Source organism: Hyperolius riggenbachi, chromosome 6, assembly GCF_040937935.1.
Source record: "Hyperolius riggenbachi isolate aHypRig1 chromosome 6, aHypRig1.pri, whole genome shotgun sequence".
Taxonomy (NCBI): Eukaryota; Metazoa; Chordata; class Amphibia; order Anura; family Hyperoliidae; genus Hyperolius; species Hyperolius riggenbachi.
In genome coordinates this window covers 168764938-168909116 of record NC_090651.1, presented here as the reverse complement: position 1 = coordinate 168909116, position 144179 = coordinate 168764938, and the positions used below count along the sequence as shown (strand labels likewise).

At 44.4% G+C, this 144179-nt stretch overlaps 1 protein-coding gene across 1 annotated transcript; it reads right to left on the bottom strand.

Moving 5' to 3' along the window:
• Positions 1 to 48735: 48735 nt before the first annotated feature.
• SEC22B (SEC22 homolog B, vesicle trafficking protein) lies at positions 48736 to 135449 on the bottom strand. Its single transcript, XM_068242673.1, has 5 exons — positions 135310 to 135449; positions 98694 to 98803; positions 78718 to 78878; positions 71316 to 71462; positions 48736 to 49536 (listed from the first exon to the last, which is right to left on the bottom strand). The coding sequence occupies exons 1-5, from the start codon at positions 135382 to 135384 to the stop codon at positions 49382 to 49384; spliced, it is 648 nt and encodes a 215-aa protein (XP_068098774.1). The 5' UTR covers positions 135385 to 135449; the 3' UTR covers positions 48736 to 49381.
• Positions 135450 to 144179: the final 8730 nt, after the last annotated feature.

The window sequence follows — 144179 nt, the reverse complement described above, 5'->3', positions numbered from 1 at the left end:
TTCGGCTAGCGCTGTGATTGGCCGAACGGGTCACGTGGTTCGGACCCGAACGCGCTCTGATTGGCCGAACGTGTCACGTGGTTCGGGTAAATAAATACCCGAACCACGTCATTTCTCCGCCATTTGTCTGTGGGTTTAGCTTTGGGTAGGCAGGCAGGGTAGTTCTCTCTCCAGCCGGACTAGCCAGGGTCCCCCCCAGTCATTGTGTCGCTGCTGGGAACAGTAGTACACCGCTCAGCCACACTATATAGCATTGTGTTTACTGCCACTCTGTGTACACCGCTCACCCAGCACTATATATAGCATTGTGTTTACTGCCACTCTGTGTCTGCTGGGAACAGTAGTACACCGCTCGCTCAGCCACACTATATAGCATTGTGTTTACTGCCACTCTGTGTCTGCTGGGAACAGTAGTACACCGCTCGCTCAGCCACACTATATAGCATTGTGTTTACTGCCACTCTGTGTCTGCTGGGAACAGTAGTACACCGCTCGCTCAGCCACACTATATAGCATTGTGTTTACTGCCACTCTGTGTCTGCTGGGAACAGTAGTACACCGCTCGCTCAGCCACACTATATAGCATTGTGTTTACTGCCACTCTGTGTACACCGCTCACCCAGCACTATATATAGCATTGTGTTTACTGCCACTCTGTGTCTGCTGGGAACAGTAGTACACCGCTCGCTCAGGCACACTATATAGCATTGTGTTTACTGCCACTCTGTGTCTGCTGGGAACAGTAGTACACCGCTCGCTCAGCCACACTATATAGCATTGTGTTTACTGCCACTCTGTGTACACCACTCACCCAGCACTATATATAGCATTGTGTTTACTGCCACTCTGTGTCTGCTGGGAACAGTAGTACACCGCTCACCCGCCACTGCATAGCATTGTGCTCTGTGTCGCTGCTGGCAATAGTGGTACACCGCTCACCCAGCACTGTATTGCATTGTGCTCTGACTCGCTGCTGGGAACAGTAGTACACCGCTCGCTCAGCCACACTATATAGCATTGTGTTTACTGCCACTCTGTGTACACCGCTCACCCAGCACTATATATAGCATTGTGTTTACTGCCACTCTGTGTCTGCTGGGAACAGTAGTACACCACTCGCTCAGCCACACTATATAGCATTGTGTTTACTGCCACTCTGTGTACACCGCTCACCCAGCACTATATATAGCATTGTGCTCTGACTCGCTGCTGGGAACAGTAGTACACCGCTCGCTCAGCCACACTATATAGCATTGTGTTTACTGCCACTTTGTGTACACCGCTCACCCAGCACTATATAGCATTGTGTTTACTGCCACTCTGTGTCTGCTGGGAACAGTAGTACACCGCTCGCTCAGCCACACTATATAGCATTGTGTTTACTGCCACTCTGTGTACACCGCTCACCCAGCACTATATATAGCATTGTGCTCTGACTCGCTGCTGGGAACAGTAGTACACCGCTCGCTCAGCCACACTATATAGCATTGTGTTTACTGCCACTCTGTGTACACCGCTCACCCAGCACTATATAGCATTGTGTTTACTGCCACTCTGTGTCTGCTGGAAACAGTAGTACACCGCTCACCCGCCACTGTATAGCATTGTGCTCTGTGTCGCTGCTGGCAATAGTGGTACACCGCTCACCCGCCACTGTATGGCATTGTGCTCCGTGTCGCTGCTAGCAATAGTGGTACACCGCTCACCCACCACTGTATAGCATTTCTGTACTGCCACTGTACTGCTGCCAGTCAGCGTGTACTTTAAGGATAAGTGAAAAAGAACAGGACCAGATAATTACTTGGATGACCTCTCAAGCGTCCAGCAGTGGGTTAAGCAGCACCAGCACATCATGCACGAGGTCCTAGTCCTCAGCCAGTTACAAGGAGCCAGTGGGCACAAAGCTGACACAACCGGCAGCGACACCACGCACACAACTGCCAGATAACCAGGCCGAAGAATTACCTCAGGACACAATGGGGTATTCGCAGGAGCTATTCCCAGCCCAACAAACTTCCACCTTTCAAAGGTCAATGGAGGAACAGCCAGAAATGTTGTGCCCGGATTCACAACCATTAACTGTGGGAAATGCACCGCGCACTGAAATACAAGGCGAGTCCGAGGAGGACTCGGAAACCCAAATCCCAGAGCAAGTTGGGCAGGAGGGGTTGCAATTGCAGGAGGTCGGCCGAGAAGATCTGGAAGACGACGTTGGAGTGAGCTGCGCAGAGGTTGTTCTGGGGAGCTCTACTCCACGGCGGCGGCCCCCCACAATGACATATGACGAGTTTGAGGAGATGGAAGAGGAGGGTATGGACAATGTGGACATAGACCCAGATTTTGTATGTGAACGAGAACATCGCCGTCGTAGCAGCACAGATGAGTCTGTTGAAGAACCCACTGCTGCACGAGTTCGCCTTGTGCCACAAGGTAGGCGGCGCGAAATTTCAGGCACCACAAGCGTGGAAGTTCCTTTGAGACGCAAAAGAGGCGCAAACAGAAATCGCCAGCAAGGCAGGTGCTCCAAAGTCTGGGCTTTCTTTGAAGACTGCACTGAGGATGGTACCATGGCGATTTGCAAGGTGTGCAAGACCCGCCTGAGCAGGGGGAAAAGTATTAACAACCTCTCCACCACCAGCATGAGCCGCCACATGCTATCCAAACATCCCACTCTGTGGGCAAACGCGGCAGGACAGGGTACCAGCAACATTGCCTCCCTTGGGGTCACCAGACTCACCACCAGACCCGCCTCAGCAGCAGCAGTAGCCCAGCCATTGCGTGGTTCACAACATTCACAAACATCAGACGACGCTGACACTGTCACTTTCCGGAGTAGTGCTCTTGAGGTCTCCCAGTGTTCATCAAACACAACAACCAACAGCCCTTCAGTGTGCAGCCCTACGGTTCAGTTGTCTGTCTCGGAGATGTTTGAGCGCAAGAGGAAATTGCCAGCAAATGACCCCCGGGCCGTGGCAGTAACAGCCAGCATAGCCAAGCTTCTGGCCTGCGAAATGCTGCCATATCGAGTGGTGGAGACAAACAGCTTCAAGGGCATGATGTCAGTGGCCATCCCACGTTACGTGGTTCCCAGCCGCTACCACTTTGCGTGCTCTGCAGTGCCTGAGTTGCATGAGCACGTGGTCAGCAAAATAACCCGAAGCTTGAAGAATGCCGTTGCCTGCAAGGTTCACCTCACCACTGACACCTGGACGAGTGCGTTCGGCCAGGGTCGATACATCTCCCTTACCGCGCACTGGGTGAACCTTGTGGAGCCTGGCAGCCATTCCTCACCTGCTACGGCGCGGGTGTTGCCCACGCCACAAACAGCTGCACCGCCGTCCCTCCCACTGGATAACAACAGCAGCACCTACCTCTCTGACTCCTTCTCCTCCAACGCATCGCAAAGCTGTACCTCATCCGGAAACGCTAACCCAGCACCAGTAGGATCGTGAAAGCAGTGCAGCACAGCTGTTGGCATGCGTCAGCAAGCGTTGCTGAAGCTGATCTGCCTTGGGGATAAGCAGCACACAGGGGAGGAAATTTGGAGGGGAATAAAGGAACAGACGGATTTGTGGCTGGCACCGCTGGACCTGAAACCGGGCATGGTTGTGTGTGATAATGGGAGTAATCTCATTCGCGCTTTAAGGTTGGCTAAGCTGACACACATCCCTTGCCTGGCGCACGTGATGAACCTAGTAGTTCAGCGGTTCCTGAGGACATACCCAGGCGTGGCCGATCTTCTGTTGAAGGTGCGATGAGTGGCCAAGCATTGTAGAAATTCCAGTACTGCTTCGGGGGCACTCGCCAAGATGCAGGAGCGCTTCAATCTCCCCCACCATCGCTTGCTGTGTGATGTCCCTACGCGCTGGAATTCTACGCTGCACATGCTAGCCCGCTTTTGCGAGCAGAAGAGTGCAGTGGTCCAGTACATGACGGCGCAGTACCGAGGCGCATCCGGACAGCTGCCAAGCTTCTGTGGATCCGATTGGGCCAACATGTTGGACCTCTGCCAAGTCCTCCAAAATTTTGAGCAATCCACGTTGCTTGTGAGCAGTGACAACTCTTCAGTCAGCATTACCATACCACTGCTGTGTTTACTGAAGAGGTCAATGTTGAAAATCAAGGAACCAGCTGTCATGATGCAACAGGGGGAATCAGAAGGAGAAAACGATCAGCGTGATGGTACCAACATCAGGCCATCTGCCTCAGGAAATGCTGGCCCCAGCAGCTATGACGAAGAAGAGGAGGAGGAACAGCTGGAGTTGGAGCAGGAATTTCATGCCACCACTGACGAGGGCCAGAGCGGTGCACGTTGGACTTCCACAATTCAGCGCGAATGGTCAGCAGAAGCAGACCAGGAAGAAGGTGACGACTATGATGCATCACAACAATCACAACGCCCACAAGAGGATGATGATGGTTCTGGCAGGACTCTGGCACACATGGCTCAATTCATGCTAGACTGCATTGAACGCGACCCACGCATTGTACGCATTCAGGACAACACCAATTACTGGGTTTATACCCTTCTGGATCCACGGTACAAACACAATGTTCCAAAACTGCTTGAAGAAAGAGTCAGACAGGTCAAAATGGAAGAATACCAGCAGGCCCTTGTGGAGACTTTAGAGAGGAGATTGACATCCTCCCCCTCCTCTAGCCAGTTGTACGCCAACAGACTGACTTCCGCAAACCCAGGACGACCAGGAGGGCAGCAAACAACACAAGCCGCAGCTAGTGCACAAAAGGGAATGGTATCGGCAGTGTCCATGGAGTGGGAACATTTTCTGACACCCATGCAGCAGCCCACAGAACAGCAAGCGTGCACATCCACCTCCAACACCGATCGCCTGGAGAAGATGGTCAAGGACTACATGTCAGATGGCGTAGCTGTGTTGAACAATCCATCTGCACCCTTCAACTATTGGGTATCGAAGCTAGACACCTGGCACGAACTGGCAATGTACGCAATAGAGGTGCTGGCTTGCCCGGCAGCCAGCGTTATGTCGGAACGCTGTTTCAGTGCTGCCGGAGGCATTGTCACAGATCGGCGTATCCGCCTCTCCACAGAAAATGCAGACCGTCTGACTCAAATTAAAATGAATCAATCCTGGATTGGAAACGACTACGCAACACTCCAGGACCCCAACCAAGTAACATAAACAATGAGCATCTGTGATGGGTTAGCGTTGCCGGTCCCTTGTTACGGAACCTCTCATCTGTATTACATTTATGACTGCATGGCGGCAAAAAGCATTGCTATATCCGCACGCTTTTTGTCCTCATGCAAGGCCTGGGTTGTTGTGTCTCAAAAAACGTGGCCTTCTCCTCTTGCGCCTGCTCCTGTTCCATCACGTATGCTGCTGCTGGGTTAGCGTTGCCGGTCCCTGTTTATGGAACCTCTTATCTTTATTACATTTATGACTGCATGGCGGCAAAATGCATGCTATCCGCACGCTTCTTGTCCTCATGCAAGGCCTGGGTTGTTGTGTCTCAAAGCATGGTCTTCTCCTCCTGCGCCTCCTCCTGTTCCATCACGTGTGCTGCTGCTGCTGGGTTAGCGTTTCCGGTCCCTGTTTATGGAACCTCTTATCTTTATTACATTTATGACTGCATGGCGGTAAAAAGCATGCTATCCGCACGCTTCTTGTCCTCATGCAAGGCCTGGGTTGTTGTGTCTCAAAGCGTGGCCTTCTCCTCCTGCGCCTCCTCCTGTTCCATCACGTGTGCTGCTGCTGCTGGGTTAGCGTTTCCGGTCCCTGTTTATGGAACCTCTTATCTTTATTACATTTATGACTGCATGGCGGCAAAATGCATGCTATCCGCACGCTTCTTGTCCTCATGCAAGGCCTGGGTTGTTGTGTCTCAAAGCGTGGCCTTCTCCTCCTGCGCCTCCTCCTGTTCCATCACGTGTGCTGCTGCTGCTGGGTTAGCGTTTCCGGTCCCTGTTTATGGAACCTCTTATCTTTATTACATTTATGACTGCATGGCGGCAAAATGCATGCTATCCGCACGCTTCTTGTCCTCATGCAAGGCCTGGGTTGTTGTGTCTCAAAGCGTGGCCTTCTCCTCCTGCGCCTCCTCCTGTTCCATCACGTGTACTGCTGCTGCTGGGTTAGCGTTTCCGGTCCCTGTTTATGGTACCTCTTATCTTTATTACATTTATGACTGCATGGCGGCAAAATGCATGCTATCCGCACGCTTCTTGTCCTCATGCAAGGCCTAGGTTGTTGTGTCTCAAAAAGCGTGGCCTTCTCCTCCTGCGCCTCCTCCTGTTCCATCACGTGTGCTGCTGCTGCTGCTGCTGGGTTAGCGTTGCCGGTCCCTGTTTATTGAACCTCTCATCTGTATTACATTTATGACTGCATGGCGGCAAAAAGCATTGCTATCCGCACGCTTCTTGTCCTCATGCAAGGCCTGGGTTGTGTCTCAAAGCGTGGCCTTCTCCTCCTGCGCCGCCCTCCTCCTGTTCCATCACGTGTGCTGCTGCTGGTGCTGGGTTAGCGTTACCGGTCCCTTTTCCTGGAACCTCTTCTCTGTATTACATTTATGACTGCATGGCGACAAAAAGCATGTTACCTGTGCAAAGAAATATGACATTTTCCGCATTTAAAAGACAATTTTTCCTTTGAAACTTAAGCTCTTTTTCAAATATTTTTTTTCCTCTTGTACCCACTCCCAAGGTGCACATGCCCTGCAAATTTGGGGTATGTAGCATGTAAGGAAGCTTTACAAAGCACGAAAGTTCAGGTCCCCATTGACTTCCATTATGTTCGGAGTTCGGCGTGAACACCCGAACATCGCGGCTATGTTCGGCGAACGTTCGCGAACCCGAACATCCAGGTGTTCGCCCAACACTAATGAGGAGAAGAAACTCTATATACTACTGGGGAAGAGGAAACAATGGTGCAAATAGCGGCCCGATTTGTCTCTGCCTGCTAGCAACTGAGAGGAACATGATACCTCGCAGACAGGTGTAACACTGCCATGCTGCTGGATGCATTGCAAATGACATTTGTGGCCAGCAGCTGGAAGGCTGAACTACCTGACAAATGAGCAATTCAGCTACTTGTTGTGGAAAAGAGGCCTAAGAAAAGTATCAGATTTGCATCTGTGGGTATTGAAGATGATTCCCCACAAGCATTTGGCCGCACTAAAGTGCATTTTGGGGTGAGTTTTTTTTTTTTACAATAGCCTTTGATTTCAATGAGAAACCACATATGCTGTGCAGGAAAATAGTGCAGGTTGTATCTTGTTTGAACGCTATGCAGAATAGAATTTGCCTCCGGAAAACGCAGCAACACCATAGATTATCATAACATGCATTTCCGCATGTGTTTTTGGTATGCAGGAAAACGCTGCAGTTGTTCTAAAGTGTGATGCCTGCATTAGAAATGTACCTGGAGTTAAGTCTGGTATACACTTTTAATTATGATTGGCCAATCACTGACCAATTTTACCTCCTCCATGTAGTATGCGGGTTTACCTACACAATCTGCTCATAGTACTCAGTACAGTATCCATTGACCCTCATGCTATGTGGAGGTGGTAAAATTGGTCTGCGATTGCCCAATCATAATTTAAAAAGTGTGTACGACAGAAAGAACGTTTCCTTCTTGGGCCAAAAGTCTGGTACACACTTTCAATTATGATTGTTGGCCAGTTAATGATCAATTTTACCACCTCCATGTAATCCGAGGGTTTACCTACACAATCTGTTCATAGTATTCAATATCTATTGACCCTCATACTACATGGAGGCGGTAAAATTGGTCAGTGATTGGCCAATTATAATTGACAGTGTGTAACAGGTTAAAGTTTCAGTGTAGAAGCAGGGTAATGTAGAGTGTAAAAACAGAAATTAGGCATAGAACATCTCAAATATGCGACGTACTGTATTTGAGAAATACAAAATTATTTTTCTAACAAATTACGCTCTGATTCAAACCAAAGCCAGACAACCTGCATTAAGCATGCAAAGAGTTTGCTTTACAGTGAACATCCATGCAAATGTGGGCCTCGTAAATATACAATGCAAATTATATCTTTTTATAGAATGCTTGCCTTTCCAAATTAGTATGTGTTCCCTCTTTCGATATCTTTTACCACTAGATAAGGTTTGCACTAGCAAAGTGTGTGTTTGTGTGGGGGGTGCTAGTAGAGAAAAATAACACCTCATCAATATTGCCAGAGGTGTGAATGTCAGTTTTGCATGGTAATTTCCATCCTGGAGACATTACCATGTTCCCTAAAGCCTGATGCACAATTTCCATTGTTTTTTTTTTAACCCAAGACACACTTTCCATTGTAATTGGCCGACCACGTCCATGTGATATTAGGGTTTGCCTACATATTCTGCTCATAGTATTCAATATCTGTTGACCTCCATACTTCCAGCCTCATTGTACATGGAGGTGATACAATTGGTCAGTGATTGGCCAATCATAAATTGAAAGTGTGTATCATATTCAGTTTTCACACCACTAATACATAATAGCTGGAACCATTAAGACCTCGTTCATGTGTGCAATTCAGCAACATGTATAGTGTGCGATAAGTAAGTACATCAGAAGTGGGTAAAGTGCATTACTGTAATGTACTATTGCAAACATTTTTTGTCTGAATGCATTGCTGACCATTTCGTTGTCAGTGAATGGGATCAGAACTGCAACGGAGAGCAACACACATGTTGTTCATTGCATAGTAAATGCACGACCACCGGCGTTGGAAAGTGTGAACCAGGTGCCTAAGAACTTAAAACATGACACAACTGTCATACTTGCCACACTTCTGCAATCCTGGGGTATAAGCATAGACTTGTGCACATTATTATCCATGGTCATTTGACCTTGGCTAAAGGGAACCTGAAGGACTCGTTCACACTAGGGGTGTTTTCGGCCTTTTTTTTCCAAGTGCAGGTGATTTTTAAAATCGCCCCCAAAACGTTTGTGCAATGAATCTCCATGAGAAGGTTCATATCAGCACGGTTCGTGCGCTGTGCGTTGAGGAAAGCGGTGCCTGCACCATTTTGGGGGCGATTTTCATCTAAACGCTATCCAAAACACGCAATGCTGCGATTGTGTTCACATTTTTTAAAATAAATACATTGTATTTATTATTTTCCGAGTCAAAGAGTTTCCTTAATGACTTGCATCAGGGAGTTGATCTTAAAACCGCTCTGGCAAAGCGCTTAGAAAAGCACTTTTTTAAAAAAATGCAGCATGCAGTGGAGCGCCGGGAGGGGGGAAAAACCAACGCACAAAAACGCATTTTTAGGTGTGAATGAGGCCGAAGTGAGAGTTATATGGAGGCTGCAATATTTATTTCCTTTTAGGCTTCTTGCACACAGGGACGTTACAGGCGCACGTTAGTGCAGCCTGTAATGCTCCCCCAACGCACAGCAATGTAACACAAGTGGGCTGTTCACACTGCCCACGTTGCGTTACATTGTAACGCAGCAAAGTGCTGCATGCTGTGCGTTCTACACGGCTAAGCCGCGTTAGACTGTTTGCACATGCTCAGTCATGTTGGGGAGGAGGGGAGAGCGGCCGGGCACATGGCTAATTAATATTCACTGCACTCAGTGACGTGCAGTGTTTACTTCCTGCAGCGGCCGCTCTGTGCGGCAATTGGCCGGGCGGGACCACGTGATGCCACATGCGTCCAAGAGTACGCATCACGGCATCACGGACGCCAGAGTGAGCTGCACAACGCGGCTCACTCCGACGTCTACACCAGAGAGCACCAGGCGCTGCGTTAGGGGCACGTTATGTGCCCTATAACGTCCCCTAAACGCAACGTCCTGGTGTGTAACTAGCCTTAAACAATACAATTTGGCTGACTTGCTGATCCTTCGCCTTTGAGGATGGGTTCACACTGTGAGCATTGCATAACACACGTGCGTTAATGTATGTAAACTGCAATGGAGACTGGACATACTCATTAAAGTATTCCTGAACCGTATATTGCTTGACCTGTTAAAAAAACAAAACAAAAAAAAAAATGCATGCTACACCTACTTACTTATAAGCAAAAATAAACAAATGGTAGTTTATACCTACTCTGTGCAAACAAGTAGGCAGGTGTGCCCTCTCCCAGATAGTAATACAGTAGAGTTTCGGTTATCTGGCACTGACGGGGATCGACTAATGCCGGATACGTGTGCTTTCTGGTTGCTTGAGACTCAGGTCCCTTTTAAAACTATGGTGTTGCGGTAAGCTACTTTACTGCAAGAGGCCTTTAAGTCAATGAAAGTCTATGGAGAAGTTTTTGCCGCAATCCTGTTGGAAAGTCATCTGTGCGTTACCACATAATCCATGCTTACCACACAGATTATGCAGTAATGCAAGTCTATGGCAATGCAGTGAGTGTGAATGACAGAGCGTGGTGCAGCACGTATGCGTTGACTAACGGGAATCCTGTTGACGTATTTCCTGTCCAGCAGGGAATATATCACTGAGCGGAGAGCGGGCCCATGCAATTTGGAAGCAGGAAATTTGGGTGTCCACAGTGAATGGACAATTTGGGTGCCGCCTTTCACGCTGATATTAAATATCAGCTAATGGGGCCAAAGCAAAAATTTGGGAGCCCGTATAAAAATGATTGCGCCTGTTGATATTGATCGTTTTTTAAATAATAATATCTAAACTTATCACTCTCAACCTATGTTTTATTAATACAAAATTTACATTTAATTTTGATTTTAAATATTGGCTACACTCACATGACAGTTGTTTACAATGTTCCTAGTAAACATGAAAAACTTTCACAATGAAGAAGCATTTTCTATCAACTTTACTTATGAATTCGAAAATATCTATTATTTTATCTATAAAGTAGTAGCAAAAAAGTTTCTGTACCGTGTTAGCCAAACAAATTATATAGGTAGAAAAAAACAACGTTTTGTAAGAAATAATACCTTTTAATGGCTAACTAATAGAGTTAAATGATGCAAGCTTTCTGGGATCTAGTCCCCTTCTTCAGGCATATTTCCAGATGTAAGCTGAAGTAAAACACTGATGCAGATAAATGGTAAACACGAAGATGACAGTTGTGTTGGTTACTGTTTATCCGTTAGGTGTCAGGTGATCAGCAGGCTGGAGCCAGTGAGTTAGTGCAGCCATACATAAAATCCAGCAGGTTTCTGAAGATCATGAAGCCAAATCAATCATGTTACATAAGGTGTCATGAATCCTGTTCCACAATTTAAACCTTCTGTTAATGTCTTGAACATTTTCATAAATTTGTACTCAGAAACTTTTCTTGATTGATCATATCAGAGGAAGATATCAAAAGCCCTACAACCAAAACTCCATAAAGACAAACGCCTGAAGGATGTTTTTCCTGATTTACCACTGCTTGCTTTCAGACAACCTCCCAATTTGAGACAAATGATTATCAGAAGTGCATTATCTACACCAGATACTCCAGGCACATTACCCTGCAATAACACAAGGTGTGAGACCTGCCCTTATATCTTGAGCACAAGCCAAATACAAATACTAAACTCACAGAAATATCATCAAATACAAGACCAATTTTCCTGCGAGTCATCCAATGTTGTATACATGATACGCTGCATGAAATGCCCCTCAAGAGGAATCTATATAGGAGAAACAGGACAAAAACTGCGCACAAGAATGAACCATCACCGCTTTAAAATTAATGAGGGTAAAATGGACACACCAGTGGGCCAACACTTCTGTGAACCAGGACACAGCATGCAAGATCTAAAAGTACTTGTTCTTAAGGGTAACTTCAAAAATGATCAATCAAGAAAAGTTTCTGAGTACAAATTTATGAAAATGTTCAAGACATTAACAGAAGGTTTAAATTGTGGAACAGGATTCATGACACTTTATGTAACATGATTGATTTGGCTTCATGATCTTCAGAAACCTGCTGGATTTCATGTATGGTTGCACTAACTCACTGGCTCCAGCCTGCTGATCACCGACACCTAACGGATAAACAGTAACCAACACAACTGTCATCTTCGTGTTTACCATTTATCTGCATCAGTGTTTTACTTCAGCTAACATCTGGAAATATGCCTGAAGAAGGGGACTAGATACCAGAAAGCTTGCGTCATTTAACTCTATTAGTTAGCCATTAAAAGGTATTATTTCTTACAAAACGTTGTTTTTTTTCTACTTATCTATAAAGTAGATAACCCGAGGCGTTCCTAGCACTAAAGATCAGTGGCACGTGCCCTGGATCTATTCTGGTGTGCCCCCAATGTCCCCCAGGCAGAGTCAGCTGTTATTCCTCAATGGCGGGCATGCTGGGAGCTGTGGCGCCTCTGTGTGAGCATACTGCGTGATGTGGTGCCATGCTGGGCGCTGTGATCCTTTTATGGGGGCATGCAGGGAGCTTCAGTTCTTCTATTGTGGCATGCTGGAAGATGTGGTGCCTCAATGGGAGGCCTGTGGGAGCATGGGAGGGGGTCCACTAGAAGGTCAGTGGAATGCTATGGGGAGGCGTACATCAAAAAAGGGCGTCGGGAAAAAAGGGCGCGTGGTGTAAACGATAAGCAGTATTATCGTTTATAAAAATATTGTGTAGAATTTCGTTTACAAATAGTGTTTTAATAATTTATAAATCATTAAATAATGTGTATGAAATCGGCAATTCTTAAAACGTTAATCTTCCCTGTTTCTAAACTGAAACTTATTACGTTTTATTAAAAAAATCAGTATTATTTGTTTAAACATTATAATTATATATTGTTATGAATAATCTTGATTTATCGTTTATTATTATAATAAAATGTTAAAATATTGTTTATAACAATGATATTAATATAAGCACATTCATAATAACTGTTGATTAGTATTATTAAAATTGTACTAAAACTATACCTAACCCTACTCTCACATAGAACCCTCCCTGTACCTATCTCTAACCCCTAGACCCCCTGGTGGTGCCTAAACCTAAGACCCCCCTGGTGGTGCCTAAACCTAAGACCCCCTGGTGGTGCCTAAACCTAAGACACCCCTGGTGGTGCCTAAACCTAACCACCCCAAAGCCCTCCCTGTACCTATCCCTAAACCCTAGACCCTCTGGTGGTGCCTAAACCTAAGACCCCCCTGGGGGTGCCTAAACCTAAGACCCCCCTGGGGTGCCTAAACCTAAGACCCCCCCTGGGGGTGCCTAAACCTAAGACCCCCCTGGTGGTGCCTAAACCTAAGACCCCCCCTAGTGGTGCCTAAACCTAAGACCCCCTATGGATAATGTTTTACAAACATTAACCACTTCCGGATTCCGGGTGGTTTGGCTGATCTGTGCTGCGGGGGCTCTTCAGCCCGCAGCACAGATCAGAAATCAGGCAGGGCGATCAGACCTCCCCCCTTTTTTCCCCACTAGGGGGATGTCCTGCTGGGGGGGTCTGATCGCCGCCGCGCTGCTGTGCCTAGCGGGTGGGGGTTTCTCAAAGCCCCCCTCCGCAGCACTAGTCCTCCCTCTGCCTCCTTCCCTCCCTCTCCCATCCCCTGTGTGTGGCGCAGGACGGAAAGCCGTCCTGCGCCGGATAGGATAGGCTTTAGCCTATCAGATGCCGGCGATCCCCGGCCAATCAGTGGCCGGGGATCGCCGATCTCCTCTACGGCGCTGCTGCGCAGCAGCGCCGTATATATGTAAACACCGGGGAAGATCTTCCCCGCGTGTTTACATTTACCCTGCAAGCCGCAATCGGCGGCTCGCAGGGTGTTCACGGAGACACCCTCCGTGAACTGACATGGAACGGCCGCTCATACGAGCGGCCGTTTCCATGGAAACCACTTCAGGATTCAGGGGCGTAGTTAAGCGGATGCAGAATCCTGAAGTGGTTAATAAATGAAAAATGTAAATAAAAAAATTTTAATAATTTTTTGGGGTGGATAATAATGTTTTAGAAATGTTTTACAAATAGTGATTGTAAAAAATATATTGCAATTTACGTTACGTACTGATCGCTTTATTTTGTGAATAATAATGTTTTACAAACAGTAAGGGTTAAAATGTTAAAGAATGTTTTAATTAAATAGGATAAATATGTTTAGTATTTTTATAAACGTTATTTGTCACAGGCTCATTTTCTAAACGTAAATCATCACAAGCACAGTTATAAAACATTAAATATCTCCGGGCGCCGTTTGTAAAACGTTAATCTCCGGCGCCCTTTTTTCCCTGTTCGGCGCCCATTAAACGATATTTATAATGGGAGTGAATGGGGCGCCCTTTTTGTCCACTTTTCTCATGCGCCCAAATCTCCTGCTTCCATGGGGGAACTGCCAGACAACCTGGCAGCAGGCCAGATGCCAGCCCGCCCAGCAGAGAGCCAGACCAGCCAGCACACAAGTCAGGTATTTCTGCCTAATTACGTTTAAGTGACTGTCTATTTATGTGATATGCTGCATTTTTGTATTAATGGAGAGGGGGATTCATCCAACATTTTTCTGGGCAGGCCTACTTAGACCGCTGTCAAATTCAAGTAAATTTGGCTCCACCCTCGACTACACCCACATTCTGGTGTGTGGCCACACCCATTTTCTGGCTGAAGTGCCAAAAAGTGACCCGGATCTCTTGGATTTCTAGCAACGCCCCTGCAGATAACTATTATTTTAAAACCCTGCATAAACTGTTCATAACCGTATTTACCAAGTTACAAACATGAACTCTTTTAAAAGTGAAGATAATCAACATAAATATTGTCACCTAGTACCAATTTTTTGTTTATACCTTGTTTCTCACAAACCGATAATTACCATGAAATACTATTAGTTACAATTACTAAGTAGTGCTAAATACAGTGACTTCACTTTAAGGAAAAAGATACCTGTAGGGAAAAAATCTGCCCCGGATGGTACTTACTTACTTACATGTGAAGGGGGAAGCCTCTGGATCTTAATGAGGCTTCCATAATCCTCCTCTGCAGCCCTGATCCAGCTGTGGCTCCCTTAGAGAAATGGCCAACACAATATCTACATAGAGATGGCCTGAACCTCCGATTTTCGGTTCGCGGACCGCAAACGCGAACATCCGCAAAAGTTCGGTTTGCGCGGACTTCCAAGAAACCGCAATAGACTTCAATGGGGAGGCGAACTTTGAAAACGAGAAACATTTATGCTGGCCACAAAAGTGATGGAAAAGATGTTTCAAGGGGTCTAACATCTGAGTTTTTGCATGGGGGAGTGGGATAGACGCCAAAAGTCCCAGGGAAAAAAAACTGGGTTTTGACGCAAAGCAGCGTTTTAAGGGCAGAAATCACATTGCATGCTAAATTGGAGGCCTAAAGCGCTTTAAAACATCTTGCATGTGTCAGTGCAGTTTCTAGGCTAAAATGCACCCAGGGCGAAGGAGTAAAAATTGCGCCCCCCCCCGGAGCAAGGTATGGGTGCCCGCAGTATAGGTTTGCAAGGTCTAGTTGCACTTAGTATAGGTCCCCCCAGTATAGGTAGCCAAGAATAGGTACCCCAGTATAGGTAGCCAGCTATAGGTCCCCCCAGTATACCCAGTATAGGTAGCCAGGCATAGGTGAGCCAATATAGTTGCCCCCACTATAGGTTAGCCAGGTAGGTGCCTCCAGTATAGGTAGCCAGTATAGTTGCCCCAGTATAGGTTAGATAGGCAGGCACCCTCGGTATAAGTTAGATAGGTAGGTGCCCCAGTACAGGTTAGCTAGGTGGGTGCCTCTAATATAGGTAGCCAGAATAGTTGCCCCCAGCATAGGCTAGATAGGTAGGTGCCCGCAGTATAGGTTATTTAGGTAGGTGTCTCCAATATAGGTAGCCAGTATAGTTGCCACCAGTATAGGTTAGATAGGTAGCTGCCCCCCCAGTATAGGTTAGATAGGTAGCTGCCCCCCAGTATAGGTTAGATAGGTAGCTGCCCCCCAGTATAGGTTAGATAGGTAGGTGCCCCCCAGTATAGGTTAGATTAGGTAGCTCCCCCCCAGTATAGGCTAGATTAGACAGGTGCCCCCCAGTATAGGTTAGATAGGTAGCTGCCCTCCAGTATAGGTTAGATTAGGTAGCTGCCCTCCAGTATAGGTTAGATTAGGTAGCTGCCCCCCAGTATAGGTTAGATTAGGTAGGTAGCTGCCCCCCAGTGTAGGTTAGATAGGTAGCTGCCCCCCAGTGTAGGTTAGATAGGTAGCTGCCCCTCAGTGTAGGTTAGATAGGTAGGTGCCCCCCAGTATAGGTTAGATTAGGTAGCTCCCCCCCCCCCCAGTATAGGCTAGATTAGACAGGTGCCCCCCAGTATAGGTTAGATAGGTAGCTGCCCCCCAGTATAGGTTAGATAGGTAGGTGCCCCTCAGTATAGGTTAGATAGGTAGCTGCCCCACAGTATAGGTTAGATTAGGTAGCTTCCTACCCCCCCAGTGTAGGCTAGATTAGGTAGGTGCCCCCCAGTATAGGTTAGATAGGTAGCTGCCCCACAGTGTTGGTTAGATAGGTAGCTGCCCCCCAGTGTAGGTTAGATTAGGTAGGTGCCCCCCAGAGTAGGTTAGATTAGGTAGCTGCCCCCCAGTATAGGTTAGATTAGGTAGGTGTTCCCCCCAGTATACGTACCCGCAGTATAGGTTTGCCAGGTCTAGTTGCACTTAGTATAGGTCCCCCCAGTATAGGTAGCCAAGAATAGGTACCCCAGTATAGGTAGCCAGCTATAGGTCCCCCCAGTATACCCAGTATAGGTAGCCAGGCATAGGTGAGCCAGTATAGTTGCCCCCGCTATAGGTTAGCCAGGTAGGTGCCTCCAGTATAGGTAGCCAGTATAGTTGCCCCAGTATAGGTTAGATAGGCAGGCGCCCTCAGTATAAGTTAGATAGGTAGGTGCCCCAGTACAGGTTAGCTAGGTGGGTGCCTCTAATATAGGTAGCCAGAATAGTTGCCCCCAGCATAGGTTAGATAGGTAGGTGCCCGCAGTATAGGTTATTTAGGTAGGTGTCTCCAATATAGGTAGCCAGTATAGTTGCCACCTGTATAGGCTAGCTAGGTAGGTAGGTGCCCCCAGTATAGGTTAGATAGGTAGCTGACCCCCCAGTATAGGTTAGATAGGTAGCTGCCCCCCAGTATAAGTTAGATAGGTAGCTGCCCCCCAGTATAGGTTAGATAGGTAGGTGCCCCCCCCCCCCCAGTATAGGCTAGATTAGACAGGTGCCCCCCAGTATAGGTTAGATCGGTAGCTGCCCCCCAGTATAGGTTAGATTAGGTAGCTGCCCCCCAGTATAGGTTAGATTAGGTAGGTAGCTGCCCCCCAGTGTAGGTTAGATAGGTAGCTGCCCCCCAGTGTAGGTTAGATAGGTAGGTGCCCCCCAGTATAGGTTAGATTAGGTAGCTCTCCCCCCCCCAGTATAGGCTAGATTAGACAGGTGCCCCCCAGTATAGGTTAGATAGGTAGCTGCCCCTCCCCAGTATAGGTTAGATAGGTAGCTGCCCCCCAGTATAGGTTAGATAGGTAGGTGCCCCTCAGTATAGGTTAGATAGGTAGCTACCCCACAGTATAGGTTAGATTAGGTAGCTCCCCCCCCCCCAGTAAAGGCTAGATTAGGTAGGTAGCTGCCCCCCAGTGTAGGTTAGATTAGGTAGGTGCCCCCCAGTATAGGTTAGATAGGTAGCTGCCCCACAGTGTTGGTTAGATAGGTAGCTGCCCCCCAGTGTAGGTTAGATTAGGTAGGTGCCCCCCAGCGTAGGTTAGATAGGTAGCTGGCCCCCATAATGGAGGGGGGAGCCAGAGCCACGGGGAGGGCAGCCCTCCCTCTCCCTCCCTCTCCTGGGCCGCCCTCCCTGCTCCCCCCTCAGACGCATACTCAGGCAGGAAGCGCCGCTGTTTACAACTCACGTCCCTGGCTCCAAGCGCTGCTCTCCTGCCGCCGGTCTTTTACTCTCTGCCTACAAGCTGATACACACGCTGCTTCCGGCAGCGTGTGTATCAGCGTGTATACAGAGAGGAGACCTGCGGCGAGAGAGCAGCGCTTGGAGCCAGGGAGGTGAGTTGTAAACAGCGGAGCTTCCTGCCTGAGTATGCGTCTGAGGGGGGAGCACGGAGGGCGGCCCAGGAGAGGGAGGGAGAGGTCGGGCTGCCCTCCCCGTGGCTCCGGCTCCCCCCTCCATTACAGCGCCCCCCTCCCAACAGCGCCCCGGGCGGCGGCACGCCCTGCACGGCCCAAGAAACGGGCATGGCATGTGTATACATCAATCAGGGAGTGTAATTAGAGTACTGCTTCACACTGACAGACCAAACTCACTGTGTAACGCACCGCAAATAGCTGTTTGAGTTGTGACGGCCGTGCTGGACTGGTGCGCACCATGGCGAGAGTCCAGGCGATAGCGGTTTTCAAGCCCATATGGTCGCCAGGCTGAGGTAGCTCAATGACAGAACAACAGTGATTGTCCAGCTGATCGAATTTGGTCTGTCCACAATGAAGCAATGACCTTACTATCTTTGGTGTGCCACCCCCCGAGACACTCATATAGCCGGCGGTCATTGCTTCATTGTGATACGCAAGCCCCTTCACCATGGCAAGGTAACGATCACGAAGGGGAATTGACACATGTACATGCCTTTTGTTTTGTTGTTGCAGCCGCAGTGGAGCCAGAAAAATTAAGCAGGCATGTACACGCACCAGAAAAATTATTCTAGCAGCGGCCTTAAAAATTTAGGAATCCGCCTGGAGGCAGAGATGCTGTGTGGGGACCGACTTAGTCATGGGGCAGGCAGTCACACGGCGTGCAGGCAGAGATGCTGTGTGCGGGGTATTACAATGTGCACCTGTCACACACACACACAGGTACCGGACAGGCACAGTGACACTGTGTGCGGCTGTGCGCGCACGTAGGTAGGTGGGTGCACTGAAGTGAACAACAGGTAGGTATATGCAGTGATGGGTATTACAATGTGCAACTTTCACACACACACACAGGTACCGGACAGGCACAGTGACACTGCGTGCGTTCACGTAGGTAGGTGGGTGCACTGAAGTGAACAACAGGTAGGTATATGCAGTGATGGGTATTACAATGTGCACCTGTCACACACACACAGGTACCGGACAGGCACAGTGACACTGCATACGCTCATGTAGGTAGGTGGGTGCACTGAAGGGAACAACACATGCACAACACAGTACATGCAGTGATGGGTATTACAATGTGCACCTGTCACAGTAGTAATTATACCACCAAGGGGCCAAAGGCCAGCTGCGATTGACTGACAGGGCTGTATATAATGCAAGTGTGCCACACAAAAAAAAAAATAGATCACAATAACAACATTAGCTCTCAAAAGAGCTGTTGAGGGGGTGCTTTTTTAGCAATAAGAATCAGCAAGCAGCAAGCTAACAAGCCTACAAGAGCCTAACTAAGCTTTCCCTATGTGAGTCTGCAGCAGCTCTCCCTTCTCTAATTACTGCAGGCACACGAGTGAGTGAAAAGCCTGACGCTGCCTGCCTTTTATAAGGAAGGGTGGGGCTCCAGGAGGGAGTGTAGCCTGATTGGCTACCGTGTGCCTGCTGACTGTGATGTAGAGGGTCAAAGTTGACCCCAATGATGCACTATGGGGACGAATCGAACTTCCGGAAAAGTTCGCGGTTCTCCGCGAACCATGGAAGTTCACCGGGAACCGTTCACCGGTGAACAGTTCGGGCCATCTCTATATCTACACTGCGAACCTAGTGCAGGAGCAGCATCAGCTTCCCGCTCGGGCTCTGGCGGATACAGCCGAACAGATCCATTCTACTGTGCAGATGCGAGCCGTTTCCCTCTGCATAGCAGAGCAGACAGGATCAGGGTGAATCCGAGTGGAAAGCAGCTACTGCGAGATGCACACACTGTTGGGGGACCCAGTGTTGAAAGCCGTAGTGTGCCTGTGCAATCCTTGTCAGCAGACTTTGGGAGGAAAGGTGGGGGGGGAAGGGGAAGCAGCGCTGGATCGGGGGTGCTGAGGATGAGGGATTCAGGGAAGCTTCATTAGTATCCAAAGGCTTACCCCTCCCAAAAGTAAAGTACCCCCAATGGGCAGTTTTTTTCACTACAGGTACTTTTAAAGTCATTGGGAACCGCTGTAAAAAAACAAAGTCAGATACTTACCTAAGGAGAGGGAAGGCTTTGGGTCCTAATGAGCCTTCTCTCTCCTCTCCTGGTGCCCGTTCCAACTCAGGATCCCCCATAGCAGCATTCGACCAATTCGGTCAAATGCTGCTATCTCTGCTGCCAAAGGGAGGCTTCGGAAGTCTTCGGGAGCCCGAATGCTCCTGAAGAGGGGCCGCTCCATACTGCGCATGCGCGAGCGCCCTCTATCGCCTGTCTTCGGAAGGACTTGGCTCCCAAAGACTTCCGAAGTCCCCCGCGGCGGGATCCTGAGCTGCACGGAGGGCACCAAGAGAGGAGAAGAAAGGCTCATTACGACCCAGAGCCTTCCCTCTCCTTAGGTAAGTATCTGACTTGTTTTTTTCACAGCGATTCACAATGACTTTAAGGACAACTGAAGTGAGAAGAATATGGAGGCTGCCATATGTATTTCCATATAAACAATGCCAGTTTCCTGGAAGCCCTGTTGATCCATTTGGCTGCAGTAGTGTCTGAACAACACCAGATACAAGTATGCAGCTAATCTTTCCAGATCGGACAATACACTGTGTTCCAAATCATTATGCATTTTATTTTTTTCTCTGATTTTCCTAAATAGTTGATGCATGCAAGTAGCAGTCAGCATCATTTTTGAGTAATCAACAATTAGGTTTAATCAATAACATTCAAATTATAATCTAATAACGGTATGTTATTTAAAAATAAAAAGCTGTACAATGCACTGTTCCAAATTATTACGCACCATAGATTTTCAAAACATTTTATGGGTTATAAAGAACTAAAAATTGTCATTGTATGAACTTGCAGCATTTGGAGGCCATATTTACTGAAATCTTTTTGAATTAAAAACAATTCATAGAGAATCTGTACTAATAGTGACATTCCCATTTGCAACAATTTACCCAGTGGTAAGTGATACTTTGAGGAAAGGAAATGCCAAGAAAACACAGGACTGAAAGTACTGCCCACAACAATTAACAAGGAAAGGGGAAATACTGGGCTGCATAAAATGGAGTGAATAATTGCAGCACTTGGAGGTATTGGCTGCAGTTAAGGGACCGGAGGGGTTAATGACTGCAATACTGTATGCAGTGCAGTCATTAAACTCTCCTGATCCCCAAGTGCATGGGCGTACCAAGAGGGGATGCAGCCCATGCGCCCGTGGGGGGGCCCGGGCCCGCTTGTGGCCATTTTGGGGGGCTGGAGGGGTCGCAGCATGAGGGGAAAGCTATGGCCACACGACGGTGAGGAGGAGGGAAGGTCCCCCCTCCCTCACCTCGGGCTTTCCCCTCTGTGCTCCCCTCCAGCTTCAATAGCTATACAAGTGCAGCAGAGCGGCGGGCAGTGGCAGGCAAACATACCTTCCGTGCGTTCCAGCGCGGACACTTCTCGCTCTAGTGACTGATGCGACTTCCTGTATAAAACAGGTAGCGTCAGTCACTAAAACGAGAAGCGTCCGGACAGAGGTGCCAAGCCCTATCAGGACTCGGAACTGTGAGATACTCCTATTGTTTAATGCCTGAAGAAGCGGGTCCCTTTGCCCGTGAAACGCGTCGCAGTGTTTATTGGAGTATGTGAATAAATTGTCATTGACCTTAACTGACAGCATCGTGTCTATTTTGGGTTGGTCGGTCCACCACCACCACCTAGATTTTTTAAGCCTTTTAGTATCTTTTATCCTACTGGCGCCTCTGTACATCTATTCATCCAGCGAACCACCCTTGGTGGAAGGGTGATATACCCTCCTTTTCTTCTATCACAGAGAGCGACATCTTAATCCTGAGTGGGGACAGGTTATACTCCCCACCTGCCTATACAGTGGTTGCCTTAGCGGTAACCCATGTTTGTAAGTATAATACTTACCTATCATTTCAATCCATTTGGGTTAATACCTACTACACTATATTGGGCTCTCGGTTTGTCTTCTTACAGGTCATTATAAAGTTTAGGTTGAGCAAGAAATAATTCGATATTTTAAAACAGTGGCTAAATTATAGCTAAATTACAAATCAACATTTAAAAAAATATCGTAAATGCAATAACTATTAACTAGATGTGAATTGCCCCCAAAAAATATGAATTTTGGCTTCACCAAACGGTGAGCGCCCAATTTTCACTGCGCCCCTATTTCATGCACGCCTGTCGGCGCTGTCTGCCGCAGGGTAATGTGAAAGGGGCTTTGTTGCGGTTCTCCTGTGGCGGGCTGTATCGCCGTGGGAAAATCGTGTGGCACGAATGTAAAAGGGGCCTCAATGTTAAAAATAGGCCTAGCAAATCAATCAATATACATACCATAAACTAATAAATGGTAAAATATAGTAATTGAAAGTAAATTAAACTTTATAGGGTGCTTATTGAAAAAAAGGATTATTAAGGTGCTTATTGGAAAAAAAATGCAATCAAAAGACATTGCAACCACGTATAAGTTCACATCAAATAGGGATACATAGTGAATATGAATAAAGAAAATGCATTTAGATGGAAAGACATCAAATGCCTCAAATGGAGGTAGAACAACAAAAAAAAAGACAGAATTGCTTCAGGTTAGACTACCAAGCAGTACAGAAAATTCTGACACAATATGCAGTAGACAGATACCACTAAATAGGAGGTCGCAAGGACCTATAGGTAGACCATTCTGCCCAATCAAATTGGAATTTCTCACTGGTGGATGACATGGCTTGGGCCAGCCCATCTACAGGTCCTTCTCAAAAAATTAGCACATTGTGATAAAGTCATTATTTTCTGTAATGTACTGATAAACATTAGACTTTCATATATTTTAGATTCATTACACACAACTGAAGTAGTTCAAGCCTTTTATTGTTTTAATATTGATGATTTTGGCATACAGCTCATGAAAACCCAAAATTCCTATCTCAAAAAATTAGCATATCATGAAAAGGTTCTCTAAACGAGCTATTCACCTAATCATCTGACTCAACTAATTAACTCTAAACACCTGCAAAAGATTCCTGAGGCTTTTAAAAACTCCCAGCCTGGTTCATTACTCAAAACCGCAATCATGGGTAAGACTGCCAACCTGATTGCTGTCCAGAAGGCCATCATTGACACCCTCAAGCAAGAGGGTAAGACACAGAAAGAAATTTCTGAACGAATAGGCTGTTCCCAGAGTGCTGTATCAAGGCACCTCAGTGGGAAGTCTGTGGGAAGGAAAAAGTGTGGCAGAAAACGCTGCACAACGAGAAGCGGTGACTGGACCCTGATGAAGATTGTGGAGAAGGACCGATTCCAGACCTTGGGGGACCTGCGGAAGCAGTGGACTGAGTTTGGAGTAGAAACATCCAGAGCCACCGTGTACAGGCGTGCGCAGGAAATCGGTTTGAGGTGCCGCATTCCCCAGGTCAAGCCACTTTTGAACCAGAAACAGCAGCAGAAGCGCCTGACCTGGGCTACAGAGAAGCAGCACTGGACTGTTGCTCAGTGGACCATAGTACTTTTTTTCGGATGAAAGCAACTTTTGCATGTCATTCGGAAATCAAGGTGCCAGAGTCTGGAGGAAGACTGGGGAGAGGGAAATGCCAAAATGCCTGAAGTCCAGTGTCAAGTACCCACAGTCAGTGATGGTCTGGGGTGCCATGTCAGCTGCTGATGTTGGTCCACTGTGTTTTATCAAGGACAGGGTCAATGCCCTTGATAAAACACATCAGGAGATTTTGGAGCACTTCATGCTTCCATCTGCTGAAAAGCTTTTCGGAGATGAAGATTTAATTTTTCAGCACGACCTGGCACCTGCTCACGGTGCCAAAACCACTGGTAAATGGTTTACTGACCATGGTATTACTGTGCTCAATTGGACTGCCAACTCTCCTAACCTGAACCTCATAGAGAATCTGTGGGATATTGTGAAGAGATGCTTATGTTGAGAGACCCAACACTCTGGATGAGCCACTATTGAAGCATCCTAGGCCTCCATAACACCTGAGCAGTGCCACAGGCTGATTGCCTCCATGCCACGCCGCATTGAAGCAGTAATTTCTGCAAACGGATTCCCGACCAAGTATTGAGTGCATAACTGAACACAATTATTTGAAGGTTGACTTTTTTTGTTTTAAAAAGACTTTTCTTTTATTGGTCGGATGAAATATGCTAATTTTTTGAGATCGGAATTTTGGGTTTTTATGAGCTGTATGCCAAAATCATCAATATTAAAACAATAAAAGGCTTGAACTACTTCAGTTGTGTGTAATGAATCTAAAATATATGAAAGTCTAATGTTTATCAGTACATTACAGAAAATAATGAACTTCATCACAATATGCTATTTTCTTTTAGAAGGACCTGTATGTCCATAAGCAGGTCAACTCTCTGTTCAAATTGCAAGAAGGGTGGGTGACTTTCGGTTAAATGTGATAACCCACTGGGCAGCCAGTATACATGCAGTATATAGTCTTCTAAATGCACCAGGGAGGAGTTCTAGCCAGGGGCATTAGCATATAAGAGAGCCTGAGCTGGGGTGCAAGACATGGACACAGTAGTAGCTCTCTTAAAGACATTCCAAACTTCCATCCAGAATTATTGTGCTATAGTACATTCCCAAAAGACAAGCAGGAGACTGTCTATGGTGCCACAACCCTCGAAACAGAGGCGGGAGTGGGTCGGAAAGGTCCTATGCAATTTTTAAAGTGGTATTATACCATCTCATCATAAGCTTAATAGCAGTCTCTATAAAGGTGCCCATACATTAGAACGAGTATGGACAGATTCGACCAAGAGACAAATGTATCTGTAATCGAATCTGATTAGAGATAAATTTGTCTCTGATCGAATCTGCCCATACACTACAGGCCGATTCCCGTCCGAATCATCAGGGAATCGGCTGAGCCGTTGCTGTCTGCCCCGCCGTTGCCCCCAAAATGTAGAAATGTATGTAATGTAGTGCATTTATACATTACCTGTCCTGTAGCAGCTTCCGCACGGTGTCTGTCCATCTCGCCGGGTAACAGCCGCGTACACGCTAGTGGCGCATAGTGTCTGACGACAGCCGATATGCGCCTTCATGACGTCAGAGCGCCGCAGGCGTGTATGCGGAACCCGGAGATGGACGGAAACCGCGTGGAGGCTGACACCGGACAGGTAATGTATAAATGCACTACACACTGCATACATCTATACATTGCGGCAGCAGCGGCGGGGATTTCGTCGTCTCGTCGCTCGTTCGCAAATCGGCAGCCATACTGCGGCGCACCAGACCAACCAACCTTGGCCCGAAATTTGTGCGGCCAATTTCTGTCCCAAAATTGGTCGCTTTGTCGGTCGGGCATGCACTTGGCAGCACCACTTTTCGATTGGTTGATTGGTCGCCTGGTGTATGGCCCCCATTAGGCATGTGGAAGGAGAGGTCTTCCTAATCCTTTCAAAAATAGTAGTCCACTGCTCATCAGTAAGTGCTACCCCCAGCTCAGTCTCCCAATCCTGCAGACATTCAGGGCCCGTTTCCACTAGAGCGAATCTGCATGCGTTTCCTGCATGCAGATTGTCATAGACAATACAAGTGGATGGGGTGGTTTCCACTTGTCAGGATTTCTGAGCGTTTTTCTGTGCAGAAAAAATCTGCACGGCAGAGCCATCAGAATTCGCATACTGCATACTGCTATGCAAATTTGCATGCGGTTCTGGTATGCGAATTTACATACGATTTCACATAGAAACAATGGAAAAGCACACAGGTACTGCCATGGTTAAATTCGCATACATAGTCATCCATGCGAATTCGCATGAAAATTCGCATACAACCACATGCGAAATTTGCATCCGCAAGCAAATTTTTTTCGCGGCAATTCCAACATAAGTGGAAACGGGCCCTCAGACTTGGGGTCTGCTAAAGTTACCATCATATCCTCAGAAAGAGAGGAAATTATTCTGTTACCCAAGGAGCCGCCTCTACAAAGCCTATCAAACAAAGAGGGGGCCATCTGACCACCTGCCAAAGTTCTCAGACTGCATAAAGTGCCATATTTGCAAGTATCTAAAGTACTCAGATCTCTGAATGTCCTTAGTAAATCTCAACTGTTCAAAAGAAATAAACAGGTCACAGATCCAACATTTCTTGTCGAACTGCATGTCATTAGCAACTCACCACTCAAAAGAGCCAGAATCCTCAAATACAGGGGCAAAATCAGGATTACTGATCAGAGGTATATGAGAGATAGGGAGGGGACCATGAAAATGTACGTTTCCATAAAGATACACAGGGGCAAACCCAGGATTTTCAAGAGGGGGATTCCTGAAAGGTCTCTTTCGGCAAGGCGCACACTACCGCGCATGCGTTTTCCCACAAAAGAAGGGTGCCACTCTGGGTGGGTGGGTAGGAGGGTGCCAACATGGCTAGGAGGGTGCCTACATGGGTGGGAGGAGGGTGTCACTCTAGGGGGGGGGGGGGGAGGAGGGTGCCAACATGGGTGGGTGGTAGGGTGCCAATTTGGGTGGGAGAAGGATGTCACTCTCAGGGGAGAGGAGGGTGCCACTCTGGGTGGGTAGTGGTGGGAAGGAGAGTGCCATTGTGGGGAGAGAGGAGGGTGCCAACATGGGTGGGTGGTAGGGTGCCACTTTTGGGTGGGAGGAGGGTGCCAACATGGGTGGGGTGAAGGGTGCCACTCTGGGGGAGCGGATGAAGCAGAGTGCCACTCTGTGGGGGTGGACTGGAGTGCCAGTGGGGAGAAAAGCCGCCGAAGTGTAATGCGGGGAGGGAGGCCAACATCACTCCTCCCTCCCACTCCATCAAGTGCCCCCTCCCGAGTCCCCTTGCAGAAAATGTGCAGCGGGTAGCTTACCTCAGTCTCTGAGCTCCAGCCGGCTTCTTCATTCTACTTCCTGTTTCGCGTCATGGGAAACAGGAAATAGAATGAAGAAGCCGGCGGGAGCGCACAGACAGGTAAACTAAACGTCCGCTGCGCGTACTCTGCACGCGGACTCGGGAGGGGGCACTTGATGGAGAAGGAGGGAGGAGTAATGTCGGCCTTCCTCCCTGCATTACACTTCGGCAGTTGGTGGTAATATTTTTTTTTCATCACTGCCCAGGCGGCCAGGAGGAGGGGAGAGAGGGGGGGGGGGGGGGGGGTCGCTGAATAGCGGGGTGGGGGATTCTGGGCATCGGTAACCCCCCCTACATGCGCCAGTGATACACTATTGGAGACTACTTTGTTATAAATCAACAAGGGCCTACTGAGGTCATTCTCGCATGATAAAAAGTATAAGTGATTATAAAGGCCCTGAGAATCTCTCTCAAAGCAAACTTAGAGGGGGCAATCACTAGTGGTGTACCAGCTAGTCTGCTGAGCAAACTGGGATGCATATTGTAGTGCCATACGTCAGGGAGGCCCAACCCACCCATGCATCTAGGCCCTTGAAGGGATTGCTTTGGATTTGTGAGTCTTAAACTTTAAGCCAGATATTTCAGCTAAAGTACTGAAAGTACTTAACAAGTTTAGCATAGATGTGAGCGGCTGGGTAACGAACATAAGAGCATCATCTGCATACAATATTGTTTTAAAGGTGCAAGAACCCTCCTCATAGCATTTACTATTTTGGTTGGACTTAATGGCTCAGGCCAAAGGTTTCATCATGAGAGAAAATATCAGGGGGGAAAGCAGGCACCCCTGACGGGTGCTTTTTTGCATAACGATAGGTTGGGAGTTAGCCCCTGGGATCCTTTTCATTGTCTGTGTTTAAAGGTCAGAAGAGTTCACAAAAAGCCTGAGAAGTTGGCCTTCACCACTGAGCACTGCTGGCGATTTGTGCTGGTTGGTTGAGACTGCTGATTAATTGCGTGCGAATAACTGGGATTCTACTGTATTAGGTAGCCAGCTGTGGCCTCCAGAAAGGAAAGTAGTACAAGGTCTCCAGCTGTGCCCCAAGTAAGTAGCATTTGGTAGCAAGGGGGTGTATTCACTAAACTCACTTACGGAACGAAAAGGAGAGCAGATGCTGTAGTTTAAAGTGAACCTCCAGACTAAAAATCGACTCAGCAGCACTGAAAAGGCCTGGTGTTTCTTTAACAGTTTCACAGCATCAGAACTTTGTTTCTCTTATACAAGCCTCATTTTTAGCTGCACAGAAGAAAACTGCCCGGTCAGTTTCCCCCTTATGCTGTGCAAAGCATGATGGGATTTCTGATGTTTTTGTTCTCGTTCTGCTGTTTTGGTGCAATTTTTTTTTTTTTTTATATTTTGAAGTTGACATTTGAAGCCGAGCATGTGCAGCTGGGAGGGTGTATCAGGACACAGGACAGTTGGAACTGTGTCTCATGCTCCCTGTCACCTCCTTTCAACCAAAAGGATGGCTGCCCCCATGACAAAGATGGCAGCTCCCATGACAAAGATGGCAGCCCCCATGAATCACAAACATTTGCCTGTGCTTTTAAAACAGGGTGGGTAAGAGATTATATTACCTATCTATTCTAATTAACATAACTAATGTAACCTAATGACAGTATGTTTGTTTAGGCTGAAGTTCCCCTTTAATGTATATGCTCAGTGCACTGTGCATATCACTTTACACTTGTTATTCTGCTTGCTGCAGCTTAGTGAATATACCACATGGTGTGGCCCAAGATAGTAGTATTATATAGAAAGATATGTCCAAGAGATAGTAGCATTAGGTAGCCATGTGTGGTCACAGATAATGCTGGGTAAACAGGTCTGCCTCTAGATATTATTATTAGGTAGCCTGAAGTCCCCCCCCCCCCCCCCCCCCGTTACTACTATTTGGAGGGCACACCTGCCTACCTAATATTACACCAGCCCCCTCTCCCACCCTTCAAGATTGCACTCAGTAATATGTGCCCCTAGATGGTAGTGTTAGGTAGCCTGGAAAACTTGCACATCACATAACACACAAGGCGCGTCTCTTGGTGGTAACGTGTTTTTGGGCCTGGTAAGAGGGGTGTGGGAGCATCTTGGTGGTTACAATTGTTAAGGCAGGAAAGAGTCTTACAGTGGCAGGATTTGCTATGGCATGGTGACTAAACTGTTTTGGGACGTTAGTAGTGGCTCATAGTGGCTACACTTATAGGACTCTGGAGGATGGGCTACTCAGCTACACATGGGGTCACCGAGGATATGGAACGGACATCTAGAAAGGGAGGCAAGGCCCAATGATTTGTCCTAACAACCTGTGGGAGGGATTATTTTGTACTAAATCTAAGCTGTCCAGTAATCAATAAAAATATCAGTACTGGAGTGAGCACTGTTACATTTACTACAGGTACAGTACATGCATGTGTAAGCAATTGTACTTCTATTTTATTAACTTTATAGCAATGCTGTGGTCTGGTATGATACAGATGAGTGTTGACCTTTCTACCTATTAGCAGATCATTGTTTTCACTTTAAATCCAGTCTAGTTTACTTGATTCCATTACACTCCAGTCATGGAGAGAGCTGGACCAAAGCAGAGGCAAAAGAGTTGCAGCTTCAGTTGCAGCGGAACAAATCTGAGGTGGGAGTTATATGGAGGCTGCCATATTTATTTCCTTTTAAGCAATACCAGTTGCCTGGCTGTCCTGCTGATCCTCTGCCTCTAATAAGTTTACCCATAGACCCTGAACAAGCATGCAACAAGTAAACATGCTTGTTTTTGGTGTTCTTCAGACACTACTGCAACCTGGTATTGGTTAAAAAGGACACAAATATGGCAAACTTCATATCACTCTCACCTCAGGTTCACTTTAAAGCTAGTAACACACTAGGTAGAAATGCTAGCGCTGCAGAAAACGCTAGCGATTTTGCCGCCAATGAAAGTCTATGGGCTGAATGTAAAAACCCATATACGGTGTGTATTTTACAATATGCATATTTAAAAGAGCACAAATTGCTGCGTAATTTTCAAAAACACACATAATGCATCTCAATGGAGATGCAGAGTTTTTTTTATATGTTTATTTTATTTTTTGAATACAAATATGATACGGTATTTACTCCATTGCTTAGGGAAAATAATAAAAACAACAAAATGCACCAAAAATGCAAACGCGAAACACAGTCGCAGCAAATAATTAAAATGTCACAGTGCAGAAAACGTATGGTTTTCTGCACTGCCTAGTGTGCTCCCAAACTTCAGAAAACAAATTGAAAAAAAGAATTGCCCAGATACGGTACACACTTGAGGTTTTTTCCAGCCCTCTGAAGTCTTCCTGGTCACACGCCATCATCCCGCAGGGCTCAGTTCCACCACTGTCCCCCTCCAAATGTATTGATATATTGTATAGAGGGAGATAGGACAATAACTTGGAACTCACAATAATGAAGATGTTATTTCCCTGCACCTACAACTGAATGCATGCCTTCTGCAAATACTAAACATTTATATATTTACTGGGACCCATCTTTGTAATTGCACTTTTTTTTGAAGAATAGATCTATATTTTTTTTTCCACTCAAGTGTTTTTTGCATGTGACTGACTGGAAGAACAGAGAGAGACAATGCATCGCTGGAGCAGGCAATTACACCGTTCGCTGCTCTACTCTGCTATAAGGAGAAATGAGATGCCATGAATAATTGCAATGTAACATGCACGTTTTCACACATTACCCAAAGCACAGTGTTGAAAGCATGTTAGGATAACCTAGTTCATTATTACAACACAGAGACGTCAACATGCATGCAATTGAATGTCGGTTCCCACACAGAAACACAGCTTGACAACACGCAAAGTATGAACTTTGCCGAAGGGCCTCTAGAATTTCATTCTCCTTAGGATGCAATTGTCAAATGGTGCTTCCACACTGGTGCAAATGTGGTTCGGCCATTTCCGTTGGAATAATGCACAAATGATGTCTGTATAAGCAGAGCGGTGGTGAAAGACCCAAGACTCTGAAACACTATTCTAGGACAATTGTAATGAGAAGGATATGAAGGCTGTCATATTTATTTCCTTTTAAACAATACCATTTACCTGGCTATCTTGTTGATCCTCTGCTTCTAATACTTTTAGCCATAAACCCTGAACAAGCATGCAGCAGATCAGTATTTTCTAACATTATTGTCAGATCTGACAAGATTAGCAGCATGCTTGTTTCTGGTGTTATTCAGATACTACTGTAGCCAAATAGATCAGCAGGGTTGCCAGGCAACTGGTATTGTTTAAAAGGAAATAAATATGGCAGGCTCCATATTCTTCTCACTTCAGTTTTCCCTGAAGTAAAGCAATCATGAAGGCCAGTGAGTGCCCCACACAAGTAAAGGCTCATACACACATCAGATAAAAGTCTTTGGAAAATAAAAGATCACAGACCAATTTTACCCCCTTCCATGTAGTATGAGAGCCATACCTACACAGTATATTCTATGGAGCTGAACTCCCCATCAGACAGAAATCTTTGCAAGATGCTGCACACACAGATGCTGTAGACATTCAAAAGATCAGTATCTGCAAAAGATCTGTTCCCGCAAAAGATCCGTTCCTGCAAAATGCATTCATAGTCTATGAGATCTGCAGATCCTCATACACACCTTGTTTAAAAGACATTCATCTGCAGATCAGATCCACCAAGATGGATTTTCAGATCTGCAGATGATTGTCTGATCTGCAGATGAATGTCAGTTAAACAAGGTGTGTATGATAATCTGCAGATCTCATAGACTATGAATGCAATTTGCAGGAATGGATTTTTGGCAGGAACAGATCTTTTGCAGATACTGATCTTTTGTGTCTGTACAGCATCTGTGTGTGCAGCATCTTGCAAATATTTCTGTCTGATGGGGAGTTCAGCTCCATAGAAAAGACTGTGTAGAGTATGGCTCTCATACTACATGGAAGGGGGTAACATTGGTCTGTGATCTTTCATTTTCAAAAGACTATGGTCTGATGTGTGTATGTGGCCCTAGAGACAAAGTTGTGAAGAAGTACAGACCAGGGTTGGGAGTTTATAAATCTCCCATGTTTTGAATATGGGACACCATACCACTAACAAAATGGAAATAATTGGGTAGTACTATAATCCTGACAGGTGATGGCAGCCCACCAAGACTCACAGACCAGGCAAGAAATGCATTATCCACAGATTTAACAAAAATGCCAAGGATAACACTAAAGCTGCATACACAATCAATTTTTATTGGCAAATTGCTAGACAAATTTACCATCTCTATGTAGTATGAGGGCCTACAGATCTCGATTACTATGAACAGATCGTGTAGATAAGCTCTTATTCTACATGGATAGGGTAAAACGTGGCAATCAAAATTGGATGTGTGGATGCACCTTAAAGGAGCTGTAAAGATCCACAACACAGATGGGAGTAATAGTCAATAGAACCACTTTAAAGAGCAGAGCTTACGTGGAAAAGTGGTTAATAAAAAGCATATAAAAAACAAAAACAAAAACCATGTACAGACCCACCACCTCGTTACTGAGAACACGATTCCACAGTGAAGCATGATGGTAACAACATAATGTTGTGTGAATGTTCTTAATTGGAAGGGACAAGAAACCGGATGGGGACTGAAGCGATGATGGATGTCATTAAATTCAGGGCAATTGAGGAGAGCTTTTTTCAGATTGCCAGATAAAATGTGAGACTAAGATGAAGATTCACAGAAGGATAATTACCCTAACGCAATACCAAAGTTTCCAACCTGTTTAAGAAAAAGATGCCCTAGATATATGTTCAATTCGATTGAGAATCAGAAGTAAGAATTGGAGATGTCTTTACACCAAATGCAACCCATCTGACTTGAAGGAGCTGAAACAATTTTGCTTTAAAAAAAAAAAAAAAAAAAAAAAAAAAAGGAGGGTAGAAATCCCAATGGCTAAGGGTGAGTTTACAATGGCAATTGCTATATTTTGATTGAATCAGTAGTTCATCAGTTGGGGTTTTTTTTTTTTTGTTTTAAATCTGTTTTCTAGGTTTTGGGTCTACAATGAACAAAGAAAAATGCTGCCTGCAGGCAGTGAGTTATGAATAAGCTTTCAGTTAGGTCCCGTTTCCATTACACGCGGTGCGATGTGGCTACATAGCCGCATCGCACCGTGGCTGTACTGTAACCAATGCATGAGAATGGAAGTTTCCATTGTGTGCTGGTTTTGTGAAGTGATTCCAGAAACTGCAGCATGCTGCAGATTCTCGCATGGCCGCAGTCTCCTCCAATACACTTCTGCATTGGGAGAAGCAAAACTGACGCGAATGGAAGCGGAAGTGATGCATAGCCACATCGGCTCCCATTCGCAAGTGGAAACGGGCCCTTACAATGCAATTAAGTAAACTGACTCATAGGAAGACGCCTTCACCTGCACTGTGCATCAGTTGTGTGTTGCTTTATAGCTGATAGCTACTTATTCAGTGTAACCCTGCCTTAAGGCTAAGTTCAGGGCATTGCGGTGCGACATAACTGAGGTATTTTAATGCAGAAAGTGTCACTGCAATCTTAAGTCTATGAGATGTTAAGAGTGCATTTGATGCAATGCGATCCAATGGACTACAGTATCCCAATGCAGTCAGTTACTGAATAACGCACATGGTAACAGTGGCAGTGAAGCATACTAATGATTGTATGCAACGCAACAGTCGCAGAATGTGAACGGCAACTTTTCCTCTCTGTTGCTTTCTTATTTTTACAGGGAACATAGCTACCACTGTGAACTTTTTCTTAAGACTGGTACACACAACCAATTTTAATTAGCCAGTCTTTGGTCAATTTTACCACCTCCATTTAGCATGACAGCTTACTTCCACAATGTTCATAGTATTCTTAACCCTCCTGGCGGTTAACTGTTTTTGCCAAAAAGGCAAAAATCCTTTTTTTTTTGTTTCATGTAAAGCTACCAGAGTGGTAGCTACATGAAACACCACTAGAGGGCGCATGTGTACCTCTAGTGCGATTGTCGCCGGCATCAATAGCAAACAGGGGAACGCGTATATAACGCGCTCCCCTGTTTGGCTTCTCCTGTCGCCATGGCGACGATCGGAATGACGTCATGGACGTCAGCCGACGTCCTGACGTCAGACGCCTCCGATCCAGCCCATAGCGCTGCCCGGAACTCATTGGTCCGGGCAGCGCAGGGCTCTGGCAGGGGGGGGCCCTCTTGCGCCGCTGCGTGCGGGCGATCGCCGCAGGGCGGCGGCGATCAAGCTGTATGCGCGACTAGCAAAGTGCTAGCTGCGCGTACAGCATTTTAAATGAAGAAAATCGCCCCACCAGGGGCTGAGATATCTTCCTGCGTGGCATAGCCCGAGCTCAGCTCGGGCTTACCGCCAGGAAGGTTAAGGTGCATACACACATCAAACTATAGTCTTTGGAAAATGAAAGATCACAGACCAATCTTACCACCCTTCATGTAGTATGAGAGCCATACTCTACACAGTCTTTTCTATGGAGCTGAACTCCCCATTAGAAGAAAAAATCTTTGCAAGATGCTGCACACACAGATGCTGTACAGACACAAAAGGAGCGACCGAGTCTGCGACCAAGTGTCGCAATGGGGGGTTTGGGGGTCAAGGGACCCCCGTTTAGCGGCGCTATTGCGGCGGTTTAGCAGGGGCACACGTGCCCCTGCTAACTATGAACTCTGAAGCGAGATTTATTCCCGCTTCAGAGTCTCTTTATGAGACTGGAATTCTATAAAAATAAGTTCACCTTTGATGGCGCATACCTAAGCATTCTCATTTTTCATATTAATTATCGCTTGTGTCACAGTGAAAGAAAAAATAAAAAAAACATTTTCAGCTTCAAGTTATGTAAAACAAAATGTGGCAACCCCAATCGATTTCAAATCTAGGCTGCAATGCATCAAAACAGGATAAACACTGAGGGGAAATACTTTCGCAAGGTCCTGTAAGAAACTTGCTGTACTGCTATTGCTATGTACTGTATATGGGCCAGCTTGCACTGGATGTGGGAAAGCATAATCACTAAATATTTTCACCATTCTAATGTCTATATGTACCTATCATGTATTAATGTGCATATTAATTTTAATAGCCAAAATGACATTTTCATAGGTTAATTTGAAAAACTGTAAAATTATGCCTAATCAAAAAAAGTTGAACATTCTGCAGCATTTATGAACATATTTACAACCAACTCCAAACAAATATTTAACTTACTTACGTTTATACAGCCAAATGTCTGGTCAGTCAAGCAATCCAATGGTTTTCTTCTTGTGTATTATTTGATGCAGGTGTTAAAAATGCAGAACACCCACTATTTTAGAGACTTTATGACCCTTCATTTACAGGATCAGGAGGAGACAAAGTTAAAGCCATATCTGTATATATAGATCTCCTGAGTCCTTTTCAAACTTTCAAGCAAAGCTGATGTAGCTAGAAAACCACATACTAGCAAGTAGTGTTGAAAGGATAGGCCACCTGTCACAGTGTATGCAAACAATCCTCGTTTCAAGATGCAAAACAGGCTTACAGGTATTCCAGTTGCTGGAAAATATATTTTTTTAAATCTTTCCATGCAATCCATTTGCTTTTGTGATATTTGCTGCATATGGATTTTTGCATAGGAAAATTAGCTGTGCCTTCCCACTTCTCATCTAAATATTTCTGATAAAAAGTAAGTGTGAAATTTAAAGTGTAATTCCATTTTTTTTTGTTGGAAAAAGGAAAACTAAAACTTCAGTTGAATAATACACTTTAGAAAGTTTACCATTCATTACAGCCATTCCAGGGTCTATGAATGGAAACTATTAAGCCTGGGACAAAACTCCAATTTTACCACCTCCGTGTAGTATGAAAGCTGCTCATTGTATTTAAAGGGACTCCTAGCAGTGCAGAAACTATGGGAAGAGGCATATCATTTTAAAGCTCCCTTTCTCCTCTTTCCAATGATATATAAACCGCCGCCCTACGCCTTTTAGTTTTCGCCATTTTCGTGATTGAAATTGCCGCGGCTTCGATCGCGAAAATAGAGAAAACTAAAATGCGTAGGGCGACGATTTAGGCGTCGTCAGAAAGAGAGCTTTAAAATGATATCCATCTTTCCATAGTTACATTGTATTACACAGGGCGACTTTTTCTGCTGAATGGAGCTGCTGACTTTGAGAAAAAGTCGCCCTGTGTAATACAATGTAACTATGGAAAGATGGATATCATTTTAAAGCTCTCTTTGGGCTGGTGCACACCGAGCGGCTCTTTCAGCGTTTCTGCAGCCGCTTGCGGCTGCGGATCCGCTTGGTCAATGTATCTCAATGGGGTGGTGCACACCAGAGCGGGAGGCGTTTTGCAGAAACGAATCCTCCCGGGGTGAGGCATTTTTGGGATTTCGGATGCGTTTCTGTCTCAATGTTAAGTATAGGAAAAACGCAAACCGCTCTGAAAAACGCCTATTCAGAGCGGTTTTGCCGGCGTTTTTGTTACAGAAGCTGTTTAGTAACAGCTTTACTGTAACAATATATAAAATCTACTACACCAAAACCGCTACACAAAACCGCAAAACACTAGCTGAAACGCTACAGAAAAAGAAGAAAAAGCGTTTCAAAATCTGCTAGCGGGTTTTGGTGTGCACCAAGCCTAACTCCTCTTTCTGACGACACCTAAATCGTCGCCCTACGCCTTTTAGTTTTCTCTATTTTTGCGATCGAAATCGTGGCCGTGGCAATTTCAATTGAAAATAGCGAAAACTAAAAGGCGTAGGGCGGCGGTTTATATATCATTGGAAAGAGGAGAAAGAGAGCTTTAAAATGATATGCATCTTCCCATAGTTTCTGCACTGCTCGGAGTCCCTTTAAAATCTGTTGGCCCTCGAACTATATTAAATTGGACAATGATTGGACAATCAAAACTGGAAGTGTGTATGCACCCTTATGGCTATGGCCCCTAGCGCGATTACAACAGCGATTTGGAATTGCTGACTAAAGTCATTTATAAATCGCTGCTGTAGCCGCAGGGATGTGTGTGCAATTGTGCTGAAAGCCCACAATCATGATGTTCCCGGCATCAGGGGAAGTAGTGGCAGGGGACAGAAGTCCCATGAGCCAATTCGTGCTTGTGCAGTGAGAATGATCACGGTTTTTGTTCAAAAACAGTGATCTTTCTAAAATGGTGATGCCGCGCTACCTCCCACTTGCTTGTTCTCTCTGCTCCCACCGCCGATCGGTAGATTAACCACTTTATCCACCACTACAGTTTATCCATGTCCTCTGTGACTTCATCTAAGTCACAAGTACGTAGATATAAGTCGTGTAGCTGAAGCACAGCTGTGCACAATTAGGCATTGCTCCTGTGCACATCTCCAGCACTATCTGCTGCAGCACTAATTGGTGAAAGGGAATGTATATGTTCCCTAAGCGAATAAAATTGATTTTTACCAATAAAAAATGCTTTTACTTCCTCAGTTCTTAGTGAAAAATACACACTGTAGCATTAATTCAGATCATCAAATATACTTACCATAAATTTTCACAGGAACATAATTTATGTTTTGTGATAAAACAGTAGAAATAACCACAAAATGTTTTTTTTAATCTACAGTAGCGCTTTTTATTTTTAAACTGGAATTGGTAAAACTGAGAAATTTCCCCTCTTTTTTTCCCATTAAAATGCATACAAAACATAGTTTGAGGGGGAAAATGCTATACAATGAAAGCCTAGTTTGTCTTGGAAAAAAACAATATATATTTCATTTAGGTGTCATGGATAAGGATAAAGTTATTGCTGATTGAATAGGAACATAGCTAAAATGTCAAAACTGCCCTGGTCCATAAGGGGTAAACAAGATCTGGATGCAAAGTGTTTAATGAATGAGAACTTAGGGCCCTTTTCCACTAGCAATCGCTAGCGTTCACGCTGAACGCTAGCGATTGCTGAATCGCAATTACCGGCGATTCCCCGACGTTCGCGGCCGCGATTTTGCTATGCTATGCACTGCATAGCAAAATCGCGGCAAATATCGCTCCGCCGCGCGTTCGCGTTCCTGGCAAAAACGAATCGCGGTAGTGGAAATGACCTACCGCGATTCCTATGTTAAAAAGCAAACCGTAGCGATTGTAAAATCGCTAGCGGTTTGCGTTTTTGCGATTCAGCCAGCGCAAACGCGCTGGTGGAAAAGGGCCCTTAGGGCTTGATTCATTAAGCTGCACTGCTTAAGCAGCGCACCTTAATGTGAAGGAGTCAGGGGCAAACCCAGGATTTTCAAGGGGGAGGGGGGTATGAGGATTCCTGAAAAATCTCCCTCAGCCACACACACAATATAATAAAATCATGCTGGGTACAAATAATGCAATTTCCCGAATGACCAACAATGGGATTGATCAGGAGTAGTTTGGATACAGATAATAATGAGGTAAACAGACATTGGTAATGAAGGGGAAAGTGAAGAATTCACACAGCAGGGCACAGGGCTGTGCTCATACCTTGCTCTGTGCGCTCTCCCCAGAGCTGCTCCATGCTCTGTACACACGCTGCTGCAACATCCAAAGTCAACTGTAGCAGGAAAGAAAGTGGGCAGTGCTGTGAGCTGCAGGATGCCTGCAGACATTCTGGTGTCTCAACTTGTGTCTGTCCCCAGACACTGCACCAGCCCTAGTCTGAGGGGGGAATCTGTGATGCTGTAATCCCCCCTGTATTTGCCTAAGGGAGTGGTCACTATGCAAGCCTTACATAGCAGCGCTCACTGCTATGTAAGGAGTGTGCCTTCCTTAGATAGGAGCGTGCCTTAACTATAGTTACTATGCATAGGAAGGCACACTCCTTACATAGCATAGTGGCCGCTCCTTCACATTAAGGTGCGCTGCTTTAGCAATGCAGCTTAACTTCTTGCCGACCACGTCCCGTTGATGGGCGTGGCAGCGGCAGCCCCAGGACCGCCTAACGCCGATTGACGTAAAGTCCTGGGGCTCTGCTTTGCAGGAGATCGCGCGCAGGCTGCGCGCGCATCTCCTGCTTGGGGGGCGGAGCTCTGCCTCGCCTTCAGTCTCCGAGCGGCTATTGCGGACCGGGAGACTGTTAGACGCCGTGATCGCCGTCTATTTACACGTACATCGCTGCGATCGGCAGCAGCGCTGTACTGGGGACAGCCATGCCACATGGCTGTCCCCCTGGGGGACAAGAGAGCGATCGGCTCTCATAGGCAGAAGCCTATGACAGCCGATCGCCATAATTAGGCATTGGGGAGGGAGGGAGGGAGGGAGGGAGGGTAGATATTTAAAGAAACAGGGTTTTTTTAATAAAAAACAGCAACAATAATATTTATAAAAATTAAAATAAACATGGGGGAAGCGATCAGACCCCACCAACAGAGAGCTCTGTTGGTGGGGAGAAAAGGGGGGTGGGGGGGAAATAACTTGTGTGCTGTGTTGTGCGGCCCTGCAGCTTAGCCTTAAAGCTGCAGTGGCCTATTTGACTAAAAATGGCCTGGTCACTAGGGGGGTTAGCACTGCGGTCCTCAAGAGGTTAATGAATCAAGCCCTTTGTTCCCATTCATTCATCTCCCTTCTAGGCCACCATGATCGCAGGCATCTCATTGATTGTCACTTCCGAGTAACACAGATACGCATTACTTCCTATTAAGCATACTTATTGTACGCTTATAGGAAATAATGTGCAAAGACATCTTGTGGCCAAATAGTAAAATTACACCTACATACATTAGGGACTACATTTTTTTTATATGTATGTCAATAGGGTATATTGTCCATTAGTGATGGATGTAAAACTGAAATAAAAAATGCACCTTTTTTTCCAAATAAAATATTGTCACCATACATTGTACTAGGGATATAATTTAAACTTTGCAATGTAGCTTTTATCCACAGTAGAATATTTTATTTTAAAACTATAATGGCTGAAAACTGAGAATTTTTTTTTATTATTATTGCCTTAAAATGCATTCAGAGTAAAATAATTCTTAGCATAATGTACCACCCAAAGAAAGCCTAATTGGTGCTGGAAAAAAAAGGGGTATAGATCATTTTGTTGTGATAAGTAGTAATTAAGTTATTGGGGAATGAATGGGAGAAGTGCTGAAATGTGAAAATTTCTCTCGTCCATGAGATGAAAACAACCCGTGGGCTAAAATGGTTACATTACTGTATTTTAACATTTAATACAGAGTTCATGGTATGTATATAGGGTGGGGTATAGTACTGCATTAGCTAGGCCTATCTTTAAAGAGTAACTGTTAGCCCCCAAAGTGAAATTTAAATCTCTACAGCAATGTTTTATTTAGTATTAAAGTGATCCAAAAAGCCAATGCAGAACTTAAAAATCAATATAATTTTGTTACTATGTAGCCTTTTGCCCAAGCTAATGACGCAAAGCCGCATATCTGATACTGATGAGCATGCAGAGCATGCCTATGTCTGCCCGACCCCCCTCTCCCCCCCCAGGACCAGGTGCTGATCTATTCGCACCACAAACAGCTGACCGCTCTGACAGGGAGAGAGAGCGGCAGCACTTCCAGCGCAGCCACGCAGAGCAGCAGCCGCCGCCGAGTCACGTGAGACATGTGAGAGAGATGCACGGCGGCGGCTGCTCTGCCATGGCGGCGCTGGAAGTGCTGCCGCTCTCTCTCCCTGTCAGAGCGGTCAGCTGTTTGTGGTGCGAATAGATCGGCACCTGGTCCTGGGGGGGAGAGGGGGGGGGTCGGGCAGACATAGGCATGCTCTGCATGCTCATCAGTATCAGATATGCGGCTTTGCGTCATTAGCTTGGGCAAAAGGCTACATAGTAACAAAATTATATTGATTTTTAAGTTCTGCATTGGCTTTTTGGATCACTTTAATACTGAATAAAACATTGCTGTAGAGATTTAAATTTCACTTTGGGGGCTAACAGTTACTCTTTAACATAGAGTGTCAAGAAACCAGAAAGCACACTTTTCTGGCATAAGCCAATCCCTTTCAGTGCTGGATAACCGAGACTCTACTGTAAATAAAAAGTACATTTCTCCCAGTAAAATGTGCTATAAATTACTTTTCTTCTGTGCTGCTGTCACTTACTGTAGGTAGTAGAAATCTAACGGAACTGACTAGCTCATATCTTCATAGGGGATTTCATAACATTTTCTTTATTTTCAAAAACACTTAGTGAATGGCAGTTGCTAAGTCCAACTGCCAGAACAGTGTGCAAACAGGACTGGCGGCATGCATCTTTGTATAGATCCTCTTCAGGGAGTGCTTTTGTAAAGAAAAAAATGAAATACTAAGAATCCCCATGAAGAAATGGACTAGTCAAAAACCTGTCAGTTCCAGCAGATTTCTACTGACTACTGTATGTGACAGCAACATAGGAGAAAAGTAATGTAGAGCTAATTTTACGCTGAAAGAAACATTGTTATTTGTATGTAATACATGTATTTTAAATTTTACAATATTGTGCGACGACGGTCCTGTAAGCCTGGTAAACACTTTCAATTCTGATTGGCCAATCATTGATCAATTTAATTCAATGTACTTATGAGGGTTTACCTACACAATCTGCTCACAGTATTCAATATCTGTTGACCCTCATACTATATACGTGGAGCTCCGCTCACAACCTCCATCCACCGACAGTGCAGGAAAACGAGCTGCCAAGACCTCGGATCCAAGACTGTAGAAAGTGAAATCCGCACGATGTCGGTAGAATCAGTATAGCTTTATTTAGTCATTATACACAACAGGCTAAAATCCAGCACCACATGCTGACATGTTTCGGGCGTTACACGCCCTTAATCATAGCATAGGCGCAAGTGAGAAAGGGTGACTCATATATAGAGTGGGGTTACACCCGATATCACATGCTCAAATGACCCCACCCACAAAGAAGAGTGCATATAAAACAAAAGGACAAAAAGTCCCCCAATTAGTGTAATCTAGTACATAAAAACATGATACAAACGTAAAAATGTACATGCATACAATTAAACTCAATATAGCGTTACACAGCAATGAATATAATCATCTTCATGAAATTCAAGAGCTCAAAGTTTGAGCATATAATTACATAAAGACAACAGGCAGAAATTAACATCCAAACCACTTCAAGTGACTGTGTTAAGGTCCCATTTCGCATTGAGCCCTCCCGGCGAGCGTGTCCCTAATTGGAAAATCCAATATGCCTCCCGGGTAAGAAGACGTTTGTAAACGTCTCCCCCTCTCGCAGGCCTCAGGACACGCTCGATACCCTGAAATGAAAAAGATACGTGGGGTGCACTACTAGGCACCTCAGACAACGTATAGCAGAACACTATAGGGGAGTCGGTTGGTTAACTTTGGAGGTGTCCAATGTAGCGAAGCATTTTAGATCGGTCCATGCAGGTGACATGTCCTCTTTTTCATATTTTTTATATGCACTCTTCTTTGTGGGTGGGGTCATTTGAGCATGTGATATCGGGTGTAACCACACTCTATATATGAGTCACCCGTTCTTACTTGCGCCTATGCTATGATTAAGGGCGTGTAACGCCCGAAACAGGTCAGCATGTGGTGCTGGATTTTAGCCTGTTGTGTGTAATGACTAAATAAAGCTATACTGATTCTACCGACATCGTGCAGATTTCACTTTCTACAGTCTTAGACCCTCATACTACATGGAGGTGGTAAAATTGGTCAGTGATTGGTTAAGCCCCGTACATACCACAAATCTGCATCAACGTGGAATTCTTAGCATCTCATTAATCAACCCTAGAACCTAACCTGTACAACTAAATACTCACTACTAATTACTAATCAAGAAGGATGAAACAGGACAGACAGGATGGCAGAAGAGGTGTTTGTACATTAAGAGGGAAGAACAACACGATCAGGAAGCTTCTTAGACCCATGATCACAAGTGGAATTTGCATGGACAGTCTGCCACCACTATGTATTACATGATTGCTTCTTAATTCTGGTCTTGGCATTTACCTGATGCAGCTGGAGGAACAAATACAAAAGCAAAGAACAGGAAACTGAAGAATAATGCGACAAGAGATCCAGGTGTAGATGCCTTTCAAAAACTCATGGCATTTCCCAACTGCTTGGTAAATGTCATATTAAAGTGAACCAGAGACGAAGCACCCTCATGTATTTTACCATATATATCAGTGGGAACATTAGAGAAAACACCTACCCTGCTCTCTGTTTCATTCTTCACTGCTCAGCCTGTTTGTCACAGCCCTGATAAAATCCCAGACTGAGCATTCAGTCTGGCTTTGCTATAATGACTCAGCTATATTCATTCCTGAGCAGAGCCACAAGAGGCAGGCTTGGGCTTGAAAAGACATCACAGAAGACAGACTCAGCTATGATTCCTGAGCAAAGCCAGACTGAATGCTCAGTCGCTGATTTTTATCAGGGCTGAAAGAAGCAAGCTAAACAGTGGAGAATGAAACAGAGAGCAGGGTAGGCATTTTCTCGAATCAGAATTTATTATCGACAAGTACAACGGTGGGTTGTACCCGGAATTGGTTTTGGCGCATACAATGTCCCTACTGGTATATATGGCAAAATACATGAGGGTGCGTGGTCTCCGGTTCACTTTAAACAAACACTGCTACTGAATGCTCAAGGGAAATGTCCCCAAAAGTTCAAGTTGTTTATACAGCACTTGTTTTCCTTATAGTAAATAATCAAGATGGTGACGTGGCTTGACCCTCAGAGCAATCACTGACACAAGCATTAGGTCACTTTCATGGCATGTTATTCACACACAATCACCTAGAAGCAAAACAGTGGAGCCATCACACAATGGGGTTGATGCAGTAACCACCAGTAATATTGTTACTGTCATTGTTACCGCCAGCAGTGTACTGCACATTACGCAATTAGCGTGACCCACAGTACAGGAGTAACGCACCAGTGTCGTGCTACTTGCATAAAGCGCACTACTGTGCTCGCGTTAAATCATATACTGTAAATTGCACAACAGGCAGTACACTGCTGGCGGTAGTAAAGGTAATATTGCCGTGCGCTGCCCGCACAAAAATGTTGTTTAAACATGCATTGTACTTAGAATATGTGTACATGTATACACATACATTAAAATTAATGAACCTTCACAAACTTAGGAAGTGTTTTGTGGAGCTGCGACAAAAAGTAGTAGTTCCAAAAGTCCTATCGCCTGTGTTGGAAAACACAAGTGAACCTGCAGAACTGAACTGGAATTATAAGAAGCTGTCTATTAGGGCCCTTTTACATTTAAAGGACATCTGTCGTGAAAATCTTGAAATTTTAAATACATGTAAAACATATACAAATAAGAAGTATGTTTCTTCCAGAGTAAAATGAGTCATAAATTACTTTTATCCTATGTTGCTGTCACTTATAGTTAGTAGTAGAAATCTGACATTACCAACAGATTTTGGACCAGCCCATCTTCTCATGGTGGGGTTCTCAGGGTTTTCTATATTTTTAAAAGCACTAGTGAATAGCAGTTGCTCCGTCCAACTGCCAAAAAAAGTGTGCGGTGAGCAGGGAGGCTGGCCAGCATCTTTGTATAAATCTTTTTCAGGGAATGTCTTTATAAAGAATAAAGGCCATGCTGAGAATCCCCTATGGAGAGATGGACCAGCCCAAAATCCTGTTGGTAATGTCAGATTTCTACTACTTACTGTAAGTGACCGCAACATAGGAGAAAAGTAATGTATGGCTCATTTTGCTCTGGAAGAAATGAACTATGTGTTTTTAAATTTTACGATTTTCACGACAGTTCCTCTTTAACTACTTGCCGACTGCTCCACGCCAATTGGCGTGCATAGTGCGGCAACTCCAGGACCGCTCCACGTCGACTGGCATGAACGGCCGTCTATGGGGCTAGCAGGCGATCGATCGCAGGCTGCGCGTGCATCTCCTGCTTGGAAGGCAGAGCTCCGCCTTCAGTCTCTTCTCTCGGAGACTGTTAGACGGCGAAACCGCCGTCTATAAACATTGTAAAGCACTGCAATCTGCAGCAGTGATGTACTGGGGACAGCCGTGTGACCCGGCTGTCCCCTCCATTACTGCGGAAGTGATCCGCTGTCATAGGCTAAAGCAATATTGTGAAAAAAAAAAAAAAAAAAACACATTTATCAGCTTTTATTTACATTTGAGCAAAACGTGTCAAGTCCAAAATTATTCATGCCCTTCACAAACTGTCACAGTCTGTGGGAAAATTCAAAGTTTTATACCATTCCAAATAGTTCAAGCTGTTCTAAAGAGTCCTAATTACCCTGATTAATTGGGAACAGCTGTTTTAATCAACTCAACAGGTGAAAACAAACAGCAGCTCTCTGCAGTTGGTTTGCGGACAGTCATGGCTAAGACAAAGGAGCTCAGTGAGGACCTGCGGCTGCGCATTGTGACTGCTCATAAGTCAGGAAATGGCTACAAGGACTTGGACTGGACATTTTTGCTCAAATGTAAATAAAAGCAGAGAATTTCTTTTTCCACAATAATGCGTCTTGTATGTAGTCTGATTTTCTTTTGCGAGACACCCGTCATTTCCCGTCAAAAAAAAATTATTGTATACTGTATTATATAATAATATTCCAAACATTTGTATAGCACTTTTCTCCTGTTGGACTCGCGCTCAAGAGCTGCAGCCACTGGGACGCGCTCAAGGACACCTTGCAGTGTTGGGAGTCTTGCCTTGAACTCCTTACTGAAGTTCAAGGCAAGGGTACTGACTAGGGTACTGACCCTAGCCAGGATTCAAACACTGGTCTGGTCTCCCATGTCAAAGGCGGTGCCCTTAACCAGTACACTGTCCAGACACACACACACACACACACACACACACACACACACACACACACACACACACACACACACACACACACACACACACACTTTCCTATGGCACAGTTCCCACTATACGCATTTTAACTGAAATCTTTTCACAATGCACTGCTATGGAAAAATGTGTACTAACACATACTAACACATCAACTGTAAAAGGACCCTTAGGTTTCACACTTTGCAAAATAGCATTAGTAAATCAGGCCCAAATTGCCTCCGATTTTTGGTCTGATTCATTCAGGGCTCTGTTACACTTAACCACCCTGGCGTTCTATTAAGATCGCCAGGGCAGCTGCATGAGGGTTTTTTTTAAATAAAAAAAAAACTATTTCATGCAGCCAACTGAAAGTTGGCTGCATGAAAGCCCACTAGATGGCGCTCCGGAGGCGTTCTTCTGATCGCCTCCGGCGGCCAAAAGTAACACGGAAGGCCGCAATGAGCGGCCTTCCGTGTTTTGTTTACTTCGTCGCCATGGCGACGAGCGGAGTGACGTCATGGACGTCAGCCGACGTCCTGACGTCTGCCGCCTCCGATCCAGCCCTTAGCGCTGGCCGGAACTAATTGTTCCGGCTGCGCAGGGCTCAGGCGGCTGGGGGGACCCTCTTTCGCCGCTGCTCGCGGCGGATCGCCGCAGAGCGGCGGCGATCGGGCAGCACACGCGGCTGGCAAAGTACCGGCTGCGTGTGCTGCTCTTTATTTGATCAAAATCGGCCCAGCAGGGCCTGAGCGGCACCCTCTGGCGGTAATGGACGAGCTGAGCTCGTCCATACCGCTAAGGTGGTTAAAGAGGAACTCCAGTGAACATTTTTACTGTTGGCAGGTGATGTAGCTGCTCCATAGTTTTTTTTGGCAGTTGGAAACAGCTGTAAACAGCCATTTGCCACAATGCAACAAGGTTCACAGACAGGAAACTGCCAAGAGTCCTTTTACTTTTCTTGTGGGAGGTTTTTCACCACAATATCAGTCATACAGCGCACCCTGATGGTCTGTTTGTGAAAAGGAATAGATTTCCCATGTAAAAGGGGGTATCAGCTGCTGATTGGGATAAAGTTCAATTCTTGGTCGGAGTTTCTCTTTAAGCCATTGGTATGTGTTGATGTGCATATTTTTCATAGCAGGGCATTGAGAAAAAGCTTTCGGTTGAAACATGTATAGTAGGAACTGAGCCATAGGAAACCATGTACATGACTTCGAAAATCATTTTTTTCCAGTTATAACTGAATAACTGCTTAAAAAGACCACTCCAGCGAAAAAAGTAAGCAGTTCAAATCTGACAGGTTTTGGATTAGTCCATCTCTTCATGGGGGATTTTCAGGAGTTTCCTTGTTTTCAGAAGCATAGCCTGAATGTCAGTTTAACCGTCAAAGCAATAAGATACCAGCCAGCCTCCCTATTGACTTGCACACGGTTTTTGTCAGTTAGACTTAGCAACTTCCATCCTCATGGGGGATTTTCAGGGTTTTCAACAGAATTTCCTGAACAGCAGTTGCAAAGTCTAACTGACAAAATAGTGTGCAAGTGATTAGGGAGGCTGGCTGATAGCTTACTATTTTGGCAGTTTAGCTGCTGTTTAGGAAATGCTACTGAAAACAAAGAAAACCCTGAGAATCCCCATGAAGAGATGGACTGGCCCAAAACCTGTCGGTTCTGTCAGATTTTAACTGCCTACTTTTTTTTGCGATAGTGGTCCTTAAAGAGAAACTCCGACCAAGAATTGAACTTTATCCCAATCAGTAGCTGATTCCCCCTTTCACATGAGAAATCTATTCATTTTCACAAACAGAATATAAATTAGGGATTTAAAATATTTTACAATGACTAAATCATTTATACATAATTATTGTAAAAATGAAGCACTTTTTTATTACATTATTTTCACTGGAGATCCTCTTTAAGTGTAAAAGGCCCCTAAAAGCCCTTAGCAGAGCAGCTGTCTGTGCATGCAATATTAAGGCTTTAAGTGAATCAACCCCTTTATGTCTAACAAGAAATGTATTAAGTTATTGCATGTTATAAAATAAAAATATATTTGGAACATGACAGTTTCAGTAATTATATTTATTAAAATATTTTTTTTTTAAGTCATCACCATGACGTTTATATAGCATCCCAAAAATACAGTGCATAAGAAAAATGCTCAGCTGTATTTGTTTTCCATTTTTGTTGTTGGGTTTAAGCAAAACATTTTTTTGTAGCTCTGACAAAATGACAAATTAACAGCACAGCTAAGTATAGTAAATACATACAACTATCAAAATCTGATGCAATGCTCCGGAACCTTCAAAATCTCACAGTGAGCGGATTTTAGCAATCAGCCATTATGGGGGTGGGGTGGGGCAGAAAGATTTTAATATTAGATCATATTTTGTACAAACGTTCAGGTACACAATAAAATTCCAATAACAGTGAAGTGTATCTGTCTAGGAGATGTGTTTATCCTTATTTCCTAGGCCACTTCCTCTGCCCTTTGGTCGGTGCAAAGTGACTATGTTACATGAGTTTTTTTTTTTTCTTTCTGAAAAAAAATAAATAAATCTGTTAACACTACACTCTAACATAGTTAATGAGAACTTGAATCATCAGCTTCAAACTACCACTCAGCAAGTGATTTTCATGGCATGATTTGATCAGTATAGGGAACTGAAACATGAAGTGAGGAATACAGAGGCTGCCATCTTTATTCCATTTCACAAAATTTGATATACTGTCTGTCCGGCAGAGCTTTTGGTTTCTGCATTTTTAGTCACACAGATCCAACAAGCATACAAGTCATATTTGAATCAGATGGCCTGTTTTCCATACTACTTCTGGATCAGAAACGCAATATATCAGAGGCAAAGGACCATCATAACATTTAGGCAATTACCATATTTGAAAAATAAGATGACAGCTTCCATATTTCCTTTATTATAGGTGACCTTTAAGGACATCGTGAGAAACAAAGCTTACAGACTGCAATAAATACAGCCTTCCCTTTTTCATTAAGACAAAATGCTATTAATTATTTTAAGAATCAATTAGGCTTACTTTGAGAAGGCAGGCATTTTATTTCTCTTGGCAACATATTGAACTATTTATGACAGGTGTTGCCACAGCATTGCCCATCAGGAAAGGATAATTAGGAGACATGCACAAAATGTATAAAATGTCAAGTATTGTTACGTGGAATTGCAATAAAAAGAATTACTACAAGTGATGGTGCAACTAGTGATGAGCAAACTATTCTCCTTATAAGCAAATTCTTCCTACTCAGGAACTAGAAATTGAGATGCGCAAATGAAACCTTGCATAAGCCAGCCCAGCTAATCAGCTGCGGTGTTAAATATTAAGTGATTTACTATCCCCAAGCTTATTCAGGTAAAGGTAATTAGCATGTTCGTAGACCATTTTGCTCATTACTATCCATCTCAAAGACATAAAACACCATTATTTCTAGAGGTTTCTTTCCTCATTCAGAAAATATTAACGCCATCTCCAAGCCAGTTTTTTTGATTTTTTTTTTATACACTTTAATCCAAAAACTGGGTGATCCTCAAGACTGATTTGAAGCAGGTATTAGCAGTCTGGCTCTCCATCAGTCGAGAGGCAAACATTATGGTAAACAACAACCTGTTCAAGACACTGGCAAATATTCCAAATCTAACCTCTACAGTTTTGTTAGATCTGTTCTATTTCACAGCCACCAGAACCGAATGTACACAATGAGCATTACTGAAAACACTGCCACAGCTGCCAGTTTAGCATAGGTTGATCGCATATTCAGGTATTTAGCATCTTGGCGGTATTTCTTCGATAAAGTTGACAAGTTGCTAGCTTTTGTATCCAGTGCTGCAAAAAAATAAAATAAAAAATATATAAATTTAATTTAGAAACATAAAAATATTACTGGTATAGTACATTCTGTTCTTACTGAATTCAGTATTCTGGCTGTGAACATAAAACCATATTTCATTGAAGTTGATAATTCGCATCAGTAAAAATGATAGTGTCCTTTCTAAATACAAGGATATCCACTTTTTGTCTGGCAAAGAATTACCCTGTAATGCAAGGTATGGATTTATTAAAATCTGGCTTAAAAGCACACTGACGTGAGAGGGACATGGAGGCCGACATATATAGTTCTTTTAGAAGGACTCCCGCGGCAAACGCTTACAATTATTTTTACTAACCTGGGGCTTCTTCCAGCACTAGCAGTCGTCCGAGTCCTTCGCCGCAGCCTTTGGTCCTCCTCGGTGTCCCTACTGGCCGCCCGTAACTATCGCGACCCGCGGGCGGGGTTGGCGCTTCTGCGCCTGCACATCTACGTTATCTGACGCATACTGCACCTGAGCACAACTACTGCGCAGGCGCAGTATGAGCCAGATGACGTGGACGTGTGGGCACTCGCAGAAGAGCCGACCCAGCCAGCGGGTTGCAATCATTGTAGGCAGCACAACGGAGGAAAGAGGCAGCTAGCGGGGACACCAAGGAGGACTGGGGCTGTGGTGGGGGACTGCGATGGCTGCTAGGGGCTGGAAGAAGCCCCAGGTGAGAAAAAAAAATAGATTATAAGCGTTGGCCTCGGGAGTCCTTTAAACAATAAAGATTGTCTTGCTGGTCCTCTGCCTCTAATACGTTTATCCATAGACCCTGAACAAGCATGCAGATCAGATGCGATTAGTATTGTTTAAAAGGAAATAAATATGGAAGCCTCCATATATCTCTCAGTTCAGGTGTACATTGATGACTGCCCAAACTAAGGGGTTGTATGCATGAGCTGTCCTACAGACAGCCTTTTGGTTGATCACAATAACAAATATCTTGTTCAGCGCTAAAACAGTGACTCGGTTGACCATGCTTTGCTTTCAAGCAGGTTTCTGTAAACATCGATCAGCTGTTTGCACAGGTACAGTATATGGTTGTGCGATGTACAGGACTGATTCACATTTAAAAGCTCTACTGAGCAACAACCAATAAAATGATCAGTAGTTTATACTCTCAAAAATCAATCTGCAGGAGAATTTACTTTCAGTCAAATGGCCTAATAATTTTGATCATATTGTTCATGGAGTGGGAGCAAATATTGGCCTGTGTACATCAGTCCTTAAAGTGAATGGGAACCGCATTTAAAAAAAATAAATAAAGCAAATACTTACCGAAGGAGAGGGAAGGCTCTGGGTCATATAGAGCCTTCAGTCTCCTCTCTTGGTGCCCTCTATCCTGTGCTGGCTCCCCCCCGTTTCAATCCCCCACCGAAAGGGTATTTGGAAGTCTTCGGGAGCCGTGTCCTTCCGAAGACGTGCGTCTCCATACTGCACAGGCGTGAGTGTGCAAGAGAGCGTGCTTGCGCAGGTGCAGTACAGGGCCGCCCTTCTTCAGGAGCACTTGGGCTCCCTGAAGACTTCTGAAGCCTCCTTCGGCCGGGTAAAACAGTATTTGACTAATTTAGTCAAATACTGCTACCGGGCGAGCCAGCACTGGAACGAGGGGACCAGGAGAGGAGCGGGAAGGCTCTACAGGACTCAGAGCCTTCCCTCTCCTTGGGTAAGTATCTGTCTCATTTAAATGCGGTTCCCATTCACTTTAAGCTAGGTGTACACATGAAAGAGGACACTCGGCCGAGGAAGCCCTTAAAGAGAATCTGTATTGTTAAAATCACACAAAAGTAAACATACCAGTGTGTTAGCGGACATCTATTACCCTCTGTCACAATTTCGCCGCTGCCCGCCGCATTAAAAGTAGTCAAAAACGAGGGGCGTGGCCAGCAGCCGAGGAAGATGGACGCGTGCTAGCCTCGTCCTGCACCTCCCAGCCGCATTAGACCTCGGCACACCCGCAGCAGACCTGTCCCAGCCAGCCCACCAAAACGGCAGAGCCCCCTAGCCCTCCTAGAACACGAATGGGCGGCCGCCGTACTGGCAAACGGGACGGAGGAGTCGCATCCCAGCCTCCCTCCGCAAGCAGCACCCCGCCCAAGATGGCGTCCGGGCAACAACAGCGCGCTGAGTCTCCAGCCCATGCCTCTGACGACAACAGCAGCGTCGCCTCGAGTCAATCGGTGGACCGCAGAAGGAAGCTAACTGCCACAGCTAAAGGTACCGGGGGCACAACTGCACGGGACAGGGCTCTATTGGAGCAGTTTGAGGCAATACTGCAGCGCAGATTGGATGAGGCCTCCACACACATCACATCTCAGCTAAAGAGGGAGATCAGAGAACTGGGCAAACGTACAAATGAACTTGAGCAAAAGATGGACAAAGCTACAGTAGTACTGGATGCACACGAAAAAGATATAGAAACAGTACAAGCAGATGTGCAGCTCTCACACCTCAAAATGGAGGACTTTGAGAACAGGGCCCGGCGCTGCAACCTCAGGATCCGCGGGATCCCGGAGACAGTGACAGACCTTCAGTCCACAGTTACCGCTCTTTTTCAGGAGCTGAACCCGTCCATACCAATCGATAGACTGGAGTTCGACCGCATCCACAGGGCCCTTACTCCACTTAAAGAGAAAGGCCCCCCCCCGGGATGTGATAGTGAAGCCCACTTTTTATAATACAAAAGAGGCCCTCCTGAAGGCAGCCCGCGATAAGGCGGAACTCACATTCCAAAACTACAGCTACCAGCTCTTTGCAGACCTGGCCCCAGCCACAATTCAGCGCAGACGAGCAATGAAGCCTATCCTACAAATATTGCTGGCACATAAGGTGAAATACAAATGGGGATTCCCCTTTAAATTGATGTTCACTTATCAAAACAAGCATATCACTGCTTCTTCACCCGAGGAAGCCCAACGAAAGCTTGAACTGCTACAGCTCAGCCTACCCGCTGGATCCCCAGCCCGCAGCCAACATTCCAGCCGCTCTGAACCCCTCTGGGAAACGGTTAAATCCCGCCGTGCTGCGTCTAGACGAGAAGTGATCTCACCCTCTCCATCTAGGATGTCTGACCCAGGATGACTGTTCCACCCTAGCCTGCGAGATCGTCAATCTGTTTCTATCTCTTTTTTTCTTCTCACTTTAAGTTTGAGCATATCAGTTCACAAGTATGCTTAGAAAACAGCAGACTTGCTGTCTAGTTAATCTTGCCACTAGACTAAAGTCAGGATAAATAGAAGATTGACCCTATGGATAACTCAGGAACAGTACAGTAAATCGGATGAGACACTGTCTGTCTATCTTTTTTCACAGCTGACCCTCTCGGCTAAAAAAGGGGGAAAATACCATCTTATGTCTTTTAACTCCTGATTAACCTTTTTCCTCCTCCAGGTGATGTTGGACTCAGAACTATATACAGTACACTTTGTCCGTTATATCTTGTGTTTTAGGCTGGAGCCTGTTTGGTCTTCTGTAGGTGTTTAAACTATGATATTTTTTTGTTTTTTTTTGTTTTAACAAACTATGCGGCTGGGAGGGGTCACTGACCCCCTGCCATGTTTTTGGCCTTACTCTCAGCATTGCTGAGCGTGCTTTTGACTTTCCCTGCGCTCTTAAAGCGCAGGGCCAGTCATTCACAGGTATTCTCAGGCCTCCCTCTGTTTGGCCTCCGACTAGAGGGACGCCTCTATCTCACTTTTCTTTGCTACCCTTATCTAGTTTCTCACCCCTTATCTCTTCAACTTTCCCTATCTCTTTACTGTCTCCTGGGGCCCCCCCTCTCCCTCTGGCACGATAACAACATGGTTATAAAATCATTCATCTGGCACAATGGCATTACATAACGATCTAGGAGGCTTAACAATAATCTCACATAATGTGCAAGGTTTCAACGTCCCACAGAAAAGAGCCAAGGCATTCCGTTACTACAAGTCCTGTAAGGCGGACATTGTCTGCCTGCAGGAAACCAGATTCTCAGTGTCTTCCCACCCCTCTTTTCTCAGCTACCATTACCCACTGACCTATAGCTCTAAGGCGCGTGAGAAGGTGAGGGGGGTCACAATAGCGTTTCGCAGAGGACTACCCTTTAAATGTATAACCCAGGTTATCGACCCAACCGGGAGATATGTGCTGCTGGTAGGGACCCTGGGAGATGTTTCCTTGACACTCGTATCATATTATGCACCCAATAGATTCCAGGAGCGGTTCCTCTCCCATCTGGTCCAGGTCATCAACAGCCATAAAGTGGGCACTCTCATATTGTGCGGGGACACTAACTCAGTACTAGATGAAAAGCTGGATAGGTCTAAACCAACACCCCAGACTACCACATCCCAGGCCCCTGGGGCCCCATGCCCATCGGCCATATACTCCTTATTTCGATCTCAAAATCTATATGATGCTTGGAGGGAGGTAAACCCCACCATGCAAGACTATACATTCTACTCCAACCCCCATGGCACCTTTTGCAGGATAGATCATCTGTTCATACCTCAACAACTACTCCCAAATATAATTAAATCCAAAATCTTAGCAGTCCCTTGGTCAGATCACAGCCCCCTGCTTACACAACTTTCCTCTCTAGTTCCCAGGAAATCCAGCTTCAAATGGCGAATGAACGATTCACTGCTCTCTGATCCAACAACTTTAGATAAAATCCACTCCTATTTGGAGGAATATTTGGATGAGAACGGTGGATCTGTCTCTTCTCCTGTGACCCTTTGGGAAGCATTAAAAGTGACAGTACGCGGCCGCATAATAGGCCTGGCCTCATATATTAAAAAACAACGCCAGAAAGAGGTCACAGAGCTGACCAACAAGTTTGAAGCTGCGGAAGCAGCCTGGAAAAAGACCCCATCCACCCAACTGAAGCAAGAAAGGGACGCATTTCGGGCACAGCTAGACTCTAAATTAACCGACACAGTCGAAAAATGCCTTAGGTGGCAGCGAAATAGATACTACAGATGGGCTAACAAACCACACACACTGCTAGCCAACAAACTTAAAAACAGGATCTATAGACCCCCTACAACAACGGTCCGTTTACCTACAGGTTCAACTACCTCAGACCCACTCAAAATCACTGACAGCTTCCATAATTTCTTAAGCAATTTGTATGCCCAGACACACCCCCCCCTCATCTCCAGACATTAAATCCTTTTTAGACTCAGTCTCGCTCCCACAAATCCCTACAGACTCTATAGAGTCCCTTAATGGGGACATAACATTAAACGAAATACTGGAAGCCATTAAAGCAATCAAAATCTCCAAAACTCCGGGGCCTGATGGCTTTTCTGGCCTATTCTATAAAAAATTTGCTACGGCATTGGGACCTCTCCTGGTCTCACTTTTTAACGCCTACAAGAGAGACCAGACCCCCCATACCAGCTCCCTACAAGCCGATATAGCAATGCTTCCCAAGACAGAACAGGAGCCTCTAGACCTCCAGCAATTCAGACCTATATCTTTGCTGAATATAGATAATAAACTACTGGGGAAGGTTCTGGCTACCCGAATAAATAAGTTTTTAGCAAACGTAATCCATAAAGACCAAACCGGCTTTGTACCAGGGCGCCAGGCCTCTGATGCTACATTACGAGCACTCCAAGTATTTGAATTATTACACTCTAGGAAAATAGAGGGCATGTGTCTCTCCCTCGATATTTACAAGGCCTTCGACACAGTCTCATGGGAATACTTATTTGCAGTGCTGAATAAATGGGGGCTAGATGGCTCTTTCTCTTCTTGGGTAAGAATTTTATACTCCAAACCCTCAGCTAGCATTCATTACGCAGGCCAAACCTCTCCCCTCTTCCAGATAAATAGGGGTACTAGGCAAGGGTGCCCGCTGTCCCCTATCCTTTTCATCATGGCCATGGAGCCCCTAGCAATTGCCATCCGACAAAATAATGGAATTACAGGGGTAGAATTGACAGGTATCCACCATAAACTCAATCTATTTGCGGATGACCTATTAATATTCATCACTAGACCAGAATCCTCTCTCCCAGAGCTTATGTCCCTATTAACCAGATTCTCCAAGGTCTCAGGGCTCCAGGTTAACACAGCCAAATCTAAAATCCTCAATATCACCCTACCTTCCAATATAAGTGAAACCTTAAAAACCCAGTTCCCCTTTTCATGGTCGGACACTTATATTGACTACCTGGGAATAAAATTGACGGCCTCTCACCAAGCACTATTTAGACACAATTATTATCCTTTAGCAAAATTAATCACTCATTCTCTGACACAATGGTCCTCACATAACCTCTCCTGGTTGGGTCGGATAAATTCCATAAAAATGACACTCCTTCCTAAGATCCTCTACCTTTTCAGGTTATTACCGACCCATGTCCCTCCTCACTTTCTCAGGATGCTACAGAGCAAATTAAATAGTTTCATTTGGAACAAATCCCGCCCTAGAATCCCAAGGGCGACATTGTATGCACACAAGAGAGACGGAGGACTGGGGGTCCCCAATCTTACCAATTATTATCGGGCAGCACAGCTGAACCACCTTATCTCCCTCTATAAAGGGCCCAGGATGCCCACGTGGACTCTATTTGATATCCCGGCAGCTGCTCCCCAATCAATCCAAACCCCTGTCTGGCTCCCCAAGAAGCTTCGCCCCAAGAATTTAAGCATAATTATGCAACACTGTCTAACAGTTTGGGATACGGTACGCTATTCTTCAGGATTAATGTCACCCACCTTACCATTGGTATCCTTCATAGATAACCCACTATTTACCCCAGCATACGATAACCCCAGGAGTTTTAAATGGTGGAGGGACCGGGGATTGGAACAAGTTAAAGCTCTGACCAATAGCTCAGGCATACTGACCTGGGACAATCTCTGTGAAAAATATCAAATTCCAACAACAGAAAGATTCCGACACATGCAATTAAACCACTGGCTGAAATCTTTATTTCCACATCAGACACAATTTCCCCTTATAATGACCAGATTTGAGAGGTATTGTGCCTCAGATCCCTTTGCCAAAGGAACAATATCAGAAATATATGCTTTACTTAATGATCCACCCCAATCCTTCCACCATGGATATGTACAAAGATGGGAATCTGATTTGGGTAGCACAAAAACTAAAGAAGAATGGGGAAAGATATGGGACACGATCCCTAAACTATCTCTCAACCTAGCATTGGTTGAATCAGCCTATAAAGTGATGCTACGATGGTACTGGGTACCCTCTAGACTCCGTCACCTTTCCCAATCTAACACTGGTAATTGTTTTCGAGGTTGTGATACTAAAGGCGATATGCTACACACTTTCTGGCAATGCCCCATGCTCTCAAGGTTCTGGTCTCGGGTGTATAGACTGCTCAGATCATTATTTAACAAACCAATAGCTAAAGATCCATGGTCTGCTCTCCTGCACTCCAGACTAGAAACACTCAATAAATCTCAAAACATCCTGGCTAACTTTATTTTTGTAGCAGCCTCTCAAGTAATAGCACGAGCATGGAGGACTCAGTTTGTTTCATTTGAAGAACTGAAAAGCAGAGTAACAAACTTTATGACCCAAGAGCAGATGGCTGGAGTACTGGAAGACAAGGTGGAGAGACATTATAAAATATGGAATCCTTGGCGCTTATATATAGGCTTGCCTCAAATAATTTAGGCAACCACTGCTTACCCTAATGCTCATTGCTTTCTTGCAATAGATAAGAGGCTAAAAGAGGGCCCCAGACATCCTCATCTCTTCTTTCTTCTTTCCCGCTTTTTTTTTTTTCCTACTTTCCTGTCTTCTTTCCTTCTACCTAGAAGGGACCTCTCCCCTTCAATCTATATCTGCGGGTTCAAGCGCCCGATTAAGTCATGTTAATTTTAAAAATTGATAGAAAACAGCACTTTGTCAGTTGATATAACTTTAGTGTAGTTGTGAGCCTTAGGCTAGACTATTGTGCTGGTTTACCAATGTATAATTTGTACGTCTATGTTCAGTTCATTCTGTGCTAAGCCTGCAACAGATGATATATTGTCGTGTAAAAATCTCAATAAAAAATTTTGAAAGAGAAAAGTAGTCAAAAACAGTTTTAAAAAGTTTGTTTGTAAACAAACAAAATGGCCACCAAAACAGGAAGTAGGTTGATGTACAGTATGTCCACACATAGAAAATACATCCATACACAATCAGGCTGTATACAGCCTTCCTTTTAAAACTCTAGAGATCATTTGTGTGTTACTTTCCCCCTGCAGCTCACTGAAGAGTTACAAGCTGATTGTTTGTTTACTCTTGCAGACAGCTCTGCCCGGTTGTCTGTAATTCTGCAGTATGTGACTCATCAGTATGTGAACAGAGGATTTATCCAGCTTGTAAAAGATAAGAGAGCAGAGAAAAGCTGGCTAATGTAAATAACACACACACAGGGGAGTGTGCATAGAGGGGGCATGCATAGCAAATCACACTGAAGAGTTGGCAGCCTTCCAGACACAGGATGACAAGTCTGACAGGGGAAAGATAAGATTTATTACAGAGATAGTGATAGTATAAAGTGCTGCAGTAAGCCAGAGCACATTATAATAGGTTTAGGAACTTGTAGGATGGTAGAAAACACAATGACATTTTTGTTACAGAGTCCCTTTAAAGACTGTCTCAGCCAAAAATCTTGAGATCCGACAATATCTTTAGCGGCGATGATCCCCGATCTAACCCCGAGAGCATAGTTTTCCTTTTCATCCTATCCACCAAAGCCACTCCGTTGTTACTCCTGCCACATTCACATAATGTACAGTCCTTGGCCCCGGACTGTCACCAGAGTGGTCAAGTATTGTTGCAGTTAACAATAAATGTTAGGGTGTATGTAGCTTTAGTGGAATATTATCTTCACAGCAGTAGAGCAGAGAGAGTAATGGTCATACTAAAAAAGTGAATTGCATATGGGCCTTTGTCTCTAGTCTGACTTCACTGGCTGCATGCGTGTTGCAGGTGTGTGACTCAAAAACAACTAAAGCCTAAAAGCTCAGCATGACATCCAGGCAAATGGCATTGTTTAACCTCTACCCGAGCGCCTCATGCCAATCGGCGGTGGGAAGGTGGTGCCGTCAGGATCGCCTAACGCCGATTGGCGTCAAGTCCTGGAGGCAGGGATTGGCAGGGATTAGAAACACAGAGTGGGGATCTGCGATCAGCCTGCCAGCTCTCTCAAAATTCTCATTTTTCGGCCATTATAGTTTTAAAATGATACATGCCTTCATAATTAACCACTTGAGGACTGCCCCCAGCCGATGGGCGGCGGCAAAGTCCGGGCCCAAACGACCGCAATACGCCCATCGGCGGGGGCGGCTGCGGGAGTGGCTATGCGGCGATCGCGTCATTCGTGACGCGATCAGCCGCCGGGGACTGGCTCCGCCCACCGTTCGCTGTAACCCGCCGGCCGTTCAGAAGCGCCGGCGGGTTACTAGCACCCGGATCGCCGCTGCACGCATGTATAATAGGCTTTGTAATGTATACAAAGCCTATTATACTGGCTGCCTCCTGCCCTGGTGGTCCCAGTGTCCGAGGGACCACCAGGGCAGGCTGCAGCCACCCTAGTCTGCACCCAAGCACACTGATTTTCCCCCCCCCCTGATCGCCCACAGCACCCCTCAGACCCCCCCCTGCCCACCCCCCAGACCACTGTTTGCACCCAGTCACCCCCCTAATCACCTATCAATCACTCCCTATCACTATCTGTCAACGCTATTTTTTTTTTTTTAGTCCCTAATCTGCCCCCTACTCCCTCCTGATCACCCCCCACCCCTCAGATTCTCCCCAGACCCCCCCCCCCCGTGTACTGTATGCATCTATCCCCCCTGATCACCTGTCAATCACCTGTCAATCACCCGTCAATCACCCGTCAATCACCCCCTGTTACTACCCATCAATCAGCCCCTAACCTGCCCCTTGCGGGCAATCTGATCACCCACCCACACCAATAGATCGCCCGCAGATCCGACACCAGATCACCTCCCAAGTGCAGTGTTTACATCTCTTCTCTCCTCTAAACACCCACTAATTACCCATCAATCACCCCCTATCACCACCTGTCACTGTTACCCATCAGATTAGACCCTAATCTGCCCCTTGCGGGCACCCAATCACCCGCCCACACGCTCAGATTGCCCTCAGACCCCCCCTTATCAATTCGCCAGTGCAATATTTACATCTGTTATTCCCTGTAATAACCCACTGATCACCTGTCAATCACCTATCAATCACCCCCTGTCACTGCCACCCATCAATCACCCCCTGTCACTGCCACCCATCAATCAGCCCCTAACCTGCCCCTTGCGGGCAATCTGATCACCCACCCACACCAATAGATCGCCCGCAGATCCGACATCAGATCACCTCCCAAGTGCACTGTTTACATCTCTTCTCTCCTTTAAACACCCACTAATTACCCATCAATCACCCCCTATCACCACCTGTCACTGTTACCCATCAGAATAGACCCTAATCTGCCCCTTGCGGGCACCCAATCACCCGCCCACACCTCAGAACGCCCTCAGACCCCAGCCCTGATCACCTCGCTAGTGCATTGCTTGCATCTATTTCCCCCCTCTAATCACACCTTGAGACACCCATCAATCACCTCCTGTCACCCCCTAGCACACCTACCCATCAGATCAGGCCCTAATTTGCCCCGTGTGGGCTCCTGATCACTCGGCCAAACCCTCAGATCCCCCTCAGACCCCCTTCCGATCACCTCCCCAGTGCATTGATTGCATCTATTTTCCCCTCTAACTGCACCCATCAATCACCTCCTGTCACCCCCCTAGCACTCCTATCCATCAGATCAGGCCCAAAACATCCTGTCATCTAAGAGGCCACCCTGCTTATGACCGGTTCCACAAAATTTGCCCCCTCATACACCACCTGTCATCAAAATTTGCAGATGCTTATACCCCTGAACAGTCATTTTGAGAAATTTGGTTTCCAGACTACTTACAGTTTTGGGCCTGTAAAATGCCAGGGCAGTATAGGAACCCCACAAGTGACCCCATTTTAGAAAGAAGACACCCCAAGGTATTCTGTTAGGTGTATGATGAGTTCATAGAAGATTGTGACAAAAAAAAAATCTTCTATGAACTCACCATACTCCTCACAGAATACCTTGGGGTGTCTTTCTAAAATGGGGTCACTTGTGGGGTTCCTATACTGCCCTGGCATTTTAGGGGCCCTAAACAGTGAGCAGTAGTCTAGAATCCAAATGCCTCAAAATGACCTGTGAATAGGACGTTAGGCCCCTTAGCGCACCTAGGTTGCAAAAAAGTGTCACACATGTGGTATCGCCGTACTCAGAAGAAGTAGTATATTGTGTTTTGGGGTGTATTTTTACACATACCCATGCTGGGTGGAAGAAATCTCTCTGTAAATGGACAATTGTGTGTAAAAAAAAAAATCAAACAATTGTCATTTACAGAGATATTTCTCCCACCCAGCATGGGTATGTGTAAAAAATACACCCCAAAACACAATATACTACTTCTTCTGAGTACGGCGATACCACATGTGTGACACTTTTTTGCACCCTAAGTGCGCTAAGGGGCCCAAAATCCAATGAGTACCTTTAAGATTTCACAGGTCATTTTGCGACATTTGGTTTCAAGACTACTCCTCACGGTTTAGGGCCCCTAAAATGCCAGGGCAGTATAGGAACCCCACAAATGACCCCATTTTAGAAAGAAGACACCCCAAGGTATTCCGTTAGGAGTATGGTGAGTTCATAGAAGATTTTATTTTTTGTCACAAGTTAGCGGAAAATGACACTTTGTGAAAAAAAACAATTAAAATCAATTTCCGCTAACTTGTGACAAAAAAAAAAAAAAAATCTTCTATGAACTCACCATCCTCCTAACGGAATACCTTGGGGTGTCTTCTTTCTAAAATGGGGTAATTTGTGGGGTTCCTATACTGTCCTGGCATTTTAGGGGCCCTAAACCGTGAGGAGTAGTCTTGAAACGAAATTTCTCAAAATGACCTGTGAAATCCTAAAGGTACTCATTGAACTTTGGGCCCCTTAGCGCAGTTAGGGTGCAAAAAAGTGCCACACATGTGGTATCGCCGTACTCAGGAGAAGTAGTATAATGTGTTTTGGGGTGTATTTTTCCACATACCCATGCTGAGTGGGAGAAATATCTCTATAAATAGACAATTGTGTGTAAAAAAAAATAAAACAATTGTCATTTACGGAGATATTTCTCCCACCCAGCATGGGTATGTGTAAAAATACACCCCAAAACACATTATACTACTTCTCCTGAGTACGGCAATACCGCATGTGTGGCACTTTTTTGCAGCCTAACTGCGCTAAGGGGCCCAAAGTCCAATGAGCATCTTTAGGCTTTACAGGGGTGCTTACAATTAGGCACCCCCCAAAATGCCAGGACAGTGAACACACCCCACAAATGACCCCATTTTGGAAAGTAGACACTTCAAGGTATTCAGAGAGGAGCATAGTGAGTCCGTGGCAGATTTAATTTTTTTTGTCGCAAGTTAGAAGAAATTAAAACTTTTTTTTTTGTTGTTGTCACAAAGTGTCATTTTCCACTAACTTGTGACAAAAAATAAAATCTTCTATGAACTCACCATGCCTCTCACTGAATACTTTGGGATGTCTTCTTTCCAAAATGGGGTCATTTGGGGGGTATTTGTACTATCCTGGAATTTTAGCCCCTCATGAAACCTGACAGGTGTGCAGAAAAGTCAGAGATGCTTGAAAATGGGAAAATTCACTTTTGGCACCATAGTTTGTAAACGCTATAACTTTTACCCAATCCAATAAATATACACTGAATGGTTTTTTTTTATCAAAGACATGTAGCAGAATAACTTTCGCGCTCAAATGTATAGGAAATTTTACTTTATTTGAAAAGTGTCAGCACAGCAAGTTACAAAAGTCATTTTTTTGCCAAAATTCATGTCTTTTTTGATGAATATAATAAAAACTAAAACTCGCAGCAGCAATCAAATAGCAGCAAAAGAAAGCTGTATTAGTGACAAGAAAAGGAGGTAAAATTCCTTTAGGTGGTAGGTTGTATGACCGAGCAATAAACCGTGAAAGCTGCAGTGGTCTGAATGGAGAAAAAGGCTCTGGTCCTTAAGGGGCGAAAAGACTGTGGTCCTTAAGTGGTTAAAACCCACGTACTGTATTTGCCTAATAGTCCCAGGTAATACACCATTTAAATTATGTCCCTATCACAATGTATGGCGACAATATTTTATTTGGAAATAAAATTGCCTTTCTTCCGTTTTGCATCCATCACTATTTACAATCTTATAATAAAAAAAAAAGAGAAAAATTATATTTCATCTTTACATGGATATTGAAAAATTTTAGACCTTTAGGTAAATATTTACGTTTTTTTAATTGTAATTTTTTAATTAATCATTTAACGGCAAACTAACGTATTAAAACGTCATGCTTTTGCCTGTTAATGGCAACATGACGATTTAATACGTCGCGCATTCCCGCCGCTGCTCCGCACGTGTTCGCGCCGCTACCGCCACCGTTTCCATCGGGTTCCCGTGCTGGGTGATTGGGGAAGAGGACCGAGCAGTTCTCTACCCAATCGCACTGCCTGGAGTGAATGGACGCGACCGCGAACAGCGGCCACCTCCATTCACAAAAACAGGAAACTGTAACAGTTTAATAAAGTGTAAAAAAAAAAAAAAAAAAAAAAAAAAAGTGATCACTTCCTATACGGGAGTGTTCACTAGCGCCATCTTGTGGCCAAAAAGTATATTACAAATACAAAGTACATACATATACAAGTACATACACACTATTAATAAAATTGATGAAATTACACTTCAACCCCCCCCCCCCAAAAAAAAAGAAAACACTTGTAAAAAAAAAAAAATCAGCTTCAAATAAATAAATAAATAGTTGCCTTAGGGACTCCGCTTTTTTAATCACAATTTTATAGGGGAAAATTTATTTTAATTTATTATATAGGGGCTTGTAATTCTGGCCAGAAGAAAAAAAAAAAAAACAGAACAGAAAAATAACACCTATATTTCAAAATAATATATTGTCGCCATACATTGTGATAGGGACATAATTTAAACGGTTTAATAATCGGGACAACTGGGCAAATAAAATATGTTTGTTTTACCCACAGGAGAATGTTTAATTTTAAAGTATAACAGCAAAAAAGTATGCGCTCAGGATACAAGGTTTACACTTGATGGTTCGCGTAATGAAAGTAGTGTGATACAATACAATAAATTGAAAGATAATATACGCGCCCTCTGTCTCAAAAACATAGGAGTATACAGTCCCAACCTAGTAACCGAAAAGTCCTCAGACAGGTTCCTCAGATTCAGCTGTAGTCCAGAATAACCGGCTCCTTAGTTCAGGACAATCATCTCAACATGTAAAGAATAAAGAAAGGCTCATAGCATAATACTGCTTTACATCCGGTCACTCCCTCACCAAGATGTTACCACCGTGTGTTGTTATAAGGGTCACCTTTCAATCACCTGTGCCAAGACACAACCCCCTATGTGCCCGCACTCACCCCAGCTTTCCTCCCAAATCTCCGGAGGCGGGATTGATCACACATGGGGGTACACACCAGAAAACTCCTTATTCCAGTCAAATGGCGAGATTTCCACTGTTACTGGCTGTCCCGGGCCGGGCTGCTCACACCTCCAACATTGACAAACACTAAAGAGAGTTTTAACAACACACGGTGGTAACATCTTGGTGAGGGAGTGACCGGATGTAAAGCAGTATTATGCTATGAGCCTTTCTTTATTCTTTACATGTTGAGATGATTGTCCTGAACTAAGGAGCCGGTTATTCTGGACTACAGCTGAATCTGAGGAACCTGTCTGAGGACTTTTCGGTTACTAGGTTGGGACTGTATACTCCTATGTTTTTGAGACAGAGGGCGCGTATATTATCTTTCAATTTAATTTTAAAGTATAATGGCTGAAAACTGAGAAATAATGATTTTTATTTTCATTTTTTTTGTTTTTTCCCATTAAAACGCATTTATAATAAACAAAATTCTTAGCAAAATGTACTACCCACAGAACGCCTAATTGGTGGCGAAAAAAACAAGGTATAGATCATTTTCTTGTGATTAGTAGTAATAAAGTTATTAGGGAATAAAAGGGAGGAGCACTGACAAGTGAAAATTGCTCTGGTCCGTTAGAGTAAAAACCCTTGGGGGTGAACTGGTTAAACATTTTGAGTATTTTGGGAGGGTGGGATGTAAATAGTAATTTTTTTATGTAAATATGTGTTTATTTTATTTAACATGTATATGTAGTTTTACTATTTGGCCACAAGATGACAACTATGAGTTTATTTACATTACATCACTCTAAGGGTAACATGTACGCTTAGAGGGACGTAGGGGGGGGCGTAAGAGGCAGAAAGAGCGAGGCTTTTGAGAGAAGCCGTTGCTTTTTCTGCCGGGGAAAGAGATCAATGATCGGACACCATGTCACGATTCAATTATCCCTGGGCTAATGAACCGCTGCCCAGGAGCGCGTATGCATGCGCGCAATCGGCCCCGGGAACGCACATGCGGCCTTTTGGACGTAGCCTCTACATCCAAAAGGCTTAAATGGTTAAAAAGATGGAGTGTATATATATATATTGACTTTGACTGGGGTATTGAGGCTACCCATTCTGGTAAAAGCAGCAGATTTCTGGCAGCACTACAGGACAATTACTTGACTCAAATGGTAACGGAACCAACTAGGGGGAATGCGTTACTGGATCTGATCATTTCGAATAGACCAGATAATGTATCAAATGTGCAGGTTCAAGAACATTTGGGAAATAGTGATCACAACATGATAACGTTTGATCTGGTGACTGATAGGCCACGGGGCAGCGGGACCACTAAAACTATGAATTTTAGAAAAGCAAAGTTCAATCAAATTAGGCAGGCACTAAGTTTGGTGAACTGGGATAATGTACTACAAGGGGAGGACACTGAAGGGAAATGGCAAGCTTTTAAACGTATTCTCAATCAATATTGTAGTATGTATATCCCATATGGAAACAAAATGTCTAGGAATAAAAAAAGGCCTCTATGGATGAATAGAAAGGTTAGAGATAAAATGAAGAGGAAAAAGAATGCCTATAAGGTCCTAAAACAGGAGGGGTCCGAGGCTGCACTCAGCAATTACAAGGAGTGCAATAAAAATTGTAAAAAAGAGATTAGGCTAGCAAAGATCGAAGCTGAAAATCAAATCGCTAGGGATATCAAATCTAACCCAAAAATGTTTTACAAGTACATCAACTCTAAAAAAAGAAAGGTTGACTGTATAGGACTCCTAAAGGATGAAGGTGGAAACTCAATGGTGGATGACCAAGGTAAGGCAGAGTTATTAAATGCTTTCTTTGCTTCTGTCTTTACAAAGGAAACAGCACTGTTGCAAATTACAGAGGCGGAAGAGTCTCAATCTTCTAACTGTAATATTAAATACTTAACGCAGGAAGAAGTAAAGGCAAGACTAAATAAATTAAAAATAGACAAGGCACCTGGCCCGGATGGCATGCATCCTCGGGTCCTAAGGGAATTAAGTTCAGTTATAGATAAACCCCTTTATCTTATCTTTTGTGACTCTCTTGCAACTGGCAGAGTCCCAGTGGATTGGCGTACAGCCCACGTTTTCCCATTATTTAAGAAGGGCAAAAAATCAGATCCAGGAAATTATAGACCTGTAAGCTTAACATCAGTTGTATGCAAACTATTTGAGGGGTTACTAAGAGATACTATACATGACTTCATAGTAGAAAATATTCTTATTTCTCAGCATCAACATGGGTTTACTAAAGACAGGTCCTGTTTGACTAACATGCTCAGCTTTTATGAGGTAGTGAATGCTAATATGGATATTGGGAATGCTGTAGATGTGATATACTTAGACTTTGCTAAGGCCTTCGACACTGTTCCCCACAAAAGTCTGGTGCAAAAGATGAGGATGCAAGGACTGGGGAAGAGTCTGTGTGCTTGGATAGGGAACTGGCTAATGGACAGAAAACAAAGAGTTGTGGTCAATGGATCATACTCAAAATGGGAGACTGTTAGCAGTGGGGTCCCACAGGGGTCTGTACTGGGTCCAGTGCTCTTCAATTTATTTATTAATGACCTAGTGGATACAGTAGTGAGCAATGTTGCTATTTTTGCAGATGATACAAAATTGTGCAGAATCATCAACTCTAAGGAAGATAGTGTTATATTGCAACAGGATCTGGATAGGATGGCTATATGGGCACATACATGGCAGATGAAATTCAATGTTGACAAATGTAAAGTCATGCATTTTGGTCGTACCAATGGTCTAACACCATACAAAATAAATGGGATACAGTTGGGGACATCAAACTTGGAGAAGGACTTAGGAGTACTCATCGACAACAAGTTAAATAATCGTACTCAATGCCAAGCCGCTGCAGCTAAAGCTAACAAAATTTTGGGATGCATTAAAAGGGAAATAAAAACTCGAGATGCTAGCATAATATTGCCCCTGTTTAACTCTCTAGTAAGGCCACATCTGGAATATGGAATTCAGTTCTGGGCACCACATTACAAAAAAGATATTGCAGTTCTAGAGCAGGTGCAGAGACGAGCAACAAAATTGATACGTGGGATGGAAGGTCTCACTTACCAAGAAAGGTTAGATAAACTGGGTTTATTTAGTCTAGAGAAAAGACGCCTTAGAGGAGATCTAATTAACATGTATAAATACATCAGAGGGCAATATAATAGCTTGGCGGATGAGCTTTTTGTCCCTAGGCCTTCTCAAAGGACTAGAGGACATGATCTGCGCATGGAGGAAAAACGTTTTAGCCATTTATTTAGGAAAGGGTTCTTTACAGTAAGAGTGATTAAGATGTGGAATGCATTGCCACAGGAAGTCGTTATGGCAAACTCTATACCTGCATTTAAAGGGGGCTTAGATGCTTTCCTTGCGTTGAATGACATCCATGGCTACAATTACTAGGTAATGCCAATGATGTTGATCCAGGGATTTTATCTGATTGCCATCTGGAGTCGGGAAGGAATTTTTACCTTGTAAGGGTTTTTTCGCCTTCCTCTGGATCAACAGGGATATGTGAGGGAGCAGGCTGGTGTTGTACTTTGTACTGGTTGAACTCGATGGACGTATGTCTTTTTTCAACCAAAGTAACTATGTAACTATATATATATATATATATATATATATATATATATATATATATATATATATATATATATTTTGGAGACCACCCTAAAATGTTCTTTTAGTGGCAAGAAGAGGAGGTAAAATTCACTTGGGTGCTAAGTTCTAAGGCTCCAGTAATCAATGACTTCAGTCACGCATGCGCACTGATCGTGTCATCACTAAGGAGGCCTTAGTGATGACACGATCAGTGTCACATCTGAGCGTTTTGCAAAAACGCTGAAGCGCTAGCGCTTTTTAAAGCGCTGGTGCCATAATGCCCTATGGGCCCGTTCTCACTTGGGCAATTTGCGACAATCCCCGGAGATTAACGCAAAATCGCCAAACGCAAATTTGTATCCTGCACCATTTTAGGTGATTTCCCGGCAATTGTGTTTAGTGCTGTAGAAGCGCTAATTGCGATCACGAAAAATCGCCAAGTGTATATGACGATTTTTTACGTTAAACGCCAAAGCAAAACGCTACCAAAAGCGCTAGCGTTTTGCAAGTGTGAATGGGGCCTAAGAGGATGATGGTGGACCTCGCGGGCTACGGGTGACTGGAGGAAGCTCCAGGTAAGTCCAAATTTAGTTTTTGTTCACCCAGGGTCCCTTTAAATACCTGAAAATATTAATAAGGGAGACAGAAGAAAATTTGAACTAAAAAAAAAGAAAACAAACAAACAAAAAACTAGTTTCACTTACCTGGGGCATCTACCAGCCCCCTGCAGTTAACCTGTGCCCTCGTAGTCACTCAAGGCTCCTCCGGTCCCCCGCTGCCAGCTAGCTTTGTTTTTGCAGACTCAGAGTAGGCGGGCGCCCCCTGGGTACCTTTGCAAGTGTTCCTGCTGGTGCAGGAAGCTATTGCGGATGTTAACACGTAACTTTACGTGTTGCCAGGTATCTTTACGTGTTGCCAGATCCGCGATAGCTTCCTGCACTAGCGGGAACACATGCAAAGGTAGGCGTGGCGGCACGCCAACTCCGAGTCGGCAAAAACGAAGCTAGCTGGAGGCGGGGGTGACTGTGAGGGCACAGAATGGCTGCAGGGGGCTGGTAGATGCCCCAGGTAAGTGAAACTTTTTTTTTTTTTTGGGTTAAGGTTCCCTTTAAAGTAAAGAACCAAATATTGAAAGGGTATGAATGGCTGATACTCAAAAAATTATAAACGAGTCAACAAGACTACTACAATACCACTTTAATTGGTGAAGTATATCTACGCCCCCCACAAGACTTTCTCTTAACCTTCTTGGCGGTAACTCTGAACGTAGTAAGCCACGCAGGAGGATTTCTCAGGCCCTGCTGGGCCGATTTGCATAATTTATTTTTTGCAACACGCAGCTAGCACTTTGCTAGCTGCGTGTGCACTCCGATCGCCGCCGCTCCGCGACGATTAGCCGCTGCGCCGCCTACCCCCGTTCCCGTTCTTGATCTAAGTCCCCGCAGCAATGATTACCGGCTTCCAGGAGAAGCTGCGCGATCATTGTGTAAAAAAAAAAAAAAGTTTCCCATCCACACTACACTTCCTGTAAGCGTACTTACTACGCTTACAGGACCATTCACAAAAAATTACTGTGGCCATCTTGTGGCCCGATAGTAAAACTACAGTCAACAACATTTTTATATACAAATACATATATTTTTACATTTTAAATTAACTCATTACTCCAATTGTTACCAATTTTTTTTTTGTAAAAAATAAAAAAATCACATTAAAAAAACCATAGTTACCTTAGGGACTGAACTCTTTAAATATTTATTTCAAGAGGGTATAACACTGTTATTTTATAAATGATGGGCCTGTAATTGGGGATGGACACAAAACTGAAAAAAATGCACCTTTATTTCCAAATAAAATATTGGCGCCAAACATCGTGACAGGGACATAATTTAAATGGTGTAATAACCAGGACAAATAAATTACATGGATTTTAATTATGGTGGCATGCATTATTTAAAAACTATAATGGCCGAAAACTGAAAAATATCGATTTTTTTCCCAAATGTCCTATTTTCCCATTAAAACACATTTAGAATAAAATAATTTTTGGCATAATGTCCCACCTAAAGAAAGCCTAATTGGTGGCGAAAAAACAAGATATAGTTCATTTCATTGTGATAAGTAATGATAAAGTTATAGGCGAATGAATGTAAGGAGAGCTGAAAGGTGAAAATTGCTCGGATGCTGAAGGGGTAAAACCCCTCAGTTGTGAAGTGGTTAAATATGTGGCAAAAAAACAAGATATAGATCATTTTGGTGTGATAAGTAGTGAAAATGTTCTTTGTGAATGAATGGGAGGAGTGCTGAAATGTGAAAAGTGCTTTGGCCCATAAGGAGAGAAAAACGAAGGCTCTGTTCACATCTAAAATCGAAATCATTTCGCAAATTTGTGCGCAATTTTTTTAGCGCCTAATCGCGCTTGCCTGAGTGCTGAGTTTTTTAAAGCGCTTTTCTTTTCTTTTTGTGAGCATTTTGAAAGTCGCCTGCGCTTGAAAAAAGGCCAAAAACGCCCTTAGTGTGAACAAGCCCTTAGTGGTGAAGTGGTTAAAGGAGACTATGGTGGTGTAAATTGTGGAGGAAAGAAAGGAATGTTAAATATTCAAGCCATTTTCCTGATGAGAACAGCTGGTCAGTAGGCAGAGCTTTATATTGGCAAAAGCAGTCATGTAGAGTGCAAGTGGACTTTAGGGGGCCACATTGTCAGTAGGAGTGAAGCACTATCTGCCTAGCCCTCCTCTGCTAGTATTTGCTCATATTGTTTTGTTGCAGTATTGCCACCCAAGAGGAACGTAAAGAAAAGACCAGAATTGCCTCAGAGGAACCAGTCAGTACAAGATCAAATATACATATCCAATTCAAGTATGCTTCCCCAAACTTTAATGAGGGCCTGCACCTCTGGTGTTCCCTAAAAAAAGATGCAATGGTTATATAGGGATGATATTAATGGTGGCGACTAATGATCCAATCTTTTTCATCCAATCTTACCATTTATATGCAATATAAGGGAACTGCCTAAATTATCCATTCAATAGATTCACCCAATTTACCCTTATACTTATACCCTAAAATATATATTTCACTTTGGCCAAATTGGATGAAACCGATTAGACCATTAGTGGCCACCTTTAGACTAATATATGGCAAGAAACAAGTCTGTCAGCAAGCATTTGCTGTTGTTAAAGATGAAATGCCCAAACTAAATCACTCCATCTTCCCTTATTTCAACAGCCAGCATTTGCAGCCTGTACTATACATTAATGCCCTGGGAGAGTGCAAAACGGCCAGGAAGTCCACTGAATTGAGACAAATGTTTGCCCCAGGACGGTCAATGGTTTCCACTTCCAGCTCAATAAGCATTTCTTACCTACTACGTGGATGCAAAGCACTCCAAAACAGATGTCACTGGTGCACTGGCCTTTTGGGGTGGGTGGGGGAAATATGTGGAATGGGCTGAACTGTAACCCAGTTACACAGAGCATCAATGGCTATGAAGTTTAAGGAAATCCAAAATTCGGATTTACCCAGGGGGTGTATTATTAAAGCAATAAGAAGACACATTTATATACACATACCTGATAGTGCTTCTCCTCGTAAAAGAACTTCTTCAATATTTGTCACCATGATTCTTTGCACATCCTGTAGTTCAGTGTTAATGGAGCCCAAGTTTCTTCTAGCTCGACTATCAATATAAGATTTCTTTGTTTTCTGAATGTAATTATCTACAAAATACAGCACAATGGATTACACGGATGAAGTACTGAAATGTACTAAGCAGGATTATTTACATTTGCCAACGTTGTGTAATGCTAGGTACACATCATACCATTTTCTGGCAGATTTACCTGCCAGATCGATTTACAACATGTCCAATAATAATTTCGATCGAGTTTTTCGATTTTTCATTTTTTTATCAATTTTTGTTCAGGTCTATGAAAGATCAAAGAAAGAAAGAAAGAATTTCAGATCGGACATGTTGGAAATAATAGTTCTTGTTGCGGCCAGAAGTAACCGTAGCGGGAAGACGTGGCAAGAAGAGGAGAGCCCAGCGACAGGAGTCTGCACGGGAACGGGGCTATGTAAGATTATACTGGGGCACTACCTGGCCATCTATACTGGAGCACCTATAGCTCGCTAACTACACTGGGGCACCACCTGCACCTGGCTAATCTATTCTGGGGCACCACCTGTACCTGGCTAATCTATACTGGAGCACCTATAGCTCTCTGCCTACACTATGGCATCTGTACCTGGCTACCTATACTGAGGCACATATAGCTTGCTACCTATACTGGGGGCACCTGTACCTTGCTAACCTATACTGTGGGCACCTATGGCTGGATACCCATACTGGGGGCACCTATTCTGGGGAACCTATACTTGGATACCTATATGGGGGTCACCTATACCTAGCTAGGACAGGAGGTCAGGAGGTGACACAGGGGGTCAAAAGAGGCACAGGGAGAACAGAGATAATACAGGGAGAGAAGGTGACACAGGGAGACAAATGAGGCACAAACTGAAGTGACACAGAGGGGGGAAAAAAAGGCATAGGGAGAACAGAGGGGGACAGAAGAGATTGGATTCGGGTTAAAAATGGACACGTTCCTTACCTCATTTGTTAACCAGGGACTACTTGTATTTTACTAGTATTTGGCTCTAGGTAATGTAATGGCCACCCCCACTTTTTCACCTTCGATAGGGCGTACATTTGCCTAGAAATGACTCACAAAGGGGTACACGTGCAAAACAGTTTGAGAACCATTGACCTAGGGGATCATTTTTCATCTTATCTACAAAATAAACTTTTTAGCACTTGACAAAAACAAACAAAAAATACCCCAAAAACGTATTTGTGTATTTCCTTGCTTATTGGGGGTTTAAAATATATTTTATAAGTTGTGAAAACTCAGGAGAAAAGTTAAAGTGGACCTGAACTCCTCTTGCACAGGACAGAAGGAAAGCCGAAAGCTGCGCAGGACAGAAGGAGGAGAGAAAAGCACCCGGTATGCTTACAGGGAGTTTAGCCTGTCTAATTCCCCATCAGCTGTGCCTATTCACTAAATCAAAAGTGGCCCTAAGTTATTGCACAGAAAGAAGGAAAACATAGAGAAATTTAACCTGTATGTATTTATAGAGTTTAGCATGTCTAATTCCCCCTCATCCGTGTCTAATCACAAATGCACCCTGTATGTATATAGAGTTTGACCTGTATAATTCCCGCTCATTTGTCTCTAATCACAAGTTGTAATTAGATCTCTCTCCATTGTCACCTGACTACCATGGCAGAGATAGCAGATAAGCTCACTTGAAAGCACAGGATGCTAACAATATAGCCGTTTGGTTTCCAACTGCTTCTGAGCAAAGTGCTTCTGCTGATCTGCCTTACGGTTACTGATTTTTACCTGGATTTTGACTACTCTCTGCCTGCCACCTGCACCGACCTCTGCCTGGATTTTGACTACTCTCTACCTGCCGCCCGCACAGACATCTGCCTGGATTTTGACTACTCTGCCTTATTTGTACAGTTTCACAATTTAAGTTTATTCATAAACTTAATTCAACAAATTTGTGTTCTAGTCTTATTTATATGCTGAACGTCTACCAGGCTTTTATTCTGTCATATTTTGGTGAGTTATGACTTAAAACGAACCTGAGGTGGGTTTCTGACATGAATATTAGGACACAGAGGCTGGTTCTGTATTCAGTGGCCAGCCTCTGTCCATATAGTGCACCCCCAGGCCCCCCCAGCGCTTTGCTGTCCCCCAATATAAAAACCTCCATGCTAGTGACATGCACCTTGTCTCCAATTGGCTTACAGAGGCGGGGAGGGAAGGGACGCAGGCGGGGAGCGGCGATATGCAGGAGGCGGGGGAGCGGTGGGTGAATGGCAGCACAAAGGTAAACAGCCAGCTAGCGACAAGGTGCATGCCGCTAGCGTGGCGGTTTTTATATCGGGGGACAGCAAAGCACAGGGGGGGCCAGGGGGCGCACTATACAGACACAGAGGCTGGTTAGAGTACCGCTTTTAACTCCTAATTCCAGACAGATAGGAGGGGGTTTCTTGACCTTTCTGCTTTTATTCAAAACGTTTTGTAAAAAAAACCCCATAGCATTACATTGGGAAGAGCTTTTCAAACCTCTAGCGTTTGGGCGCTAGAGGTTTCAAAAGCTCTTCCCAATGTAATGCTATGGGGTTTTTTTTTTGCACCAGGCCTAACTTAGAAGAAAAGCAGTAAGCTTTCGGCTATGAAGCCTTCGTCAGACTGATTTTTGATTTTTATTCAACACAAACACCTATAATGCTGGGAATACACGATGAGTTTTATTGGGCAGATTTACTGGCCAATTGAGTTTTGGATTGTTTTTCTGATCATTGCCATTCATTTCTATGACAAAATCAATCAGAAAAATCTAAATCAGATCGGGCCATCTATCTGCCCATTCCCCCCCAAAAAAAACTTATGGTGTATTCCCAGCATAAGTCAGTACATACAATGGCTTGCATAAGGAATCACCCCCTTTCACATTTTCTAGTGTTACCAATAAAATGTACTTCAGGCAATACACTTCACAAATAAGGGAATTGTAGGATAGGCTGGTGGGCTAGCAATGTAAAGGATGCTTGTGGGAAAGGCATGAAAATGAAAAATGCAGGAGAGGCAAGGAGGTATAAAATGAAAAATTTAGCTTGCAAGTTTATGCAACTCCAGATGAAACAGAATTAGCTGAAGCTGTACTAGGACTCTATATTTAGCTAATTTGATTTGGAAACTAAGGATTACATTTGACAGCCTCCGGCTATTATTATTGTGCTTTTATATAGTACTATCATCTTATCAGCGGATAAAGAAAAGTGGGATGCGAAAGTTTGGGCAACCTTGGTAATCGTCATGATTTTCCTGTATAAATTGTTGGTTGTTACGATAAAAAATGTCAGTTGAATATATCATATCGGAGACACACACAGTGATATTTGAGAAGTGAAATGAAGTTCAGTGGATTTACAGAAAGTTCCCAATAATTGTTTAAATAAAAGTAGGCAGGTGCATACATTTGGGCAATATTGTCATTTTATTGATTCCAAAACCTTTAGAACTAATTATCAGGGCTGTGGAGTCAGAGTTGGAGCAATTTTGGGTACCCAGAGTCAGAGTTGGAGTCCGTGGTTTCAGAAACTGAGGAGTCGGAGTCAGGAGTCAGAAGATTTTTGTACCAAATCCACAGCCCTGGTAAGTATTAGACTAAGGAGTCGGAGCTATTTTGGGTAGCTGGAGTCGGAGTCAATAGTTTTATATTCTGGAATCAGAGTTGGAGTCGGTAGTTTCATAAACGGAGGAGTCTGAGTTGGATGATTTTTGTACCAACTCCACAGCCCTGCTAATTGTTGGAACTCAAATTGGCTTGATAAGCTCAGTGACCCCTGACCTACATACACAGGTAAATCCAATTATGAGAAAGAGTATTTAAGGGGGTCAATTATAAGTTTCCCTCCTCTTTTCATTTTCTCTGAAGAGAAGAAACATGGGGGTCTCAAAACAACTCTCAAATTACATGAAGACAAAGATTGTTCACCATCATGGTTTAGGGAAAGGATACAGAAAGCTGTCTCAGAGATTTCAGCTGTGTTTCCAAAGTTAGGAACATATTGAGGAAATGGAAGACCACAGGCTCAGTTCAAGTTAAGTCTCGAAGTGGCAGACCAAGAAAATCTCAGATAAACAGAAGCGACGGATGGTGAGAACAGTCAGAGTCAACCCACAGACCAGCCCCAAAGACCTACAACATCATCTTACTGCAGATGGAGTCACTGTGCATAGTTTAACCATTCGGCACACTTTACACAAGGAGATGCTGTATGCGAGAGTGATACAGAGGAAGCCTTTTCTCCGCCCACAGTACAAACAGAGCCACTTGAGGTATGCTAAAGCACATTTGGACAAGCCAGCTTCATTTTGGAATAAGGTGCTGTGGACTGATGAAACTAAAATGGATTTATTTGGGCATAACAAGGGGTGTTATGCATGGAGGAACAACAACACGCATTCCAAGAAAAACACCTGCTACCTACAGTAAAATATGGTGGTGGTTCCATCATGCTGTGGGGCTGTGTGGCCAGTGCAGGGACTGGGAATCTTGTCAAAGTTAAAGGACACATGGATTCCACTCAGTATCAACAGATTCTGGAGACCAATGTCCAGGAATCAGAGACAAAGCTGAAGCTGTGCCAGGGCTGGATCTCTAAACAAGACAACGACCCTAAACACTGCTCAAAACCCATTAAGGCATTCATGTACAGGAACAAGTACAACATTCTGTAATGGCCATCTCCGTTCCAAGACCTGAATATAATTTGAAAATCTGTGGTGTTTGTTAAAGTGAGCTGTCCATACTCAGAAGCCATCAAATCTGAATGAACTAGAGATGGTTTTGTAAAGAGGAATGGTCCAAAATACCTTCAACCAGACTCATTGGAACCCACAGAAAGCGTTTAGAGGCTGTAATTTCTGCAAAAGGAGGAGGATCTACTAAATATTGATTTCATTTCTTTTTTTGTGGTGCCCAAATGTATGCATCTGCCTAATTTTATTGAAACAATTATTGAACACTTTCTGTAAATCCAATAAACTTCATCTCACTTTTCAAATATAACTGTGTGTGTCTCCTATATGATATATTTAACTGACATTTTTTAACGTAACAACCAACGATTTATACAGGAAAATCAGGACGATTAACAAGGATGCCCAAACTTTCGCATCCCACTGTATGTAGTTATGTCAATATTTGTCCCTCAGAGGGGTTCAGAAGCTAATCCCTACCATAGGCATATGTCCCTATTGAAGACTTAAGATGGCCTAAATTAAGAGCTAAAGTCGCTGATAAAATGTTTTTTAGTCAATTGTAAAATAATTGATCATATTATGGATTGTAATATCAATCCTTATTTAAGGCTAGTTCACAGAGCTCAGTTGTGATGCAGAGCAATTCTGCATGTCAACTCACTGCCCATACAATTCTATGGACCTGTTCACAGTACAGCATTGTAACAGATCTCATTATTCTAACTCTCTGTATGCAGGGTTTGTAATAAAGTCTATGTCCAGTCTCCATTGCAGTTCACACTCATAATGAGTGCATTATGCAACAGGCCACTGTGAATCCAGTCTTAGTATTTAATAATTAAAAAACAAATTGAGTGAGGTAGTGTATGGTCAGCTAAAGGCTAGTCAAGGCGGACTCAATTAACTTATCTATGTTAAAATGACAAATGTAACGAGAGGGATACAGAGGCTGCTATTTATTTCCTTTTAAACAATACCACTTGCCTGACAGCCCTGCTGGTCTAATTGGCCGCAGTAATGTCTGAATCACACCAGAAACAAGTATGCAGATAATCTTGTAAGATATGACAATAATGTCAGAAACACCTGATATGATGCATGCTTGTTCAGGGTCTAAGGCTAAAATTATTAGAGGCAGAGGATCAACAGGGTAGCCAGGCAACTGTATTGTTTAAAAGGAAATAAATATGGCAGCCTCCATATCCCTCTCATGGTTGTCCTTTTGGGGGAAAACTTGAGTACCTACAGGAAATCCACACAAGCATGGGAGAGAACTTACAAAACTCCATGCTGATAGTGTCCTGGCCTAGAATTGACCCAGAGATTCTGATGCTGCAAGATGAGAGAATGCTATCCCACTGAGGAATGGGGGTCTCTATCAGACATGTTATGTGCAGGTTCAAGGCAGTCATACACAAAATATTCAAGTTTCCCATTTTTCATTAAAATGATTGTTAAAGAGAACCCGAGGTGGGATTTAATTATGTTACTGGGGCACAGAGGCTGGTTGTGCACACTAAGACCAGCCTCCATTGCCCAATGGTATGCCTCCAGGACCCCACTGCGCGCCGCTATACCCCCCGCAGTGCTGGTGACACGCAGCGCGTCGCCAGCACGTTTACCAAAGCGCTGTCATTCAGCGCCGCTCCCCTGCATCGGAGCTACCCGCCCGCGTCACTTCCCTCCCATCAGCGGGAGGGAAGGGACACGGGCGGGTAGCACCGATGCGGAGGAGCGGCGCTGACAGACAGCGCTTAGGTAAACATTGTGCTGGCGACACGCTGTGTGTCGCTAGCACTGCGGGGGTATAGCGGCGCGCAGGGGGATCCTGGAGGCACACCATGGGGCAACGGAGGCTGGTCTTAGTGTGCACAACCAGCCTCTGTGCCCCAGTAACAATTAAAACCCACCTCGGGTTCTCTTTAAGAAAAATTACATTTTGACCACTCCTACTCACTTTCTCACTTTGCTTTAGTATATTTGCTGAATCTTGGAACTAGTGAAAATGTAAATATTCAGTTATCACTGTCAGTGTCCTAATTGTGTAGCCTTTTAGCTTATATTGTGCTTCTGTTGTTGGGTTTTTGTTCAGGGTTACTTTAAAAGCACACTTCAACTGAGATATACATATAAATAATAATAAAAAAAAATAATAAAAAAGAGACTTACTGTAGATACCTAAAGAGTGAAGGCTCTGGATGCCACAGAGTCTACCCTGTCCTCTCTGCGACCCCTCATTTCACCATTGTCCCTCTGTTCAAAGTCCGCGCCTTAGGGACTACTTGCAAAGCGAGAGAGTGTCCGTATTGCATGTGTGGAATACACACTCGCACAGTGCTGATCAGCTCGTCTTTGGAAGAACTCAGGGATGCTTGTGTATCTGAAGCTTACTGAGGAGTTCCAAAGCCATATCCTGACATGTGAGTTGATTTACTCCACCGAGGGGTCAGCAGTGGAACAAATGGATGCAGAGAGGGCCAGGAAGGCTCTGTAGGACTCTTCTTAGGTGAGTAATGAAGTTTTTGTTTAAACTTCAGTTCAGGTTTCCTTTAAGAATTTTTCCATCAGAGAAGTAAAGCACACTTCTTACAGTGTGTGGATTAATATTACTTTAACACATCAAGCCACTTACCAAACTCTATAAAGGAGTAAGGTCTTGAAACAGTTGGCACTTTCTTTCCATGCTGCTCATCAAATTCATTATACAGATCTTCCAGATAGGCAAAGGCTAACTTCTTGGGAAATGCCATTTCACAAAGTACCAGATAGCACACCCCATTCTCGATAAGGTAGCTATAAGTTACAAAATGTTAACATTTACAATGAAGCAAAACTAAAGGCATAGCTAACCATTTCTGTAAACTATTTTTGTTTCATCAATGTATGGTAACTACGACACACTCTTACCCAATTATAGATTTAAAGTGTAACAGTCGGGCATAAAATCAAAAATCAATTCTTTATTTGTATCTAGTAATCTGGTAATAACAAGTAATAAGGGATGCTAACCAGGCAATCCAAAAGTTAAAATCACTATTATTTTTGTTAATAAATGATCATTCCCCAGTTTACCTGACTTATTTTGTACACGCAAAATTTGGTACACAAAAAAAAGACGTTGCAGGGGATGCTGGGTTGTCCTTTTTTTGCTTCTCTGTTTCCCCTCAGATTTAACTAATGCAGCCTGATTGGCTGAATCCTCTTTCCCTCCTGTTTTCCCCTCCCACACCTCTGTTCCTCTCTGATTGGCCAATATTTCTCATGCTGAGACAATGCCCTTTCTATAGTGAAGGGCGTGCAAATCAGGCAGAGGAGAGAAGGGCAGGAAATTACATCAGGATTGGCTTAAAAATAACCACACTTAAAATGGAAAATGCTAAGAAGGATTTTCTCTTTTTTTACTGTAGAAAAATCACCAAAATCAAAACGTGGACAGTGCAATACATATGTTATGCAAGTAGAGCAAGTATTTATCTACTTATATGTGGTTTTTTTTTCTGAGATAGTATGGCTGACATCTCCTCTTTAACACTGAACTGCCATACTTCAAAGGAAAACTGTAGCTATCCCCTATCCTCCAATGAGTATTTAGCAATAGTGATCAGAACTACCAACCTTGGATGTGCAAATTTAATATAACCAACCCAACCTCTCCTCTATGGAACCATGAGTGAGCACAAACTCAGAAGAAGCCTCATACTATTTACAAGCCAAGACATGGTGAGTGAGGTATATTGAGAACCTGATTCGGCACAGGTAAGTAATGTCTGTCATGATTCTCAAACACTTATGGAGAAAAATGAATAATCACAAACAGGCAGATAACCATAGTTAGTTTGTATTGACTGGCATATATCCATAGGTAGCTTCTACTAGTAAGCAGAGCCTAGCAACAGGTAGATACAAATAGTTTATTTCTGGTGATAGGTAGATTCTAGTAAGACAGAGAAATAAGATCCAGAATCTCATTTCTCTCACAGTAATACTTGGATCTGCTTTCATTGCTACCTCAGTGAGCACAACCATCTGAAGCTGTATCCTGTAAGAAGACAGGTGACATTCAACCATACTGCCTGGTAATGTGGTACCTCACCTCTAACTGCCGAGTGTGGGTGTACCTGTACTTTTGTGTTGCATATTCTAGTAATGCTGGGAATACACGTTTCGTTTTTGCCTTCGTTTTAGCCTTCGATTCGTTGGGTAAACGGATCGAGTGTTGAAAACGTATGTGAAAATAGTCATAATCTCATTATAGTTTCGATTAATAGACCCCAAAAACGAACGACTAGTGATCGAACATGTTTGATATTATCTCTCTTTATCCATCTAATCGAGCCATTGGTAGGCTTGATGGCTGTTCAGATCGATTATATATTCGTTTATGCCGTCCGTCCCTGTACTACGTTTCGTTTCTTTGCAGCCTTCGATCATTGGAAAAACGAAACCATCAGAATCGAAAAAAAAAACGAAACCGTGGGTGGTGATATTAACCGTACGGCCGATTATTTCGGGATCGAAAAGGACAAAAAGGCACAATCGAAACGAAGGTTTAAACTAAGGCAAAAACGAAACGTGTATTCCCAGCATAAGAGTTAGTCATAAGTAGATAGGGAAACCTAGAGGCAGATAGTAATGAGAAATCCTTTGGTGGAAAAAGATGGCAGACAAATGCTAGACTAAAGGTGCCCATTAACAGTACAATTGTAGTAAACAATCATATAGTCAATCAGATTTATCATTTGTATGGTTTGTAGAGAAGCTGTTGGGACACCTGAAGGCTAACATTCATTTTCTTTTAAATGATCAAATGAATGCTTATCCTCTACCGCTAATACATTTAGCTACACACCCTGAACAAGCATGATGATCAGATGCTTCTGGATTAGCCCCATGCTCCCTTAAGGTGTGTACACATGCACTACTGTAACGAACGATGGGTCCGTCAGACACTCCCGCAGGGCGGGCATTCGGCCGACAGTAGAGCGTGTGTACAGTCTGTCGGAAGACTGATGAGGCGGTTTCTGAACGATCCGCTGATGGACCAGTCGTTCATTACAGTAGTGTGTGTGTACACACCTTTAGGTGCAGATACTACTGCAGCCAAAAATATCAGCAGGACACCAGGCAACTGGTATTGGTCAAAAAGGAATAAATATGGCAGCCTCCATATTCATGTCAGTTGAGGTGATAAAATCATTGAGAATGGAAAAAATAAATAAATAAAAAAAATTGTTTATAATCGAAAATAAGATAAAGTCAAAACTGGGCACCCTTAGTTCACACTTGCGTTTTGGCATGCAAACGGACCGGATCCAGATCGGATCCGGTCCGTTTGCATCAGGCATGCATCAGGCTGCCATCCGGATCCGTGGGGTAAAAAAATTACAAATTACCATAAAAATTGTTGGGGTCTGCAGAAGGTGTAGAATCAGGTCCTCCGCTGTAGGCCTCACCTCCACCTCCGACATACTGCCATAACAGCTCCAGCACGTTAAAGTCACTGCTGCTCCATTCCAGGAATGCTGGGCCCATGTGTCCCCATCCGAAATGGCTGCTATATACGCATAGGAAGTGGGGTAGAACTGTGTTTGTATCCTGTGTGTTCTGTGCTTTCCGTTCCCCATAGGTTTCTGTTTCCGGATGGTGCAGTCAGGATCCGGTCCGGGTGCGTGGGCCGGATGACCTGGACCCCAAAAATAGCGGATGTTGGAAAAGCGTCCGGAGTCCGGCTCCGTACTGTACGGAACGGACGCATGTGAACGTCCGCAGAGCCTTTGCATTGCTATGCGGAACATACGTTCCGCTTGTACAGTATACGGTCCGGATCCGGCCCGGCGAATCCGGACAGGGAACGCTAATGTGAACCGGGCCTTAGGTGGACAGGGACATTCTAGTATCGTCAGACTCCTGGCCTGCATTACCGCACATTCTAGTGCATCTACTTGACACTCTCTTAAGGTGGCCACACACCATACAATAAAATGATCCGATTTTACAGCAATTCGATGAAAACGATCGTATCTCTCGAAAAAAATCGAAAGCTTTTTTTTCATTCGACTGAAAAATCCGATCGGAATTCCCGTTTTTTTCGATTTAAATCAATCCGGAATGCCAGATATTTCGGTTCAATTTCTCTAAAGATTGTATGGTGTGTGTTGGATTGTAAGTTTATTAATATACACACCCTAGCAATTTTCTCAGAGTTTCCAATCATTTTTATCATAATTGGAGAAAAATTGAACATAGGTGTGTGGTATATTGGTCATATTTTTTAATTTGTTACAATCAGTCAGAAAAATTGAACAGATATTTAATTGTATGGTGTGTGGCCACCTTTAGAGGCTGCCAGCAGGACCCCGGAGAAGACTGGAGCTGCGGCCAGGGAAACAAATGACTTCCAGGGGCTGGAAGAAGCCCCAGGTAAGTAAAACTACTTTTCTTTTTCATAAGCCTCATACCATCTTAGCACGTAAACTAAACCCGAAAGACTTTCATCATTCCATTTATGCAATGAAAGCCTCCCAAGGAGTTACACATTACAACCCTTTTAGATAGCGCAGATCTTCTCAGATTACTATGAGCAATTATACAACCTACCAGGCCACAAGGAAGAGGCTACTTTTCTGTCCACAGTTGACACTTCCTTAGCTCTCCTAGGTCTACCCCAACTCACTGACCTGCAACGTAAACAACTTAACTCTCCCATCACTACCTCAGAACTTGCAGAGGTACTTAAAAACCTTCCGTCCTCTAAACCCCAAACCTGATGGTCTACCCTACTCATACTATAAAAAATTCCAGGCTGTCCTGCTGCCCCACTTATCCACTCTAGCTTCCAAAATTAAGCAGGGTAATACACCCTTCCTACTATGCTAACCTCTCTTCTTACAGTAATCCCCAAGGAAGGCAAGGACCCCCAATTACCACAGAGCTACAGACCAATATCTCTCCCAAATTCAGTTTTAATAATCATAACTAAAATTTTACTAAATTGCATTAATAACCCTAATCCTTAATTCACTAAATAACAACCAAGTTGGCTTTATTCAGGGCTGCCAAGCGGGGGATTGCACCAGGATGGCAATAAACTTTATTTCATTGATGAACAGAAGTGGAAGGCCTTCTCTGCTTCGGAGTTTGGATGCACAGAAGGCCTTTGACCGACTATCTTGGCCCTTCTACGAGTACTGAAGCACCATGGTTTCCAGGGCCCTTTCATCACCTTAATTTTTATACTCCTCCCCTACCTCCACAGTCAAACTCTCCTTTGCTCCCTTTTGTCCTTTTAATGTTAGCAATGGTACTGGACAGGGCTGTCCCTTTTCCCCTCTCCTCTGTCATCAGCATATAGTGCATGCTAAGGGCTCCAAGACTTAACCAGGACATTCTGGGGTGCAGCAGGGCAGCCTCAAACATAAAATCTCTTTATTTGCAGATGACATTCTGCTCTACCTCTCCCTTCCCATTAACTTGCTTATCGGCTCTTCACTACACTATAACTACCTATGAATCCATCTCAGGATTTAAACTAAATAAAGACTGAGGCCCTTCCAATTAAAATCCCCTCTGACATACTACTCGCCTTAAAATCATATTATCCCTATAACTGGAGGTCCCATACCTTAAAATATCTAGGGATCAATTTAACAACCTAATATTCTACTATCTATAAACATAAATTCCCCTCACTTATTCATAAAATACTACAAGACTTGCATAAATGGACAGCATACAAAATGTTTTGGATCGGTAGGATTTACTCATTAAAGATGAACATATTACTACGTATATTATACTTATTCAAGACGCTCCCAGTTGAGATCCCTTCAAATCAGCTGTCCAGGTTGCAGTCTGCTTTTTTAGACTTTGTATGGAACCACAAACATCCTAGGGTCTCAAGATTTGTACTGCTATCTGCAAGAGAACAAGGGGGCTAACCCCCCCCCCCCCAAAAAAAAATAAAAAATCTCACACTAATCTACTCCCAACTATTTCATGTACTGTTCGCCTCTGGAGATCTGTGACAACTCCTGCAGGCCTGAAGTCCCATCCCTCTCAATTATACCCTATATTAGGGAACCCTGCCTTTCCCCCAGGCATTTCCTTCACTTTTATCTCTAGGAGGTATCATTTACGTTACTTTAATGTACTGTAGATAGCTGGACAGATCTTGCTACTGGGAAATTCCTCACCAGATCTGAATTAGAGGAAAAAAAATGACATTTACCCTCCAGACCCTAATGGAATTCAATCAATTCTCACATTTCTTACACCGCTTCACCCATAACGCTACCTCCATATCCTCCCACACTCCTTTTGAACGGTTATGTGCTCACAGGGGTCATCAAAGAGGTCTAATTTCCCAGACTAGGTTTAGGTTAGTCCTCCAGACTAAGTCAGGTTATCTGACGCCTTCTCACTCATACTTGAAAAAAATGGGAAGAAGCACTTTCCATAACTATAAATTTGGAAGACTGAAGTCATTTTGGAAAATGCTAAGCATTCCTCTATGTGTACTAAGATCAAGGAAAATATACAGTATATAAAATAATATTTCACTGGTACCCAACACCAGAAATCTTATCCAAAATCTATCCCAACACACCAGATTTTTGTTGGAGAGGGTGTTCCCATAAAGGTTCTTTGGAAAATATCTTTTGGCACTGCCCTTTAATTGTCTCATTGTGGAAAGAACTTCAACAATTGATTTTGTCAGTTACAGGTTTCTTGGCCCCACTTGACCCGCTGATCATGCTATTAGGTAAACCTATCCCTGATATCGATAAATATTCATCACGCTTTATCACCCATATTTTGACTGCTACTAGGCTCTCCATATAGCTTCTGCTTGGAAAATTATAGCTCTCACACTATTTCCGATATTAAGATTAAAGGGAACCTTAACTCTAGAAAAAAAATGAGTTTCACTTACCTCTACCAGCCCCCTGCAGCTATCCTGTACCCTCGCAGTCACTCATGGCTCCTCCGGTCCCCACCACCAGCTAGTTTCGTTTTTGCCGACTCGAGTCGGCGGGGCCGCCATGCGTACCTTTGCATGCATTCCTGCAGTACATTTTTACACGTTACTGGTGCAACGCATACATTTTTACGCAATGCTTAAAAATGTACTTGTTAATGTCTGCGATAGCTTCCTGCACCAGCGGGAATGAGTGCAAAGGTACGCGTGGCAGCCCTCCAAGTCGGCAAAAAACGAAACTAGCTGGCGGTGGTAGACCTGAGAAGCCATGAGTGACTGCGAGGGCACAGGATGGCTGCAGGGGGCTGGTAGATGCCCCAGGTGAGTGAAACTCATAAGGTTCCCTTTAAAGTAAACCGGACTAAAACTATGGAACAGATGACTGCACCTTTAAAGAGAGTCTGAAGCCAAATTAAATACTTTTTATACCTGCTATTTAGCTTAAGCAATATGAGCAGTGCTGAAACACTGCATTCCTGCAGCAGAACAAGGTCTTTATACCCCCCCCCCTCCCAAATCCCCGGGGCAAAAATGAGAGAGCACTTCCTGGTAGAGGCAGAGCTACAGTGCAAAGCTCTCTACCAGGAAGTGCTCCCCGATTTTTGGAGTCAATCTCTGCCAATCGCTGCTTCTCCCGCCCTCCAGTCTTCTTTCACTGAGAGGGGCTGGGAGTGGTGGAGATCGACTCCAGTAGAGGCAGAGATGTAGCGCAAAGCTCTGCCTCCCCAGGCAGCAAAATCCACGACCTGGAAAGTCATGGAATTTTTCCATGGAATTTGAGGGGTATAAAGACCTTGTTCTGCCGCGGGAATGTGGTTTTTCAGCACTGCTCATATTGCTTAAGATAAATAGCAGGTAAAAAGAAGTATTTAACCACTTTGTCCTCCTTGATGTAATTATAAGTCAAGAACGACAGGCGCGCTCCCGGCCGCGGATTCGGTAGTCCAGGAATCAGTGAATCGGGCTATGGTGCCCGATCAATGATTCCTCTCCCCCGCAGAAAAAGCGACAGCTTCTCTTGGAAGCTTCGCTTTTTCTAATTCCCATGTCCCTCTAAGCGTACATTGTACGCTTAGAGTGACGCAATGTAAACAAACTCAAAAGTAAAACTACATCTAAAAGTAAAAAAAATTAACACACTCATATATTTCCCTAAATCAAACCCTATTTATATCCCACCCTCCCAAAAATGCCCACATAAAATGTTTAATAAAAAAAAAAAAACAACAACAACATTACAATAAAAAAAAACCAAACACAAATATTTACCTAAGGGTCTAAACTTTTTAAATATCTATGTAAAGATGAAATATTTCTATTTCTTTTTTTTTTTTTTTATAAGCTTGTAAATAGTGATGGATGCAAAACGGAAAAAATGCACCTTTATTTCCAAATAAAATATTGTCGCCATACACTGTGATAGGGACATAATTTAAACGGTGAAATACCCGAGACAAATGGGCAAATACAATACGTGGGTTTTAATTATGGAGGCATGTATTATTTTAAAACGATAATGGGCGAAAACTGAGAAATAATGAATTTTTTCCGTTTTTTTCTTATTCTTCCTGTTAACCACTTGCCGACCGCCTTAAGCCGATGGGCGGCGGCAAGGGCCCAAACGACCGCAATACGCCCATTGGCGGGCGTGGTTATGAGGCGATCGTGTCCTTCGTGACGCGATCAGCCGCCGGCAACTGGCTCCGCCTCCTCGCACTGTAACCCGCCGGCCGTTCGTAAGCGCCGGCGGGTTACTAGCTGCCCGATCGCTGCTGCCCCGTGTATAATAGGCTTTGTTATGTATACAAAGCCTATTATACAGGCTGCCTCCTGCCCTGGTGGTCCCAGTGTCCGAGGGACCACCAGGGCAGGCTGCAGCCACCCTAGTCTGCACCCAAGCACACTGATTCCCCCCCCCTGCCCCCTGATCGCCCACAGCACCCCTCAGACCCCCCCCTGCCCGCCCCCCAGACCACTGTTAGCACCCAATCACCCCCCTAATCACCCATCAAATCACTCCCTGTCACTTTGTCAACGCTATTTTTTTTAACCCTAAACTGCCCTCTGCTCCCTCCTGATCACCCCCACCCCTCAGATTCTCCCCAGACCTCCCCCTGTGTACTGTATGCCTCTATCCCCCCTGTAATAACCCACTGATCACCTGTCAATCACCCATCAATCACCCCCTGTCACTGCCACCCATCAATCAGCCCCTAACCTGCCCCTTGCGGGCAATCTGATCACCCACCCACACCAATAGATCGCCCGCAGATCCGACATCAGATCACCTCCCAAGTGCAGTGTTTACATCTGTTCTCTCCTCTAAACACCCACTAATTACCCATCAATCACCCCCTATCACCACCTGTCACTGTTACCCATCAGATTAGACCCTAATCTGCCCCTTGCGGGCACCCAATCACCCGCCCACACGCTCAGATTGCCCTCAGACCCCCCCTTATCAATTCGCCAGTGCATTATTTACATCTGTTCTTTCCTGTAATAACCCACTGATCACCTGTCAATCACCCATCAATCACCCATCAATCACCCCCTGTCACTGCCACCCATCAATCAGCCCCTGTCACTGCCACCCATCAATCAGCCCCTGTCACTGCCACCCATCAATCAGCCCCTAACCTGCCCCTTGCGGGCAATCTGATCACCCACCCACACCAATAGATCGCCCGCAGATCCGACATCAGATCACCTCCCAAGTGCAGTGTTTACATCTGTTCTCTCCTCTAAACACCCACTAATTACCCATCAATCACCCCCTATCACCACCTGTCACTGTTACCCATCAGATTAGACCCTAATCTGCCCCTTGCGGGCACCCAATCACCCCCCCACACGCTCAGATTGCCCTCAGACCCCCCCTTATCAATTCGCCAGTGCATTATTTACATCTGTTCTTCCCTGTAATAACCCACTGATCACCTGTCAATCACCCATCAATCACCCATCAATCACCCCCTGTCACTGCCACCCATCAATCAGCCCCTGTCACTGCCACCCATCAATCAGCCCCTGTCACTGCCACCCATCAATCAGCCCCTAACCTGCCCCTTGCGGCCAATCTGATCACCCACCCACACCATCAGATTGCCCCAGACCTACCCTCAGATCACCTCCAAAGTGCATTGTTTACATCTGTTCTGCCATCTAATCACCCACTGATCACCCATCAATCAGCCCCTGTCACTGATACCCATCAGATTAGACCCCTATCTGCCCCTAGGGCACCCAATCACCCACCCACACCCTCAGAACGCCCTCAGACCCCAGACCTGATCACCTCACCAGTGCATTGCTTGCATCCATTTCCCCCCTCTAATCACACCTTGAGACACCCATCAATCACCTCCTGTCACCACCTGTCACCCCCTAGCACACCTACCCATCAGATCAGGCCCAAATTTGCCCCGTGTGGGCTCTTGATCACTCGGCCAAACACTCAGATCCCCCTCAGACCCCCTTCCGATCACCTCCCCAGTGCATTGATTGCATCTATTTTCCCCTCTAACCACCCCCTGAGACACCCATCAATCACCTACTTTCACCCCCCTAGCACTCCTATCCATCAGATCAGGCCCAATACAACCTGTCATCTAAGAGGCCACCCTGCTTATGACCGGTTCCACAAAATTTGCCCCCTCAGACCACCTGTCATCAAAATTTGCAGATGCCTATACCCCTGAACAGTCATTTTGAGAAATTTGGTTTCCAGACTACTCACGGTTTTGGGCCCGTAAAATGCCAGGGCAGTATAGGAACCCCACAAGTGACCCCATTTTAGAAAAAAAAAAAGACACCCCAAGGTATTCTGTTAGGTGTATGACGAGTCCATAGAAGATGTTATTTTTTGTCAAAAGTTAGCGGAAATTGATTTTTATTGTTTTTTTCACAGAGTGTCATTTTTCACTAACTTGTGACAAAAAAAAATCTTCTATGAACTCACCATACACCTAACGGAATACCTTGGGGTGTCTTCTTTCTAAAATGGGGTCACTTGTGGGGTTCCTATACTGCCCTGGCATTTTAGGGGCCCTAAACCGTGAGGAGTAGTCTAGAAAACAAATGCCTCAAAATGACCTGTGAATAGGATGTTGGGCCCCTTAGCGCACCTAGGCTGCAAAAAAGTGTCACACATGTGGTATCGCCGTACTCAGGAGAAGTAGTATAATGTGTTTTGTGGTGTATTTTTACACATACCCATGCTGGGTGGGAGAAATCTCTCTGTAAATGGACAATTGTGTGTAAAAAAAAAATAAAAAAAAAAATATATCAAAACATTTTCATTTACAGAGACATTTCTCCCACCCAGCATCTGTATGTGTAAAAATACACCCCAAAACACATACTTCTTCTCCTGAGTACGGCGGTACCACATGTGTGGCACTTTTTTGCACCCTAAGTGCGCTAAGGGTCCCAAAGTCCAATGAGTACCTTTAGGATTTCACAGGTCATTTTGCAAAATTTGGTTTCAAGACTACTCCTCACGGTTTAGGGCCCCTAAAATGCCAGGGCAGTATAGGAACCCCACAAATGACCCCAAGGTATTCCGTTAGGAGTATGGCAAGTTCATAGAAGATTATATTTTTTGTCACAAGTTAGCGGAAAATGACACTTTGTGAAAAAAAACAATTAAAATCAATTTCCGCTAACTTGTGACAAAAAATAAAATCTTCTATGAACTCACCATACTCCTAACGGAATACCTTGGGGTGTCTTCTTTCTAAAATGGGGTCATTTGTGGGGTTCCTATACTGCCCTGGCATTTTAGGGGCCCTAAACCGTGAGGAGTAGTCTTGAAAACAGATGTCGCAAAATGACCTGTGAAATCCTAAAGGTACTCATTGGACTTTGGGCCCCTTAGCGCAGTTAGGGTGCAAAAAAGTGCCACACATGAGAAGTAGTATAATGTGTTTTGGGGTGTATTTTTACACATAACCATGCTGGGTGGGAGAAATATCTCTGTAAATGACAATTGTTTGATTTTTTTTTTTTTTTACACACAATCAAAAAATTGTCATTTATGGAGATATTTCTCCCACCCAGCATGGGTATGTGTAAAAATACACCCCAAAACACATTATACTACGTCTCCTGAGTACAGCAATACCACATGTGTGGCACTTTTTTGCAGCCTAACTGCGCTAAGGGGCCCAAAGTCCAATAAGCATCTTTAGGCTTTACAGGGGTGCTTACAGTTAGGCACCCCCCAAAATGCCAGGACAGTGAGCACACCCCACAAATGACCCTATTTTGGAAAGTAGACACTTCAAGGTATTCAGAGAGGAGCATAGTAAGTCCGTGGCAGATTTCATTTTTTTTTGTCGCAAGTTAGAAGAAATGGAAACTTTTTTTTTGTCACAAAGTGTCGTTTTCCGCTAACTTGTGACAAAAAATAAAATCTATGAACTCACCATGCCTCTCACTGAATACTTTGGGATGTCTTCTTTCCAAAATGGGGTCATTTCGGAGGTATTTATACTATCCTGGAATTTTAGCACCTCATGAAACATGACAGGTGGTCAGAAGAGTCAGAGATGCTTTAAAATGGGAAAATTCACTTTTGGCACCATAGTTTGTAAACGCTATAACTTTTACCCAATCCAATAAATATACACTGAATGTTTTTTTTTTTATCAAAGACATGTAGCAGAATAACTTTCGCGCTCAAATGTATAGGAAATTTTACTTTATTTAAAAAATGTCAGCACAGAAAGTTAAAAAAAAGTCATTTTTTTGTCAAAATTCATGTCTTTTTTTTTTTTCCAATTTAAATTTTTATTGAAATTTTTAACATAATACAAAGAAGGCATTTGTATCATAAACTACAAATCTTACTAGAAAACAGTAGCATCATTAGATGATATGAAATCAATACCATGGTGACTTGTAAGATATATTTAGTCCATACCTTATGCTGAGACAATGGGAAGTAGTCTATTCCCCTGTGTGATAAAAGTTTTGATGTAGTAATTGTACAATTATTTCGTGGATGCTTAAATCCTTCATCATATCCTTACCTTAATCTTGGGATATAAATGAGGGTGACTAGGTGTCTGGTTTTGATGTTTACTATCTGGAGAGGTTGATCGTTTGGAGAAAGTAAAATTGTCTACTCTCCGTCAGTTTAGTAAGTTCATTGGCTAGCTATTACTTGGCCTCCAGCGAGGCTCTATGTGACGGTGGTATCTAGGATAGGTGTTCAAAGGTTATTGGATGTGGTGTGTCGGTTGAAAGCACTAATCCAGGGGCTATGCCAACTACCTGTTGAGTGCTTATTCCAGTTAGATAACCTTAGAGGCACCAATATTTGCTAGAATTTCGTTCCCCATGTGTCAGAGGATGGTAGAAATGCATGCCTTTTTTGATGAATATAATAAAAACTAAAACTCGCAGCAGCAAATAGCACCAAAAGAAAGCTGTATTAGTGAAAAGAAAAGGAGGTAAAATTCATTTAGGTGGTAGGTGTTATGACCGAGCAATAAACCGTGAAAGCTGCAGTGGTCTGAATGGAAAAAAAAGGCTCTGGTCCCTAAAGGGACACTTAAAGTGGATCTGAGATGAACTTTTACTCATTGCATAATTGTGTCCCTTTCCTATAGTTTATAGGGCATTCCTCAAGCCAAATACTTTTTTGTTTTTGTTTTAATACTTTAATTCCCTATAAACTAAACAAGCCTCGCCCACATCCCTCAGAGTGCCAAGGCACTTTCAGACAATAGCAAGGGCTTACAGGAGCTCAGTCTGGGCAGGAGGAGGGGGAGATGTTACTAGCCATTGATTTCAAAGGCAGAGGGGAGGAGGGAGGAGGAGAGGGGACTGAATTTACACACAAGAAAGCTGATACCATCTCCAGCTCTTAAGGGGCCCATACACTGAGCCGATTTTCTGGCCGACCGATCGATCCAGATCGATCGATCGATCCAGATCGATCGATCGAAAATCGGTTGGTCAATCGACCGATCGATGGCCGATTTCGATGGATTTCTGTCGAACTGGCAGGATGGAAAATTTAGGTCGATCTGATGAGATTGCTTATCATTTTGCATTGGCCTTAATGGAAATCTGATGGCAAAAAAATGCCATCAGATCGAATTTCAATAGATTTCAAACTGAAATCTATTGGAATTCTATCCTGGTAAAAAATGTTCTAAAAACGCAGCAGATAGATCATCAGATGCATTTCTTATCTATCTGCTGCCAATCTGACGAGTGTATGGGCACCTTTAGCCTGTGACAATATGAGAAAAAGAACATGGCTGCCCACATTGTATAACAGGAATAAATAATCATACACTTTTGCAGCTAGATATGCTGTGTAAACTAGCTAAACTTTAGATAAGATATATAGACAAGTTACTTGTTATCAGGGCCGGCCTTTGACCTGAGCGACCGGTGCGATCGCTCAGGGCGCCGGCTTCCAGGGGGCGCTCCTGTCCCCTGGCCGAATGTTTTATTAAAGATTGCTCCCGCTCCGCCCCCTGGTGCCGCTGCTGGGGGTGATGGGGGCTGCTGGGGGTGAAGGGGACAAACATGTCCGTGCGCCGTGATGGAGGGGGGAGCCGCAGCGCGGGGAGGGCAGCCCGACCTCTCCCTCCCTTCCTCTCCCAGGGCTGCCCTCCGTGCTCCCCCCTCAGACTGCAGCAGAGATAACTCACCTCCCTCGTTCTGATCGCCGGCGCCTCTCACTTGCAGTTGCCGCTGGTCTACTCTCTTCTACATAGTTACTGATGCACAAGTTTAGTGTGCATCAGTAACTATGTAGAAGAGAGTAGACCAGCGGCAACTGCAAGTGAGAGGCGCCGGCGATCGGAACGAGGGAGGTGAGTTATCTCTGCTGCAGTCTGAGGGGGGAGCACGGAGGGCAACCCTGGGAGAGGAAGGGAGGGAGAGGTCGGGCTGCCCTCCCCGCGCTGCGGCTCCCCCCTCCACTATGAGGGGGGGCGGGCACCTACCTACCTACCTTATACTGGGGGCAGCTACCTATCTAACCTATACTGGGGGGGCAGCTACCTATCTAACCTATACTGGGGGGCAGCTACCTATCTAACCTATACTGGGGGGCAGCTACCTATCTAACCTATACTGGGGGGCAGCTACCTAATCTAACCTATACTGGGGGGCAGCTACCTATCTAACCTATACTGGGGGGGCAGCTACCTATCTAACCTATGCTGGGGGGCAGCTACCTATCTAACCTATACTGGGGGGCAGCTACCTATCTAACCTATACTGGGGGTCGGCTACCTATCTAACATATCCTGGGGGGCACCTACCTAATCTAACCTATACTGGGGGGCAGCTACCTATCTAACCTATCCTGGGGGGCACCTACCTAATCTAACCTATACTGGGGGGCAGCTACCTAATCTAACCTATACTGGGGGGCAGCTACCTATCTAACCTATACTGGGGGCGGCTACCTATCTAGCCAATACTGGGGGCACCTACCTATACTGGGGGGCACCTACCTATCTAACCTATACTGGGGGCATCTACCTATCTAACCTATACTGGGGGCACCTACCTATCTAACCTATACTGGGGGCAGCTACCTATCTAACCTATACTAGGGGGAGCTACCTATCTAACCTATACTGGAGGGCAGCTACCTATCTAACCTATACTGGGGGCACCTACCTATCTAACCTATACTGGGGGCAGCTACCTATCTAACCTATACTGGGGGGCAGCTACCTATCTAACCTATACTGGGGGGCAGCTACCTATCTAACCTATACTGGGGGGCAGCTACCTATCTAATCTATACTGTGGGCACCAACCTATCTAACCTATACTGGGGGCAGCTGCCTAACTAATCTATACTGGGGGCAGCTACCTAACTAATCTATACTGGGGGCAGCTACCTATCTAACCTACATTGCAGGTACCTACCTATCTAACCTGTACTGGGGGCACCTACCTTTCTACCTACGCACTACTAAGCCCCCCCCCCCATTAGTGTATGTGTGTGGTGCGCTCACACGTGAAGAGGATGAATGGGGGGTGGGGGGCGCCAAAGTTTGGTTACGCTCAGGGCGCTGTAAAACCTAAGGCCGGCCCTGCTTGTTATAGTTAATTTTTCATCTCGGATCCGCTTTAAGTCAAACAGAAAAAATGAGTTTTACTCACCTAGGGCTTCCAATAACCCCCCTGCAGCTGTCCGGTGCCCTCGCCATCTCCCTCCGATCCTCCTGGCCCCGCCGGCAGCCACTTCCTGTTTCGGTGACAGGAGCTGACAGGCTGGGGACGCGAGTGATTCTTCGCATTCCCAGACACATTAGCACCCTCTATGCTGCTATATGGTATATGATATATGCTATAGTAGCATAGATGGCGCTATTGTGGCCAGGAACGCGAAGAATCACTCGCGTCCCCAGCCTGTCAGCTCCTGTCACCGAAACAGGAAGTGGCTGCCAGCGGGGCCAGGAGGATCGGAGGGGAACGGCGAGGGCACCGGACAGCTGCAGGGGGTTATTGGAAGCCCCAGGTGAGCAAAACTCATTTTTTTTGTTTGACTTAAGTGTCCCTTTAAGGGGTGAAAAGACTGTGGTCCTCAAGTGGTTAAAATGCATTGACAGTAAAGTGGCTCTTAGCAAAATGTACCCCCTAAAGAAAGCCTAATTGGTGGCGGAAAAAACAAGATATAGATCAGTTAATTGTGATAAGTAGTGATAAAGTTATAGGCTAATGAATGGGAGGTGAACATTGCTCGCATGCATAAAGTGAAAATGACAGAGCTTAAGTGGTTAATTTGACTTCAGACTCTCTTTAAGGGATACGGACGCACATTTCATAAAATTTTAGATCCTTGGACACAGTCCATCCCAGACTACATCCCTACTTGACTTCCTATGGTTAATACTCTAAATAAGCCTTGCTGCATGATCTCTGGTTACCCTCTGGCAGCTCTCTCCTTCTCACCCTCCCTGCACCTTAGGCCGTTTTCTTACTATTGCCTCTCTCTCTTATTTTACCCTTCCTCCTCTTTTAATCTTCTACCGTTTCTAAAAGAGGACTCTGGACACTGTGCCCAACTCTCCCCCCCCCCCTTTCCTTCTCCCTGCCCTTTTCCACTCCCCCTTTTTCCATCTTTATCCTAACTAACTCAATAGTTTCATGTGGGGTCTTCCCCCACTAAAAAGTTATCTCAACATGTTTCAGATCTCATTGTGTAGACTTAATGTTCTTTAGTTTACTTATTGTATTTGATAATCTGCACTTTTCCCCTCTAGGATTTTCAGTAGCTGTGTATTCTATATACTCCCTCGCTATGACACTAAGGCTTTGGACTCATAATTATACTTAGATTTATTTTCATGATACCTTAATATTGAGGGAAATTTGAGTCTGTGTGCTGGACTCAAGATGATATACACAGATTCTTTCTCCTTTCTGTTTTCAAAGTAATTTTGATCTGAAACTTTGTATTCTTTTTCATACGCAACTTGCCTGTTTCTTTAAAGAGAACCCGAGGCGGGGTTCTGACTATGCAATCCACATACAGAGGCTGGGTCTGCCTATACTGCCCAGCCTCTGTTGCTAATTAAATCCCCCCTAAGTTCCCCCTGCGCTCTGCAATCCCCCATAAATCACAGCCGCGCTGTGCGGGCTGTGTTTACCTCTGTATTGTCACTCTGCGTGCTCCCTCCGCCTCCTGCATAGCTCCGGTCCCGCCCGCGTCCCTTCCCTCCAATCAACGGGGAGGGAAGGGACGCGGACCGAAGCTATGCAGGAGGCGGGTGGGAGCGGCAGACTGACAGTACAGAGATAAACACAGCCCGCTGTGACACACTGCGTGTCGGCAGCGCGGCTGTGATTTATGGGGGATAGCAGAGCGCGGGGGGGGGGGGGGGGGGCGCTTAGGGGGGGATTGAAACTTCCCCTCTCACTGAGGTAATGGGAACCCGAGTTAAGAGTGATATGGAGGCCATCATATTTACGTCCATTTAAACAATACAAATTACCTGGCTGTCCCCCTGATCCTGTGCCGCTAATACTTTTAGCCATAGACCCTGAACAAGCATGAAGTTCAGATGTTATGACTAAACTCTGACTGGATTAGCCACATACCTGTTTTAGGGTTGAGACTCAGTGACACTACAAGACTGCCAGACAACTGGTAATGTTTAAAAGGAAATATTGTGGCAGCTTCCATATCACTCTTACCTCAGGTTAACTTTAAAGTATACCTAAACTGAGGGACACATAGAGGCTGCCATATTTATTTCCTTTTAAACAATACAGATTGCCTGGCTGTCCTGCTGATCCTCTGTCTCTAATACTCGTAGCCATAGACCCTGAACAAGCATGCATATCAGATGTTTCTGATTGAAGTCAGACTGGATTAGCCACTTTTTTGTTTCAGGTGTGTGATTTGGACACTACTGTAGCCATAGAGATCAGCATGACACCAGTCAACAGGTATTAGTTAAAAGGAAATAAATATGGCAGCCACCACTTCCCTCTCATTTCAGGTAAGGACACCTGTAAAGACTTATTTCCTATGAATCTGTAACTTACAGTGGGTATTATTAATCTGTCTGCTCTGTACCGCTTAAGGTGCCCAAACATTATAGAACTTTATTTTGTTCTGTATGAGGGACCATTTGATTTGATCATTTTATCAAATCAGGAGAGTCTTGATTATGTTCCATTCTGCTCGATTGATGTAAATTGCCAAAACTGATCAATTTACTCGATTGGGTTGGTCAACTGTTAGGGAATTGGCTACTGTTCATGATTTCAATTGACAGAATCGTTTTTTGGTTTTAGAGCATGGAGGCACAACATCGTTCAGATCGATTTGTGCAGAATTGCAAAGGATATCGTTTTTAGTGTGTGGCCCACTAGTCGTTCTACTTTCGATCAACTACACTGTAGTTGATTGCCTAATAAACTCAATCGCTTAATTTCTCGATGGATAAGTGAGTAACATAGGGGTACATTTACTTGATAGGTTTAGTTCACCTCATCTAAGTGAGGGACTACTAAAAGTATATTCACTCCGTTTAACCTTCTGCTACCCCCCGCCCCCCCCCCATGCAAGTTGTACATTACCTGTCCACGGCCTCCAACGGCTCCGGGCACACTCCGCTCTCCATACATGCACGCCCCATGTGGTTGCCTAGTAAGGGCGCGCGTATGATGTCAGATGTCACACATGCAGCCATGTTACTAGTAAACCAGGTGGCGTGCGTGTATGGAAAACAGAGTGCATACGGAGCCAGAGGGGGACAAGCAGAGGCCGCAGACAGGTAATGTATGATTTGCACTGGGCACCAGGGGGACATTTAACATTAGGGGGATAGCGTCAAGGTGGCGAGGCGGTCGGATGCAGCGTCACAAGGCCGATTCCTGATCAACTTCAGCATGAAATTGATCAGGAATCGGCCTGCGGTGTATGGGCAGCCAACAGATCTCTCTCTAATCAGATTTGCTTAGAGAAAGAGAGAGATTTGTCTCTTGGTCGAATCTGCCCATCATCGCTAGATGTATGGCTACTTGAAGGGAAATTCTCAAGGTATCCTGTAGCTTTTCAAAACCACTCCCTGGCAACTACTTTTTACAAAGATGCATGCTGGGGCCTACCCGCAGCACACCATTCTGGCACTTAACCTCTGTCACTACTTTCAGGGAATGCTTTTGAAAATAAAGGTAATCTGGAGACTCCAGAGAAGCAAATGCTCACTCCCTGACAGCACTCTGCCATTTACATTGGTCTGCAGACAGCCAGTCAGCAAATAAAGGTGTATAAATTACACCTGTGTCTGCTGTACCAAATCTAGCAGAGCTGCAAAGATTCGGCCATAGACAAGGAGAGAGTGTTTGGTCACACATAATCTTATGTTGGGAATACACGGTTCGTTTTTTAGGTGATTAGATGGTTCAATAGATAATTTCTGACATGTCCGATCTCCCTTTCGATTCTTTCGTCCGCTCGATTTCTGATAGAAGTAAATGGAAAAAGAAAAAATGAGCGGGAGATAAGAAAATAGACTTCAGAATTGAGAGGCAAAAATGATCGAGAGGAGAAGCGCACGGCAGAAACGAGCCGTGTATTCCCAGCATTAGACTATGTGACCAGCAAGGGGGCACCGCGTGCAGGTAACGCTCTCAAGCTATGGCTATGATTAAAGGAGTCAGGCGTTGAGGGACATGCCGGCTGCAAGGGGCTGGATGAAAGCACTGGGTAAGTAGATCTAAAGGTAGCATAAAACATCTGATGACTCCTTTAAGATGTAAAATACATGTAAAACACATACATATAAGAAGTACGTTTCTTCAAGTGTAAAATGAGCTATAAATCACGTCTCCTATATGAGAAATGTACATTTTGTTTATATGTTTTCATGCATTTTACATTTTTTTAATTTTTTGCAACAGTGGTCTTTTAATGCATTTGTATTACCACGTACTTTTATAAATGCACCTGTTATGTGAGGAGAAAACTATTTACATACTTTGCCTTAAAATTAGGTAAAATAGTTTGAAACTAAACCCCACTAAATAGAGTGCACACCGAAATTAATTATACCAGCAATACTCTGCTACCCAAGCCGGGATTTATATGTAGTGTGGCATTTGCGTTACATTTACTCATTAAATGGACTTACTGAAATGCCATGGCTCCGGCCTCCAAAGTACATCGCGTAGGGGACTGTTCATTGAGCTTTCGAAAAAGCTGCTTGGCTTGGTTTTGATACTGTTGCAGATCTCTGCCTGACTGAAACATAAGCAGGACACTTACTAAATAGAATAATATGCTTTAAAAATAGCAGGTGAATTAACAAATGAGATGTAACTAGTATTCTGGATACTTTTTTGTGTTGTATTGGTTCTACTACACAGAGAGAAAAAGAGAAAGAAAGAATGAGACATATGCAATTCACTTTTTCACCAGAGTTTTCTCCTAGGACAGTGTTTCTCAAACCTGTCTTTGGGACTCCCCAACGATGCAGGCTTTACCTCACCTATGCACAGGTGGGGTAATTAGTGTCTCAGCTACATGGAATTCACCTAGCTGAGACACTAATTAGCCCACCTGTGCATATGTGAGGTTGGCACCATTGGAGAGTCATGAGGACAAGTTTGAGAAATGCTGTCCTAGGAGATAATTTTTGGTCTTCATTTTAGATTAACCTTTTAGCACTTTGCAATGGAAAAAAAGTACCAAAAGTAGGTGAAAAAGTACTATCAAAATTACTTAGAATTTTTTTTATTTTGCTCTTTGGTGGTTTAAAACGTATTGTATTGACAAGTTTGAAAATATCACCTAGGAGAAAATGCAGGAGAAAAAGTGAATTGCATATGGGCGAGAAAGAGCACGCGCGTGTTGCTGTTGGGCAGCTTTATCAATAGTACCAAAACTGTGAGGGTATCTATACAAATGAAAAAAAAAAAAAAGGGAAGGGTCCATTCAAAGTTAGTAAACTTTATTAACATATACCAAAAAAGTTCCAAGCTTCCACATTTTAAGCAGCATGCATGCAAATTTCCATGGTGCAGCAAGAGGGATTCAGATGCGTTCTAGCATTACAAGTGCCAGCAGGCCCGAATTTACCTCACAGGAGCCTACAGGCACAGATGTCCTGGCACCTTAGATTTCGGCCTCAAAGAATCTCCAAACCTCTACCAAATTGCACCGCAAGTGTGCTGGCTGTCCTCCCTTAATTGCTTTACCTGTCAGATAGCTACAGGTGCCTCTTACTATTAGACAGAAGTACCTTCAATATTAAGTAGCTAGAGGAACCTCAGTATTAGGTAGGAAGAGGTGCCCCTCACTGAATGGAGATCTCGTCAGCGGAATGCTGAGAGCAGGGCGAGTAACCCCTTATTTACACTCATTAGGACTCTGCCTAGGGAAGGAGGCGCTCGGGTTGCAGAGTGAGCCGCCTTTCCATCATGAGGCACCTGTAGGCACGTGCCTACAGTGCCTTATGGTAAATCCAGCCCTGAGTGCCAGTACTGCGTCTTGTAGGCACAAATGGAAACTAAGCCTTAGGAGATTTCTAGAAATCATGCAGAACTCTTTCAGACTTCTTAAGAAAAACAAAAGTTTGCTTTTCTAAAACAGAAAATTTGCGATAATTCAGGTTGGAGTGAGCTTGAGATGTCTTCCAGAGAAACACTGCTGAATATATGCAAGGTGCACGGTCCTTCTAAAACAGGAAGAGATAGGTAGGGTTTTCAAAATTGGTGCAGTCTGTGAGAGAATCCTCTGCGTGAGATGAGATGTATTGTAGCAGCTGTAACATAGAAAGGGCTCAGGCACACTATAAGCGCTTTTCTGAGCACTTTTTAGACATCAGAGCTTTCTGAGAGCTTTTAAAAAAAATGCTCCCAATGACTATTACTTTAGAAATTACTTATCGCTGTAAAATCGTGCGCCCCCCTGACGAAGCCAACGATACTGCGGTAGGGAACCGCTCTCCACCATGGGCCGCCACCCAGCAGCACAGCATCCAGTGACGTTTGTGACATCTGCCACCCATTCGGTGGCCCGTCTGGATAGGCTTACCAACTGGCCGGTCCTAGCACTCTCCGGTGCCCGGAGTTGATGCACATACACACTGGGAGAGATCTATCGGATGCCATATGCTAAACAGCTCTCTGTCCCTTTGCTGGATCCAGCAACACTGTGAACTGTCCAAGGAGTGGGTGAGATGCACCTATGTGTGACTTACTAACTGTCTGCTACATGTTTTGTGCAAAGCTGAACTAACACATGTGATGTGATGTACAGGGAGATCCTGGTTGTCACCCGCTGTTTAGCTGTTTGGCTGGGACCGAGGTGATATTTTGGCTTGTGTTTGCTGCTAACTGTCACTGTTGTGCACTCGCTCAGATCTGCTGCTGCTACTAACACTAATGGCTTCTAACTCTAAGCATTATGACAACTGGTGGAAATGTTTATGTGCAAAAAAGGACTGAAGAGTAGCTTACTCATCAAACAACCATTTGTCCCAATCTGGACAGCATCTGATCCCCTAGTACCCTATGTGTGTGTATGGTGCACCAGTGAGTGGGGTGTGCTTTGCATATGTTGCGGGGTGGCCATCCCATGCGTTTTTAATTTGCAAATTGTCTTAGTGAGTTTCGTAATGTTAATAAAGGAATAATTTTGTATTTTTCTTAGTTGCGGACATTCGTTTTTTATGACACGCATGTCAGCTTTATTAAGCCACTTCAAACTTTGATAGGTAGGGTTTTCAAAATTGGTGCAGTCTGTGAGAGAATCCTCTGCATGAGATAAGATGTATTGTAGCAGCTTTAACATAGAAAGGGCTCAGGCACACTATAAGCGCTTTCCTGAGCACATTTTAGCCAGAGTTTTCTGAGAGCTTAAAAAAAAAAAAAAAAAAAAAAAAAAATGCTCCCAATGACTTACTTTATAAATTATTTATCGCTGCAAAATCGTGCACGTTTTCCACAATCGCAATTTTATGTCAATGGGAGCGGTTTTTGAAAAGCTCTCAGAAAGCTCTGATGGCCAAAAAGTGCTCAGAAGAGTGCTTTAAGTGTGTCTGAGCCCAAAAGGAGGACTCACAATATTTTAATGCTAAAACAGCAGCTGTCAAAATACAGCTTAGGATAGTGTGGACTGAATGATATCAATCCAGATATTACTGCTCTCATAGAATAACATGGCTCTCCTATCTCACAGTATTCTGTAGCTCACAAAAGTGAGTACACCTCTGACATTTGTAAATATTTTTATTACAGGTAGTCTCCGACTTCAAGCACCCGAACAACCCAAAATAGGAACAAGTAACAACAAAAAAGAGACCTCTTATCGTTTTTGAAAAAAGTCAATTTTAAAAAAATTCTAAGAAAATGTTTTCTCTCAACGTGGCAAAATTACATTTTGCAGCAATACAATATACTACATAGCGAGTTCCAAGTTCTGCATACACATCTTAAACCATGCTTGTGATCCAGCTTGGACCCTCTGGAAGTTTGCATGGATAATGTGAAATGCAGAGTGTCAAAGTGGAGGCAGAGGTGACACAGAGGGGGACACTGGAGGTAGGTACAGGGGACTGAGATGGCACACAGAGTTCCGACTTAAGAACAAATTCAGGTTAAAGAGACTCTAACAAAATTTTGAGCCTTATTTCTTCTATCCTATAAGTTCCTATACCTGTTCTAATGTGGTCTGTCTTACTGCAACCTTTTCTAGTTGCACAGTCTTTGTAATAAATCTTATCTTCTTTCCTCTGTCGGCGGCTGAGGCTGGAATGTGTGTAATGTGCAGCACTGCTTGTCATTGGCAGAAGCTTTACACACCCACTCCAAGCTCTGCATGAGTCACACAGTAAGCTAGTTCTCAGCCTATGATACTGTGGTTAGAAGCCAGTCTTGTTTGTAAACACTGCCTAAAACTGTTAATTAAAAGCCAGGATTGCAGCAGGGAGTGGCAGAAACAGCACAGAGGGGCCCAGGAGAACATAATGAAGAGAATGGTATGCTTTTTATTGTAAAAATTTTAGAGTACAGATTCTCTTTAAGCGCATAAATACAGTCCCATCTTGTTCGTTAATCGGGGACTACCTGTATATCTTATGTTAGTTCCCGCGCTACTTCAGAGCAAATTGTGTTATATCATTTGTATAACAGTATACATTCTGTCTCATTAAAACAACAACACAGCCATTAAAATCTAAACTTCTGTAAATAAAGGTGCGTACACCCCGAAAAAAAGAATGTCAAATTTATGCCCCAATTGTCAATATTTTGTTCGATCCAAACAATGTGTAGCAAGCACCTATGGTGGACCGAGGAAAAAGTGAGACGTGCTCTCCACTCCAGTCACCTGTGCACTACAGGTATCTTCACAAATAGCCGTTCCAATGAGTCAGCACCGTCTTCAATAAATAAGCTCTTTTATTAGTATCAAAGTATCATTAAAATCAAGGAGATCAAGCAACCAGCGACAGCTCCGCTGTTTCGGGCAGTCTGTTCGTCCACCATTATTTTCCAGCTCTGCCTTAAAGAGAACCTAAACTGGGAAGGATATGGATTTTTCCTTTTACAATAATACCAGTTGCCTGACTCTATCCTGCTGATCCGGTGTCTCTAATGCTGTGAATACACTATTCGTTTTTGAGCCATTTAGATAGCTCGATAGATAATTTCCGACATGTCCGATCTCCCCAGGGCTGTGGAGTCGGTACAAAAATCCACCGACTCCTCAGGTAACAATTCCACCGACTCAGACTCCGACTCCTCTAATTTGCATATTACAATTTTGTTCATTGAACGTGTGTAACATGAAATGCATCTCTTAACTGCCAACTCTTAGGAATTTTAAAAAACAACAGTGAGAAGGATAAGGAGGCTGCCATATTTATTCCCTTTAAAACAATACCAGTTACTTGGCTAGCCGGCTGATCTTCTGACTCTAATACTTTTAGTCATAGACTAAAACTAGTCCTTGGTAAGAGTACTTGTAGCAGACAGGAACAAAGAACATCTATCAGGCCCTAGGCAATGTGACTGTGGGTACATGTAAGAGTGATGTGCCGGTACTCTGCAGGGGAATGAGGGGATTCTTCCTCTATTACACATTCTTCATGCACAATCTGAACATGGATTAGGCCCTAGGCAATGTAACTGTGGGTACATGTAAGAGTGTTGTGTACAGGTACTCTGCAGGAGAATGAGGCTACTCTTCCTCTATTACACATTCTTCATGTACAATATGAACCAGGTTTATGGGTGATAGACAACACCTCTGTGTTCAATGTGCACAACATTCTCAGTGGATTCCCTGCAGCTCTGTGGGGTGCGCATATGTAGAGTAAAGTACTACTGTGTAATAAAGTAAACCTGAGACAGATTAAATTAAAGTCTTATACATACATGGGGCTTCCTCCAGCCCCCTTCAGGCTAATCAGTGCCTCGCTGTTCTCCTCCACCACCTAGATCTTCATCTATGGGCCCAGGTACTTGAGCCAGTCGGGCGTAGTGCGCATGCACACACTCCGCCACTGGGAGCGTACTACACCTGCGCAGCACTATTGCACAGGTGCAGAATGTTCCTGGCCGTGGGAGCGGCACTCGGCCGGACTGCGCTGACTGGCTGAATTACCGGGACTCATAGCAGAAGATCCAGGTGACTGAAGAGGACAGCTACTGGATTAGCCTGAAGGTGGCTGGAGGAAGCCCCAGGTATGTATAAAACTTTTCATTTAATCCGTCTCAGGTACCCTTTAGTTTGTAGTCACCAAACCAAATTTTAACAACATATCAAATTATTCGATTTCATGAGCAAAGGGAGTGCATACATTTGCATAAACCAGCAACAACACAGAATTATTTCCATCTTATTGACCATCTCTATTATTGACACAGCTACAGATCAGGCTTTATTCTTACAGCATAGATATAGATATATATATAAAAAATATATATATATATATATATAAAAATATATATATATATATATATATATATATATATATAAAAATATATATATATATATATATATATATAAAAATATATATATATATATATATATATATATATATATATATATATATATATATATATATATATATATATATATATATATATATATATATATAAAAATATATATATATATATATATATATAAAAATATATATATATATAAAAATATATATATAAATATATATATATATATATATATATATATATATATATATATATATAAATATATATATATATATATATATATATAAAAATATATATATATATATATATATATATATATATAAAAAATATTATATATATATATAAATATATATATATATATATATATATATATATATATATATATATATATAAAAATATATATATATATATATATATATAAAAATATATATATATATATATATAAAATATATATATATATATATAAAAATATATATATATATATATAAAAATATATATATATATATATATATAAAAATATATATATATATATATATATATATATATATATAAAAATATATATATATATATAAAAATATATATATATATATATATATATAAAAATATATATATATATATATATATATATATATATATATATATATATATATATATAAAAATATATATATAAAAATATATATTATTATTATTTTTTATTTATATAGCGCCAACATATTCCGCAGCGCTTTACAAAGCACAATAAGACGACAAGGGGAACATAGATACAACTAACAAATATACAATATAAAAAAAAAAATATATATATATATATATATATATATATATATATATATATAAAAATATATTATATATACATATACATATATACAAAACATACATACGGTAAGGTCTTTTCCAGGAGTCGGAAGAACAGCAACCCTGAGACTTGTCTCCCTCCATTTCCAACTGGACAGGATACTAGTTAAAAGAATTAACATAATTGATTAGGCAGGCACCCTACATAAGGCAGCATTCCCTTACCCTCATCAGTAATAAAAAAGACCACACAGAATGATGCTTCAAATAATTTTTATTAACAATACATCAGGGTGGGTAGTAAGGGTGCTGTCCTTCCGACTCCTGGAAAAGACCTTACCGTAAGTAAGTTTTGTCTTTCCAGGACGTCTCAGGACAGCAACCCTGAGATGATAAACAAGACATAATTAGGGAGGGATTACAGCCTGCAAAACTCTTCTACCAAAACATAAGTCAGAGTTAGAGGTTAAATCAAGTCTATAATGCTTAACAAAGGTATTGTGGCTTGACCAGGTTGCAGCTTCACAGATTTATTAATAGTAGCCCCTGCTCTCTCTGCCCAGGAAGTAGAAACCACTCTGGTTGAATGACCTTTCGCTAGTCCTGATAACTGCTTGCCCTGGTGCAAGTAAGATAAAGCAATAGCTTGTCTGATCCATCTTGCAATAGGTTTCTTTAGATGGCTGCTTTCCGGCAAAGAGAACCAACAAAGCATTGGACTTCCTCCAATTCTTGGATCTCTGAAGATATTCATTCAATTAGACACCTTCTTAACACCTAGACAGTGCAACCTTTCTTCCTTTCGATTTGATGAATTACTGCAAAAAGATGGTAAAAAGATCTCTCGAGATCTATGAATTTATATACAATCTTAGGTCAGATAAACGTTTGTACATTTGATCAATAGTAATAGGTCTTTTGTTCCTTGGTAATGCCCATAGCCCTATGCATAGCTTCAAATAACTCATTCATAAATTCTGTGGAAAAACGAATTTCTGAGACTTAACGCCTTTACCCTCAGATGCGTCTACTTCGCCCTGTGGTAACTCTTCCAATAATAGATATCCACTCTCCCTTTAGACATCAAATTTATCTGAATCAACCTCAACTTTCTACCTCTTGAGGAGATCTGTTAGGAGGATTTAGAAGGACCAGCAATAGGTGCATCAGAAGTAGAAGGGGTAAATGTCGGTGTAACATCTGAATTAGAAAGTATGAAAGCAGATTCTTCAATTTCTTTAATAGCAAAGGACATCTCTGATCTCAACCATCCCATCAAATCTTTAAGCTGTGTAGGGGATTCATCTTTCACTACCTTTTCAGTGCATAATTGACACAGGTGTTCTGCAGAATCAGGCATACGGTCACTGCACATTTCCTAGATTTAGACACCGCTTCAGAAGACACTGCATGCTTATCAGGTTTGACAGCTTAGTCCAGTGGTTCTCAAACTTTTCCAGGTGAGGGCACCCTTGGTGACTTTGAAATTTTTTCAAGGCACCCCTTGACAAAACCAAATACCGAAATGCTGTTATGACACAACACCAGTTAGTATTTGTTCTAGTATAAGTTACAGTGGCTTGAAAAGTATACATATAAAAATTGCACATAATTCGATTTGGTAAAATTATTGTATTTATTGTATTTATAGGTGCGGACATATTACTATTACACAGCACTGGACAATAAATAGAAAACATACAATGTTAACAAGGGGTGTCGGACAGAGAGGTAGACATGTTAACAAACCACTTTAGTTTACCTAATGAGAAGTATGAGCCTGTTGGGCACTGCACAACTTTTCAAACCTTGGAATCAGATTTGATACAGCCAGCCTCATTTCCTTTTCCACTTCAAGTTTTGAACGATACTTGCTCTTAATCACAGCAACTGCTGAAAAACCAGCCTCGCATAGATATGAGGTTGCAAATGGAATTAAAATGCGCTTGGCTTTCGCACTCAGTAGGGGATATTCATTAGCAATTGTTATCCAAAAATCAGTTAGGTCCATGTGAGAAAATTTGGCTTTTAAATTTATGTCACAGGACAATTCAATGAAACTTTCTTGTTCGGCAGAAGTAAAATCTGATGGAATCTCATTCCGAAATGGGTCTTGGACCCATGCATATTTATTACAATCTTCTGGGAAGTATTTTTCAAACCAGTAACTGAGCTGTGTGAGGTGGTATTCAAAAACACATTTCAGTTCATGGTCCAAGGATAGGTCATTGGATGTAATGAAATCATGCATCAATGGGAAACAGTCCTTCCAATCATTTTCTTCTAATTTCCTCCTCCAAAGTATTAATTTTTTTTTAAATGCTGATATCTTCTCAGAAAGTTTCAGAATGTGTGTGTTCTTTCCCTGTAGGGAGAGATTTAAAACATTCAATTTTTGGAAGACATCACACAAGTATGCTAATTTTGCCAAGAAACCTGTATCTAAGAAGTGTCTGCCACACTCATGATCTTCTTCTTCAAGATAGGAGTAGAGTTCTTGACGCAATTCAAAAACACGAGACAGTACATTGCCACGAGAGAGCCATCGTGAGCTACAGTAGTACAATAAGGATGTATGCTCAGATCCCATATCCTCACACATTTTTTTAAAAAAACGTGCTTTCTGTGGTCGAGTTTTAATGTAATTTACAACTTTTAAGACATTTTCCATTACTAGGTTAAGTGGAGGACTGAGTTGCTTTGAGGCAAGTGCTTCTCTGTGGATAACACAGTGGGTCCAGAGTGCATCAGGAGCTTTATTTCTTACAAGTGCCTGTAAGCCTCCATAACAGCCAGACATAGAACGACCTCCATCCGTGCAAACTCCAACACACTTTGTCCAGTCCAGGTTGTTGTCACTCATAAAAGTGTCCAGAATATTGAACAAGTCTTGTCCCTTTATACCTGCCGTAATACTTTTACAAAACAGGAGGTCTTCCATGATTTTGTCTTCATCAATAAATCTTGCATAGCAGATCAAATGAGCATCTTTGTGGCTGTCAGTTGCCTCATCAAGCTGTAATCCAAATTCCTTTCCCTTCATTTTTTCAGTAATTTGATCATTGAGATCTTCGGCCATGCATTCAATTCTCCGACTAACAGTACTGTTGGATAAAGGTATTTTGGAAAGCAGTTTTCCTGTAGATTCTCCAGCCATAAGTGCGACCATCTCCATAGCAGCTGGTAAAATCAGATCCTCTGCAATGGTGTGGGGCTTTTTACACTTTGCCACTAAATATGCTACCTTGTATGAGGCTAGCAAGGCATTTTTTGGTATTGAGGCTTGTTTCAAAAATGTTTTCTTTTGTTCTTGTATGTCACTTAATCTTCTTGCAAAAAAATCAGGAGATTTATTAGCCACATTAGGATGATTTGTTTCCAAGTGACGTTTTAGTTTACTAGGAATCATGCACTCTGGAGCCAAAACTTTGAGACATATTACACACTGCGGACGCTCTTCTTGATGGATCTCCACTGAAGTAAAACCAAAGTTTAGATAGGAGTCGTCATATTTCCGACATTTACGTCTCTTCACACCTTTGCCACCACTAGTCTGTGGTTCACAATCTTTGTCTCCATTCCCGTGTTTCCTATTGAAGTTCAAAAACCTTTCCATTTTTAAGCACAGTTTTTGATTTTGTATAATTGTGCTTCTTGTCTTGACGTTGCAATGCGTGAGAAATCTGCAAAAGGATAAGCAAAAATATTCTTGTGGGTCTGGGTATGAACAATAGTAGCCATATTACACATCAAATGTTGCCAAATTGTATACATTGAACTTGAAGACATATTATAAGCCACATGTAGCATCAATAATATGTTGAGGAAATTACCTCCTTTAATGAGGAAACACTCCCTCTCCAAGTAGCCCATGACCACCTTGTGCAAGCCAGATGGAGGCCCTCTGGCTTGTGCATGCCGGATGGAGACTCACTGGCTGGTGCAGGCCTGATGGAGGCTCTCTGGTTTGTGCAGGCCAGATAGAGGCCCTCTGGCTTGTGCAGGCCTGATGGAGGCCCTCTGGCTTGTGCAGGCCTGATGGAGGCCCTCTGGCTTGTGCAGGCCTGATGGAGGCCCTCTGGCTTGTGCAGGCCTGATGGAGGCCCTCTGGCTTGTGCAGGCCTGATGGAGGCCCTCTGGCTTGTGCAGGCCTGATGGAGGCCCTCTGGCTTGTGCAGGCCTGATGGAGGCCCTCTGGCTTGTGCAGGCCTGATGGAGGCCCTCTGGCTTGTGCAGGCCTGATGGAGGCCCTCTGGCTTGTGCAGGCCTGATGGAGGCTCTCTGGCAGGTGCAGGCCGGATGGAGGCTCTCTGGCAGGTGCAGGCCGGATGGAGGCTCTCTGGCAGGTGCAGGCCGGATCTAGGCTCTCTGGCAGGTGCAGGCCGGATGGAGGCTCTCTGGCAGGTGCAGGCCGGATGGAGGCTCTCTGGCTTGTGCAGGCCTGATGGAGGCTCTCTGGCTTGTGCAGGCCTGATGGAGGCCCTCTGGCTTGTGCAGGCCTGATGGAGGCCGTCTGGCAGGTGCAGGCCGGATGGAGGCTCTCTGGCAGGTGCAGGCCGGATGGAGGCTCTCTGGCAGGTGCAGGCCGGATGGAGGCTCTCTGGCAGGTGCAGGCCGGATGGAGGCTCTCTGGCAGGTGCAGGCCGGATGGAGGCTCTCTGGCAGGTGCAGGCCGGATGGAGGCTCTCTGGCAGGTGCAGGCCGGATGGAGGCTCTCTGGCAGGTGCAGGCCGGATGGAGGCTCTCTGGCAGGTGCAGGCCGGATGGCTGGTGACAGCGCTGGAGTGAGGTCATGTGTAGTATATTTCCCCACAAAATGCATTCAGATGGTCAGCAGATTTCCCAAAAAAGAGAGGGCCTGACGGGCAGGTCGATAGATGTCCCCAGTTTAGGTAGCCAGGTCTATAGGTGTCCCCAGTTTAGGTAGGCAGGTCTATACGTGTTCCCAGTTTAGGTAGGCAGGTCTATAGGTGTCCCCAGTTTAGGTAGGCAGGTCTATACGTGTTCCCAGTTTAGGTAGGCAGGTCTATACGTGTTCCCAGTTTAGGTAGGCAGGTCTATAGGTGTCCCCAGTTTAGGTAGGCAGGTCTATAGGTGTCCCCAGTTTAGGTAGGCAGGTCTATACGTGTTCCCAGTTTAGGTAGGCAGGTCTATACGTGTTCCCAGTTTAGGTAGGCAGGTCTATAGGTGTCCCCAGTTTAGGTAGGCAGGTCTATACGTGTTCCCAGTTTAGGTAGGCAGGTCTATACGTGTCCCCAGTTTAGGTAGGCAGGTCTATAGATGTCCCCAGTTTAGGTAGGCAGGTCTACAAGTGTCGTCCCCAGTTAGGTAGGCAGGTCTATAAGTGCCCCCAGCCTGGAAGGGGGGCAGTGGGCACAGAGCGGTGGGAAGCCCCACCCCCTCACCTAGGGCCCTCCCTTCCGCGCTCCCCCCTCTATAATTGCACCCAGCAGCGGCAGCGAGCAGGAATCACTTACTGAGAATCATACCATCTTGCGTGCCGCTGCTGGTCTGGTCTTCTGCACTGCACTGTCCAATCACTCTCTCACAGGAAGTACAGTGAGAGTGTGATTGGATTGTGTCAGTGCAGAAGACCAGACCACCAGCGGCACGCAGAGCTATCGATCTCTCGGTAAGCTGTTCCCCGCTGCTGCCGCTGGCTAGCTGCAATTCTGGGCCCTAGGTGAGAGCGTGGAAGGAGCGGGCCCTAGGTGAGGAAGAGGGGGGAGGCTTCCCCCCCTCCCCGCCACTCTGTGTCCACTTCCCCCCTTCCTGCGCTGTGCCCCCTCCTTTTCAGCACTGGGGCCCCCAGGGGCAAGAGGCCTACCAGGCAAAAACCCGAGCTTCCGCCGGGCCTGTCTGAGCCTGCGTGTGAGGCCTCAGAGCAGCCCTACAGGTAACACACAGGTAACATAGTGTGTGCAAGTTTAAAGGGAAGATCCGCGCTGCCCAAAAAAAAAAAACTGCACTTACCTGGGGCTTCTTCCAGCTCCTGGCAGTCGATCGGTGCCCTCGGCTTCCGGGTCGGCTTCCTGTGCGCTCCAGGGCGCGGGTCACGTGGGGTACATGACGTCATCAGGTCTCTACTGCGCAGGCGCAGAACTCCTGCGCCTGCGCAGTAGAGACCCGATGACATCACGTACCCCACGTGACCCGCGCCCTGGAGCGCACAGGAAGCCGACCCGGAAGCCGAGGGCACCGATCGACTGCCAGGAGCTGGAAGAAGCCCCAGGTAAGTGCAGTTTGGTTTTTTTGGGCAGCGCGGATCTTCCCTTTAAGCACCGCGTGTAATGCTATATGACGCCGCTTGATGAATCAAGCCCAATTTGTGTGGCCAAAGAGCAAGCAGACTCAACCCCAAATGCTCCCCCCCCCCCAAGTAAACACCATGTATGGAGCCAAACATCAAGCAACTCCCTACCCCCCCCCCCCCCCCCCCCCCCGATATCATCACATGCTGGCAGGGTCGGACTGGGACACTAAGGGCCCACCAAGGAAGGTTCAGCGCGCCGCAGCAAAAATAAATGGGTGTCACCACGCACTGGAACATCGGCGTGGCCATGCCAATGGTAGGGATTAGATTGTGAGCTCCTTTGAGGGACAGTTAGTGACAAGACAATATATATATATATATATATATATATATATATATATATATATATATATATATATATATATATATATATATATATATATATATATATATATATATATATATATATATATATATATATATATATATATATATATATATATATATATATATATATATATATATATATATATATATATATATATACACACTGTACAGCACTGCGTAATATGTCGGCGCTGTATAAATACTAAATAATAATAATGGGCAGACTTAAAGGGAACCTTAACCGGCGGGGGAAAAAAAAATCACTTACCTGGGGGCTTTGCCAAGCCTCCTGCAGCCGTCCGGTGCCCGCGCCGGTCCTTCGGTGCCCTCCGGTCTCCCTCCGCCGCTAAGTTTCGTTTTCGGACGACTGCCAGTCGTCCTCGGGCCACTTCCGCATTCCTAGTCGTAAACTGCAGTAAAGCGCGTCCGCATGACGCGTTTGGCGTCATGCACATGACACGTTTGGCGTCATGCGGACGCGCTTTACTGCAGTTTACGACGAGGAATGCGGAAGAGGCCCGAGGACGACTGGCAGTCGTCCGAAAACGAAACTTAGCGGCGGAGGGAGACCGGAGGGCACCGAAGGACCGGCGCGGGCACCGGACGGCTGCAGGAGGCTTGGGAAAGCCCCCAGGTAAGTGATTTTTTTTTTCCCTCGCCGGTTAAGGTTCCCTTTAAAAAAAAAAAAAAAAAAAAAACACAAAATAAGTAGCGGTGTTATTCACAGAGATTAGGTCTGACCAGATACATTTTAGATAAAATAATCAAGTAGTTACATGCCTCATGATAATTCATCAAGTAGTTAAATGGCGGCAGATACCCCCACAAAATGCAATCTGGCTGGCGGCACATAACCCCCACAAAATGCAATCTGGCTGGCGGCACATAACCCCCACAAAATGCAATCTGGCTGGCGGCACATAACCCCCACAAAATGCAATCTGGCTGGCGGCACATAACCCCCACAAAATGCAATCTGGCTGGCGGCACATAACCCCCACAAAATGCAATCTGGCTGGCGGCACATAACCCCCACAAAATGCAATCTGGCTGGCGGCACATAACCCCCACAAAATGCAATCTGGCTGGCGGCAGATACCCCCACAAAATGTAATCTGGCTGGCAGCACATAACCCCCACAAAATGCAACCTGGCTGGCAGCATACCACTCTACCCCCCCCCCCCCCCCCCCACGTGGCCTCCCCCAACCCACTCCCCAGGTAAACATGCATCACCAAAACCTCCTTCACCAACCAGGCAATATCAGACAAATATTTGGGCATCTTAGACATGCTAGCCCAGCACACCCAACCCCCCGACCCTCTTCCCCAACCAGGAAGCAGTAGGAAACCTTACTTTTCTGTTCTCTGCGCGCCGCTCTTTGCTGGGGACAGACGATAGCCAGAAGTCCGGGAGTGAAGAGTCTCTGCTTTGATCAGCGCGGCTCTGATCTCCGGAGCATCCCAGACTGATGACGTGCCGTCCAATCAGAGATCTCTGAGAGCGAGGGGCGGCACAGCTCACACACACAAGACTCTCACACACGTGGCTACGCTGGCCATTCATAAAAAAACAATCAGCTCCACAAAGGGACACAGGCGTAGCTGTGATTCCAGCACGCAAGGACACCCAGCCGCGGCACCCCTGCAAACTGCCCGCGGCGCACTAGGGCGCCGCGGCACCCACTTTGAGAACCTATGGCTTAGTCTTATCCAACTTGCCATTCTTGGAATCTGTTTTAACAGCTTCCTAACAGTTTCTCCTTTAAAGAGAAACCGTGACCAAGAATTGAACTTCATCCCAATCAGTAGCTGATACCCACTTTTACATGAGAAATCTATTCCTTTTCACAAATGGATCCTCATCAGGGGGCTCTGTATGTCTAATATTGTGGTGAAGCCCCTCCCACAGGAGACTGAGGACTATTTTCCTGGCAGTTTCCGGTCTGTGAAACTCGTTGCATTGTGGGAAATAGCGGTTTACAGCTGTTTCCAACTGCCAGAACAAGCAGCATGTACTTCCATCTACATCACCTGCCAACAGTAAAAACGTCACCATCTGATAAATGTCAGAATGTAAATAAAAGAGAGGGAAGCTTTTAAAATGGGCAAAAGCTGACTACATTTATAGATAATTATTGTAAAAATGAAGAATTTTCACTGGGAGTTCCTCTTTAAGTGGAAGACAACACCCACCGCTATGATAGCTCTAGGCTAGGATCACAGTGGATAAGCTTATAATGCATGCATAGTAACGCAACAGTGTGAACTGCACTGGAGACCAGACATGGCCTTTTTACAAATCTGCATGCCGCTTTTTAGAATAATGCGATCAGGTACAACCCCGCACTGTGCACAGACCCATAGATTTATATGGGCAGTGAATTTCCCTGCTGAATAAATCTGCCACACGACTGAGCACTACCCTTTGTGCAGATTCAACAATTACTTTTAATACTGGAAAAATCTACTGTCCACATTGCTTAAGATTCCAGAATCTTGAAACCCTCTGCTTTACATTCACCTTTGCCCGTATATAGAGAGGGGATAAAACATACAGGGGAAATTACACTAAATACTAAGAGTGTATCTCACTGAAAAATTGTCAATCTCTACAGCCAGTAAAGGTTTAAGTGCAGGCTTGACAAATCAAACACAATTCAAAACAAATGCAATGCAGATCTGAAACCAATGCAATGCAGATCAGAAACCAATGCAATGCAGATCAGAAACCAATGCAATGCAGATCAGAAACCAATGCAATGCAGATCAGAAACAAATGCAATGCAGATCTGAACCAAAGTAATGCAGATCTGAAACAAATGCTATGCAGATCTGAAACAAAAGTAATGCAGATCTGAAACCAATGCTATGCAGATCTAAAACAAATGCTATGCAGATCTGAAACAAAAGCAATACAGATCAGAACAAATGCAATGCAGCTCTGAAACAAAAGCAATACAGATCAGAACAAATGCAACGCAGATCTGAAACAAAAGTAATGCAGATCTGAAACAAATGTAATGCAGATCTGAAACAAATTAAATGCAGATCTGAACCAAAGTAATGCAGATCTGAACCAAAGTAATGCAGATCTGAACCAAAGTAATGCAGATCTGAAACAAATGCAATACAGATCTGAACCAACGTAATGCAGATCTGAAACAAAAGCAATACAGATCAGAACAAATGCAATGCAGATCTGAAACCAATGCAATACAGATCTGAAACCAATGCAATGCAGCTCTGAAACAAATGCAATGCAGCTCTGAAACAAATGCAATGCAGCTCTGAAACAAATGCAATGCAGCTCTGAAACAAATGCAATGCAGCTCTGAAACAAATGCAATGCAGATCTGAAACAAATGCAATGCAGATCTGAAACAAATGCAATGCAGCTCTGAAACAAATGCAATGCAGCTCTGAAACAAATGCAATGCAGCTCTGAAACAAATGCAATGCAGATCTGAAACAAATGCACAATAGATCTGAACAAGTTTGAAACAAGGAACTCCTTGAAACTACCCAGAGATTCACTTCCTGAAAATTTCCATAGATTGTCAATCCCCATCGCTGCAGTTCAGGGTTGACAAATCATCTTATTATAACCCTGGGGAAGCCTATTGCTGCAATGGCAACAATTCACCTTCACCTCCTGCTTTGCACCCACTGCTAGATTGCATGGACACAGAGGACAAGAGAAAGTATAAACTTATACCAAGGAAACATCACTCTAAAATCAACCATGTGAGTGTACATCCCTTCAACGATTGGTCGGTCTCTACAGCTAGCATAGGTTTACTGCAGGCCTGACCAATCAAATGGGAAGCAAATGACTCCTGGCAACTATCATTGCCCTGCAAGTTTCCATTAGCTCACTAGATTACAGAGGAAACAAGAGAGAGGGTAAAACACACAGGGGGAAAAAATCACACTCTAATGTGAACTATATGAGTGAATATCCCTGCTGCTGGAACAAGCTTGGAAGCTCTGGTCTGTGATCCCATCTTTCCAGCATAGGGGAGAACGTCAGGAACAGTACCATTTCTTATGCTGTCTAGTTCTCCTATATTGGACTCCCCCACCAGCACCAGTCTCCCGACCATGGCTTGTGGCCCAGGGATTTCATGCATGAGCAGTGCTGCCAAGAGGACATCCATCCGGCCAAATAAACTCAGCATCTATTCCTCTTGGGTGTTTCCAGGATGGAAACCAAGTTAAAACTGAGGAACCAGGGGAGGGTGCTTGATAACCCTCAAATAATAGCCGGTATAAAGGCCTTATAACAGAAGACACATACCAGAGAGGGAGTGGAGCTTGACTCCTCAGAACTATGGGAGCAAGAGCCTGCGGACGCTTCCATGGTCAGCATACACAAGACTGACCAGGATGCACAACCCTTAAATAGGTCACCTGAAGGTTTCCGCTCAAACATAATGAAAAGGTTTGCTTTACCTTAGAAATCCACCGCATTACTGAGCAGACTAGCTCAATCAGCGGCTAAATGCGGCGAGATGTCCGCTGGGATGCACGCCGAGCCATGGAAAGCATTCTACTTCCTCCTTGGTCACGTAATGGGGAAGTCACATATCCCTCTGCGCGCGTCCTTCAGCGGAAGCCGCTCCGGCGTGTAACACAGACTGGGGGAGAAGCCGATGCAGACATCAAGCACCCGCGCTGGCTCGCCTGACCAGCGCTGACATAGGGGACACTTGTATGCTGCGGCTCCTGAAATCTATCATGGTTGGCCAGCTCTCCCCACACAACCAGCATCCTGCTGGACAGGAAAACAACTGATGAGGGTAAGGGAATGCTGCCTTATGTAGGGTGCCTGCCTAATCAATTATGTTAATTCTTTTAACTAGTATCCTGTCCAGTTGGAAATGGAGGGAGACAAGTCTCAGGGTTGCTGTCCTGAGACGTCCTGGAAATATATATATATAAAAAAAAAAAAAAAAAAAAAAAATATAATAATAATAATAATAATAATAATAATAATAATAATAATAATAATAATAATAATAATAATAATAATAATAATAATAATAATAATAATAATAATAATAATAATAATAATAATAATAATAATAATAATAATAATAATAATAATAATAATAATAATAATAATAATAATAATAATAATAATAATAATAATAATAATAATAATAATAATAATAATAATAATAATAATAATAATAATAATAATAATAATAATAATAATAATAATAATAATAATAATAATAATAATAATAATAATAATAATAATAATAATAATAATAATAATATATATATATATATATATATATATATATATATATATATATATATATATATATATATATATATATATATATATATATATATATATATATATATATATATATATATATATATATATATATAAATAATTATTTGACCCCTCACTGATTTTGTAAGTTTGTCCAATGACAAAGAAATGAAAAGTCTCAGAACAGTATCACTTCAATGGTAGGTTTATTTTAACAGTGGCAGATAGCACATCAAAAGGAAAATCGAAAAAATAACCTTAAATAAAAGATAGCAACTGATTTGCATTTCATTGAGTGAAATAAGTTTTTGAACCCCTACCAACCATTAAGAGTTCTGGCTCCCACAGAGTGGTTAGACACTTCTACTCAATTAGTCACCCTCATTAAGGACACCTGTCTTAACTAGTCACCTGTATAAAAGACACCTGTCCACAGAATCAATCAAGCAGACTCCAAACTCTCCAACATGGGAAAGACCAAAGAGCTGTCCAAGGATGTCAGAGACAAAATTGTAGACCTGCACAAGGCTGGAATGGGCTACAAAATCATCAGCAAGAAGCTGGGAGAGAAGGTGACAACTGTTGGTGCGATTGTTCGAAAACGGAAGGAGCACAAAATGACCATCAATCGACCTCGCTCTGGGGCTCCACGCAATATCTCACCTCGTTGGGTGTCAATGGTTCTGAGAAAGGTGAAAAAGCATCCTAGAACTACACGGGAGGAGTTAGTGAATGACCTCAAATTAGCAGGGACCAGTCATAGCAGGGACCAGTCACCAAGAAAACCATTGGAAACACATTACACCGCAATGGATTAAAATCCTGCAGGGCTCGCAAGGGCTCGCAAATCCTGCAGTGCTCAAGAAGGCACGTGTGCAGGCCCGTCTGAAGTTTGCCAATGAACACCTGAATGATTCTGTGAGTGACTGGGAGAAGGTGCTGTGGTCTGATGAGACCAAAATAGAGCTCTTTGGCATTAACTCAACTCGCTGTGTTTGGAGGAAGAAAAATGCTGCCTATGACCCCCAAAACACCGTCCCCACCGTCAAGCATGGGGGTGGAAACATTTTGCTTTGGGGGTGTTTTTCTGCTAAGGGCACAGGACAACTTAATCGCATTAACGGGAAAATGGACGGAGCCATGTATCGTAAAATCCTGAACGACAACCTCCTTTCCTCTGCCAGGAAACTGAAAATGGGTCGTGGATGGGTGTTCCAGCACGACAATGACCCAAAACATACAGCAAAGGCAACAAAGGAGTGGCTCAAGAAGAAGCACATTAAAGAGAATCTGTATTGTTAAAATCGCACAAAAGTAAACATACCAGTGCGTTAGGGGACATCTCCTATTACCCTCTGTCACAATTTCGCCGCTCCCCGCCGCATTAAAAGTGGTTAAAAACAGTTTTTAAAAGTTTGTTTATAAACAAACAAAATGGCCACCAAAACAGGAAGTAGGTTGATGTACAGTATGTCCACACATAGAAAATACATCCATACACAAGCAGGCTGTATACACCCTTCCTTTTGAATCTCAAGAGATCATTTGTGTGTTTCTTTCCCCCCTGAGGGGGGAGTGCATAGCAGAACCACAACACTGAAGAACTTGGCAGCCTTCCAGACACAGGCTGACAAGTCTGACAAGGGAAAGATACATTGATTTATTACAGAGACTGTGATAGTACAAAGTGCTGCAGTGAGCTAGAACACATTAGAATAGCTTTTGGAACTTGTAGGATGATAAAAAACAGGATGCAATTTTTGTTACGGAGTCTCTTTAAGGTCATGGAGTGGCCTAGTCAGTCTCCGGACCTTAATCCAATAGAAAACCTATGGAGGGAGCTCAAGCTCAGAATTGCACAGAGACAGCCACAAAACATTAGGGATTTAGAGATGATCTGCAAAGAGGAGTGGACCAACATTCCTCCTAAAATGTGTGCAAACTTGGTCATCAATTACAAGAAACGTTTGACCTCTGTGCTTGCAAACAAGGGTTTTTCCACTAAGTATTAAGTCTTTTATTGTTAGAGGGTTCAAAAACTTTTTTCACTCAATGAAATGCAAATAAGTTGCTATCTTTTATTTAACCTCCTTGCCGGTTATCCCGAGCTCAGCTCGGGGTAACCTGCGCAGGAGGATAGCTCAGGCCCCGCTGGGCCGATTTGCATAATTTTTTTTTTGTTACAAGCAGCTAGCACTTTGCTAGCTGCTTGTAACTTCCGATCGCCGCCGCTCACCGCCGATCCGCCGCGCCGCTCCCCCCCGCCCCAGAGCCCTGCGCTGCCTGGCCAATCAGTGCCAGGCAGCGTTGAGGGGCGGATCGGGATTCCCTATGACGTCCCGACGTCCATGACGTCGGTGACGTCATCCCGCCCCGTCGCCATGGCGACCGGGGAAGCCCTGCAGGGAATCCCGTTCTCAACGGGATTCCCTGCATACTCTGATCGCCGGCGCTTAGCGGCTATCATGTAGCGAGCCCTTGGCTCGCTACATGATTTAAAAAAAAAAAAAAATTAAAAAAATGTGCGGCGCTGCCTCCTTGCCGGATTTTTTAGACCGGCAAGGAGGTTAAGGTTATTTTTTCGATTTTCCTTTTGATGTGCTATCTGCCACTGTTAAAATAAACCTACCATTGAAATGATATTGTTCTGAGACTTTTCATTTCTTTGTCATTGGACAAACTTACAAAATCAGTGAGGGGTCAAATAAGTGTGTGTGTGTGTGTGTGTGTGTGTTTTCTGTGTACATATCATATATACAGTACAGTCACAATCAGATATGTATATCTGACTTTAAAAATACGGGAACTGCTTTATTGAAGCAGCACAAGTAACTATTTTTTGAATGGTTTATTTCATTTTTGGACTAAGCACAGCTATTACTGTATATAATCAATTATTCATGATGACTATTATCTGAGAAATAGAACATTTTACAATATTTTGTATTTTAATTAGTTTAAATTCATTAGGAGTCAGAGTCCGTGCATTTTCTCCAGACTCCGACTCCAGGTACCCAATAATTGCCCCGACTCCACAGCCCTGGATCTCCCGCTCGATCGTTTCACTGCTCGAGTTGTGATAGCGAATAAGAAAAATGAGTGGAAGATGAAGAGAATCGACTGCAGAATCGAGCGGCGAAACGATCGAACGGGAGAATCGAGCGGCAAAAACGAGCCGTGTATGCCCAGCATTATACTTTTAGCCACAGCCCCTCAACAAGCATACAGATTAGGTGCACTGACTGAAGTCAGACTGGATTAGCTGTATGCTTGATTCAGGTGTGTGATTCAGTCACTACTGCAGCCAGAGATCAGCAGGACTGACAAGCAACTGGTATTGTTTAAAAGGAAACATCCATATCGCTCTCAGTTAAGGTTCCCTTTAACATTCGTGCGCATTGGGTTCACTAGAGCTTCACAGGTTGCCACTGGAATCCTCTTTCACTCCTCCATGATGAAGTTGGTGGATGTTAGAGACAAGGTCTTCATTTGAGGATGCAATACAGATGCTCAATAGAGTTTAGGGTTGGAAACATGCTTAGTCAGTCCAGCACTTTAATCCTTTCTTTAGCAAGGCACTGGTTATCTTGGAAATCTGTTTGAGGTTGTTATGTTGGGAGTACAGATTGCTAAATGATGTTGTAGAAATGAGTTTTCTTCATACTGAAGAGGAGCGTTGCAAATAGAAAGGGTGACTGTAAATGGGGAGCATCTGCACAAAGGAAATATATAAAGAAGTTGGCCTAGGGCAGGCATGGGCAAACTTGGCCCGTCAGCTGTTAGGGAACTACAAGTCCCACAATGTATTTGCCTTTATGAGTCATAACTGTGGCTGTAAGACTGGAAGGCCAAGTTTGCTCATGCCTGGTCTAGGGGCAGAAAATCTATAAACTCAACATTTAGAGAGGGGAAAAAAAAAAAAAAAAAAAAAAAAACAACACACCAACTTTACATATGTGCATTTAAAGGAGCCATTCCTCACTGCAAAATACACTCACGTCTGAACATATCTCTCCTTGCCAGTAATCCTCTGGTATATTTGCTTTAAATCCAAAGTATCGAAAGACTGATAAACATTTTACGCCAATCCTTTGTTTAAAATGTGATATTAACTTTACATTAACAAAAAAAATAAAAAATTGCACAACTCATTTCAGGTGCATTATTTTTTAATCTGATGTCGCATAATGTGACTATTAGGAGTCTCTTCCACCCTGATGCTGGGTACACACGTTACTTTTTTTGTGCGATTTAGCCACCCGATCGTTTTTTGGGAACGATTTCACACTCGATTCTCTCATCTTCATTCTTTTTTCTTATCTTTATCCATTCACCGATATGAGAAATGGAGCCTGGAAACGATCGGGATGCAATATCGGACGAATTTTATCTATCTGATCCATCTATCGCACGAAAAAACGTGTGTACCCAGCATTAAGACCTCTAGAGAAAAAAACCAAAAACACAGCATTGGATGGAGGTCTGGGATGTGATCCTTCTTCAGCTCTAGAGAGTTTAAAGAGACACTGAAGCGAAAAAAAATTATGATATTATGATTTGTATGTGTAGTACAGCTAAGAAATAAAACATTAAGATCAGATACATCAGTCTAATTGTTTCCAGTACAGGAAGAGTTAAGAAACTCCAGTTGTTATCTCTATGCAAACAAGCCATTAAGCTCTCCGACTAAGTTAAGCTGGCCATACACTGGCCCGATTTGCGCCTGTTTCGACAGCAGATTCGATCACTGGGATCGAATCTGCTGCCAATCGTTCACGCTACACGCCGAATTTCGATCCATTTCTTCCGATCCCGCCGTGCGGAAAATAACCGTCGATCGCCCGCGGGTAAAGAGCGCATCGCTAGCGGCGTTCGAGTGCCCGACGACCGAGCGCCCTCTACTGTTTAAACTTCCTGCTGGGCTAGAAGAAGTGAGGCATGCCGAACCTGGAGACCAGAGCGCAGACAGAGCAGCGGTGACCGGGAGACTGGAGTCGCGCCGGCGGAGCAGGTAATGTATGCGGGGGGGGGGGGGGGGGGGGGGCGGGGGCAGCAGCAGCACCACCACAACAGATTGTGAACGGTTCACAATCTGTTTGCTGCAAAGGTAGCCATACGATCCCTCTCTGATCAGATTCGATCAGAGAGGGATCTATCTGTTGGTCGAATCTGATGGCAAATCGACCAGTGTATGGCCACCTTTAGTCGTGGAGAGGGCTGTTATCTGACTTTTATTATCTCAACTGTAAGTAAACGGTTTACTTTTTCTCTGCTAGAGGTCATTACTTCAGAGACTGCTCTGAAAGAATCATTTTGAATGCTGAGTGTTGTGTAATATGCACATATTATAGAATAATGCAATGTTAGAAAAAACACTATATACCTGAAAATAAAAGTATGATATTTTCTTTGCTGCTAATCTTCTAGTAATTATTCATAGTACACAACCAATTCATTATATCATATTTTTTTTTTCGCTTCAGTGTCTCTTTAACCACTTGAGGACCATAGGCTTTACCCCCTTTAACCTCCTTGGCGGTAACCCCGTGTGTGACACGGGGTAAGCCGCCGGAGGGTGCCGCTCAGGCCCTGCTGGGCCGATTTACTTCATTTTTTTTTTGCTGGACGCAGCTAGCACTTTGCTAGCTGCGCCAGCACCCCGATCGCCGCCGCCGCGCGCCCGATCGCCGCTATCCGGTGCGGCGCGCGCCCCCCCCCCCGACCCCGAGCGCTGCCTGGCCAATCAGTGCCAGGCAGCGCCGAGGGGTGGATCGGGTCTCCCAATGACGTCCCGACGTCGCTGACGTCATTCCGCCCCGTCGCCATGGCGACGGGGGAAGCCCTCCAGGAAATCCCGTTCTTTGAACGGGATTTCCTGATCGCCTATCGCCGGAGGCGATCGGCGGGGCTGGGGGGATGCCGCTGAGCAGCGGCTATCATGTAGCGAGCCCTCGGCTCGCTACATGATTTAAAAAAAAAAAAAAATTAAAAAAAAAAAAACTGCTGCGCTGCCCCCTGGCGGTATTTTTCATACCGCCAAGGGGGTTAAGGACCAGACCCTTTTTTTCCATTCAGACCACTGCAGCTTTCACGGTTTATTGCTCGCTCATACAACCTACCACCTAAATGAATTTTACCTCCTTTTCTTGTCACTAATACAGCTTTCTCTTGGTGCTATTTGATTGCTGCTGCGCTTTTTACTTTTTATTATATTCATCAAAAAAAGACATGAATTTTGGCAAAAAAAATGATTTTTTTAACTTTCTGTGCTGACATTTTTCAAATAAAGTAAAATTTCTGTATACATGCAGCACGAAAAATGTGGACAAACATGTTTTTAATAAAAAAAAAACCCATTCAGCCTATATTGATTGGTTTGGGTAAAAGTTATAGCGTTTACAAACTATGGTGCAAAAAGTGAATTTACATTTTTGCTAACTTTTTTGCGACCAAAAAAAAAAAAAAAAAAGTGTCTACTTTCCAAAATGGGGTAATTTGTGGAGTGTGTTTACTGTCCTTGCATTTTGGGGGGTGCCGAATTGTAAGCACCCCTGTAAAGTCTAAAGGTGCTCATTGGACTTTGGGCCCCTTAGCGCACTTAGGGTGTAAAAGAGTGCCACACGTGGTACCGCCGTACTCAGGAGAAGTAGTATAATGTGTTTTGTGGTGTATTTTTACACATACCCATGCTGGGTGGGAGAAATATCTCTGTAAATGACAATGGTTTGATTTTTTTTTTACACACAATTGTCCATTTACAGAGAGATTTCTCCCACCCAGCATGGGTATGTGTAAAAATACACCCCAAAACACATTATACTACTTCTCCTGAGTACGGCGATACCACATGTGACACTTTTTTGCAGCCTAGGTGCGCTAAGGGGCCCAACGTCCTATTCACAGGTCATTTTGAGGCATTTGTTTTCTAGACTACTCCTCATGGTTTAGGGCCCCTAAAATGCCAGGGCAGTATAGGAACCCCACAAGTGACCCCATTTTAGAAAGAAGACACCCCAAGATATTCCGTTAGGTGTATGGCGAGTTCATAGAAGATTTTATTTTTTGTCACAAGTTAGTGAAAAATGACACCTTGTAAAAAAAAACAAAAATCAATTTCCGCCAACTTTTGACAAAAAAATGAAACCTTCTATGAACTCGTCATACACCTAACAGAATACCTTGGGATGTCTTTTTTCTAAAATGGGGTCACTTGTGGGGTTCCTATACCGCCCTGGCATTTTACGGGCCCAAAACCGCGAGTAGTCTGGAAACCAAATTTCTCAAAATGACTGTTCAGGGGTATAAGCATCTACAAATTTTGATGACAGGTGGTGTATGAGGGGGCGAATTTTGTGGAACCGGTCATAAGCAGGGTGGCCTTTTAGATGACAGGTTGTATTGGGCCTGATCTGATGGATAGGAGTGCTAGGGGGGTGACAGGAGGTGATTGATGGGTGTCTCAGGGGGTGGTTAGAGGGGAAAATAGATGCAATCAATGCACTGGGGAGGTGATTGGAAGGGGGTCTGAGGGGGATCTGAGGGTTTGGCCGAGTGATCAGGAGCCCACACGGGGCAAATTAGGGCCTGATCTGATGGGTAGGTGTGCTAGGGGGTGACAGGAGGTGATTGATGGGTCTCAAGGTGTGATTAGAGGGGGGAATAGATGCAAGCAATGCACTGGTGAGGTGATCAGGGCTGGGGTCTGAGGGCGTTCTGAGGGTGTGGGTGGGTGATTGAGTGCCCTAGGGGCAGATAGGGGTCTAATCTGATGGGTAGCAGTGACAGGTGGTGATTGATGGGTAATTAGTGGGTGTTTAGGGTAGAGAACAGATGTAAACACTGCACTTGGGAGGTGATCTGAAGTCGGATCTGCGGGCGATCTATTGGTGTGGGTGGGTGATCAGATTGCCCGCAAGGGGCAGGTTAGGGGCTGATTGATGGGTGGCAGTGACAGGGGGTGATTGATGGGTGGCAGTGACAGGTGATTGACAGGTGATCAGGGGGGATAGATGCATACAGTACACGGGGGGGGTGATCAGGAGGGCAGTTTAGGGCATAAAAAAAAATAGCGTTTACAGATAGTGACAGGGAGTGATTGATGGGTGATTAGGTGCAAACAGGGGTCTGAGGGGTGCTGTGGGCAATGAGGGGGCGGGGGGGGGGGGAAATCAGTGTGCTTGGGTGCAGACTAGGGTGGCTGCAGCCTGCCCTGGTGGTCCCTCGGACACTGGGACCACCAGGGCAGGAGGCAGCCTGTATAATACACTTTGTATACATTACAAAGTGTATTATACACTTTGTATGCGGCGATCCGGGTGCAAGTAACCCGCCGGCGGGTTACAGCGCGAAGGGGGCGGAGCCAGTTCCTGGCGGAGGATCGCATCACGAATGACGCGATCGCTCCGCCCATGCCCGTACAAGGACCGCCGCCAATTGTACATGTGGCGGTCCTTGCGGGATCCACTTCCCGGCCGCCATTTGTACATGCGGCGATCGGGAAGTGGTTAAGATGGAACTGGAAGTCAATATTAAAGAAATACAAAAAAATAAAACACCTTGCTGAGAAAAGTCCATTTAAAACTCATCTGTGGTCGTCCCACAAATGGCATGTTTCCCAGTGTTTGAGAGCCTTTGAGAGCTGTACCCAATCAATAGGCCTCACCAAGCAAAGGACTCCTTATGGAATAGGTACTGGCTTACTGAAAAGGAAGAGCCGAGATTTGAACCCTAGTCTATGTCAGAGGCTCTTAAAGAGATCCAGAGACGAAGCACCCTCATGTATTTTACCATATATCAGTGGGAATATTAGGGAAAACACCTACCTTGCTCTCTGTTTCATTCTGCACTGCACAGGCTGCTTGTTATCAGCCCTAATAAAAACCCAGACTGTGCATTCAGTCTGGCTTTGCTCAGGAATATTTATAGCTCAGTCTGTCTTCTGTGCTGTCTTTTCAGTCCAAGCCTGCCCCCTGCTGGCTCTGCTCAGGAGTCATTATAGCTGAGTCATTATAGCAAAGCCAGACTGAATGCTCAGTCGGGGATTTTATCAGGGCTGATCAGAAACAAGCTGTGCAGTGCAGAATGAAACAGAAAGCATGGTAGGCGTTTTCTCTAATGTTCCCACTGATCTATATGGTAAAATACATGAGGATGCTTCGTCCCTGCTTCACTTTAACCTGTACGCTATCCAGCCACCACTTTAGATTAAAAGCAGAGATTACAGCATACAGAAGAAAATGGTGTCCAAAACCATATGTATCACCACAGGTTGTCAAAAGTGATCTACCAGACCTAACACTGCTAAAGAAGTGAACAAAGGACTTTCTCTCTGCAAAATTTTTACATTTTGCTTACAATTTAAAAATAGACTATTGCAGTAAATTGTGATAAGCCACCTGCTGAGCTGGAGGAAGTCATAAAAGGACACTGAGAAGTTACAGGATTACCACCTCAGAGTCATACAGTCCTGGCCAAAAGTTTGGAGCATGGCACAAATCCTGGCTTTCACAAAGTTTGCTGATTCAGTGTTTTAGTTCAGTTGTTTCTGTGATGTATTGAAGTGTAATTACAAGCATTTCATAAGCGTCAAAGGCTTCTATTGACAATTACATCAAAAGAGTCACTATCTGCAGTGTTGCCCTTTTTAAGACCTCTGCAATTCATCCTAGCATGCTGTCAACCAACTTCTGGACCAAATCTTGACTGATAGCAACTAATTCTTTCACAATCAATGCTGGCCATTTGTCAGAAGTGTTTTTTTCTTTGTCCACCTGCCTCTTGAGGATTGACCACAAGTTAAGATCTGAGGACTTTCATGGCCATGGACCCGAAATTTCAACGTTTTGCTCCCCGAGCCAGTAAGTTATCACTTTGGCCTTATGGAACAGTACTCCATCATATAGGAAAAGGCACTGTTCTTCACCAAACTGTTGGATGAGGTTTTGGTACCATTCTTTATTTATGGATTTGTTTTTAGACAATTTTGAGTGAGCTTACTCCCTTGGATGAAAAGCATCCCCATAGGTCAGTGGTTCCCAACCCATGTGCCGCGACACATACATGTGTCGCGGCAGCTTCGGGTATGTGTCGCTGTGTCAGTGCTCTGTCTCCCTCCGCGCTTCTCTGTTGCCCTGCTATGCCTTCCCCTTTCGTTCTGTCCCATTGTAGTTAGTAGAGGACTACAAGAAAATGGTCGCCAGCATCCACATTTGTGGACAACGGTGGCCATTTTCTTGTAGTCCTTTATCTACTATGGGACGGAACAAAAGGGGAAGGCACTGGCAGAGCGGGGCAACAGAACAGCGCGGAAGATAGCGTCCCGGTTGAGGAGGAGGAGCGGATGGAGAGGCAATCTGCAGTGAGGAGGACAGTGAGTAAGGCACTTTCATGCCACCTCTCTGCAAAAAAATTAAGTAGCTCCCGTTCCAGCAGCAACCCCTGGCTGTGAGAGAAGCAGCCCCTCTGCCAGCAGCAACCACCACCAAAATAGCAGCAGCCCCTGTGCCGGCAGCTCCCACTATGCCAGCAGCAGCAAAAGCCACTATGCCAGCAGTCCCCACTATGCCAGCAGCCACCACGCACCAGCAGCCCCCACTATGCCAGCAGCCACCACACACCAGCAGCCCCCACTATGCCAGCAGTAGCAGCAAAAGCCACTATGCCAGCACCACGCACCAGCAGCCCCCACTATGCAAGCAGCCCCCACTATGCCAGCAGCCACCACGCACTAGCAGCCACCACTATGCCAGCAGCCCCCACTATGCCAGCAGCCACCACACACAAGCAGCCCCCACTATATCAGCAGCAGCAAAAGCCACTATGCCAGCAGCACCCACTATGCCAGCAGTCACCACACACCAGCAGCCCGCACTATTCCAGCAGCAGCAGCAAAAGCCCCTATGCCAGCAGCCACCACGCACCAGCAGCCCCCACTATGCCTGCAGCAGCAAAAGCCACTCACCAGCAGCCACCACTATGCCAGCAGCAGCAGCAAAAGCCACTCACCAGCAGCCCCCACTATGCCAGCAGCAGCAGCAGCAAAAGCCACTCACCAGCAGCCCCCACTATGCCAGCAGCAGCAGCAGCAAAAGCCACTCACCAGCAGCCCCCACTATGCCAGCAGCAGCAAAAGCCACCCACCAGCAGCCCCCACTATGCCTGCAGCAGCAAAAGCCACCCACCAGCAGCCCCCAACTATGCCTGCAGCAGCAAAAGCCACCCACCAGCAGCCCCCACTATGCCAGCAGAAGCAAAAGTCACCCACCAGCAGCCCCCACTATGCCAGCAGCAGCAAAAGCCACCCACCAGCAGCCCCCACTATGCCTGCAGCAGCAAAAGTCACTCACCAGCAGCCCCCACTATGCCAGCAGCATTAATGGCCACTCACCAGCAGCCCCCACTATGCCAGCAGCAGCAGCAAAAGCCACCCACCAGCAGCCCCCACTATGCCAGCAGCAGCAAAAGCCACCCACCAGCAGCCCCCACTATGCCAGCAGCAGCAAAAGCCACCCACCAGCAGCCCCCACTATGCCAGCAGCAGCAAAAGCCACCCACCAGCAGCCCCCACTATGCCAGCAGCAGCAAAAGCCACCCACCAGCAGCCCCCACTATGCCAGCAGCAGCAAAAGCCACCCACCAGCAGCCCCCACTATGCCAGCAGCAGCAAAAGCCACTCACCAGCAGCCCCCACTATGCCAGCAGCAGCAGCAAAAGCCACTCACCAGCAGCCCCCACTATGCCAGCAGCAGCAGCAAAAGCCACTCACCAGCAGCCGCCACTATGTCAGCAGCAGTAATGGCCACTCACTAGCACCCACCACTATGCCAGCAGCAGTAATGGCCACTCACTAGCACCCACCACTATGCCAGCAGCAGTAATGGCCACTCACCAGCAGTCGCTAGTGTACGTGTCACAGAGATCTGAACGTTTGATGTGATGTGTCACGACTCCAAAAAGGTTGGGAACCACTGCCATAGGTGAATGGTCTGAGGATGCTTTACTGTTGGCATGAGACAGGAATAATGGTAGCACTCCCCTTTTCTCCTCCAGACAATCATTTTGCCAGATGCCCCAAATATTCATAAGGGGTCAGAGAAATTACTTAACTATAGTCCTCAGAATCCAATCCCTTATTTTCTGCAGAATATCGGCCTATCCCTGATGTTTTCTTGAACTAAAGTAGCTTCGTTGCTGCCCTTCTTGATAGCAGTCCATCCTCCACAAGTATTCGCATTCACTCCTGTCTGCTACCATTCCTGAACAAGCTCTGCACTGGCGGCACCCTGATCCCACAGTTGAATCATCTTTAGGAAACGGTCCTGGTGCTTGCTGGACTTTATTAGGTGCCTTGATGCCTTCTTCACAACAGTTTAACCTCTCTCCTTGAAGTTCTTGATAATCTGGTAAATAGTTGATCTAGATCAGTGGTCCTCAAACTAAGGTCAGTGGTCCTCTGAAAAGAGTATAAAATCACCAGAGATGCACAGGAACAGAAAGACTGGGGCACATAAGAAGCAGGGCCCCCACTCCACATGCAACACCCTTAAGGGCAGTGCAGGTGGACCCCAGTGCTCCAAGCCGCAGCTGCCACAAAATCAAAATGCCAAACACAGTAAATGCACACTCCACGACAGCACTTGCCTTTTAAATGGACTCAGAGACTAAATATAGTAATCGGTTTATACATACCTGGGGCTTCCTCCAGCCCCATCCGCATGGATATCTCCCACGCTGCCGCCCTCGGACCCCTCTATCGGCGATACCAGGTCCCGTCACTTCCGCCGGATGCGGCCAGTTTTCCGCATGCGTGAGGACTCCGTCTCGCCCGCACCTGCTTTACGCAGGCGCAGTACAGAGGGAGCGCACTGCGCTTGCATCGACTGTCCAAAGTGCCGGGACCCGGTACCGGCGATTCAGAAGGCTGAGGATGGCGGGCGTGGGAGCGATCCATGCGGATGGGACTGGAGGAAGCCCCAGGTATGTATAAATCTATTATGATTGTCATCTCCGAGTCTCTTTAAATTGGTCCACAGACTGCCTGTCAGCCAATAAAAAAAGATGCAAATACACGCACCCGTGTCTGCAGTACCAAATTCATCAGAGCTGAAAGGGACATCCATAGGGCTGGTGCACACCACAAGAGCTTTTTAAACGCTAGAGATTTTAAAATCTCTTGCTAATGCAGTGCTATGGTAGATTTTTTACAAAAATCACATCGCTCCAGTGTGCAAACACACATAGAATAACATTAGCAGGAGCTTTTAAAATCACAAAAGCGCTCAGAAAAGCTCTTCTAGTGTGCACCAGCCCATAGACAGGAGAGAGATAGCTCAGGCTGTCTGTAGACCCATTTAAAAGGCAAGTGCGGTCTTGGAGTGTGCATTTACTGTGTTATGCACAGGACTAATCCGATTTCAAAACAGGAACTTTACACACGACTTTTCAAATTCGGAGGGTTATGACTGATACTTGTATCAGCTTCACTGATTAATCAGCCATTAGGTAATTTGTTAGTTTCCAAACCTGATTAGCTCTGTGCAAAGTTCAGTTTCTGCACACAGGAATGCCACATAAGAAATTTCATTCTCTCTCCATTCATAAATCAGGGTCTTGCTAATAAGAACTGTAAAGCTAAATAACTGGAATCTTCCAAAACCTAGTATAAGGATTCCATTCTTGACCCTCAATGCTACAGAGTAATAAGGCTACAGAGTAATAAGTGTGCTCACATACAGAAGAAAAATAAAAATTATACCAATGCCATCATTTATTTTCCTAACATAAAAGACAGAAAAACACAGGCCCAGGAGCACCAACACTGGCTTCTAAACGATAAAGTGTGCCATGGTCACACCCCAGTACCAAGGGGCCACAGCAGTAAATGTCCTCAAAGACCGGCACCACAAGAGAGTACTGTAACTCAATTACTTTATTCTGTCATCCAATCGCAACGACAGACTGCTGTTTCGGCCATAACAAGGCCTTTGTCAAGTTGCAGACAACTCACACATTGCAGTTGCTAACCAAACCAGCTATGGGAAGCCGGAAACAGAAGCATTACACAGTGTGTGCGGTGTTCTGGTGGTGGCTGAGGACAAATAGATTAAGGTAGCGGGGTGTTTTCTGCATAAGGCTGCGGCTGGGCGACTACACCTTGCATAAAACCTGATCTTGTCCCTTTAGAGTTAAGCGCGCATATCCTGGCCAGGTACTGTTGTTTTTAAAATTGTGGATGTTTTTAAACATGTTGTGCGATCTTCATGTAGCCAAGGCATTAATTAAAAAGATTTTGAATGTGCATTGAGTCAGTAGTCCTTCCTATTGAATCGTTGCATATGGGCCCCTAGAGTACTCATGGACACCATTTCTATAGTGCCAGGAATATACCAGGAGGAAGACAGGAGGAGGTATAGGACTACTCTTCCCCTATTGAAATAACTTTTATTTGATAAAAAAAGTATGTATTTTATTGTACTAGGACACCCAAAGGCACTTTCTACAATCAATCTCTAAATAATTTGTGAGAAAACATTTTCATAGCTTAACATCCTAACGACTGCTCAACGCCAATTGGCGTGAGCAGAGAGGCAGACCCAGGACCACTCCACGCCAATTGGCGTGAAGTCCTAGGGGCAGAGATTGCAGGGAATTGCGCAGTCCATCCCCGCTGCCATCAGTCTCCCAGCGGCGATCTTTGCTAGGAGACTGTTAGACACTGTGTACAGCGCTGCGATGTACAGCAGCGCTGTACAGGGGACAGCCGTGTGACACGCTGTCCCACTGAGACACGCAGGAGCAATCTGCTATCGTAAGCTGAAGCCTATGACAGCCGATCGCTGTCATTGGCTAGCGGGGTTGTAATAAAAAAAAAAAAAAAAAAAAAAAAAAAAAAGAATTGTGTGTGTATTAATTAAACATCCTGGGAGCGATCAAATCCCACCAACAGAAAGCTCTGTTGGTGGGCAGAAAAGGGGGGTGGGGAAAAAAAAAATCACTTGTGTGCTGAGTTGTGCGGCCCTGCAGCGAGGCCTTAAAGCTGCAGTGGCCTATTTTGTAAAAAAAAAATAGCCTGGACACTAGGGGGGTTTAAACCGGGAGTGTCACCGGAAAAATCAAATTTCAACAGCAACTGGTCTGAGTGTATTAAGTGATAAAGATGCTAATCCTGCTTCAAAACTTTTTCTTCTGTTATGATTTGGAGTCTTCACATACTTAAGGAGCACTGGCTCTTTAGTAGTCAGTGCCAAACAGTTGCATGTGGGGGGTTCTTTTTATCTAGAATATATTCCTCATTTTCCATTTATTTCCCTGCCAGCTGCTTATCTGAAACACAATCCCCTGCTCACTTGTGTTTACAAGCAAGGGTGAGGTGACTCAGCAATTAGAGGAGAAAAGAAAAAAGTAAAGGGCAGAAATAACATCAGGATTTAACCTAAACTGTGGGCAAAAAACATGGCCCCCACCAGGACAATAATTCTCTTTATTTACTATATAACATTCACTGAAATCAAAACTTGGACAGTACAATACATGTGTTATGTAAGTAGATCAAGTATTTATCTACCTATATATGTGTTTTTTTTCCCTAGCATAGTATGGCTAACCCTACTGCTTTAAGACTGTGGTCCTTAGTTAATAGGTTAAATTGCTATGTAACGTGCACATTTTTACACACATTGTAAAGAAATGGTGGTGGGGGAGGGGAACTGGGGGGGGCGCACCGAAAAATGGGCATGGGGGAGGCGTTCGTGGCACGGTGGGCGTGGCCATGTCATTGTATGGGTGGAGCGTAACCGTAACCCCAAAGCAGCAAATATAGCCAACTATGACCATTAAATAATAAATGCAGCAACAGTTACCCCAGACACCAGAATATAAAACGCAATGTGGGCAACATTTCAGCAGACAAACGCAATGTGGCCAACATTTCAGCAGAAAACAAATGCAATTTGGGCAACATTTCAGCAGAAAATAACGCAGTAGGCAACATATCAGCAGAAAATAAACGCAATTTGCATAGCTGTGGAGTCGGAAGTTGGAGTTGAGAAGTCGGGGCAATTTTGGGCACCTGGAGTCGGAGTTGGAGTTGTTGACTTCATAAACTGAGGAGTCGGATGATTTTTGTACAAAATCCACAGCCCTGTTAAATATTAGACTAAAGGTGGCCACACACGATACAATAAAATGATCCGATTTTACGTTAATTCGATAAAAACGATCGGATCTCCCGGAAACTGAAAAATCTGATCGGATTTCCCGGTTTCTTCGATTTTAATCGATCCGGAATGCCAGATATTTTTCTTCAATCTTTCTGAAGATTGTATGGTGTGTGTTGGATTGACAATTTATTAATATACACACCCTTGCAATTTTGTCAGAGTTTCCAATCATTTTTATCATAATTGGGGAAAAATTTAACATAGGTGTGTGGTACATTGGTCATATTTTTGAAATGTTACAATCAGTCAGAAAAATTTCTTGCAATTCTTGAATTGAACAGATATTTAAAAAATTGTATGGTGTGTGGCCACCTTTAGGAGTCGAGGAATCTGAGCTATTTTGGGTACCCGGAGTCGTGGTTTCATGAACTGAGGAGTCGGAAGCTTATTGTCCCGACTCCACAGCCCTGGCAATGTGGGCAACATTTCAGCAGAAAATAACGCAGTGGGCAACAAAAAAGGAATTTACTCACCTGACAGAAGTCTCCTCTCCCAGCCGGCCTCTGGCGCGCAGCTCCCCGGATGATCTTGCTCCTCCAATCTCCCGCGCTGAATAGAATAGCAGGGCTATGGGAAGATGGCGCCCGAAGCTCTGTACTGGAGACACAAATAGTCTCCAGTACAGGGCTTCGGACGCCATCTTCCCGTAGCCCTGCTCTGCCTGCCGGAAGACTTTGCAGGCTGGAGCGGGGCTGCGGGCTATGAACTGGCGCGGCGTCTATTAGACGCCGTGGACAGTTCATGCAATGGACGATGGCCAGAGTCCCGAGGCCGGGATGTCCCGCGGCTAAAAGCGGGACGTTTCCTGGGACCTCATGCAGCCTGGGACAGGAACCTCGAATCCGGGACCTGTCCCGGGTAAAGCGGGACGTATGGTCACCGTATGTAAGGCTATGTGCACAGTGGGGCACTGTGCTGCAATGCTATGGCCACATTGTAACACAGGACGATGCACTGCAAAGCACCACCTATAGTGCCATTCAAAGTGCATCCAATGCAATGTAATGGTGTGCAGCATCCCAACGTGAAGTGACAGTGAAGCATACTTTTACTGTATGCAACACAACACGCAAATAACTTGGTACAGCTTTTCCATTCCATTTCAGCTTTTACAGGGAACACAATGCCCACTGTGAACTTAGCCTGAGGCCTGGAACCCACTAGAGCGTTTAGGGAGTGCTTCAAATCGCTAGCAATTTCCCTAAACGCTCTGCCAATGTAAATGACTAGAGCAATTGCATTAAACAAATCGCAATTGCAGGACATGCAGCATTTTGGGAGCATTTCCATTCTAATGAATTGTACAGGAGCAGGGAAACCATTCCCAAAATCGATTGAAAGACGCTATCGCTAGCAATTTGCGCTTTTTAGTGGGTTCCAGGCCTTATAATTTCATCCTTGCAACACAGTGATGTTAACATACCCTTACAATTGTAGGGTAATGACTCCGCATGCTGTAATGCATTGAGTATTTACACATCGCACATAGTGTGAACATTACCTAAGGGGGGTACCTTGCAATGTACTAGTCAGTATCATTAACTTCACCTTGATCAATCAAGTTGTAAGGTGTTTAATCATCTGCCTTTTGATTGCCCCAATGCAAAGTCCTGGTTCAGCCTTGGAAAACTTACAACATACTGAAAAAAATTGTTTTACTGCTATAAAACGGGAATCAAACGTTAACTGTCCAAATCAAAATCCACTGGTGCTTCAGTCTCTTTCACTGACATTTCTGACAGTCCAAGAAAAAGCTGGTTACGTTCCCACCCGCCCCCCATCACTGTATCAATAGCAGAAGTGTTACCCCCCTGTTACATGCAGCTCTGCACATAGCTCCTCCCGCTGGCTACTTACCTGCTCGTCCTCCTGCATGGACGCTGCCAGAGGCAGACCGTCCGCCACTCGGGCTATCATAGTTAGCAGCACCATACTTGACACCAAACTGCCTTTTTACATATAAATTGCGATGAGTTGGCCGGAAGTAAGTGTTGCACTGCTTAGGATATCCGGGCTGTACAAAGCCGTACAAATATTCCGGAGTAAAAAGGTTCCGTCTTGAGGAGGAGACGACTAGAACAGACAAGTAAGATTACTGCGTAGCGCTGAAGAATAGGTAAACCCTTTCTGGAAAGACATCCTCATTTACTGCTTCCAGGATCTCATACGGAGACAGCAGAGGAAGAAGAATTGTTTCACCTGCTATTTTTTTTTCTTTGGAGATACAAATTTGCACCAGGTCTGGTTTTATATGAAATGGGGGCTTCTGCCACAATGCATGTCAGATACGATATGACCACCTATGTTATGGTTACACATGTTCCAACATACATTACACTGACTTACCTGTCTCCTACTCTGTCACTTACTTTTCCTTATGTTTTGCCTAACATCAACAGCCCCTACTAGTGCCTAACACTTAAGGGGCTATCCACTGGTCCATTTTAGCTATCTATTCTATCAAATCGATCGATTTCATCTGACAGGATGGAAAATCTAGGTCAATCTGCTGCTGGCAGCAGATCGATGGCCCATAGATTTGCATTGGATCTAATGGTCCAATAATGCATTTAGATCAATTTCTAATAGAAATTCATTCTGAAATCTGTTGTAGTGTGTCACACATCAGATAGTTTCCTGTTAGATTCGACTTGACAGGCATCTGACAGAAATCTATCTGATGGTCGAATCTGCTGCAAATCTATAAGTGTATGGCCACCTTAACTGTCCCTTTTAGTGCCCAATACTAACCCCTCCCCTTACCACCTGCTTAGTGCCTATCACTGACCATAGCTCCCAACTGTCCCTTTTTGGGAGTCCAACCCCCCTGTCCCTCTTTCTTCATTTGTGCCTCTTTCAGGATTATGTAATTATATATATTTTTCTATAGAAGAAAAGTGTTTATTGACTCTAAACTGTATTCAGTGGCATAGCTAAGGAGCTGTGGGCCCCGATGCAAGTTTTACAACGGGCCCCCCCCCCCAAGTACTCTATACATAACAATTGATACGGTGCACCAAAACCTGCCAATGGCAACTATAGTGTCAGAGGTGCAAGAAGGGAATGGGAAGCAGTTTGTTAATGATTACCACTATTCAAAGTATCTATAGAAGGGATTATTATGAGCACAGGACCAATAGAGAGCTAATATTGTAGTTGAGGGAGGGCCCTTCGGGGCCCCTCTGGCCCAAAGGCCACGATGCGTTGGCTACCTCTGCTCCCCCTATTGCTACGCCCCTGACTGTATTCCCATCCTTTATATTGATATATTATTTTCAAATGTTAACATGAAGGACAATAAGCCGTGACAGAAAGGACCAGTATAGTTGGAACTATAAAACACATTTTTCTCATAAAATTTTTATGGTATGGGTGATTAGAGGTGTGTCATGGGCATGGCTTAAATGTTTCTCTTTCTTTTCTCAAAAAGTTGGGAGGTATGCTAAACCACCTCCTACAGCCTAATACTAACCTACCCTCTCTTCTGCCTAACACTGCTTAACTTCTTTTGCCTATGCACTTCAACGCAAAGGCAGGAGTGATGGTGCACAGGCTGCACTAAATGCACCGTCAGAGCAGTGCTTTTCAGCGCTGCTAGATTTGGGCGCAGCCGGCGCTTCCATAGACTTCAATAGGAATCATTCCTATTGAAGTGCTCAGTGAGTAACGTCGGCTCCGTCAGAAGACGGAGCCGAAGTTGCTTAAAAACATAATAATTCGGCCTCCAGCAATCGCTGGAAGCCAAATTATTTCATTCCCCCACTATCCATGTCGGCCTGGAGGGGGAATAGTAATTAAATCGGCCCGGACTTGTGCAGAAGCAGGATCAACTATATACCGCTGTATCCTGCGCCCAAGTCTACCGGCGCCTATTTCAAATGTACTCTGCACCGTGGACCATATGCAATTCACTTTTTCTCCTGAGTTTTCTCCTAGGAGATAATTTTTCATTTTCAATTAAAATTAACATTTTAGCACTTTGCAATGGAAAAAGTACATATATAGTTACATAGTTACATAGTTATTTTGGTTGAAAAAATACATACGTCCATCGAGTTCAACCAGTATAAAGTACAACACCAGCCTGCTCCCTCACATATCCCTGTTGATCCAGAGGAAGGCGAAAAAACCCTTACAAGGCATGGTCCAATTAGCCCCTAAAGGGAAAAATCCCTTCCCGACTCCAGATGGCAATCAGATAAAATCCCTGGATCAACATCATTAGGCATTACCTAGCAATTGTAGCCATGGATGTCTTTCAACGCAAGGAAAGCATCTAAGCCCCCTTTAAATGCAGGTATAGAGTTTGCCATAACGACTTCCTGTGGCAATGCATTCCACATCTTAATCACTCTAACTGTAAAGAACCCTTTCCTAAATAAATGGCTAAAACGTTTTTCCTCCATGCGCAGATCATGTCCTCTAGTCCTTTGAGAAGGCCTATGGACAAAAAGCTCATCCGCCAAGGTATTATATTGCCCTCTGATGTATTTATACATGTTAATTAGATCCCCCCTAAGGCGTCTTTTCTCTAGACTAAATAAACCCAGTTTATCTAACCTTTCTCGATAAGTGAGACCTTCCATCCCACGCATCAATTTTGTTGCTCGTCTCTGCACCTGCTCTAAAACTGCAATATCTTTTTTGTAATGTGGTGCCCAGAACTGAATTCCATATTCCAGATGTGGCCTTACTAGAGAGTTAAACGGGCAATATTATGCTAGCATCTCGAGTTTTTATTTCCCTTTTAATGCATCCCAAAATTTTGTTAGCTTTAGCTGCAGCTGCTTGGCATTGAGTACGATTATTTAACTTGTTGTCAATGAGTACTCCTAAGTCCTTCTCCAAGTTTGATGTCCCCAACTGTATCCCATTTATTTTGTATGGTGCTAGACCATTAGTACGTCCAAAATGCATGACCTTACATTTGTCAACATTGAATTTCATCTGCCATGTATGTGCCCATATAGCCATCCTATCCAGATCCTGTTGCAATATGACACTATCTTCCTGAGAGTTGATGATTCTGCACAATTTTGTATCATCTGCAAAAATAGCAACATTGCTCACTACTGCATCTACTAGGTCATTAATAAATAAATTGAAGAGCACTGGACCCAGAACAGACCCCTGTGGGACCCCACTGCTAACAGTCTCCCATTTTGAGTACGATCCATTGACCACAACTCTTTGTTTTCTGTCCATTAGCCAGTTCCCTATCCACGAACACAGACTCTTCCCCAGTCCTTGCATCCTCAACTTTTGCACCAGACTTTTGTGGGGAACAGTGTCGAAGGCCTTTGCAAAGTCCAAGTATATCACATCTACAGCATTCCCAATATACATATTAGCATTCACTACCTCATAAAAGCTGAGCATGTTAGTCAAACAGGACCTGTCTTTAGTAAACCCATGTTGATGCTGAGAAATAAGATTATTTTCTACTATGAAGTCATGTATAGTATCTCTTAGTAACCCCTCAAATAGTTTGCATACAACTGATGTTAAACTTACAGGTCTATAATTTCCTGGATCAGATTTTTTGCCCTTCTTAAAGAGAGTCTGAAGCGAGAATAAATCTCGCTTCAGACCTCATAAATAGCAGGGGCACGTGTGCCCCTGCTAAAACGCCGCTATAGCGCGGCTTAACGGAGGTCCCTTCACCCCCAAATCCCCCTCGATACACCCGGGGAGCGCTTCCTGGTTGGGGCAGGGCTAACCGCCGCAGCCCTGCCCCACGCGCGTCTGTCAGCGCGTATCTCCGCCTCTCCCCCGCCCCTCTCAGTCTTCCTTCACTGAGAGGGGCGGGGGAGAGGCGGCGATGCGCCGCTGACAGACGCGACTGGAGGCAGGGCTGCAGCCGTTAGCCCTGCCTCCAGGAAGGGAAATTCTGCGACCTTTCTACGACACACTTTTGCGGGGGGTAGGTTGGGGGTGAAGGGACCCCCGTTTAGCCGCGGGGATAGCGGCGTTTTAGCAGGGGCACACGTGCCCCTGCTATTTATGAGCTCTGAAGCGAGATTTATTCTCGCTTCAGAGTCTCTTTAAATAATGGGAAAACGTGGGCTGTACGCCAATCCACTGGGACTCTGCCAGTTGCAAGAGAGTCACAAAAGATAAGATAAAGGGGTTTATCTATAACTGAACTTAATTCCCTTAGGACCCGAGGATGCATGCCATCCGGGCCAGGTGCCTTGTCTATTTTTAATTTATTTACTCTTGCCTTCACTTCTTCCTGCGTTAAGTATTTAATATTACAGTTAGAAGATTGAGACTCTTCCGCCTCTGTAGTTTGCAACAGTGCTGTTTCTTTTGTGAAGACAGAAGCAAAGAAAGCATTTAATAACTCTGCCTTACCTTGGTCATCCACCATTGAGTTCTCATCCTCATCCTTTAGGAGTCCTATACAGTCAACCTTTCTTTTTTTAGAGTTAATGTACTTGTAAAACTTTTTTGGGTTAGATTTGATATCCTTAGTGATTTGCCTGCCTAATTTATTTTTTACAATTTTTATTGCACTCCTTATAATTGCTTAGTGCAGCCTCGGTCCCCTCCTGTTTTAAGACCTTATAGGCATTCTTTTTCCTCTTCATTTTATCTTTAACCTTTCTATTCATCCATAGAGGCCTTTTTTTTATTCCTAGACATTTTGTTTCCATATGGGATATACATACTACAGTATTGATTGAGTATAAGTTTAAAAGCTTGCCATTTCCCTTCAGTGTCTTCCCCTTGTAGTACATTATCCCAGTTCACCAAACTTAGTGCCTGCCTAATTTGAGTGAACTTTGCTTTTCTAAAATTCATAGTTTTAGTGGTCCCGCTGCCCCGTGGCCTATCAGTCACCAGATCAAACGTTATCATGTTGTGATCACTATTTCCCAAATGTTCTTGAACCTGCACATTTGATACATTATCTGGTCTATTAGAAATGATCAGATCCAGTAATGCATTCCCCCTAGTTGGTTCAGTTACCATTTGAGTCAAGTAATTGTCCTGTAGTGCTGCCAGAAATCTGCTGCTTTTACCAGAATGGGTAGCCTCAATACTCCAGTCAATGTCTGGAAAGTTGAAGTCGCCTATAATTATGACCTCATTTTTACCTGCAGCTTTTTCAATCTGCTGTAGTAATCGCAGTTCTGCAGCTTCATTAATAAGAGGTGGCCTGTAGCATACCCCAATAAGCAATTGGCAACTTTTATTTCCACCATGAATATTTACCCAAACGGACTCCACATCTTCGCAATCTTCCTCCATCTCATCGTTGAGGACAGCTGTAAGAGAATTCTTAACAAAGAGACAAACCCCTCCACCTTTTTTTCCTTGTTCTATCCCTCCTAAACACATTGTATCCTTTTAAATTAGCTATCCAGTCATGGCTTTCATCCATTCATGTCTCGGTTATTCCCACAATGTCATAGCCTTTGTCATTCAGAATGAACTCTAGTTCGTCTATTTTATTTGCAAGGCTCCGAGCATTGGTTACCATGCACTTTATATTTTTACCACCACATTTACCAATTTTGTTTACATGAAATGGGCTACTTGAATTTTTACCAACCTCCTTAATCTTTACACTGTCCCCACCCCCCTCTCCACCCTCCATAATGATAGGTTCCCACTGTCTTTTTACCTCATCTTGTCTACGTATTGAGACTTTATCCTCCCGCCTCCCCCCAGATCCTAGTTTAAAATCTCCTCCAACCGTTTAGCCATCTTCTCCCCCAATGCAGCTGCACCCTCCCCATTAAGGTGCAGCCCATCCCTGCTGTAGAACCTGTAGCCGACTGCAAAGTCTGCCCAGTTCTCCAGGAACCCAAACCCTTCCTTCCTACACCAATTTCTCAGCCACTTATTTAACTCCCTAAGCTCCCTCTGTCTCTCAGATGTAGCACGTGGCACTGGCAGTATTTCAGAAAACACCACCTTGGAGGTCCTTGCTTTAAGTTTATCTCCAAGTACCTGAAAATCATTTTTGAGGACCTTCCATCTCCCACTAACTTTGTCATTGGTGCCAATGTGTACCATGACAGCCGGGTCTTCCCCAGCCCCACCCAGTAATCTGTCAATTCTTTCCGCTACATGCCGAACCCGAGCACCCGGGAGGCAACAGACTGTACGGCATTCGCGGTTTCTTCGACAGATTACCCTATCTGTGCGCCTAATAATTGAATCCCCTACCACCAGTACCTGTCTAGCCTTAGCTACACTCCTATTCCCTTTCTCGTTACAGCAGTCTGCCCCTTGGTTGCTAAGGAGCACATCCTGCTGCAGCATTGCTACTCCTGAATCATCCTCCCCAATATTACGCAAACAAGCATACTTATTAGTGAGGGACAACTCGGGACTAGCCTCCCTGCCACTTTTCCCCCTACCCCTTCTAACTGTGACCCAACTAGCGGCTGCCTCTGCTTCTTGGTCCGGCTGTACTCCACCCTCCTCATCTTCAACGGTTCCATCCAGTGTCTGGATCGTGAGATCCAAGCTCTTCTCCATGTTGTGTATGCTTCTCAGTGTTGCGAGATGCTTATTTAGCTCTGCGACTTCCGCCTCTAACTGAGCAACACGCACACACCCAGGGCAACAGTAAACACCCTCAATCCGCTGATCAAGGCATGCATACATGTTGCAGGATGTACACTGTACAGCATAGTCCAACATGATGACTTTTGTGTGGGGAAAAATTATTTAAAGTAAACTGTGGCGGTAAAAGATGAAACGGGAGATTGAGTGTAGCTGGGGAGGAGGAAAGGGAGAGTAAGTAAAGTTGGGGAGTGTGGGGGGGGAGGGGGCGGGAGGAGGAGGGGCGGGAGGGGTGGAGGAGTGGAGGTGGAGTGAGTGAAGTTGGGGTGGAGTCCTCAAAATTTAAAGACTACACCACAACGTGCCTAGCACATTCTAACCAATGCAAAAAAACGCAATATTGATTGAAGGTTTTTTTTTTTTTTTTTTTGTAGTCCTTACCTACTTCCTCTCACCACTCTCTTTGTGCCTGTGTTGTAACGCCTGTTTTTAACGCCTATGCCACTTGTGTCGCAGCCACTTAGTGAGCAAGCCACAGACTGAGCAAGCTCAGTACTGAGTCCTGAAGCTGACCAAATACCTCCTGTTGCAGCTAGTCCCTCCCCCTAGCTAATTGCCTGCTGCAAAACAAACTAGAGGGAAAAGAAAAAAAAATTGTACTTTTAAAAACTGACACTTGCTGCTTAATATCAGATGAACCACAACAGACAATCCACCAGATATTGCAGCAGCAAAAAACAACATACAAACAGCAATGTAATATAATTAGTGCTCACAATTCCCAGCAGTGAAGTGAAGCAGCCCTCCACCAAATGTACTGTTTAATACATTTATTTTGAGTATTTATTTTTTTGCTGGTGGTGTAAAAGGCACTATAGTTACAATTTATCAAAATATCACCTAGGAGAAAACTCAGGTGAAAAGATGAATTGCATGTGGCCCTGTGTGTCAACTTCTGGGGCAGGGAGTCGGGGGAATTGGATGCTGTTTTCCCATATGCAAAATTGTGCTAATTTCAACTAAGAGCCGTAGCTTTTTCTGATTTGGCCACGGCTCCCTTGCCATGCATGGCTATAGGGATTAGGCTGCATGCTGCATAAATATGCAGTATGCTGTCCAGATTTGCACTTTAGTGCAAGCCAATAGATAGGCAGCATTTTCCCACCCCATTTGCATGCAGAGAAATTCTACAGATTGGAGATAGGCCCTACAGTGTACAAGATACAAGAAGGATTTATTCGCCAAGTGCGGGGGTACCGTACTCGGAATTGCTTGTGGTACACATGGCTTAGGCAAAGTACACAGTAACAGAATGTCCATATTACATATGTGGCTATGATACACAAACAATAGTACATTTTACGACTGCAATTGCTACCATTTTACGTTCTAGCAGCCTTTACAAGATAACCTTGGCGGAGTTCAAGCATTCATTAACAGTATGATGGCTTCGCTGTGTTAGCGTGAGCTAGATAAAGACTATAAGGCGGAAGAGCAGCACCTAAGGCAAGCGTGCTGATTGTGGACTAGGAAGTAGTCACGAGTCTGTGTTGTTGAGCAGTAGAACTGCCTGGGGGAAGAAAGAGTTCCTGCACCTGGTGGTCTTGGAAGGAATGGTTCGGAAGCGCCGGCCGGATCGGTGACGCTCAAAGAAGCGGCTGCCAGGGTGGGAGGGATCGCAGGAGATCCTGATGGCCCTCTTCCTCATCCTAGCCGCGTGGAGGAGATCGAGAGGTGGTAGGGGTGATCCGATGATCTTTTCTGCCTCACTAATAATTCTTTGCAGCTTACGTCTGTCACTAGCCATTGCGCTGGCATACCATACGATGACTGAGGAGCAAAGTATGGACTCTGTGGTAGCGGTGTAGAAGCTGGCCAGCAGCTCCCGAGGCATGCCGAATTTTTTAAGTTGGAGCAGGAAGAATAGCCTCTGTTGTGCCTTCTTCTGAATTTTGATGGTGTTTTGCCCCCATCTCAGGTAAGTGGATAGGGTTGTGCCAAGGAACCGGACCGATGATACTCTGGAGACTTCGGTCTCGCCTATGTGGACTGGTGGGAGAGTGGAGGGGTTCCTCTTGAAATCAACAACCAGCTCAACTGTTTTTGTTGCGTTGAGAACAAGGTTGTTATTCTTGCACTAATTGCAGATCCTTTCTATCTCGCCTGCACTGCTTTTTCACGCATTGCCTGTGGTTCCCATTGCC

Coding starts and splice junctions, on each gene's coding strand:
- SEC22B (XM_068242673.1), bottom strand. CDS start 135,384: ATGGTGCTGCTAACTATGATAGCCCGAGTGGCGGACGGTCTGCCTCTG. Junction 71,463..78,717: donor TTACTCCTTTATAGAGTTTG/GTAAGTGGCTTG, acceptor TGTATTTTGTAG/ATAATTACATTCAGAAAACA. Junction 49,537..71,315: donor ACGAGGAGAAGCACTATCAG/GTATGTGTATAT, acceptor ATTTTTTTGCAG/CACTGGATACAAAAGCTAGC.